The sequence below is a fragment of the Neoarius graeffei genome, chromosome 14, assembly GCF_027579695.1.
Source record: "Neoarius graeffei isolate fNeoGra1 chromosome 14, fNeoGra1.pri, whole genome shotgun sequence".
Classification (NCBI taxonomy): domain Eukaryota; kingdom Metazoa; phylum Chordata; class Actinopteri; order Siluriformes; family Ariidae; genus Neoarius; species Neoarius graeffei.
In genome coordinates this window covers 40,649,916-40,770,407 of record NC_083582.1, presented here as the reverse complement: position 1 = coordinate 40,770,407, position 120,492 = coordinate 40,649,916, and the positions used below count along the sequence as shown (strand labels likewise).

At 41.3% G+C, this 120,492-nt stretch overlaps 1 protein-coding gene across 3 annotated transcripts; it reads right to left on the bottom strand.

The window, feature by feature from the left end:
- Positions 1-3,519: 3,519 nt before the first annotated feature.
- LOC132898197 (myosin-16) lies at positions 3,520-119,266 on the bottom strand. 3 transcript variants are annotated; one of them, XM_060939645.1, is made up of 24 exons: positions 119,072-119,161; positions 90,000-90,296; positions 85,600-85,827; positions 79,570-79,674; positions 74,674-74,760; positions 74,266-74,411; positions 72,888-72,978; positions 63,049-63,105; positions 45,243-45,329; positions 44,908-45,153; positions 39,207-39,324; positions 37,793-37,920; positions 35,901-36,097; positions 31,434-31,566; positions 29,635-29,851; positions 28,578-28,714; positions 15,738-15,841; positions 15,303-15,495; positions 11,979-12,182; positions 11,676-11,801; positions 11,311-11,481; positions 10,518-10,718; positions 6,219-6,365; positions 3,520-4,490 (listed from the first exon to the last, which is right to left on the bottom strand). In XM_060939645.1, the coding sequence occupies exons 2-24, from the start codon at positions 90,159-90,161 to the stop codon at positions 4,338-4,340; spliced, it is 3,438 nt and encodes a 1,145-aa protein (XP_060795628.1). In that variant the 5' UTR covers positions 90,162-90,296; positions 119,072-119,161; the 3' UTR covers positions 3,520-4,337. The 3 variants fall into 3 exon arrangements, with proteins under 3 accessions (XP_060795628.1, XP_060795629.1, XP_060795630.1); XM_060939646.1 differs by lacking the exon at positions 90,000-90,296 and having other exon boundaries at positions 119,072-119,266; XM_060939647.1 differs by lacking the exons at positions 85,600-85,827; positions 90,000-90,296 and having other exon boundaries at positions 119,072-119,266.
- Positions 119,267-120,492: the final 1,226 nt, after the last annotated feature.

The following is a 120,492-nucleotide window of genomic DNA, read 5'->3' as shown; positions in this document are numbered from 1 at the left end:
GTTGTGTTGTTTTCTCGAGATCCTGAACTGATTCACAAGGTGAATAAAAAAAGGATTATATGAAGGGCCTCTCTTGGCTTCCGTAGCTAATATCCCTCGGATAGAGTGAGTTTTAAAGATATCATAATCTAGTCACCTTAACTTCAGATGCATGTATCTGTATAATTCTCACTCTTGAGAAAAGACCAACCGAACCTTATAGTGAAGCGACATTTCTTGACCGAACTGGATTAATGAATTGAAACGTTAAGCCTGTGCTCAGATCTGAAGAGAAAATTTACACAAAGTAATCTGCTATAGTTTTAAAGTGTCCAAATTGGGTGGAAACCGTCTCAAGCGTTCATCTGATCTTCTAGAGATCGAGTTCAGATCCCGGTGATATGACAGTCGTCTGTAGCTAGAAGTGTAAGAGAGAATATTGGACCTCATGCTCTATCAGAGTGACATTTGCCTACAGATTAGCTCAGTTAAGCTGGTTTTAGGCCATGTTTTAAGAGTCACGTTGTTTAAGATGAGTCCAGTAAAATGTTGGCTGAATTCTCTAACCGACTATGCGATAACGTGTTCTTCGTGTCAGATGATATGATGAAGATCCTCTCATATCCTTCTTCAAAGTGAGCTTGAAGTAATACGGATAAATTAGATTAGTCTATCTACATTCACTGGATATGAGCAATCGCACGCTCTGATTGGCTACTCTAAAACTAGGATATCAGCTCATATACCGTGAGTAGAGAAAAACAAAATGGCGGTGCGTGTTGCTGAACCAACCGAGGGTGAAATAAAAATTATTCGAAAACAAAACCCCAAAAAATAAGCAACAAAATATGGAATAAAAGTATTTGGTGGTAAGAACGTATATTTTTAAAAAAAATTTCAAGAATTATTATTAATATAGCAGTTTTCACAAATTGCTACTGTCATTGCGCCGGTTTGTTTACATTCTAAGCGGAAATGATTTTGTCGGACATTTTGTATAAAGTTTTTATTTATCGACTTTGCAAAAAATAAAAATTTCTCAAAATCCAGTGAATGTGGATATAATAAAACAGTTATTCCACTCAATCTCGTCGTACACGGCTTATAGCCAACTCGGTGCTACACGTCTCATCTGTTATCAGCTCATGTACGACTCGATTTTGTGGAATAACCGTTAAATGTTGTGTTTACCTTGCGTGATTATCATGTCCTGTGAGTTTTGTGTCATCCTTCACCATCCCCTTGTTCGTACGGTAGATTGTCATGGAGCATCGTACCAACTGTCAGACTCGACTAACAAATTTCTGACGCTGCCAGAGTTCAGTCAAGTATTTTTAGTCATAATGGCACTAAATCAACCACCACACCAATGAGCACATCATGTTATGTGTTCTAAGAGCACTGAGCTCAACTCATGACCAAAGAATTCTTTTTTCCTGTGACAGCAAAATTGGGCTGAAAAACACACAGTGCCATGCTGCCTTTCGTCGTGTTCTCCTCCAAGTGTGTCGAGCTGCCCAGTCGAATGTTGCTGCTACAGATTTACTGATACAGTCGAGTTTGCAAATCCTTAAGACAAACTTTATATTATAAAAACAAGACATTTATTGACCAGTGATATTAATTAATTAATGGTATCCATGCAAAGGTTTGCATCTGCCTTCATGAATGTAATGTAAATATAGTATTGTATTCCCAACATTTGGCTTCATAGCAGCCTTCAGTATCTTTCATAACCTCTTTTATATCCTCAGAACAGCTCTTCGATCCTCTAATTATAAACACAGTACTGTGCAAAAGTCTTTGGCAACCTATTTTTTTCAAACAAACTTTGTTATAGATTTCCATTTTATGATTTCTACATTAGCCAGTCGGTGCAAAAACATTTTAGAGTCCAGACGTTCGTTTTCCAGCACAAAATTAAATGTTACAGGAAGAAAAAGTTTGTACTTGAGCAGCATATTCCAATAGAGAGCAGTTTTCAGATTAAAAAAGAAAACGTAATGAAGGCTGCTGGGTTTTGGTGCCAAATGAAGATGCGAGTGTGACAGTCAAAGTGTCCAGAAGAACTGGGGCTGGTTCTGTAAGATGCTCAGTAAAACCTACAGCTCATTTCCTTATAAAACTGCACTCATTGTACCTGAGAGTACTGTTTTTTTTTTTTTAAAGCAAAGGGTCGTCTCATACCAAATATTGACTTTGTTTCATGTATTATGGCTCACTGCGGTTTATATTATTTTTTAATGTTGAAACATTTAATTTCATTATTTTTAAGCCAGGGCGGTACGGTGGTGTAGTGGTTAGCGCTGTCGCCTCACAGCAAGAAGGTCCTGGGTTCGAGCCCCGTTGCTGGTGAGGGCCTTTCTGTGTGGAGTTTGCATGTTCTCCCCGTGTCCGCGTGGGTTTCCTCCGGGTGCTCCGGTTTCCCCCACAGTCCAAAGACATGCAGGTTAGGTTAACTGGTGACTCTAAATTGACTGTAGGTGTGAATGTGAGTGTGAATGGTTGTCTGTGTCTATGTGTCAGCCCTGTGATGACCTGGCGACTTGTCCAGGGTGTCCCCCGCCTTTCGCCCGTAGTCAGCTGGGATAGGCTCCAGCTTGCCTGCGACCCTGTAGAACAGGATAAAGCGGCTACAGATAATGAGAAGATTTTTAAGCCATTTTTGTTCTCCAGCATTTCTTTACATGTGCCTAAGACTTTTGCACAGTACTGGGCTTTGATTCGATCGATTTGTCTGTTGATCTTTTCGTATGTTTTCTGTATGATTGTTGTCTTGTTGCTGGATATTTCCACATTCTCTGAATTACATTTATTTGTATTTTTATTTTCCATACAGCATGTACAGTTTCGCACTGTAATTGCATATCTCAAGCTATATGTAATACGACAAAATGGCTCGAGAGCTTGTCAATCTTCATAATACAGCTAATGTAATGACTTCGTACATCACACAGTGACTTACAAAAAATAAAACAGTGGCTCTCTTGCAGTCCAGGGATTTGACCTTATAACCTCTGAGCTCCCACTGCCACCATATTTTTGTCCTTAATGACTAACAAGGAACAGTTCCACTAAACAGCTCCATAAACTGATTAAAAACACTTGGCTTGTTCTGATCTTTAGAGAAATTTTTTTTTTTTTTTGGTAACTTCCAATGTTGAGGACCGGCTCCAAACATCCAGACATGTAAGAAATATGTAAAAATAAAAGAGGTACAGATAATATATTGAAATTATTTTGCACTATGCTAGTTTTTATACCAAATGTTGTATTGAAAATAACACAGTTTTCATGTTTATTGTCTGAAAGACATCTTGATTCTTTAGTTTCTCAATTTCTAGAAGCTTGAGGATGGTTTCTTTGATTGCCGCCGATGTACATTTCTGTTTAGGTGTTGACTACAAAATGGATGTGGGAGATTGTAAATGAAGAATAAAATATCCTTGATTGATTTTTTTCTTCTTTTAATACAGGATGTGAAATAAAGTGTATTAATGTTTAAAAAAATCCTATCTTGCCTGTTGGTCATAAAAATAATGCAGCAATATATTTTTTTATTGTTAAAAAATTGTTTTACATGTATAAGGGATTAAAATACAGTATTATGAATATAGTGATACTTAAAAAAAAAAAAGACTTAGTAATCCATTTACTTCCTGACATTAGAAATTGCTCATAAACTTGCATACTTGAAAAACTGGAATGTGAGTAAACCTACCAAAAGCACTTTGCTGGAATAAGTGATATGTCTTTAAATACTCAATTGGCTTATATAACTTTAAAAAAATAATAAAAATAATTAGAGACTAATCAAATATTTACTCTTGTTTGTTCATATCAATTGTGGTAGTTTTAAAAGAACATTACTGGCATTTCAGAATAAATTTTGGCGACAAGAAAAATAGTCAAATAACTGGACAGTCATGCAGTATTGTTGCTTTGGCTTTGTCTCTGATATTTTTTTTCTGATGTCTATTCAGATCCATGATGTCCTGTTTCTTTGGTCGACATGTTCAGAAAAACAGCAAATGATACTAAAAAAAGAAAAAAACCCAACTATGTCTGCAATTAAACAAAAAGCATGCTTAACTCTTCGGTATATGAACGAGTAGTGCAACGACACACAGCTAGTTAAAGGATTCCTCCTATATTGTACGATTCGGGCAATAGAGATGGAGTTCGGTTTATTTCAGGCTCACATTGGTGATTCATTTCAGATCCAGTGTGCAAGAGTTCGCAGCCAAAGCAACTAACTTGTCACTGCCCAATTATTTACATCCCACACTGTATTTAAGTACAAAAAAAGGATAATACTGAGAATATAAATGTGTGACCAGCAGATGTCAAAAAGGATTTTAGTCAATCATCAATTTTTTCAGGGAATTGAGATAAGTGGGGATGAGAGAACTGACAGATTCATCGTCGTCCGTGAGAATCTTCTCGCCTCTGCCTTCTGAGCCCACGGAGCTGGGCGATCTTACCACCCCTGCATACGGAGTGCTGTAACCCTACAACGAATTACACAGCAGGATGTCAGGACAGGACAAACAGATCAAATATACAGTGGGGCAAAAAAGTATTTAGTCAGCCACCAATTGTGCAAGTTCTCCCACTTAAAAAGATGAGAGAGGCCTGTAATTTTCATCATAGGTATACCTCAACTATGAGAGACAGAATGGGGGGAAAGAATCCAGGAAATCACATTGTAGGATTTTTAATGAATTAATTGGTAAATTCCTCGGTAAAATAAGTATTTGGTCACCTACAAACAAGCAAGATTTCTGGCTCTCACAGACCTGTAACAACTTCTTTAAGAGGCTCCTCTGTCCTCCACTCGTTACCTGTATTAATGGCACCTGTTTGAACTCATTATCAGTATAAAAGACACCTGTCCACAACCTCAAACAGTCACACTCCAAACTCCACTATGGCCAAGACCAAAGAGCTGTCAAAGGACACCAGAAACAAAATTGTAGACCTGCACCAGGCTGGGAAGACTGAATCTGCAATAGGTAAGCAGCTTGGTGTGAAGAAATCAACTGTGGGAGCAATTATTAGAAAATGGAAGACAAACAAGACCACTGATGATCTCCCTCGATCTGGGGCTCCACGCAAGATCTCACCCCGTGGGGTCAAAATGATCACAAGAACGGTGAGCAAAAATCCCAGAACCACACGGGGGGACCTAGTGAATGACCTGCAGAGAGCTGGGACCAAAGTAACAAAGGCTACCATCAGTAACACACTACACCACCAGGGACTCAAATCCTGCAGTGCCAGACGTGTCCCCCTGCTTAAGCCAGTACATGTCCAGGCCCGTCTGAAGTTTGCTAGAGAGCATTTGGATGATCCAGAAGAGGATTGGGAGAATGTCATATGGTCAGGTGAAACCAAAATAGAACTTTTTGGTAAAAACTCAACTTGTCGTGTTTGGAGGAGAAAGAATGCTGAGTTGCATCCAAAGAACACCATACCTACTGTGAAGCATGGGGGTGGAAACATCATGCTTTGGGGCTGTTTTTCTGCAAAGGGACCAGGACGACTGATCCGTGTAAAGGAAAGAATGAATGGGGCCATGTATTGTGAGATTCTGAGTGAAAACCTCCTTCCATCAGCAAGGGCATTGAAGAGGAAACGTGGCTGGGTCTTTCAGCATGACAATGATCCCAAACACACCACCCGGGCAACGAAGGAGTGGCTTCGTAAGAAGCATTTCAAGGTCCTGGAGTGGCCTAGCCAGTCTCCAGATCTCAACCCCATAGAAAATCTTTGGAGGGAGTTGAAAGTCTGTGTTGCCCAGCGACAGCCCCAAAACATCACTGCTCTAGAGGAGATCTGCATGGAGGAATGGGCCAAAATACCAGCAACAGTGTGTGAAAACCTTGTGAAGACTTACTGTACAGAAAATGTTTGACCTCTGTCATTGCCAACAAAGGGTATATAACAAAGTATTGAGATGAACTTTTGTTATTGACCAAATACTTATTTTCCACCATAATTTGCAAATAAATTCTTTAAAAATCAGACAATGTGATTTTCTGGATTTTTTTTTCTCATTCTGTCTCTCATAGTTGAGGTATACCTATGATGAACATTACAGGCCTCTCTCATCTTTTTAAGTGGGAGAACTTGCACAATTGGTGACTGACTAAATACTTTTTTGCCCCAGTGTACAGTACGCTTTTTGGTTGTTGTTGTTTTTTTTGCAGGCAAACTGCTGTCATGGTCAGACTTACTGATGAGTAGCCTTTGCCAAAGCTGCCTCTATTCTTGGTCCTGATCTTAGTGAGAGCAGATTCGGCTATATCAGCTCGCTCCTCTGCGTCATCCAGCTCATGTACTGTCTTTCTGTACTTGGCCAGGTTTACGTTGGCCTGCTCCTCCTGCAATGCAAGAACACATTAATCCACTGCTGAATATTTTAGCTGGTGTCATGACAGTATACGGACATGAAGATACACAGAGTCTCATTTATCAAGGCTGCAGGTGAACAAATCTGAGCATCAAGTAAGAGCATGTTAGGGACATATTATGAAAAAAAAAAAACACCTTTTCAGTGCTTGTGCACATACATTTGGGTATCTGGCACCTACCAAACCCACAAACTCTGAAATAAAACACCCAGTCAGTTTCTTTTGTGCTGCCGATTTCAGAAAACATGAGCTTCAACGAGCCTTTCAGATTTGGCGCCACTTTCCGTGTCACAAGAGGAGCTCATTAGAATCTGTCATCTGAGTATCTCCACTCACTGCTTGAGAACTGGCTTTGTGAATAAATATTCATGAGGAAAAGTGCTACCTGATTGGCTGGTGGAAGAGGGGGTGGGGTGATCAGTGGTTCATTATCATTTGAAGGAACAGGTACTCAAATCAGTTTTGAAGAGGCTTGTTTCAACAGGCTGAGAAGGGAGCTGGGGTGCTTTATCCTTGTGATATTTTGACTTACACATGTCACAGAGGTTTCATCAAAGGAGAACTGAAGTCATTTTTAAACTTCCTTTATTTCTTAATTAACGTGTTATTCAATTACATTTTCGGTTTTAGTAACCTTATATCGTGACTCGTATTGGCAGCTAATTGCAATTAAATATTATACTTATCAGCCTGCCCTGTGATGACCTGGCGACTTGTCCAGGGTGTACCCCGCCTTTCGCCCGTAGTCAGCTGGGATAGGCTCCAGCTTGCCTGCGGCCCTGTAGAAGGATAAAGCGGCTACAGATAATGAGATGAGAATGAGACTTATCAGCCTATTTGGTTTTTAGCCATGTTGAATTTAGTTCGTTTGGTCCACGGCAGGCGTCGCTTATCCACGCGATCTTCATGAGACTTGTGCGAGACTTCGAAACGTGAAGTGTCAGCCAGGTGTCAGTGCCGCCATTTTGAAAACTGTTTTCCAAACGAAATGTTGCACAAAAACGAGTTTAAATGACAATTACTGCCTACTTTTTTCAAACTTTCCTGATTGCTATCAAAACAAACAAAACTTCCGGCTTGATTCCATCAGTGTTCGAAAGAGGACGTGCGCGTCTTTTGACAACGTTGGCAGATGTTGGTCGCTTTGATTTCCGCTGTACGTTTTGCTTCCGTCCTACGATGTCTTGCACAGGTCTCAGCGAATCTCGTTTACGGCCGTTGCTTTGACATATGGACTGATATATTACATAGTGTATTTCAAACACATTCCTACAGTTAATAAAATGAGATAAATAGAGGGCAGCACGGTGGTGTAGTGGTTAGCGCTGTCGCCTCACAGCAAGAAGGTCCGGGTTTGAGCCCCGTGGCTGGCAAGGGCCTTTCTGTGTGGAGTTTGCATGTTCTCCCCGTGTCCGTGTGGGTTTCCTCCGGGTGCTCCGGTTTCCCCCACAGTCCAAAGACGTGCAGGTTAGGTTAACTGGTGACTCTAAATTGACCGTAGGTGTGAATGTGAGTGTGAATGGTTGTCTGTGTCTGTGTGTCAGCCCTGTGATGACCTGGCGACTTGTCCAGGGTGTACCCCGCCTTTCGCCCGTAGTCAGCTGGGATAGGCTCCAGCTTGCCTGCGACCCTGTAGGACAGGATAAAACGGATAGAGATAATGAGATGAGATGAGATGGTCTTAAAGCATGTCTCTATCACACCTCTTTTAATTTAACAGCAGAGCCAGCTCACTGATTAAAAGGATGACGTTGCTGGTTTGGTATTAGGTTTTAGTCAATGCCCAGAGGGCCCCCCCTCTGAGCAAAGGTGAGTCCTTGGTTGCACTCATACCGTTGCACTTATAATAACTGCATTAATTTGACACAAAATATTTTGGATGTAATCCCATTTCTAACAACTTTATCCCTCTGAGGTCTGAGGGTATTTTCTGGCACACTAATGATTTTGGCATGCTCTGAATTTGTCGTCAATTTCAACAAATCCAAGCAGTATTTTCAAAATCCTATGACTTTTTTGTATTCAGCACAAGTTCAGCTACAATAATATCTATGTAGTATGTATATTATGATTGTACTTAAAAAAAACAGATAAATGAAGATATTGTAAAAAGCAGTTTTAGGCAGATCAGACGCTCGCTGGCCGTGCTGTGAAAATTGTGCATGCAGACGCTCATTTAAGTTTCCAAATCTGTCATTGCTTAACTCTTGAATGTTTTCTATCATGAATACCATCCTTAAAAAGCTTATAATCTCTGCTTTCCAAAGACATTTATCTCATTAAGATCTGTTCAGTACTTTGGCAGGTTGAAGTTGGTACAACAGAGTAAAACTCTGCTCGTGTGACGTCGGGAAACTGCTGGTGCTTTCTGAGTCACGGGAAAGTGGTCAGGCTCTCTCTCTCTCTCTCTCTCTCTCCTGATCGGTTTCTGACTGGATTACTCATGAATATCAATCAGATAACTTTTATAGGGCTGTTCTCTGGCTCTCATTGTTTCTGATGAAGTATTCAGCAAAATTTTCCGTCAGCTAGTTTTGATGTTCTGATTCACAGGAGACTTTGAAGTGAGTTTTCGTAGCTTTACCTACTTATTTTTTCAAGTCAAACTGATTCATGTAAATAAATAACTATTTTAGAATATAACTGTAGTTGTTTTGATGAAAAATATTGAGATCTTAGTGGTCGGAATGATATTTAAAAAAAAATGGAAGCCAGAAACACAAGTGTCAATTTCAGTTCAGTTAACGTGAATTGTTTATTGGATGTGGATCACACAGTTTTTTCGAAGCTTGCCTTGAAAGCTGTGAATATTAATCGAAATAATCATTTATATTCTTTTAGATGGGGCGTCACGGTGGTGTAGTGGTTAGCGCTGTCGCCTCACAGCAAGAAGGTCCGGGTTCGAGCCCCGTGGCCGGCGAGGGCCTTTCTGTGCGGAGTTTGCATGCTCTCCCCATGTCCGCGTGGGTTTCCTCCGGGTGCTCCGGTTTCCCCCACAGTCCAAAGACATGCAGGTTAGGTTAACTGGTGACTCTAAATTGACCGTAGGTGTGAATGTGAGTGTGAATGGTTGTCTGTGTCTATGTGTTCGCCCTGTGATGACCTGGCGACTTGTCCAGGGTGTACCCCGCCTTTCGCCCGTAGTCAGCTGGGATAGGCTCCAGCTTGCCTGCGACCCTGTAGAACAGGATAAAGCGGCTACAGATAATGAGATGAGATTCTTTTAGATTAGATTAGATAGAATTTTAGATTAGATAGAACTTTATTGATCCCTTTGCACGGGTTCCCTCAGGGAAATTAAAAAACACTAGTAAGCCCTGCTTAGTTATATAAACACTAGCAAGCCCTACTTAGAAATACAAAGCCCTACAGAGCACAAGGAGGGTATTAGAAGTAATCTTTTATTACTTTTTTATTTTGATAGAGAACGGTAGGTGTGAATAACATTCAATGCTTATTTATGCACATTTTATAATTAACATTGATTTCTCCTTCTTTGTGATGTATAAATGAGAGTTAAGATCAGCTTTATATTGCACAAATTAAGCCATTTGGTGAAACTTTGAAGACGCAAGTATACTGATTTAACCGTTTTACCTAATTAGCATAATTAACACTAATTAAATACTAATTTGCATAATTTGCTTTTACTAATTTTTCAAACTTTGTATTCAGTATACAACCATCTATGTGCCTGCCAATTTCCATGTAAACATCTTGAAAAATAAAAAAAGTTAGGAAGAAAAAACATTTGATCTCATTGGTTAATGAGGCCCATTTTGGACCATGTGATCCTCAGACAGAATATTACGGCAGTTTTCTAAAAAATTAAGCCGTTTTTTCAATCTTTGATTTGTAATATCTCAAGAACGGATAAACATATTTTAATTCTGTAAAAAGTATGCTGTTCTGGGTTCAGTTCTGAATTCAGTGAGATCAGTTTAAAGCAATTTGGATTGAATTTGAATTTCCAACGACTAGAAGTGATCATCTTAAGTTATATTGCTGCTATAATATGAATTTTTCTACCGCTGCACTCTTTGTTTCAGGATGACCCATATGTTTGAATGTAACCTTTCAGTTTTGATTTGTTTAATTAGTTCAGAGTGATTTTTGTCATACCGCCTCCTCGACTTGTCTCTTATAGGTTTTCATTTTAATCTGCAGGCGTTCCAACAGCTCCTGCATTCTCTGCTGGTTCTTCTGGTCCTCCTCAGACTGGAAGAGGAGCTCCTTGAGGCGCCGTTCATTCTTCCGTAGCGTCTTCACCGTCTCCGCATACTTCTTCTGCTCTGTTTCCAAATCCAGCTCCAACTCCTTCACCTGTAGGATAAAAGACAATGCGGACAGCGAAAGAGTTTAGTCAGATATGTATAATAAATAGGGCGGCACGGTGGTGTAGTGGTTAGCGCTGTCGCCTCACAGCAAGAAGGTCCGGGTTCGAGCCCCGTGGCCAGCGAGGACCTTTCTGTGTGGAGTTTGCATGTTCTCCCCGTGTCCGCGTGGGTTTCCTCCGGGTGCTCCGGTTTCCCCCACAGTCCAAAGACATGCAGGTTAGGTTAACTGGTGACTCTAAATTGACCGTAGGTGTGAATGTGAGTGTGAATGGTTGTCTGTGTCTATGTGTCAGCCCTGTGATGACCTGGCGACTTGTCCAGGGTGTACCCCGCCTTTCGCCCGTAGTCAGCTGGGATAGGCTCCAGCTTGCCTGCGACCCTGTAGAAGGATAAAGCGGCTAGAGATAATGAGATGAGATGAGATGTATAATAAATATTATTGGATTGTCTGAAACCCAGTAGCAAAGGAACACATCCTGAGACGTGAGGTCATGGAGTGGTGAATGAAACCTGTATGTGTGTTTGCACGCCAGTGAAGTGGAGTTAATACAGAAGCAGTGTACATTTCTGGGCTTTACCCTGCTTTCCAGCTTCTGAATAATCTTTTTTCCTCCTTTCATAGCCAGCTGCTCAGCCTCATCCAGTCTGACAGTCATGTCTTTGAGCTGAGCTTCCAAGCCCTTCTTGACACGCTCCATATGCATACTGTGTTCCTGCTCCACCCGCAGCTCCTCTGCCACTCGCGCAGTCTGCACAGAAAAAAGAAACGATAGCAGAATCTGGAGAGTTTAAGATGATTCAAGTCGACAGCACACCTACACGTTTTACGTGAAGCATGAAGGAGGCGTACGGTACGCAATCTGATACAAACAACCGAGCCATTTTATTCCCAATATTAATTACAAGTGCTCTGTATCATGTATTACCAAATACTGCATCCTACCTCACATACAGCTTTCTTGATCTTATCATTAGCTGCTCTCAGTTCATTCTGCATCTCCTCGTGCTCCTGAGTGACCTGCTGAAGATCCACCTCCAGTTTCCGCTTCCCGCTGCAGGCTGACTGTAACTGTATCAACATGTCACGAAGGAAACGGTTACACTAAGTTCGTAATAACAAGGTTGAATGCATGACGAATTCATTCACTCTTCACATGAATAGCTCAAGAGTTCAAATCTTTCTTTTGTTTGGGGTTTTACTTCTCTTTGTCACCAGATTTTTAGACTGCTTGGTTCAAGGCTGCACCTGGCTGTTGATGTCGTTGTATTTCTCCGTGGCCTCTTGAAGCTCAGTCTCTAGGATTTTGCGAGCTCTCTCTGCTGTCTCGAGTCCGGTGCGGCTCTCCTCTCCCTCAGTGACCAGCAGAGTGCAGCGTCGCTCCAGCAGAGCCTGTTCCTCTCTCAGCTCCTCCTGCACCCGTGCTTCCTCTTCCAGCTGAACCTGCAGGTCCTGAAGGAAACCGTACAGAGTGTCAGGTCATGTCACTGTGCAGGGTTCATTCGTTTCATTCACTGGACATTTAATCAGGTACAACTAATATCTAGGTTCACAGGTGTGTCACTGTGGGATGCAATAGTGGAACTGCTACCAAGGGTCCTTGGTTGAGGGAGCTTTCAAGGGGTGTTGAATTTTAAAAGATTGGAATCCCATCCAGAATGATTGCACCCTTGAGAAAATCTCATCTCATCTCATTATCTCTAGCCGCTTTATCCTGTTCTACAGGGTCGCAGGCAAGCTGGAGCCTATCCCAGCTGACTACGGGCGAAAGGCGGGGTACACCCTGGACAAGTCGCCAGGTCATCACAGGGCTGACACATAGACACAGACAACCATTCACACTCACATTCACACCTACGTTCAATTTAGAGTCACCAGTTAACCTAACCTGCATGTCTTTGGACTGTGGGGGAAACTGGAGCACCCGGAGGAAACCCACGCGGACACGGGAAGAACATGCAAACTCCGCACAGAAAGGCCCTCGTCGGTCACGGGGCTCAAACCCGGACCTTCTTGCTGTGAGGCGGCAGCGCTAACCACTACACCACCGTGCCGCTTCTTGAGAAAATCTAGCACCTGAAATTGTTAAGAAGCAACCTTTATTTGTCACAGAGCACAGGGTCAGCCATGATGGCAGCCCTGGAGCAGTTAGGATTAAGGGCTTTGCTCAAGGGCCCAGCATGCCCCTTTTCTACCAAGACAGTTGAAGACAGGTGTTGTAGTTGAGTCACTAAACCTTGAGCCCAAGTCCAGTCTCGAGTCCCCAGTGTTCAAGTCTGAGTCAAGTCCAAGTCATTAAAAAAAATTTCAAGTCAAGTCCACTACTGATCCGATTCAAGTCTGAGTCGAGTCCACCACTCCAACCGCACCATTTGACGGTGTCTGTTTCAGTGCCATTAACATTAGATTGTTCCTGAACATGACATATGAACAGCTGACTGTCAGGGGGTGCAAAGTATTCTGTCAGAGATGGTTGGGAGACGGATGTAAGTGCAGAAGGTGTGTTTATTCATACAAATGAAGAGGGTAAACAATCCAGAATGCCAGGCAAAATCATAAAATGGTGAAACAGGCAATAGGTCGAGCGAGGCACAAACAGGCTATCGTAGACTCAGCAGACTCAAAGACGAGAAACAGGAAATCAGGGATCAGGAAACCAAACAAGGAAATAAGGCTTGGTAATGTGTCAGCAATACCACTCAATACTTCGCAAAGTAAGTGTGTTTTCACGGTTTTTATATAGACGTGCTGAATGCGCCTTAATCCTGTGCTTGGCGCATGCGCTGTCCTGAGCGCACCCAAGAGTCTATCTGATGCACGCGCCAAGGCATGCAGGTGTGACACTCTTGCATGAAATTAGTACAAAATTAATGTAGATATAAATATCTTATGCCAAATTATTATGGCACGTTACGAAAAATAAAGAAAAAATCCGAGTCCTCGTCTCCAATTTACAAGTCCGAATGCAGTTAATGCACGAGTCCGAGTCCAAGTCTGAGTCATCAGTGCTCAAGTCCAAGTCAAGAGTTCTTAAAATTAGGGCACGAGTTGGACTCGAGTCCGAGTCCTGGACTTGAGTACTACAAGCCTGGTTCAAGGGCCGGTTCACAGCCGGGGCCTAATATCAAACAAGTTCTTCATGTTTCAAAAGCCAAAGAACCAGATCTTGGCCAGGAAAACTGGTCCAACACATTACTAGTCTAGAGCCAAGTACTGCTTTCCTCAGGGGCCAGTGGTGGAATTATAGTGACCAACAAGACCAACTAACAATGTGTCTGGATGCCAATGTAGGCTTGCACACACTTGTAAAGAGACGATGTAATCCACCATTGTTGTTGTTGTGCTTGGCATTAGCGCTGCTGTGAAAGCGAAGGTGTATACAGTGATGTAATGACATGGCTCTGTGGTGGCTCTCTAGACGGTGGAAAAGCAAACAGGTTCTTAGAAGGTTTGCAAGTTCAATCAACTCTGAACCAGCACCAGCACCTAGTTCATGTTGGTAGAAAGGGCTAGACTGGGTTTGCACACTCAAAGTTTGATCATATGCACCAGGCAGGTAGTGTGGCTGAGGTGTTGGCTGAAGGTTCTAGTCTCTTTGCAGGTGTGGGATTGACTCCCACTGCTGCCAAGACGCATCTTGGAATTCAAAGAACAGCCTCACTCATGTACATTAAACCGACTGGACTTCTGTTAAAGTCAATGTTATCGACATTATTAAAGGTCTCTAAGTACCTGTTATTAAGATCTGTTTCGGGTGAAAGCATTAATACCGGTTAATTACGCTAACATTACATTTATTTTTTGTCCGGCTTACATAACAGTGACAGGGTAACAGCAGCAGCTTGGTGGTGCTGGAGCTTGAACCTGACATTCTGTTTGGTAGGTGAGCGTAAGAACTAATTAACTGAGCCACACACACAAAATACCCCATTCATAAACGCTCAACGTGATCCAAAACTACACTACCGTTCAAAAGTTTGGGGTCACTTTGAAATTTCCTTATTTTTGAAAGAAAAGCACTATTCTTTTCAATGAAGATCACTTTAAACTAATCAGAAATACACTCTATACATTGCTAATGTGGTAAATGACTATTCTAGCTGCAAATGTCTGGTTTTTGGTGCAATATCTCCATAGGTGTATAGAGGCCCATTTCCAGCAACTCTCACTCCAGTGTTCTAATGGTACAATGTGTTTGCTCATTGCCTCAGAAGGCTAATGGATGATTAGAAAACCCTTGTACAATCATGTTAGCACAGCTGAAAACAGTTGAGCTCTTTAGAGAAGCTATAAAACTGACCTTCCTTTGAGCAGATTGAGTTTCTGGAGCATCACATTTGTGGGGTCGATTAAATGCTCAAAATGGCCAGAAAAATGTCTTGACTATATTTTCTATTCATTTTACAACTTATGGTGGGAAATAAAAGTGTGACTTTTCATGGAAAACACAAAATTGTCTGGGTGACCCCAAACTTTTGAACGGTAGTGTATGTAATCAAAAGGTGGGCACAGTTGCAGAGAAATGCAGAACCCCCCCCCCCCCCCCCCCCCCAAACAGCGGATGTGTTGAACCTTGATCTGTTGTTGCATCTTTTTGACAGTCTTCATCAGGTCTGCATTGTTCTTGTTGAGCAGGTCCACCTGTAACTCCAGCTCACTGATATCACTCTCCATCTTCTTCTTCAGACGCGCTCCCTCTGTCCGTCCCTTCACCTCAACATCCAAACTGGCCTGGAGAGACTCTAGCGCCCTCTGGTGGACTTTCCTTAACATAGGATTCATACCATAGGTTTGTTTACCCTTTATCATTCATCACTTTTGTAAGCAGTGCAGCACAAGCAAGAGAAAGCTCAAAAGTCAAAGAAGAGAGAGCTCCTTACTCGAGACAATATTTTTGTGAAAAAGAGGGAAGATGAAATGAAGACGATCACAATCAGACACACTATGTTATGAAATATTTTGTGTGCAAGTAAACCCATCGTTATTCTATAACAATTAAATGTGCACCTGGCAGCTTCCAGCTCCTCCTCCTTCTCCTGCAGTCTGCGCTCAGTGTCTCCTTTTGCTTGAGAAAGCTCCAGCTGCAACCGGAGTACTTTAGTCTCCTCAGCCTGCAAAGTCAAATCGAGGATTAGACATGTGTTTCTAGTTTGCATTGTCACATGGCTGTTGTGCTCATTCAGTTCTGTAAAGGATTTAGTTATAACAAGTTGGACAGACATGTGTTAGACTCGGTTTGCAGACTCAAAGTTCAGTATAACGTTGCCAGCAGGTAGTGTGGCTGAGTGGTTCAAGACCCTGGATTAAGGCTCCAGTTTCTTTGGGAACGTGGGTTTGAATCCCGACACAGGTTTTGGAATTCAGGACTTTCAAAAGGATGATCACAGACATACAATAAACTGACTGAATTTCCATCCATAACCACTTATCCTGTGCAGGGTTACAGGCAAGCTGGAGCCTATCCCAGCTGAGGCGGGGTACACCCTGGACAAGTCGCCAGATCATCACAGGGCTGACACATAGAGACAAACAACCATTCACACTCACCTACGGTCAACTTAGAGTCGCCAATTAGCCTAACCTGCATGTCTTTGGACTGTGGGAGAAGCCGAAGCAAACCCACGCAAACACAGGGAGAACATTCAAACTCCACACAGAAAGGCCCCCGTTGGCCACTGGGCTCAAACCCAGAACCTTTTTGCTGTGGGGCGACAGTGCTAACCACTACACCACTGTGCCGCCTTTGACTGAATTTCCATCATAGAAAATGTTATTGACATTATTCAGAATCTCTAAGCACCTGATAATAACATCTGTTTGGGGTGAAAGCGTTAATACTGGTGTGATAATGGGGTCAAATGCATTTTAAATATCAGCTGCTCACTCAGATTCGTCAGAGATCTAAATGAATTTGCAATGTGAAAGGCCAAGTCAAGTCAAGTTTATTTTTATAGCGCTTTTAACAATAGACATTGTAGAGAAGCAGCTTTACAGAATTTTAATGACTTTAAACATGAGCTAGTTTTATCCCTAATCTATCCCCAATGAGCAAGCCTGTGGCAACAGTCAAACCCAAAAACCAAAGTCCTTCCCACGCCATGTGGCACACTGTGGCAACAGTGGCAAGGAAAAACTCCCTCAGACGACATGAGGAAGAAACCTCGAGAGGAACCAGACTCAAAAGGGAACCCATCCTCATTTGGGTGATAACAGACAACATGGTAACATTTTTAACAGTTTTAACATGAAGTCTGTTTCGTTGATGTTATAACGCTTCATTGATGGAAACTTGAGTGCAAAACTGGTCATGACAACTGCAGTCCTAAAGTTAGCAAGTCAACTGTAGTCCTCAGCCATAAAAGCATTACTGTAAGTGTCCAGAGTGTCTTCCAAGTGTGACTTTCAACTGTCCATATGGGGCCGTCCTCCATAGGAGTGATGTGATGAGACTTCAGCCAGACACAGGGCATCAGGATGGATCAGGCAGGTCCGAGGAGCAGAAGAGGTCAGCATCAGGCTTTGACTCGTGATGAGTTCTCAACACTCACAGGTGTTGTTAAGTTCATTGTTTTTTGCACAGTGTTACAAAAGTGTGTTTGAGTGGCCTACAGTGGTGCTTGAAAGTTTGTGAACGCTTTAGAATTTTCAAAATTTCTGCATAAATATGACCTAAAACATCATCAGATTTTCACACAAGTCCTAAAAGTAGATAAAGAGAACCCAGTTAAACAAATGAGACAAAAATATTATACTTGGTCATTTATTTATTGAGGAAAATGATCCAATATTACATATCTGTGAGTGGCAAAAGTATGTGAACCTCTAGGATTAGCAGTTAATTTGAAGGTGAAATTAGAGTCAGGTGTTTTCAATCAATGGGATGACAATCAGGTGTGAGTGGGCACCCTGTTTTATTTAAAGAACAGGGATCTATCAAAGTCTGATCTTCACAACACATGTTTGTGGAAGTGTATCATGGCACGAACAAAGGAGATTTCTGAGGACCTCAGAAAAAGTGTTGTTGATGCTCATCAGGCTGGAAAAGGTTACAAAACCATCTCTAAAGAGTTTGGACTCCACCAATCCACAGTCAGACAGATTGTGTACAAATGGAGGAAATTCAAAACCATTGTTACCCTCCCCAGGAGTGGTCGACCAACAAAGATCACTCCAAGAGCAAGTTGTGTAATAGTCGGCGAGGTCACAAAGGACACCAGGGTAACTTCTAAGCAACTGAAGGCCTCTCTCACATTGGCTAATGTTAATGTTAATGTTCATGAGTCCATCATCAGGAGAACACTGAACAACAATGGTATGCATGGCAGGGTTGCAAGGAGAAAGCCACTGCTCACCTAAAAGAACATTGCTGCTCGTCTGCAGTTTGCTAAAGATCACATGGACAAGCCAGAAGGCTATTGGAAAAATGTTTTGAGGACAGATGAGAACAAAATAGAACTTTTTGGTTTAAATGTGAAGCGTTATGTTTGGAGAAAGGAAAAGACTGCATTCCAGCATAAGAACCTTATCCCATCTGTGAAACATGGTGGTGGTAGTATCATGGTTTGGGCCTGTTTTGCTGCATCTGGGCCAGGACGGCTTGTCATCATTGATGGAACAATGAATTCTGAATTATACTAGTGAATTGTAAAGGAAAATGTCAGGACATCTGTCCATGAACTGAATCTCAAGAGAAGGTGGGTCATGCAGCAAGACAACGGCCCTAAGCACACAAGTCGTTCTACCAAAGAATGGTTAAAGAAGAATAAAGTTAATGTTTTGGAATGGCCAAGTCAAAGTCCTGACCTTAATCCAATCGAAATGTTGTGGAAGGACCTGAAGCGAGCAGTTCATGTGAGGAAACCTACCAACATCCCAGAGTTGAAGCTGTTCTGTACGGAGGAATGGGCTAAAATTCCCCCAAGCCGGTGTGCAGGACTGATCAACAGTTACCGGAAACGTTTAGTTGCAGTTATTGCTGCACAAGGGGGTCACACCAGATACTGAAAGCAAAGGTTCACATACTTTTGCCACTCACAGATATGTAATATTGGATCATTTTCCTCAATAAATAAATGGCCAAGCATAATATTTTTGTCTCATTTGTTTAACTGGGTTCTCTTTATCTACTTTTAGGACTTGTGTGAAAATCTGATGATGTTTTAGGTCATATTTATGTAGAAATATAGAAAATTCTAATGGTTTCACAAACTTCCAAGCACCACTGTAAACTAGTGAATGTAGGCTCCTGTCTCTTTGGAGACATGGGTTCGAATCTCAGGTTTTGAGACGGATGAGACATGAATTGAACTTAATGATCCCGAACAGATGTAATTTGTTATTTGGGAAAGACAGTGAAAAAAAGCCCATATTTACTGTAGGTGTATAATACAGCTTCCAGACAAATTGGAGAAACACAGATGGATCAGTATCATTATAACTTGCATTGATTTGTCCGCAGCATTATGGTTTAAATTTCATACAAACATGGTGAAACAATGAAAGTTGTACTCTGAATGGAATCATTATTGTGAATATACAAGAGTATTAAAATTCACTTTCAAATGCATCCTTGACGACAAACATACTTCAGCAACAGATTCAATCAGCGCCAATAATCCGATCCACTAAGTTGATTAGTCTGGGCTGTTTCACTGTGTGTATTACTGCGCTTATCCATGTATAATTCTACGTCCTACTTCAAAACGGTTTGATGTGAACATATCCGTAGTGAGGGATGGGGTAGAACATGCCTTTTCTTCTTCTTGTCTCTTTTGTGAATAAAATAACAGTGACTAGTTATTCTTAAAGTATTGATATTGTTAAAAAAGGCAAATCCTTCTTCTCAGTGTAACTATACAAGATCTCAAAGTAAGGAAATGTTGCCTCCGGGCGGACATGACACTGCAACAAAGGCACTTAAAGAGTAACAGTGTTTTTCCCCACTGTCAGTTGGCCTAGTGGTTAGTGCGTCTGCCTCTTGACCAGGAGCTTGTAGGTTCTACTCATGGTTGGGTCACACCAAAGACCATCATAAAAATGGTATCGACTGGCAAGGCACACTGCAATACAGATGTGAGTGGGGAGTCAAACTCTCACTTTTCCCAGAGGACCAGCCCTCCAATGTAACCCTATGTGAGAGGCTGAGGGCTACTGAAACGGAGATCGGTGCTGCCTGATGTGCCTTAAGGGCCTGGTTTGTACTTGGATGGTTGACTGCCTGGGAAGCCCTGGCACAGGAGGGACTTTGACTTTTTTGAATGTTTTTCCCACAGTGCTGTTGGTGAACTTGTGTTCATTGTGTTCATCATGAACTCCGAAGCTTACAGAGGCATTTTGGATGCAAATCTAAAAATTTGTAATGCAATTATGACAAATATTGAATGAAATCAAAAGTATTATAATGTCTTTAAAAGGAAAGACATTTCTTTTTCAATTATGAGCACAATATTCTTATAATGACTCAGATCTGATCTTGGAGGAACAGCTTTATTTCGCCAACGATCTCATCTCATCTCATCTCATTATCTCTAGCCGCTTTATCCTGTTCTACAGGATCGCACGCAAGCTGGAGCCTATCCCAGCTGACTACGGGCGAGAGGCGGGGTACACCCTGGACAAGTCGCCAGGTCATCACAGGGCCGACACATAGACACAGACAACCATTCACACCTACGGTCAATTTAGAGTCACCAGTTAACCTAACCTGCATGTCTTTGGACTGTGGGGGAAACCGGAGCACCCAGAGGAAACCCACGCGGACACGGGGAGAACATGCAAACTCCGCACAGAAAGGCCCTCGCCGGCCACGGGGCTCGAACCCGGACCTTCTTGCTGTGAGGCGACAGCGCTAACCACTACACCACCGTGCCGCCGCCAACGATCTTTGATTTATTATTTACTGACCTTTGTGTACTATCTACCTGACTCAGTTGGATCTAGCCTTATGCATCTACAGTGCCTTGAAAAAGTATTCATACCCCTTGAACTTTTTCACATTTTTCCACCTTACGACCACGAACTTAAAAGTTTTTTTTATTGAGATTTTATGTGATTGACCAACACAGAGTAGCACATAATTGTGAAGTGAAACAAAAATGATAAATGGTCTTCAAAATTTTAAACAAATAAAAATCTGAAAAATGTGGTGTGCATTAGTATTCAGCCCCCTGTACTCTGATACCTCTAAATACAATCCAGTGCAATCAATTGCCTTCAGAAGTCATCTAATTAGTTAATAGAGTCCTACTGTGTGTAATTTACTCTCAGCATAAATACACTTGTTCTGTGAAGGCCTCAGTGGTTTGTTAGAGAACACTGAAGAACAAACAGCATCATGAAGACCAAAGAACTCACCAGACAGGTCAGGGATAAAGTTCTGGAGAAGTTTAAAGCAGGGTTAGGTTATAAAAAAATATCCCAAGCTCTGAACATCTCAAGAAGCACTGTTCAATCCATCATTCAAAAATGGAAAAAGTATGGCACAACTGCAAACCTACCAAGACATGGCCGTCCACCTAAACTGACAGAGCGAGCAAGGAGAGCACTGGTCAGAGAAGCAGCCAAGAGGCCCATGATCACTCTGGAGGAGCTGCAGAAAATCCACAGCTCAGGTGGGAGAATCTGTGCACAGGACAACTATAAGTCATACACCCCACAAATCTGGCCTTTTTGGAAGAGTGGCAAGAAGAAAGCCATTGTTGAAAGACAGGCATAAGAAGCCATGTAGGGGACACAGCAAACATGTGGAAGAAGGTGCTTTGGTCAGATGAGACCAAAGTTGAACTTTTTGGCCTAAATGCAAAGCGCTATGTGTGGCAGAAAACTAACACTGCTCATCACCCTGCACACACCATCCCCACTGTGAAACATGGTGGTGGCAGCATCATGCTATGGGGATGCTTTTCTTCAGCAGGGACAGGGAAGCTGGTCAGAGTTGATGGGAAGATGGATGGAGCGAAATACAGGGCAATCCTGGAAGAAAACCAGTTGGTGGCTGCAAAAGACTTGAGACTGGGAAGGAGATTCACCTTCCAGCAAGGCAATGACCCTAAACATACAGCCAGAGCTACAATGGAATGGTTTAGATCAAAGAATATTCATGTGTTAGAATGGCCCAGTCAAAGTCCAGACCTAAATCCCATTGAGCATCTGTGGCAAGACTTGAAAATTGCTGTTCACAGACGCTCTCCATCCAATCTGGCTGAGCTTGAGCTATTTTGCAAAGAAGAATGGGCAAAAATTTCAGTGTCTAGATGTGCAAAGCTGGTAGAGACATACCACAAAAGACTTGCAGCTGTAATTGCAGCAAAAGGTGGCTCTACAAAGTATTGACACAGGGGGACTGAATACTAATGCACATCACATTTTTCAGATTTTTATTTGTTTAAAATTTTGAAGACCATTTATCATTTTCATTTCACTTCACAATTATGTGCTACTCTGTTTTGGTCTATCACATAAAATCTCAATAAAAAAAACTTTTAAGTTCGTGGTTGTAAGGTGGAAAAATGTGAAAAAGTTCAAGGGGTATAAATACTTTTTCAAGGCACTGTAGTCTTGTTGATTCTCTGTTGTTGTTTGGATGTATCTATGGGTCTATGTGAATTAGCTCTCTCAGTTGTCAACTCAAGAGTAGATTTATCCTGTCTCCGAAATCACTCGCTACTCGCTATATAATGGACTATATAGTGAGTTGACCATTTTATGGCCCTGTCCGAATGTATAGTGATAATTATTACACCCTATATAGTGGACTTATGGTATCCCACAATGCACCATGAAAAGTAGTATACAACTGATGGTCACTAACCAAGCAATATATACCATCATGCATTGTGTCAGGGTGCAGGCACCTACGGATGTATGTGCAGGGGAGAGCGGGGAAAGCAAGCTGGAAACAAAGCCAAAACGCAAGACTAGAATCGAGGTTGTAGGACAGGCGAGGGGCGATCGATCAGTAGACGGGGCAATGCGGACAGGACTAGAGAATAACGAGAAAGATACGAGAGCGTGGGTCGAGAACACAGTAAAGCAGGCAGTAGAATAAAGGCTCAGTATGACAGGAATGAACACTGAACGATACTTCGCATCGAGTAAGAGTGGGAGAGGTGTGTATCTACAGTAACGGGGCTGATGAACCAGGAAACGAGTGACAGGTGTATTTATAATAAACAGGTGATAGAGGACGCTGTGGTTCATGGGTGTTGTAGTTCTGAGCGGCCATGTTTGTAGTTGGGTTCGGACTGGTGCTCTCGACAGCATTACTGACACATTTCAGTTGCGCTGAAAAGAAAGAAATGTGTTGGGGTGAATGGAGGGAGGAAGAAACGCATTATAAACGGACATTCAAGTACAATTAAAAATAGTAAGAGAATAGAAAAAAGCTAAAATAGAAAAAGACAGATAAAATACAAGAATAAAAGTTACAGTGCAGAGCGAGGAATTAATCAAAAGCCTCGAATTTGATTTAATAAAAGGCAGCGGCAAAGAAGAAAGTATTCAACCTTGATTTAAAAGAACTGAAAGATGCAGCAGACACAAAGTACTTTGTACTGATTAATGTGGGAAATACGCTCAGGATACAGTGGTGCTTGAAAGTTTGTGAACCCTTTAGAATTTTCTATTTTCTGCATAAATATGACCTAAAACATCATCAGATTTTCACACAAGTCCTAAAAGTAGATAAAGAGAACCCAGTTAAACAAATGAGACAAAAATATTATACTTGGTCATTTATTTATTGAGGAAAATGATCCAATATTACATATCTGTGAGTGGCAAAAGTATGTGAACCTTTGCTTTCAGTATCTGGTGTGACCCCCTTGTGCAGCAATAACTGCAACTAAACGTTTCTGGTAACTGTTGATCAGTCCTGCACACCGGCTTGGAGGAATTTTAGCCCATTCCTCCGTACAGAACAGCTTCAACTCTGGGATGTTGGTGGGTTTCCTCACATGAACTGCTCGCTTCAGGTCCTTCCACAACAATTCGATTGGATTAAGGTCAGGACTTTGACTTGGCCATTCCAAAACATTAACTTTATTCTTCTTTAACCATTTTTGGTAGAACGACTTGTGTGCTTAGGGTCGTTGTCTTGTTGCATGACCCACCTTCACTTGAGATTCAGTTCATGGACAGATGTCCTCACATTTTCCTTTAGAATTTGCTGGTATAATTCAGAATTCATTGTTCCATCAATGATGGCAAGTCGTCCTGGCCCAGATGCAGTAAAACAGGCCCAAACCATGACACTACCACCACCATGTTTCACAGATGGGATAAGGTTCTTATGCTGGAATGCAGTCTTTTCCTTTCTCCAAACATAACGCTTCACATTTAAACCAGAAAGTTCTATTTTGGTCTCATCGATCCACAAAACATTTTTCCAATAGCCTTCTGGCTTGTCCATGTGATCTTTAGCAAACTGCAGACAAGCAGCAATGTTCTTTTTGGAGAGCAGCAGCTTTCTCCTTGCAACCCTGCCATGCACACCATTGTTGTTCAGTGTTTTCCTGATGATGGACTCATGAACATTAACATTAGCCAATGTGAGAGAGGCCTTCAGTTGCTTAGAAGTTACCCTGGTGTCCTTTGTGACCTCGTCGGCTATTACATGATTTGCTCTTGGAGTGATCTTTGTTGGTCGACCACTCCTGGGGAGGGTAACAATGGTCTTGAATTTCCTCCATTTGTACACAATCTGTCTGACTGTAGATTGGTGGAGTCCAAACTCTTTAGAGATGGTTTTGTAACCTTTTCCAGCCTGATGAGCATCAACAACGCTTTTTCTGAGGTCCTCAGAAATCTCCGTTGTTCGTGCCATGATACACTTCCACAAACATGTGTTGTGAAGATCAGACTTTGATAGATCCCTGTTCTTTAAATAAAACAGGGTGCCCACTCACACCTGATTGTCATCCCATTGATTGAAAACACCTGACTCTAATTTCACCTTCAAATTAACTGCTAATCCTAGAGGTTCACATACTTTTGCCACTCACAGATATGTAATATTGGATCATTTTCCTCAATAAATAAATGACCAAGTAGAATGTTTTTGTCTCATTTGTTTAACTGGGCTCTCTTTATCTACTTTTAGGACTTGTATGAAAATCTGATGATGTTTTAGGTCATATTTATGCAGAAATATAGAAAATTCTAAAGAGTTCACAAACTTTCAAGCACCACTGTAATATGGATTTAATCACAGAAATGCATGCATGTATTTATTCTTTTGAAAACCCACCAGCCGACTGATCTGGCACGTTTTAATTGTGCAACAGTAATGACGTAAATAACGGCGCGGCGGCGAAGTGTCCAAAAGTGGGTTGTTGTTTTTTTTTTTTTCATTTTACCAATGAGCTCACTATAGAATCCTTTATATAGAATTCCCTATATAGTGAATAGGGAGTACTAAATAAATGAAAGATTTGAATGAATGAGTGATTTCGGGGGGCGGCACGGTGGTGTAGTGGTTAGCGCTGTCGCCTCACAGCAAGAAGGTCCGGGTTTGAGCCCCGTGGCCGGTGAGGGCCTTTCTGTGTGGAGTTTGCATGTTCTCCCCGTGTCTGCATGGGTTTCCTCCGGGTGCTCCGGTTTCCCCCACAGTCCAAAGACATGCAGGTTAGGTTAACTGGTGACTCTAAATTGACCGTAGGTGTGAATGTGAGTGTGAATGGTTGTCTGTGTCTATGTGTCAGCCCTGTGATGACCTGGCGACTTGTCCAGGGTGTACCCCGCCTTTCGCCCGTAGTCAACTGGGATAGGCTCCAGCTTGCCTGCGACCCTGTAGAACAGGATAAAGCGGCTAGAGATAATGAGATGAGAATGAGATGAGATGAGATGAGTGATTTCAGACACAGCCTTAGTCTCACTGAAGGCATGAACTGTGGGCAGGACTTACTAAAATATACTGCAGTTGTGTTAGACACAAAACTATGTATGTTTGTTATCTCTTCTTCTTCTTTTCTTCTTCTTCAAATAGTGTTGCCATCCCCTCTCAACCCTAATTGAACTCGCTGACCTCACTCCTGACTAAGCTGCTGACATGTGCCTCGAACTTATCTCAGTCATCACATCTCACAGACCTACCTGTCTACATGTCAATAATTGATGTAGAACAGATGGGTTCCCTTTCAAAAGGTTAAAAATCCTTCCATAGTAATGCTCAAAGAATCTTTTTTTCCCATAAGAGTGTAGACTACAAAAGGACCTTCCTACTATATCCCTAGAACTTTTCCAGTCTTGTTTGGTTCTAAAAGATTTACATATTCATATGAAAAGTTGTATTTAACATCAACCTAGGAATGGATTTTGGAGGTTTGATGTTTATTGACTTATGTCTTTTGGGTTGAGTGGTCTAAGGCGCTGGATTAAGGCTCCAGTCTCTTCAGGGGTATGGGTTCAATACTACCAAAGGAAGGCTAATTGTGGTTGTAGTTTAGAAATGTTTATGATTACCATCCATCCATCCATCCATCCATCCATCCATCCATAACTGCTTATCCTGTACATGGTCGCAGGCAAGCTGGAGCCTATCCCAGCTGACTACGGGCGAGAGGCGGGGTACACCCTGGACAAGTCGCCAGGTCATCACAGGGCTGACACATAGACACAGACAACCATTCACACTCACATTCACACCTACGGTCAATTTAGAGCCACCAGTTAGCCTAACCTGCATGTCTTTGGACTGTGGGGGAAACCGGAGCACCCGGAGGAAACCCACGCGGACACGGGGAGAACATGCAAACTCCACACAGAAAGGCCCTCGCCGGCCACGGGGCTTGAACCCGGACCTTCTTGCTGTGAGGCGACAGCGCTAACCACTACACCACCGTGCCGCCATGTTTATGATTACCATCCATTATCCATAACTGCTTATCCTGTACATGGTCACAGGCAAGCTGGAGCCTATCCCAGCTGACTACGGGCGAAAGGCGGGGTACACCCTGGACAAGTCGCCAGATCATCACAGGGCTGACACATAGACACAAACAACCATTCACACCCACATTCACACCTACGGTCAATTTAGAGTCACCAGTTGACCTAACCTGCAGGTCTTTGGACTGTGGGGGAAACCAGAGCACCCGGAGGAAACCCACGCGGACACGGGGAGAACATGCAAACTCCGCATAGAAAGGCCCTCGCCGGCCACGGGGCTCAAACCCAGAACCTTCTTGCTGTGAGGTGACGGTGCTAATCACTACACCAACATGCCACCTGGGTGATTACCTATGACACAAATTATATATATAAATTTTTTAAAGAATATTTTCATATTAATTTCCGATGTTATGAATCCGAATTTATAGGTGACATTTAATGCAGGAACAAAATCATATGAACGTTTTATAAACGCAAATTTAAAAGCAATTTAAATTGACTTTCTGAATTGTTTGTTGTCTTCTTCTGACTTTATTAAAGAGACCCTGGCACCCTCAGTTGCATGGCCAAGTGGTCTCAGGCACTGGATTTTAGGCTGCAGTCTCTTTGGAAGTGTGGCTTCAAATCCCACTGCTACCCACTCAGATTTTGTTCTGGTCCAGATAATAAATCACCATAGAACTCAGAGGTACCAAATGGACACAGTGACAGTCAACCATTCATAAACAAGGACAAAGGCTCTTTCTCAATGTCAAGAAAGGATCCTTTAAGGGCTACATTTCAATGATGCCATGTTATCAGATCCCGCCGAAGGACTGTTCTGTTGTCTAGCATCCTCCAGTTTCTCCAAAGAACCACGTCCTTCATTCAGAAAATTTTTCAAGGATGCCAGAGTGGATCCTTCGTGTTCTTAAATCGTCCACAATCCTACGTACACGTACAAAGCACTTTGACTGTCACACTTGCTTCTTAATTTTGCACCAAAACCCAGTAGCCTTCATTATGTTTTCTTTTTTAATCTGAAAAGTGGTCTCTATTGGAATATGCTGCTCAGATGCAAGCTTTTTTTAATGTAGCATCTAATTTTGTGCTGGAAAACGAACATTTGGACTCTAAAATGTTTTTGTACTGACTCGATAAACCAAGTTTGTGTAAAAAAATAAAAATAAAAAATAAAAATACAGGGTGCCTAAGACTTTTGCACAGTACTGTATACGGCCAGAAAATTCAAACACGGCATTTCAGCAAAACTAAAACTGTTCTTTGGCTTCTGATGTTATCTTTGCCAGTTCTCTATCTTTCAGCTTGTCCACAAATGAATGTGTACAGCAGTCCACGAGTAGCTCAGGGCGGCACGGTGGTGTAGTGGTGAGCACTGTTGCCTCACAGCAAGAAGGTTCTGGGTTCGAGCCCAGTGGCCGACGGGGGCCTTTCTGTGTGGAGTTTGCATGTTCTCCCCGTGTCTGTGTGGGTTTCCTCCACAGTCCAAAGGCATGCAGTTAGGTTAACATGGGGCGGCCTTAGACTGAGGTGCCCTTGATCAAGGCATCTCGCCCCCAACTGCTCCCCGGGTGCTGTGGTGTGGCTGCCCACTGCTCTGGGTATGTGTGTGTGCTCATTGCTCACGTGTGTGTGCACACTGCTTCAGATGGGTTAAATGCAGAGAGGAGTTTCACAAGTGTGATGAATAAAGTTGTTGTTCTTCTTCTATCTCAAAGCACAATTTGAATTCACAACAGTGGTGTAAAAGTGAATTACACTGTGTAACTAGCCCTAACCGGGATTTAAAGCAGCTTATAGGCAATTCACCATCCTGTATCCGATCATTTCAATTCACACCAACAGATAATGTCGACGAACAGTCTAAGACGCTGGATTAAAGGCTTCGATCTCTTTGGTGTTCTCATGCATCCTATTATTTTTATAAAGGCCAGCTCTGATTATTTTTCCATGGCGTACCTCTAACGCTGCCTCAGACTCCTCTAGTGAAGCCTGCAGCTCCTCTTTTTCCATCTCAATCTTCTTTTTCATTTTCTGGAGCTCGTGAACACTCTTCCCCCCATCCGAAAGTTGGTCAGTGAGATCAGCGATTTCCTCTGAAAAAAAAAAAAATCATTATTGTGCCGGAGTTACACAACAGCCTTTAGATGTAGTGCCATAAATCTGCAGGGTGGATGATACTGAACTGCAACAGCGTTTGTGTGAAAATATGGTCAAGGTTTTCAACCATACACAACATCTGCCTGAAGAATCCTACTGAGTGAGCATGTTTCCCATACTGGATTCATTCTGCACAAATAATTATAGCGTTCTCTCATAACCCCAATCATAAAAAGGAAAGATTAAGTTTGGTATTGTGTAGGCTTAATCCCTAATAATAACAGTGGCGTTAGACAGTAAGTAATGAATGTGTGGGTTAAGTGAGTCTCATCTCATCTCATCTCATCTCATTATCTGTAGCCGCTTTATCCTGTTCTACAGGGTCGCAGGCAAGCTGGAGCCTATCCCAGCTGACTACGGGCGAAAGGCGGGGTACACCCTGGACAAGTCGCCAGGTCATCACAGGGCTGACACATAGACACAGACAACCATTCACGCTCATATTCACACCTACGGTCAATTTAGAGTCACCAGTTAACCTAACCTGCATGTCTTTGGACTGTGGGGGAAACCGGAGCACCCGGAGGAAACCCACGCGGACACGGGGAGAACATGCAAACCCCACACAGAAAGGCCCTCGCCGGCCACGGGGCTCAAACCCGGACCTTCTTGCTGTGAGGCGACAGTGCTAACCACTACACCACCGTGCCGCCCCGGGTTAAGTGAGTCGTGTTTATGTTTACTCGGACCGTCCCACTACAGAATGGACAATTTTCAAATGAAAACTTTCAGCTGACTGACTGCTAATTAAATTAAAATGAACGAATGCAGTGTAAACGTGAAACATGATACATTGGCAGATATCATGTGGTACGTGTGTTGGCATTAAGGTCATTTAAAAGACTGTATATGTGACCTTGGAAGGCCTTGTTCTCCCTGCGTAGAGCCTCGCCCTGCTCCACAGACTCCTCATAGGCTGTTTTGAGCTTGAAGAGCTCGGCAGCATGCTGTCTGCTTTCTTTCTGACAGCTTTCCACTTCAGCCAGCAGCTCCTCACACTTTTGCCTCCAGTCTCCCAGCTGCTTGTCCAGCATTCGCTGCTTCTTATCCAGCACTGTTGCTGCATTGTTGGCCTGTGGTAGTAATAATGCAAAACAAATCGTCAAATCTTAAAGATAGGGATGTGACAGTACACCATGATTCGATTTGATTTGATTCGTGATACTGACTTCACAATTTCTCAGAATCTGTTCAACAAAATTTGAATGAAGAAAATGTACAATTAAAACGAATCCCTTTTTTTTTTATTTCCAAATCAAAAAATAATGCAAAACGATGTACATTTTGTCTGTGTAAAATGAAATGCATTAAAAAATGCCTATGAACAGAGGTTTACTATTGTAAACAAAATGTCGTACAGGTTTGCCACATCTTAAAATTAATAAATACATTTATAAATCCTCCTGGGCGGCACGGTGGTGTAGTGGTTAGCGCTGTCGCCTCACAGCAAAAAGGTTCTGGGTTCGAGCCCAATGGCCGGCGAGGGCCTTTCTGTGTGGAGTTTGCATGTTCTCCCTGTGTCCGCGTGGGTTTCCTCCGGGTGCTCCGGTTTCCCCCACAGTCCAAAGACATGCAGGTTAGGTTAACTGGTGACTCTAAATTGAGCGTAGGTGTGAATGTGAGTCTGAATGGTTGTCTGTGTCTATGTGTCAGCCCTGTGATGACCTGGCGACTTGTCCAGGGTGTACCCTGCTTTCCTGCAACCCTGCACAGGATAAGCGGCTATAGATAATGGATGGATGGATGGATAAATCCTCCCCAAAACAACTGATTAAATAAACAAAGTCTCTGACCTGGGGGGAAATAACTGATTGAAAGATAATGCGCTCCATAGCGAACTTAAGATCATTTAACCGAAGTTTGCTCACAGTACCATCATCAAAGTCAAAGAGCTATGGAGACAGATCAGTTATGGTTTGTGCCCCAAGACTTTGGAATTCAATTCTAATTAACATCCATACTGCCGAGAGTTTAAACAAGTTTAAATCTCTGCTTAAAACATTTCTGTTTGTAAAATACTGTTGCTTTGCGTTTCTTTTATTTTCTAAGATGGTAAGAGCGCTGAGACTTAGTATGGCACTCCTAAAGCCATTTTTATTATTATTATTATCTCATCTCATTATCTCTAGCCGCTTTATCCTGTTCTACAGGGTCGCAGGCAAGCTGGAGCCTATCCCAGCTGACTACGGGCGAAAGGCGGGGTACACCCTGGACAAGTCGCCAGGTCATCACAGGGCTGACACATAGACAACCATTCACACTCACATTCACACCTACGGTCAATTTAGAGTCACCAGTTAACCTAACCTGCATGTCTTTGGACTGTGGGGGAAACCGGAGCACCCGGAGGAAACCCACGCGGACACGGGGAGAACATGCAAACTCTGCACAGAAAGGCCCTTGCCGGCCACGGGGCTCGAACCCGGACCTTCTTGCTGTGAGGCCACAGCGCTAACCACTACACCACCATGCCGCCCCTATTATTATTATTATTATTATTAAGTGCAAATGTATTCTCAGGAGGACACTATTCTACAAAATCAGCGATGCTTTTAAAATTGGTAAAAGTAATAACATAAAGCTCACCATGGAACAAGAAAGCACAAGAGTGTTCACATCACATTTGAGATTCATGTTGGCGATATGCTTCTTTACCTTTTCCAGGTCCAAACAGAGCTCCTCCACCTCAGCCTGCAGTCTCTGCTTGGTTTTTTCCAGGCTGGAGCACTTGGCTTGCGTAGCCTCGACAGCTTCCTCAGCCTCCTGCAGCCGAGCTTGCAGCTTTTTCCTGCAGGCACACAACAGTTATACACCCAGTTTCAATGTTTACAAATGAGGTCCTCATCTCATCTCATCTCATCTCATCTCATCTCATCTCATCTCATCTCATCTCATTATCTCTAGCCGCTTTATCCTGTTCTACAGGGTCGCAGGCAAGCTGGAGCCTATCCCAGCTGACTACAGGCAAAAGGCGGGGTACACCCTGGACAAGTCGCCAGGTCATCACAGGGCTGACACATAGACACAGACAACCATTCACACTCACATTCACACCTACGGTCAATTTAGAGTCACCAGTTAACCTAACCTGCATGTCTTTGGACTGTGGGGGAAACCGGAGCACCCGGAGGAAACCCACGCGGACACGGGGAGAACATGCAAACTCCACACAGAAAGGCCCTCGCCGGCCACAGGGCTCGAACCTGGACCTTCTTGCAGTGAGGCGACAGTGCTAACCACTACACCACCATGCCGCCCCAAATGAGGTCCTATTTCTGAAAAAAGTACAGTATTTATTTCTATTTATTTCTTGACAGTCTTTTTTTTTTTTTTGAAGTGTCTAAAGTTCAGGCTAAATTCTGTATCTGGTTCGACTAGTTCTAAAGGAGCATTTACTTTGTTGTTGTTATTGTTATAAAACTGGATTAAGTTTATTGTATTCACCTCCTGTCATGACACGCTACTGTTTATGACCAGGATAAAATTTGTTTTGTATATTCTGGGATCATTCATTCTAAAAACCGTAACCGAGGCATGAAAACCGTATTATGCAATAATGTTCTCAAAATCCCTTCCTGTGCTTGCAGAGCACAATCAGGTGTGTGAGCACAGGTGCAAGTGTAACTGAGAAGTGGACGAAACGTGACAGGAAATACAATTACAGGTTTGGTTTTGTATTGACAAATACCCGTTTTATTTTATGCTTTTATTTCACCTTGGTACAGACAGAACAAATTGTGCTGAACATCATTGTGGGAGACCTTCCAGTATTGTCCCAGCTTTATGCAAGGAATAAAAGACAACAAGAGGTGCTGTTATAGGAAAGTAATCAACGGCAGGGTGGTGTGATGTGGCCTGACACAAAGCAGAGTTACCGTTATCGCACAGAAGTCATTTACTTTCCTATCACAATACATCTTGCAGTGTTTTACTGCTCTTATACCACAGGAAGTTGACAACAGTAATGCATTTTTATTTATTAAAGAATTTTTTTAATAATAAAGCTAGACGGCCTTTTGATTTCATAAAATCGGTGAAATTTGGTTCCTTCTGAAATTTGGTCATTGTGATGTATGTTTATTTCTGTAATATCTAAAAAAAAAAACCAGGCCATTCTGTGGCTGGGAAGTTATTTAATTTGAGGGGATTCCCTCGCAAATAATGTGCATGAAATCGCTCACTTCGCGCAGTCAAGCAGACAGAGGAAGTCCGTGTGCGCATGCGCAGGTTTACCTTTGACCGTGCACTGACAGTTCCATCATTCTGTCTCTAAACGAACAGCTGATCGCACCGAGGTGTTCGCTGACCGCCGATATTTATTAGTTTGGTCCTGCGTTTCCTTTCCTTCGCAACATAACGTCTTTTCTTCTCGCTTTCCGTTACTGTAGTCGGTCTTTCATGTTTCATTCACACACTCACGTCCTCCATTTTTCTCTCCTGTTTCAAATTTGTATCCCACAATGCCTTACGCAAATGGGGAAAGCCCACCATGTGATGCATGATGTAGTATCTTGAATTGAGTCATGGTGAAGCAGGAAAAAAATAGCAGAGAATTTAGGGCCACATGGCTCTAAATTCATTAATTGTTCTATTAAAAAGAAAAACTAATAAAATTGGACGTCTGTGATTTGAATTTGGTAGCTTTTGGTCCACTAAACAAAAATAACTGTCTGTCAGGGAAAATTCTTTTTATGACCCACACTTGAAAAATCTGAAAGGCAGTCTAGCTTTAATGTATATTGTGCATTAATGTGCCGTGTGTTCGTTTTTACATTCTACCTTTAAATTAAACAGTAAATTCAGTTTGATTCAACTTTATTTGTATCGCGCTTTTAACAATACACATTGTTGCAAAGCAGCTTTACAGAAATACTGTATATAAATTCTGGATCTCAATTTTAGACATGAGTTTATAAATTTATCCTTCACGGGCAAACCGGAGCTGACAGAGGAAAGGAAAAGCTCCCCGAGATGACATGAGGAAGAAACCTTAAAGGAGAACTGAAGTCATTTTTAAACTTGCTTTATTTCTTAATTAACGTGTTATTTAATTACGTTTTCGGTTTTAGCAACCTTATATCGTGACTCGTATTGGCAACTAATTGCAATTAAATATTATACTTATCAGCCTATTCGGTTTTTAGCCGTGTTGAATTTAGTTCGTTTGGTCCACGGCAGGCGTCACTTATCCGTGCGATCTTCACGAGACTTGTGCGAGACTTCGAAACATGAAGTGTCAGCCAGGTGTCAGTGCCGCCATTTTGAAAACTGTTTTCCAAACTAAATATCGCACAAAAACGAGTTTAAATGACGATTACTGCCGATTTTTTTCAAACTTTCCTGATTGCTATCAAAACAAACAAAACTTCTGGCTTGATTACATCAGCATTCGAAAGAGGGCGCGCGCGTCTTTTGACAACGTTGGCAGATGTTGGTCACTTTGATTTCCGCTGTACGTTTTACTTCCGTCCTACGATGTCTCGCACAGGTCTTACGGCCATTGCTTTGACATATGGGCTGATATATTACACAGCATATTTCAAACACTCATAACTTGCTATAGCAGTGACAAAATAGCGATCAAAAATGCATTCCTATATTTAATAAAATGAGATAAATAGAATTTAGATAATAAAAAATTTGCCTTCAGTTCTCCTTTAAGAGGAATCAGACTCAAAAGGGAACCGATCCTCACCTCCATTCGGGTGATATCAGGTCACGTGATTATAAATAAATTGCTCATATAACTGCGTCCTATATGGTCAAAAAGTGCAATCATGTAACCAGGAAATTCATTATACATATTTTTACATATGTATCATTGTAAAGGTTAAATGCCCACAAGCCAAGTTAGTTCCTGTTATCATTAATTTAAGAGCAGCTATAATTAACAGTTATTCCATAAAATCGAGTCGTACGTGAGCTGAAAGCTGTTGAGGCGTGTAGAGCCGAGTCGGCTATAAGCCATATACAACAAGATTGTGTGGAATAACTATTTTATTCTATCTACATTCACTGGATTTTGAGAAACTGAGCATTTTTATTTTTTGCAAATTCGATAAATAAAAACTTCATACAAAAAGTCCGACAAAATCGTTTCCACTTAGAATGTAAACAAATGGGCAAAATGACAGTAGCAATTTGTGAATAATATGATAATACTAATTCTTGAAAAATATTTTTTAAAAATACGTTTTTACCATCAAATACTTTTATTCCATATTTTCTTGCTTTTATTGTATTTTTTCTGGGTTTTGTTGTCAAGTCGTTTTTATTTCGTCCTTGGTTGGTTCAGCAACACGCTCCGCCATTTTCTTTTCCTCAACTCACGGTATATGAGCTGATATCCTAGTAGTAGAGCAGCCAATCAGAGCGCGCGATTGCTCATATCCAGGGAATGTGGATAGAATAAAAACAGTTGTTCCTTCAGCCTTGAAGACTTTCCCAATGTTGGAATACATGGAACTTCTTTCCAAAAAATGCTACATAACTGTCTCATCTCATCTCATCTCATTATCTGTAGCCGCTTTATCCTGTTCTACAGGGTCGGCGGCAAGCTGGAGCCTATTCCAGCTGACTACGGGCGAAAGGCGGGGTACACCCTGGACAAGTCGCCAGGTCATCACAGGGCTGACACATAGACACAGACAACCATTCACACTCACATTCACACCTACGCTCAATTTAGAGTCACCAGTTAACCTAACCTGCATGTCTTTGGACTGTGGGGGAAACCGGAGCACCCGGAGGAAACCCACGCGGACACGGGGAGAACATGCAAACTCCACACAGAAAGGCCCTCGCCGGCCACGGGGCTCGAACCCGGACCTTCTTGCTGTGAGGCGACAGCGCTAACCACTACACCACCGTGCCGCCCACTATTACACACTTTATTTAAATCAGTTTATGTAGCACATCCAGTGTACATCCACAGCGTCTCTGTGTAAGCCGTTACTATAGAAACGATCATTAGAATAAGCAAATTAATCACACCTTCTGACCAATCAGAATTGAGAATTCAACGGCGCTATGATATAATAATTTTAACACGGGTAATTTTATCATATGTGTAGGATCGTACAGGATGTGTGTTTGGAGTGTGTGTATTTGTGGGACATGTACTTGGCCTCCTCTAGTTCATCGCTGTGCTGGATAGAGTCGGCCTCGTGGCGGCTCCTCCAGTGTGTGACATCGCTGTTGAGTTTGGAGACGAGGCGCTGCAGTTCAAGTTTACTCTCTTGTTCCTCCTCCAGCTGCTCCTTCAGTGACTCACACTCCTGTCGCACTGCTGCCAAACTGTTGCTCAATGTCGCTTTACTCTGTCCACACACACACAAATTACAAATGCATTTCTGCATACAATACCTGTGCGTGTGTACATGCAAGCATGTGTGCATGTGTGCAAATTTATGTTTTTGCTGTAGTACATTGTCCAATAACCTATTTGTGTATTACAGTAATAGGTTTATGATATTACTGTATACAAATCAATATCATATGTTCAACAGAAAACAGTTTTTATTTCATTAATCAAAACTAACCCTGTATTCGAAATTGCTCACTTGTTCACTACTCCCTATATAGGGAATTACTATATAGAGGACTATAGAGTGAGCTCATTGGTAAAATGAAAAAAAAAAAAACCCACTTTCAGACATCAGTCCGTCGCGCTGGTATTTACGTCATTACTGTTGCACAATTAAAACGTGCCAGATCAGCCGACTGGTGGGTTTTCAAAATAATAAACACATGCATGTATTTTTGTGATGAATCCATATTATACTGAGCGCATCTCCCACATTAATAAATACAAAGTACCTGCAGCTTTCAGCTGTTTTTAAATCAACGCTGAATACTTTCTTCTTCGCCGCTGCCTTTTATTAAATCAAATTTGAGACTTTTAATTTGATTTCTTTCAGCGTGACTGCAATGTATGATGGGATATATTGCTTTGGTTAGTGACCATCGTTGTACACTACTTTTCGTGATGTATTGTGGGATACTTTGAGTGCACTATATAGGGTGTAAATAATCCTCATTAAGGTTTCGGACAGCACTACAAAATGGCGTCCCCGCTATATAGTGCCCTATACAGTGAATAGGGAGCGAGTTTGGACACAGGGAAAGTGTATGACAATTACATTACAAGAGCAGATATATAATATATGACAATTATATTATATTACATTACATTACAGGCATTTAGCAGACGCTCTTATCCAAAGCGACATACAACATACCCAGAGCAGTCTGCGGAGCAGTTGGGGGTTAGATGCCTTGCTCAAGGACACTTCAGCCATTCCTGCTGGTCCAGGGAATCAAACCAGCAACCTTTTGGTCCCAAAGCTGCTTCTCTAACCATTAGGCCATGGCTCCCCTTAATTAATCTTCCAAAATGTCATAATCCTGACAGGCCTACTTAAGATTATTTTCTACATATGTATGTGCAACATGCTACAGTCAGAAATCATGAAGAAGAAAAACCCCCCAGCAAAAATGTGATTAGATTTTGATGGAAGATTACTGAATGTGTGTGTTTTTTTAATACCTGGCACGAATGAACTGTGCACAGTATAACAAACAGAAACATTGTTCACAAACAGACATGTCTTTAAACATGTGCATGTCTGAGCTCATTCTATCTATCGTCAACGCCTTGTTGGCCGATTGGCCTGTCAGCCTCTTACAAGGCTGTCTGCGTATATCATGAGCACATTTCATCTACTGCTGGCTTGCCAGGACTGTCACAGCTTCACCAGACAAACAACCATTCACACCTACAGTATGGGCAATGTACAGTAGCGAGTTAACCTAACTGCATGTCTTTGGAGGAAACCCACACAGACACGGGAAGAACATGCAAACTCCACACAGAAAGGCCTCTGTCAGCTACTGGTCTCGAACCCACAACCTTCTTACCATGAGGCAATACTACACCACCCTGCTGCCCGCTGAGCTCATTACATGTTCAAAATGATTTCTTTTTAATATAAAAATTGGACTCATATTCACACCTTGACCTCTTCCTCACACTGTTTCTTGAGCTCTTCGTGCTGTGCCATCAGCAGGCTTTTAGAGCGGCTCATCTGGCTGAGTTTTGTCTCCGTCTCCTCCATCTGCCTGTTCAGCTCATTATTGTCAGCTACAGGATAGGAGTGAACAAAAAGATCCTGTTACAGACTCGTATCATAATGAAGAGTTATAACATCAACGAAACTGACTTCATGTTAAAACTGTTAATGCTATAGTCATGTTGTCTGGTGTTGTCCAGGTGAGGATGGGTTCCCTTTTGGGTCTGGTTCCTCTCGAGGTTTCTTCCTCGTGTCGTCCAAGAGAGTTTTTCCTTGCCACCGTCGCCACGGGCTCGCTCATTGGGGATAGATTAGGGATAAAATTGGCTCATGTCTTGGGTCATTCAGATTCTGTAAAGCTGCTTTGGGACAATGTCTATTGTTAAAAGTGCTATACAAACAAACTTGACTTGATATCTGAAGAAAATCTTTTTTAAAAATGAAACACATTTGTTGCAGCATAAGATCACTTGTATGTACCTTGAACTGGATAACATTTTACTGGCGGAGAAAAAAAAACCCTTTGTAACACATACATTCTTGCTAACACATACATTCTTTTATCATAGTCAAGTTTGTTAACCAAATTTATTTTTTTCGCGGTCCAAATCCTGCGCTCTGATTGGCTGGCGAGCGAGTCTGTATCCTACGGTACGGACCCCAGTTACGGACCCCGGTTACATACCTCTGGTGACTCGCTCGTTCACAACAACAACAAACATAGTAGCAATTTTTGTCAACATTTATTTTCGCATTTCTCAGGAGAATAGCATTAATTTTACATCGTGGATAGCGATAACGACAGTGTTCACAGCGAAAGTGAGTTTTACTACCCTGAGGAAGACAAAATTAAAGAAAACATTTCGGGAGAAAGCTAAAAACCTGTAACTTGCTAACGCCGAGCAAAAACATGGCTGAATCCTGAATGACTCCTATTTGTATAAATAGGGGACTACATAGGCGGCAAAATGTAGTTTTTTTCCTGCCATGGAAGTGCACTTGTATACCGAGGAGGAAGCAATTTGCATTCCAGCCATAAATGAGGATTCAAAATGGCGGCTCGGCTCGGTTTTCCCTTTCGGGCGCTCTCGTTTTCTGTTAGAATTTGGTAAAGAAAAAAATAAATATATTATTTACCAGCTTAAGGTCGGTCCGTATGGTGAAATACCGTGACCTCGGCCTTGAATACTGACCTCGGCCCAGAGGGCCTCGCTCAGTACTTTCAAGACCTCGGTCACGGTATTTCACCATACGGACCGACCTTAAGCTGGTAAATAACACTATATATATATATATATATGTGTGTGTGTGTGTGTGTGTGTGTGTGTGTGTGGTTTTCTCACACTATCTCTCCTACCTGTCAATCTGTTTTTGGCCACAGTGACCTCGGTGAGAGCTTTCTGCAGGTCTTCATTCCTCGAGTTGGCTTCAGATAGCAAGTCCTCCAGTTTCTTCAGCTGCGTATCAGTGGATGCCTGGTATTACACGAAGCTCAATGTTAGCTTTGATCAAAATGCACGGAATTCCCTCATGCTGCCTCATCAGGGCTTCCTGAACTGATCATGGCATACTGAGTTAATGAGAGGCTAAAGCTGAGATCACACACAGAGAGCCCTGCTGACTGCCATCACCACGCTGACCTTGACAGCATGTCTGTCATAGACAGTGTTGGGCACGTTACTTTCAAAAAGTAATTAGTTATAGTTACTAGTTACTTTTCCCAAAAAGTAACAGAGTTAGTAACGGAGTTACTTTGTCATAAAAGTAACTAATTACCAGGGAAAGTAATTATTCCGTTACATTTTGTGTCCCCCCCCCAAAAAAAAAAAAAATTCAATTAGTGTAATCATAATAAAAGTGAATGTTAAATGTGTTTAATGACCAAAATGGACAATTAACAGAACCAGTTAGTAATGTTATCTACACTATATTAATATTTTTGTGGGACAATGTGAGATAAGACATCTATCAAATGTAATATATTTTTGTAGTTATTAAAATTGTTACTAATTACTGGCCACTGACGAGGACAAACGCTTTGTTCCTCGACATAATGTGCATTGCACGTAGACATTTTTGCCTTTTATTTCAAGTAATGAAAAGTAATGGCTGTATTTCCAATGTGAAAGCGCAGTGCTGGGCTGACCGCTCGCCATCGCTGTGTCTTCTGATTGAAAGAGCGCGCAGTAGTGTAGTAGGCGTGGCCTACCTACGTATGTTGTCCAAATCTACTCTGATTGGCTGACTATGCCGTTGTCTCGCATCTCCCCGCCCCACACGAAAGCAGAGTAAAGAAAGGCTGAGCGAGCAGCGTGCCAGATGAGAACAGCTTTAATAAAGTAACGCGTAGTATTTTATTGTAAGTAACGGGAACGGCGTTATAACGATGTAAAAAGTAATTAGTTAGATTACTCGTTACTAAAAAAAGTAACGCCGTTAGTAACGCCGTTTATTTCTAACGCCGTTATTCCCATCACTGGTCATAGAGAACAGCTCAAATTGCACTGGTATCAGGTTACAAAGCACAAGGAGATATGAGTGACTTTGAAACTTCAGAATTGTTATGGAAATGAGATTTTAGGTGGTAAAAAAAAAAACCTAAAAACTATCTCAGTAGGAGCTTGTTTTGTTTGAATTTTTTTTTTTTTTGGTGATTAAATACAACAAATCAATTTGGAACGGAATGTCTCATCTCATCTCATTATCTCTAGCTGTTTTATCCTTCTACAGGGTCGCAGGCAAGCTGGAGCCTATCCCAGCTGACTACGGGCGAAAGGCGGGGTACACCCTGGACAAGTCGCCAGGTCATCACAGGGCTGACACATAGACACAGACAACCATTCACACTCACATTCACACCTACGCTCAATTTAGAGTCACCAGTTAACCTAACCTGCATGTCTTTGGACTGTGGGGGAAACCGGAGCACCCGGAGGAAACCCACGCGGACACGGGGAGAACATGCAAACTCCGCACAGAAAGGCTCTCGCCGGCCACGGGGCTCGAACCCAGACCTTCTTGCTGTGAGGCGACAGCGCTAACCACTACACCACCGTGCCACCGAACGGAATGTTGAAATTGAAATTAAAACAATGATTTGTAAATAATATTTGACCTGTATGGCAAGCAGAACAATACAACAGCACATTATTTGATGTTTCACCTCATGAATTTTATCGGGTTTTTTTCACAATAAAATAATTTCTATTCTGATTCTTGCAACATATTAAAAAAGAAAAAGTTAGGATGGTGAAGCATTTACCACTTTATAATATTGCCATTCCTTCTCACAACACTTAAAAGATGTTTAAGGACTGAAGACACCAAGTATGAAGTGTTTCAGGTGTTATTTTGTCCCATTCTTTTTGCAAACAGGTCTTAAGGTGTGCAACAGTACGGGGTCATTGTCATATTTTTCATTTCAAAATTCTCCACACATCCTCTTTTGGGGACAGACAGCCTCTTCTTCCACAGCCATGCCTTTGTAATGTGTGCAGAATGTAGTTTTGCTTTCTCTTGGTGAAATGTCCCTTGAAAAGATGTCATCTTGAAGGCAGTGCATGTTGCTCCAAAATCTCAGTGCACTTTTCTGCAGAAAAGTGCCAAGGGCACTGACACAACCCCATACCATGACAGACCCTGGCTTTTGGACTTGTTGCTGGTAACAGTCTGGATGGTCCTTTTTCTCTTTGGTCCGGAGCACAGGGCGTCCCATTTCTTCTGGAAAAACACTGGAATACTGATTCATCTGACCCCAATACATGTTTCCACTGTGTGATGGTCCATCCCAGATGCCTCCGAACCCAAAGAAGTCAATGGTGTTTCTGGACACAGTAAACATAAGGCTTCCTTTTGGCACGGTAAAGTTTTAACTGGCATCTGTGGATGTTAATCTGTATTGTCTTGCTGGAGAAAGGTTTGCCAAAGTAATCCTGAGCCCATGTGGTTATGATCAGCTACAGATGAATGATGGTTCTTGATGCAGTGCCGTCTGAGGGATCAGAGATCACTGGTGTTCAGCTTAGGCTACTATATTATGCACTGTAGAGGGTGAAGTAATCAAATCCCTTTGTATCTTTTTTTGAGGAACATTGATTTTATCTCATCTCATCTCATTATCTCTAGCCGCTTTATCCTGTTCTACAGGGTCGCAGGCAAGCTGGAGCCTATCCCAGCTGACTACGGGCGAAAGGCGGGGTACACCCTGGACAAGTCGCCAGGTCATCACAGGGCTGACACATAGACACAGACAACCATTCACACTCACATTCACACCTACGGTCAATTTAGAGTCACCAGTTAACCTAACCTGCATGTCTTTGGACTGTGGGGGAAACCAGAGCACCCGGAGGAAACCCACGCGGACACGGGGAGAACATGCAAACTCCACACAGAAAGGCCCTTGCCGGCCACGGGGCTCGAACCCGGACCTTCTTGCTGTGAGGCGACAGCGCTAACCACTACACCACCGTGCCGCCTAACATTAAACATTTCAATAATTTTCTCATGCATTTGTTGACAAGCTGGAGATCCTTGGCCCATCTTTGCTCCTCAAACACTCGGCCTTTCCTGGATACTGATTTTGTACCAAATCATGATTACAATCACCTGTTGACATCACTTGTTTCAAATCACATCATTATTTCACTGTTTTACCCCATTACCGGCCCTAAATTGCTCCTGTCCCAATTTTTTTGGAATGTGTTACAGGCCTGAAATGCAGGAATTGATGTATATTAACAAATGAAATGAAGTTGACGAGATGAAACATGGAATATCTTGGGGTCATGCTGTCTGAAATGAAATACAAGTCAAAGTAAATTTAGAAATCACTGCTTTCTTTTTTGATTTGCATTTTCCATACCGACTAAAGTTTGTCTGATTTGGGGTTGTATATATAAACAGGGTGGATTATTTAGGGCATTTGTTAATGAGATAGTTAATTAAGTTCTTGTGGGACAATGCAATCTCTGACCAGGCACATATTGGCTAGTTTAACTTTATTAATTATAGAAATCATAACTTTACTAATCATTAATTATTTCTATAACCTTGTTATTGACCTTTGTTGTGACATTTATAATTTTGGATTGATCCAGCTGTGTAAAGTAAATTTTTAGCAACAGTCAAATCAGTAAAAAGTAAACGTTTTTCAGATCAGGTTAAAAGAACTGTCATCATTTCATACACATAAACCCGGGTTCTTTAGGAGTTCCAGTTAAAGCAGATGCTAGTGTTAATAATACACAGTGTCCTTGGAACATTGTTTGTTGTTGACTGTTTATGTCTGTTCTTGCTAATACAGACATGATGTTCATAAGAATGAATTTTACACTGAATGTTAAAGGAGAACTGAAGGCAAATTTTTTATGATCAAAATTATATTTCTCATTTTATTAAATATAGGAATGCATTTTTGATCGCTATTTCGTCACTGCTATGGTATAGCAAGTTATGAGTGTTTGAAATATGCGGTGTAATATATCAGTCCATACGTCAAAGTGACGGTCGTAAACGAGATTCGTTGAGACCTGTGCGAGACATCGTAGGACGGAAGTAAAACGTACAGCGGAAATCAAAGCGACCAACATCTGCCAACGTTGTCAAAAGACGCGCACGCCCTCTTTCGAATGCTGATGTAATCAAGCCGGAAGTTTTGTTTTGATAGCAATCAGGAAAGTTTGGAAAAAAGTAGGCAGTAATTGTCATTTAAACTCGTTTTTGTGGAATATTTCATTTGGAAAACAGTTTTCAAAATGGCGGCACTGACACCTGGCTGACACTTCACGTTTTGAAGTCTCGCACAAGTCTGGTGAAGATCGCGCGGATAAGCGACGCCTGCCGTGGACCAAACGAACTAAATTCAACATGGCTAAAAACCGAATAGGCTGATAAGTATAATATTTAATTGCAATTAGTTGCCAATACGAATCACGATATAAGGTTACTAAAACTGAAAACGTAATTAAATAACACATTAATTAAGAAATAAAGCAAGTTTAAAAATGACTTCAGTTCTCCTTTAAGGTAAATCACATTTTTTTCCATCGAGAGGTCACAATTTTCTCACTAATTGACTGTAAACATCGCTCATGCAGTCATCAAACAGGTGAATAATAATAATGTATAATTAATTAAAATATCCTAAACATCAGCACATCATTTTTCAAAATGACATTGGTTCAACTTTGCAGATGTGACCCATAAAGGGCTTTTTTTTTTTAAGTTTCATGGCGTTTTTGTTGGAGGGTGCAAATCATTTTTAGAATGTCCTATCAGTAATTGCTGTTGGTCTTATTCTGGCGTGGATTTAAGGGCCCCCCCCAAATAGTTTTAGCATTGCAGATACTGAGATATGCCTTCTGTTGTTTTTTATTTAATTGACAAGGTTTAAAAAAGAAACAAATTAAATAGTTATGTGGGATTTGAGCTGGAGAGTTTATGGTATAGATTTATATTTAATAGTAGGTCCTAGCTTAGGTTTTTTCGCTTATGACAGAAATGCAGTGAAAAGCAAGCTGGGCAAGTCCTGCTGGATTTTAACAAGGGCGCGGGAACTTCATGCATCGACATGATAACACACTAAATTCTCGGACTGCACTGTAGCCTACATGTAAAGGATGTGCGCCTTCCTTTTATGTTTATGGTATTGTTAACATGCATGTTCACAAGCCAAAATGATAAGATTCTGCAGCAGGCTTACTGTGTACACACATGGGTCGGCTGTCCGACTACTGCTCGTATTCATTAATAGGTTATCCCTGTACTCACTATACCTGGTGTATGTACATGGGACACGTGCCATTTGGGGGTGAGCCTCAGTTTGAGTTTTACGACAGCGGCTGGATAGGTCTGTGAGAGATGTTGATTTTTGCAACGGCTCGAAAGAAAATCTGCTTGAAATCCCCTGAGTCTTGGGAACTAAACTTATTATAGGACTCGTTCACATGAAACTCACACAATCATTGTATTGTTATCTATTTATAGCCCAGAAAAAATAAAAATAAACCCTGATACAGAATGAGATCCTTGTTTTATAGCTGTTCTGGGTTTCTGACCTTGGCCTTTTGCATGGTGTCTAACGAAGCTGCTAGGTTGTCCACCTCCAGCAGCAGGTTCTGTTTCTCCTTCTCTAGTTTGGCGCGAGTCCTCTGCAGGCCCTCACACTGCTCACTCAGCTCAGCCAGTGCATCTCCGTGCCTCTTCCTCAGAGCTGCCGCCATCGTTTCAGCCTGAGCCGAGGACTCCTCCAGCTCACGCCTCAGTCTCTGCAGCTCCACCTCACGCTTCTTATTCATCTCCATCTACAGCAGACGAAGTCAGTGATAAAGTCAGCATGCTGAGGTTAGGAAATACTGAGTCAAAGAACAACTTCTTTCCTCGATCAGTGCACCTGAGAGGCTGTGACACCTCCTGCCTCCTCCAGCCGGTCTGTCAGATCTTCCAGTTCGCGAGTCAGGTCAGCACGCTGCTTTTCTACCTAAGAGTTCAGACACAGAGTGATCAAATACAAACCTCATGAGAAAACATGAGACACATGCATGCACACACACTTAAAAAAAAAAAAACACATTGATTTTGCTTTGTATATTTCATTGCTCTACCGAGCTGTTTGTGCAGAATAGTGTGCATCCCAGACAGTATCACGGGTAAATTCAGGAGCGAGATCAATGTAATTCTCCTATTTTAAATTAAACTTTAGTCAAATATCTGTCACATTTTGCATTTTGTGCAATTTTTTTACCTTGTGCAATACCAGAAAAATTCAGTTGAAATCAAGCCATTTGAGGCGAATTGGTCTGCCTCTGAAAAAACTTGGCGTTTGGATTTCCTGGCAAACATTGATTTTCATGACGTCACGTGCGGGACGCCTCCCTCTGAATCCTACGTCAGCGCTGGTTTGTTTATGAGAAAACGACCTGGTGGTTTTCTGCAAATTTCTGCAATGTTATCATGTAATTATTAAAATGGTTAACAGATGTATCGTAGGAGGGTGTAGCAACACCAATCTTGATGGGATTAGTACTCATCGTTTCCCAAAAGACCGGACAATGAGAGAGAAATGGGAGCGCTTGGTCTACACAGGCTGTGCACTGAAACCGTGCAAAGCTCGCACAGCCTGCTGGCGCGTCCGCAGGTGACGTCACGAATCTGGCTCCAGACTCCCTTGGGATTTTTGCAGACGCGTTTTGTTATTTTATTTTTTTCTGTTGTAGACAGATGGCCTTGTGCAACATTACCCTTCTGGATGAGTGTGTAAAGGGACGTACTTTCATATTTAAAAAACACGAAATTGGTCCAGAATATGCACTTTAAACACCTTAGAGATCCTGACAGGTGTGTGTGTGTGTGTGTGTGTGTGAGAGAGAGAGAGAGAGAGAGAGAGAGAGAGAGAGAGAGAGAGAGAAAAGGAATTATGCTTATGGAGATGAGCCGCGGCAGAAAGTAAGTGCTAAGATCTAAGGCATTATTTGTACACCATTTACTTAACTCTTTACCCCTTAATGACGACATATGACGCCAGCGTGTATGCACCATAATGACGTCATTTGACAACTTTTTTTTTCTTGTAAATATGTTCTAAGTTTGAACAGTATATGCAGGGGTTAAATTGGGCCGGGGCTGTCCGGGGCTGAGCCCCGGCACATAAGCTCGGAGCGGATGGCATATGATCACGCACACATCAAAAGCAACAAACCCTTTTCACGATTTTCAGTTCTGAATAATTAAATATCGTTTTATTAATCAATAAACCCATGACTTTTATGAGAGAGATCATAGTTTTCCTGATAACAAGACGACCTGTCAAAGCTATTTAGAACAGAACTTGCGATCAGAGATTCTGGTTTCTGGAACACTGCGTGGGTTGCCAATTCCGCTTTTTATAAGCGACTTTGGGGTTTCTTTTTTTGTGAGCTCGCTTTAAAAAAAAATCAGAAGTTGTGGTTTGCGGGTTTTTGGGCTTGTGTTTCAGCGTTGTGACTTGTTTATAATTTTCTCCGTACACCGTCTCCCCTTTTACCTGCATACGATCCTAATCCATCAGAGGTGCTTGAACGAACTGTCTGTGCATTTGGCGAGTTCAATTTCCATAGTCCCCAGTTATCGACAGAAATTAGCCAGGGGGAAGGGGGAGATGTCAGTTAAAGTTAGCTACTGAGATTGACCAAAAGTTGAGCCTAACGTTGCCTCAAGTTAGCTACCTTTGGCAAACATAAACAAAACACTCGTCTTGTGCTCTAGCCTTAATTAACTGTCGATACAGTCAATTTCACTTTTATACAAGAAGGTTAATAAATTGTTTTGTTGTCTTGGATTTTTAGAGGTCAGCAGCTAAAGGTTAAAAATGAGGAAAGCAAAGAGGAGGAAGCTTACAGCTGTTTAGCAAAACACATACTGTCTAAAAATAAAAACACAACATATTTAGATCAGTATTATTTTTTCCGCTCTTCAGTATTATTTGATATTTTGTTTTTAATAATAAAAAATATGATAATGATTATGTTCACTGTATTGTTAATATTATTAGTGTTTTATTATTTATTGTTAATATTTAATTTAATGTTAATTTATTATTATTTATTGTTAATATTATTAGTGTATTATTAGTGTAATTATTATTGTTATTATTATGTATTCAATTATTTATTTGGCATGTGGTGCTTTTTGTATTGTCTAGAACATACATAAGATGAGCATATTATAGCAGCAAAATAGAAGCACAATCATTTGAATGCAGCAAAAGTTTTGCTGCATTCAAATGATTGTGCTTCTATTTTGCTGCTATAATATGCTCATCTTATGTATGTTCTAGACAATACAAAAAGCACCACATGCCAAATAAATAATTGAATATATAATAATAACAATAATAATAAATGCTTCCAATGTTATAGTGTTGTTTGTATTTGGTTGCATTCACTGCATGAATATATTTGATTGACAATTTGACTGACAGTGTTTTGGCATATTTAACATTTATCCTCCAAAATAAATCAACTGTTTTGGTTTAAGATTGTGCAAGCCTTCAAATTTTCTCACTGAACATTTCTCCTTCACATTTTTCACCTGTAGGCATGTGACAAGATTTAACATGATATTGCTCAACCTACCTCTGTAAAGTCAGCTAACAACTTATTAAAATGCACCAGAATTCAGCAAATAACATGTATGATAATAAAAAACTTCTGGGGGAGGACCCCCAGACCCCCCACTAATCATTTCCTTCAAACCAATGTACAACAACCTGTACAATCTGTTACATTGGCCAACCAATCTACATTCAAACTGCCATAATGTGTAGGGGGGCACTACAAGACACACATAGGCCTACAACACACAGATAAGGTGTATATCTCTGTGCAATATTATATGGTTATCAAATTAGAGGGTTATTTTCCAAAAAGTATATTGGGGCAGGGCGGCGGGGGCAGGGGCGGGTACGAGGCAGAGCCCCCCCACATAACCAATCCCAATTTAACCCCTGAGTATATGCATATACAAGGGTGGCTGTAGCAACTGCATTAAGGGGTAAAGAGTTAAAGCTGTAGAATTACCACTTGCATGCTTATTCACAGATTAAGCACTCATCTTAACATGCGTTTTCCCGTTACTCTGCTATAGAATGTGAATAGTGAGGGAGAAAATCATGTTGAGACACTACACACAAAGTAGTCATCTATAAGCATACCAATACTGAGCCTTCAGAACACACTGATAAGCAGTGCATAAATGTTTTATAAAGCAATACTGGAGGACTTGTCAAAATTCACAAGACAACACCACTCTGTTTTATCGGAAGTTACAATTTTATCTTTCTAATAGCACATTCATTAAGTACTGCAAACAGGCTTGTAGTAGTCTGAGTCGTGCCCTAATTTTAAGGACTCATGACTTGACTTGGACTCGGACTCGTGCATTAACTGCATTCAGACTCATAAATTGAAGATGAGGACTATTTTTTGTAACATGCCATAATAATTTGGCATAAGATATTTATATCTACATTAATTTTTATACTAATTCCATGCAAGACAACGCACATTCACCTGTTCATACGTTATGGAGAGGAACAAACTAATGTTAATGGCGCTAAAATGCCTGGAGAGAAGCCCCTAGGATTGTCCGCTTTGCTTATGGACCCTTTTCACGTGACGTCACGACAAACGCGGCCGCCATTTTGGACATGTACTACCAGTAGTCTACCACAGCCAACAACGAGGAACGACAGCGAAGCATCGAAAGGAATATAGCCATCAAAGAAAGTTTTTACTTTCAACAAGACTTCCATCATGCCATTATATTGTTGTGCACCTGGATGTAGTAACCATCAACACACAAGGCAAGATTTATCATTTTATCGGATCCCGACAGATGCTGACCGACGGAAAAGATGGATGGTCTCTAAAATATTGGCAAAATGATGTTTATTGACATAGCAATCGTGTGTAACGGGAAGTATTTGCATATCCGAAGTGTTGTGTTTACATCAAAGATAAAATAAACCGATATGACAACGACTGCTGCTGCCAGGTTGGGGACACAAACTAGTAGAAAGGAAGTGTGCCAACAGACTTCCTTTGTGGTCGATTCTGCTTTAAGGTAAGATGCATTTAATTATTCGTCTGCTGTGGGTTTGGAATCGGTAGCCTGACCGATTCGTTCATGTTTGTGGTGCCATTTGTTTGTTGACGCGTGTTGAAATGGAAGATTGGTTGTTGACATGATTTCCAGTGATGCTTTGGTGCTGCTGTGGATCAGATGTGTTGAGTAGCCTGACTGTTTTTTTTTTCTTGCGTGTGGTATCATTGTTGACGCGAGGTTGTTTTTTGAACATGCCAATGCGGACACGATTTCCCCTGATGAGTTATGACTTCAGACGCGATGCGTGTGTGGAGGTGTGGAGTCCGCGTGATATGTGCGTAAGATAGGCTTCTCATGTGTTTGGAGATCGGCGCTCTGAGACAAGCGCAAGCACCCCCCCCCCAGGGAAAAAAAGGGACCCCCCGAAAATATCGGCATAGTTCGAACACTGGGTTGGAGAAAGTAATGGCAAATAGTGAGTGCACAAACCATAGAAGGTAAACTGTACACAGCGCCAGGGCAGTGTGATGGTATGTCTACTTTTAGATTGTGTTAGCTTATCAATGAACACACTCGTCACTCAAGGAGTTTCACGTCTTTACGACGGATACTTAAATGTGTGTTAGGTATTATTGTTGCAGTCTAAGCAGTCATTGTAGCAGCTAGATGAGCGAGAACCGAAAGGGTCTGTGCCATAAACCGTTATTTCTTCATGTCCAAAATGGCGGTCGCGCTTACGAAGGTCACGTGAGTGAAAAGGGTCTATACAGACTTCTCGTGCAGTGGGAAAAAATGCACTGCTGTGTGTTCCATATGTAGAAGAACTACTGAGGAGACGACGGGGACGACCTCGAACTTCAATCGTCATTTGGTAAGACTCCACCCAGAGAAGGAAGCGATGTGCTATGTTCATTGCTCTGTTGATAGCGGGGCTTGCTGAGTGATGAACTAGCTAGTGTTAACCCTCTCTCATGTTAGTTGCCCTGTTGATAGTGGGCGGGGCTTGCTGAGCGATGAACAAGCTTTTTATCTGTAGCCTATTAACTAAAATGGGGCAGTTGAGCAGCAACGTCAGTCCAACACAGCAGCAGAGACGGTTTCATATAAAGGCAGCAACAGCCACCGTCAAATGGTGCGGGTGGAGCCTTGTTCTTGGACTCGACTCGGATCAATAGTGGACTTGACTTGAAATTTTCTTTAATGACTTGGACTTGAACACTGGGGACTCGAGACTGGACTTGGACTTGAGGTTGAGTGACTCAACTACAACACTGACTGAGAAATCTTCAATGAAATGTTTACTGGTCATGTTACCTTTTTTTGTGGTGCAGTGCCTGTATTTACTTTTCAATAGGGGCGTGCAATTGAGTATATCCAGTATATACGGTCTCAAAGTATTATGAATGTGATGTTAAAAAAATCAATGGTACTCGAGAGAGTTCACACCTCTGCCGAGCCACATATTAGAATATCCAGACGTTCGCTATGCTTAGATACATAACTGGATTTCCATCAACATTTAATCAATTGTTCCTTGGCCCATCTTTCCTCAGAATTTCACCAAAATCTGGTCACTACTCTTTGAGTTATGTTGCAAACAAACAAACAAAAGCAGATGGAAGTGAAAACATGACCTCCTCCAACATTGCCAGAGGTAACAACATGCAGGATAAGGATATTTAATTACAGTAACGTCAAATCAGTCAACGCATGCAGATAATCTAGGGTTGTTTTCTCTTCTCTCTTTCATGTAAAAGCAAAGTCATAAAAATGTTTAATGACATCTTGCAAGTTTTGACATCCACCTTTCAGACATTCTCCTGCTGTTGCTTTCTAAAAGTTTCATCCAGTGCTTTTGAATGTGTTACAAAGGCTCTCGGTAGGTGTCCTTCAATTAAAGAGTTACCAAGTAGACCAACAGTATATCCATCATCCATTATCTGTAGCCGCTTATCCTGTCCCACAGGGTCGCAGGCAAGCTGGAGCCTATCCCAGCTGACTATGGGCGAAAGGCGGGGTACACCCTGGACAAGTCGCCAGGTTATCACAGGGCTGACACATAGACACAGACAACCATTCACACTCACATTCACACCTACGGTCAATTTAGAGCCACCAGTTAAGCTAACCTGCATGTCTTTGGACTGTGGGGGAAACCGGAGCACCCGGAGGAAACCCACGCGGACACGGGGAGAACATGCAAACTCCGCACAGAAAGGCCCTCGCCGGCCATGGGGCTCGAACCCAGGATCTTCTTGCTGTGAGGCGACAGTGCTAACCACTACACCACCGTGCCGCCCCCAACAGTATATAACACTGTAAATTCCAATAAGTTAACTTTATTTAAAAAAAAACAAAACATGCAAACCAGTTGCCTTAAAAATAAATAAGAATAAGAATGGTATGTTGTTCTAATAAATAAATAAGCATTTCTTAGTACAACTTGTAATTCCTGTTTGACTTTACTTAATTTTTAAGGCAATCAGTTTGCATGGATTTTTTTTTAATTTAAGGTTAACTAAATAGTATTTACAGTATACCAGTATTTACTTGAATTTAAGCAATGGACATACAGTCTTCCTCTTTGGGCTGCTCCCGTTAGGGGTCACCACAGCAGCTCTGTTCCGCATATTTGATTTGGCATAGGCTTTTACACCAGATGGCCTTCCTGATGCAACCCACCCCAATCTATCCAGGCTTGGGACCGGCACTAAGTATGCACTGGCTTGTACAACCCCAGTGGCTGGGTATTTTGACTAACCTGCATTTCTTTGAACTGTAGGAGGAAACCCACCCAGACACTGGGAGAACATGTAAACTCCACACAGAAAGGTCCCCGTCAGCCATGAGATTCGAACCTAGTACCTTCTTGCTGTGAGGCAACAGTGTTAACCACTACACCACCGTGCCACCCCAAGCAATGGGCATGCAGTAATTTTGCATCAATATCTGGAGCTGTATATTTTACACCATTAGTCTGTAAAAATATGGATAACCAGGAGTTATGAAACATTAGCAGCAATTTACAGGTATTAGAGAGGTATTTATGCTGGATGTTTAAACAATCATAATAAAAAAAACACGAAATGCAATCGACAAACAGCTTGACATTTTAGGCGATAAGTAGTAAATATGCCACACTAAATAGCGAAGCCTTGATTGTGTTGTTTACACATCACCAAATCTTGTTAGTGAAAAACCGTCAACAGATGTACAATTGCCTGCGACCCTGTAGAAGGATAAAGCGGCTACAGATAATGAGATGAGATGAGAGATGTCGAAAACCGAATTCAAATCACGTCCACTGACTATGCAATCACAAATCTCTTCCATACTCTGAGGTGTGATTAATATCTGTTATGTCCTGTCCCCTTGGTTACCATATGCAATATTGTTCTATATCATTACTTCAAGATCTGGCACAAAATCTTCAAATTCCTTAAAATGATTTTCAGAAAAAAAACAACAACCATAAAAGTAAAGCATAAACCAGTTTTATCCCCTTGATACAGGCGATCACTAATTAAACAAAACCAACCAACCAAACAAAAAAAAATCTGTTATGCGGTGCATAAAAGTTTTTTTTTTCTAATGCTGTGTTCACACTTATACCAGTACGATAGTGGTATAACTGTATCGATACAAAGTATACCAGTACAGTTTAATGCATCCGTCCACACTAGCAAGAAATGTTTGCGGTTTTCTTTCACGGTAGTTGAAATGCGCGTGCGCGAAATGTTTCCGTGGTTACCGAGTAACTTCCTTCCGAGAATATGGCGGATGAAACAACGTGTGTGTGCTTTTTGTTGTCAATGTACAGTCTGTATTTCTGGTGGTCATTTATTCAGTCGAATTGTATAAAACGCGCAAGGCAGTTGAGAAAGAAACAAAGAAAACGAATCTCCGTTCTTCACTATTTTATTCAGCGAAGACATCGATTGAGGTGTGTGACTTTGCGCATGCGCATTATATTTGTATCGATACAGAACCGCTTCATCTGTCCACACTACAGCGAAGCGCTACAGTACCGATACTGTACCGGTACGAAACCCATACATTTGTGGGTTTCGTACCGATACAGTTATACCGCTACAGTACCGGTATAGTTGCTAGTGTGGACAGGTGTTGCGGTACGAAAGTAGTTTCGTATCGGTACAAAATCCCTAGTGTGGACAGGGTAAAAAACAGCACCCTCTTGTTCATCTACCACTGTTTAAGAGCCATTATACAGAAAATGTGAGATGAACTGTGTTAAATAACAGAGAATAAATAATGGCTATTCATTGATTGTAATTTATTACTAATGTGGAGATTTAGGGGCAGTAAGCTAGAAGAATGGTGTAAACAGTAAACTAGAAGAATGGTGGCTGGTCTGTGACCTGCACGACCCTTTGGTTCTTAAACTGAGGGTGATAAAGTGAAAACGGCCGGGGTGAGTTTCATTTGACACCCAGGAGGGGATTCACTTTGCAAGCCTGGGCAAGATGAACGACATGGCCTTTGACCTCTAGAAGGGTCATGCAGTGCCCCCGTCCCTGGCACTGGCAGGAGGCTTTTGCAGCACTGACTTCAGTTTACTCACCTGTCGATCAAATCTCTCATTTGTCAGCGAGTACAGATCAAGAAGACCATGATATATTTTAATCCAAGTTAAAGAAATCAGCAAGTGTAAAGTAAAAATGTTTAGCTCCATAAAGCTGTGTGTTGCTTGGAAAAGACATTTCTCTGCAGATTATCTGTGAACTTTAAGGGCATCAGATTCTGCTGATTCTATCAGTAAAGAGAAAAAGAAGAACAATGCCAGGACTGTGTGCGTCTGATATGTGCAAGAGAATAAGAAGGGGTCTGCGGAAGCGCAGATAGGCACACAGAGATAATGGTGTACATGTCTGTGCGTGACTTTTCACACTCCAGCCTGGCTTAGGCTCAGTGAACAGAAGAGCTGTGATCTATTTTGAATGCCACCCAGTGTGGAGACGAAGCCCGGAGGCATGTCTTCAAGCACCTGTGTCAGACAGCATGTCCCGCTTGCATCACTGAAAATATTTCTTTATCAGCTTTCTCTTTACAGCACTGTGCAAAAGTGTAGGCACATGTAGGAAATGCTCTTAGGCGCAAGTAAAAAGCAGACGTTTTACCACAAAGTACAGTAAAAACTGAAACGTATAAAATTTTAGATGCAAAAGTGTCAATTTTGTTTATTTCTAGAAAAAAGTAGAAAGATGAAAGCAATGTTTAAGCTTGAAATTAATAAAGATGTCAATAGCCTTTGATTTGCTATATAATAATCTTATAACAAGCAATTTTGGAAAAACTGAATTAAAATTTTTTTTCAATATATATTTTCAGGGCAGGCGGCATGGTGGTGTAGTGGTTAGCGCTGTCGCCTCACAGCAAGAAGGTCTGGGTTTGAGCCCCGTGGCCGGCGAGGGCCTTTCTGTGTGGAGTTTGCATGTTCTCCCCGTGTCCGCGTGGGTTTCCTCCGGGTGCTCCGGTTTCCCCCACAGTCCAAAGACATGCAGGTTAGGTTAACTGGTGGCTCTAAATTGACCGTAGGTGTGAATGTGAGTGTGAATGGTTGTCTGTGTCTATGTGTCATCCCTGTGATAACCTGGCGACTTGTCCAGGGTGTACCCCGCCTCTCGCCCGTAGCCAGCTGGGATAGGCTCCAGCTTGCCTGCGACCCTGTAGAACAGGATAAAGCGGCTACAGATAATGAGATGAGATGAGATTTTCAGGGCACTTTTCTGCTTTCTGTGACATTTCTGGAAAACAATTGTTTAAACTTAGAACACTGGCTGTTTTCTACTGATACACTATTGAAAAAGAAATAAAATAAAAAACATCAAAGAAAGAATGTAAAAGCTTTTTGCACAGCACTGTACTGTAGCTTGAAACAATACGACATCAAATTTAAATGTAAATAATGACGTTGTTTCTTGCACTAGCAGGAAAATGATCAAGACAGTTTTGAATTTGGGTTCTAAATGATAGGAGTGGAATGACCAAGCAGCTATAAATAAGATAAAAATCTGTTCCAGGTTTTTAAAATGATCTGAAGTTAAATCACAATGATGTGAGAAAGGATATAAATATATAAATCTGTCCTAGTATCCTTTCTGACATCAGTTAAGGTAATACTCATGAAATTTACCACCAAATTCATCCTCAGGGTAGTATCTCACTGGGCTGCAACAGCCTGCAACTAGTTGGAGATGCAACAATTGCGATAAAATATGCGAATTGGTGACAATTTTTCATTTGGAATCACACTGAATTGATATTCGCATATTCTATCGAAATTGTGTCGTCTCCAACTAGTCGCAGGCTGTTGCAGCCCAGTGAGATACACTCGCACTTCCTGTCTCACGGAAACTGACTTGAGAAGGGTTTGTGACAGCTTTGCGATACCAGCGACGCATTTGCAGCTATTTTGAGAGAAATTTTGTCGCACGAATTTTTTGAACATGTTCAAAATTTCAGCGACGAAGGAGCGACACTTTGCGACTCATGCAAGGAAATTGAGAAGCCCCGCGAATGTTTCAGGACACTTTTGAAACTCTCTCGCAAATGACTTTCACAATTTGTAGCAAGCTGTCGCAGCCCAGTGAGATGCTGGCTTCAGGTAAAAACTGTAGTATTCGTGTTGTAGTCCTTGAGACTGTTCCCAAGACCACTTTTTGAAGGTCTCGGTCTCATTTCAGAATCGACTGCATTTTTACTTGGTTTTGTCGCAGTCTCAGACATTTCAAGACCGGTCAAGACCACAACTGCAGGGATTTCACTAAATTGCCTGTGCACTGTCGGATTTATTTGTGAACATCATTACTGTGATTGGATATAACATTTCCTGCTTCAAATGCGACTAATAACATGACTCGTTGCTAAATTGGAATTTTTCTTCCTGTTAATGGCTGTCACTCCTTCCCACCCCCTTCAAGGTGAATGTACACACTGCACCCTAGCGCTGTACTGATTTGTTGATGTGCTGCCCTTATCTGTTCATCTCCAGTGATGCAGCCATGGACTTAAAGCTACATTCACATTGCAAACCTTATTTATGTTTATTCATTCATTTCAAATCTCATGAATGAACACCATCAGCAATGATCCACAGTGCATTTATATAAGAACACAAGTCATCACACACATGATTAGTTGTGCTGTTCAGAAGCAGCTTATCACCTGTTAATCATCATCATCATCACTCTCTCTCTCTCACACACACACACACACACACACACACACACACACGGACAAAGAGACTGGTAGAGAGAGAGTGACAGACAGAGAGATGAAAGAGAGAGCGACAAACAAAAAGAGAGGGAGAGAGCTGTTATTTTGCTTAAATTCAGTTTCATCATCAGTGTGCTATGAGAACACTGAAGTAAAAAAGTCTGATTTACTGATGCCTGTGTGTTACAGTGGGCAGTGACATCAATGTCATGCTGGGTGAATGACAATTCAGTTATTACACCTGTTATTACATCTGTTATTAGACACATATTATACTTGTTACTACACTCTTATTACACCAGTTATCATTATTACGCTCATTACCATTGTTATTACACACTTATTACACATGTTACTATTTTATTATTTCACCATCAGTTCATGCATCATCTGTTATTACACCTGTTATTACACTTATTACATTTGTTATTACACCCATTATATATTGTTACATTGTTATTACATTGCTAAAGTGCATGGTTTGTTATTACGCCTGTTATTTCATTCTTATTACACCGCAATTACATTATGTTGTTACTACACCTATTATTGCATGATATTACATTGTTATTACACCTGTTATTACATAGCTTATTACATGTGTTATGTGAAGGAAATTTAATGAACGAACATCATTATTCTCTGTGTTTCTGTATGTTAAGCTCAAGGGACTTAGTGTACTGAGAAAAGTTATTTTTCCAATGCTGTAATCGCTTTTCTGTGGCCTTGGTGGTAATGAGCAGGGTGCTTGAGTTCGTCCTAACTATGCATCTTCTCATGACGTAACCACCTTTCCTGACCTCGGTGGTGATAAGCAGGGAGCTTGAGCTCTCCCTAACTTGCATCTGTCTGCACGTACCAAAGCATGCCAGGTGCACTCATTAGCAAAACTTCAAAGAAAATCTTGGGCCAATCACGTGAAGACACAAGCAGTGAGCAAATGCCTTTAGAAGTATAATAGATACAGCCAAAAAAACAACTCAGAGCGCGCGCGTACTCTCACATCACTAGAGGTGATGTTCTGCTTTAATTTTCTTTCTTTCCTATCTTATATTCCTTTATATGATTTACTATAATAAATAACTGAAAAGACGACTGCTAAGCGTTCTGAAGTGTTTACTGAAAATTTCCATTAGTTATTAAACCATTATTGCATTGTTACCATATTACACCTATTAGTGCATGTGTTATTGTTTAATTGTTACACATTAATTTTATTACAGCCTAGATATACATATTATTACACTTGTCATTATACCTGTTATTACACTGCATATTAATTGGTGAACAAATAATTTGATTTATTTTTTTCACCGTGCGGTTTCCATCAAATCCTGCGCTCTGATTGGCTGGCGAGCGGGTCCGTATCCTACGGTATGGACCCCAGTTATGAACCCTTGTTACCTCTGGTGACTTGCTCGTTCACAACAACAACAAACATAGTAGCATTTTTGGTCAACATTTATCTTTTTTTTATAAGATTTACTTAAGATTATCAAAAATCTTATAAATTTTTGCCAGCATTTCTCAGGAAAATAGCATTAATTTTACATCATGGATAGCGATAACGACAGTGTTCACAGTGAAAGCGAGTTTCACTACCCTGAGGAAGAAGAAATAAAATAAAACATTTCAGGAGAAACCTAAAAACTTCTAACTGTTGCTAACGCCGAGCAAAAACATGGCTGAATCCTGAATGACTCAGTTTTGTATAAATAGGGGACTACATAGGCAGCAAAATGTAGTTTTTTTCCTGCCATGGAAGTGCACTTGTATACTAAGGAGGAAGCAATTTGCATTACAGCCGTGAACGAGGATTCAAAATAGCATTAATTTTACATCATGGATAGCGACAACGACAGTGTCCACAGTGAAAGCGAGTTTTACTACCCTGAGGAAGAAGAAATAAAATAAAACATTTCAGGAGAAAGCTAAAAACCTCTAACTTGCTAATGCCGAGCAAAAACATGGCTGAATCCTGAATGACTCCTATTTGTATAAATAGGGGACTACATAGGCGGCAAAATGTAGTTTTTTTTTCCTGACATGGAAGTGCACTTGTATACTAAGGAGGAAGCAATTTGCATTACAGCCGTGAATGAGGATTCAAAATTGTACCTCGGCTCAGCCCTTTCGGGCGCTCTCATTTTCTGTTAGAATTTGGTAAAGAAAAATATAAATATATTATTTACCAGCTTAAGGTCGGTCCGTATGGTGAAATACCGTGACCTCGGCCTTGAATACTGACCTCGGCCCAGAGGACCTCACTCAGTACTTTCAAGACCTTGGTCACGGTATTTCACCATACGGACCTCCCAGCTGGTAAATAACATATATATATAATTTATACCATCAAATTAACTCATACTTAATGAATTATTTACAGTGTAGAATTAACTCTGCTGAACTCTTGCATTGCATATAGTGTCAAATTAAATCAAAACAACATTTCATTAATATTGAATACCTTTTTATTTGCCACTTAATCACTGTACACTTTAGTGCATTATTTTTTCAAGTGTACCTTAAACTTACATCTGCCAACTAATTACTCACACCATTATTTTACCGAGTGTATGCTAATTCTATTTCATTCCCCCTTGTATTTGATATCGTATTTTACTCCGTTTTAATAGCCTTACTGTAGATTCTATATTTGATCATTTCTTTAAGCCCAGGTGTTGTGAGTGTGTATGTGTGTGTTTTGGATATCTGCTACACGTTGTATATACACAGTAATGTGCAAAAGGTTTTCCCCCTCCCCGATCCTATTGTACAGTAGATGTTTCTTTGAGGACTTGTGCATTACTGAGTCAGTACAAAAAAGTGTTCCAGAAAAATATTTGTATGTCAGTAAAAAAAAAAAAAAAAAGCCAGCATATTATCTAAGGGATCACTTTTCATACAACTAATGGGTTTTGCTGCAAAAACTAAGGAAATGTGACAAAGTCTCCAGAAGAACTGTGGCTGGTTCTGGAAGGTGCTCAGTAAGAAGCTCAGTAAAACTTACAGCTCATTTCTTTCTAACACTGTACAATGTTTTTGTACCTCAGACTATTACTTGCTAAAAAAAGCAATGTTGTCACGCTTTAAGTTTATTACTGTTTACTGCTCCTTATTGTATTTCTGTTTAACAAAATGTGAAAACAAATGTTTGGTAAAATGTTTAATTTCATTATTTTTGAACGCATCCTTCCTCTAGCATTACACTGTAAAAAATGTCCGTAGAATTAACAGTGAATTTATGTAAAATCATGACATAAAAAAACTAAATACAAAAACAATGAAGCAGTGTGTAATTTACATCAATATACTGTAAAACTCCTAACCAAATACCACTGTTAATTTAACACTAAGAATATGTTGAATTGATCATATTTTTTTGTAGAATTTACAAATTGTTGTAGTTTAAACACAGACAAACTGTAATACTAAAACAGAATGTGATAGTTAAAATTACATCATTGCCCTGTTAAAAAAAATATAAAAATGTCAGTAGAGGCTCTCCGGCACATTTCGTAAAACTCTAAATCAAATAAAATATTTGTTTAGTAGATCATTGCTTGTAACCATCATTTTGGAGCCACAAAAACCAATAATCGAGAACACTCGCAATTCATTCCTAGATGATTTTTTATTGTACAATGAATATCCATAAAATTAACAGTTATGTATTGATTATTGTACATTGAATACCTGTAAAATTTACATTTAGTTATCATTAATTGTATATGGAATCCCAGTGAAATGTACAAGTTATTCTGTAATGTTGCTTACATTTCACTGTATTTTTAACACGATTATTCTGGCAACCACAGCTGCCAGTGTTTTTCCGTAAAAACAATGGATTTTTTTTTTTACAGTGTATATTACTTGAGAGTGGTCTTGGTCAGATGTTTCCAGAGCATTGCACCAGCAGAGTCACCGTCAAACTCAAATGCATGTCATTCTTTCTAAATGGTTACGTCTGACATATACATCCTGACTGATATATGACTTATGGTTTATGTTTAAGGCCTATTTGTAAATTTGAAAATTGAATGATGGAGAACAGCTCAGAGTAGCACTGTAGTACTTGAGACCGGTCTTGGTCTCAAGACCGGTCTCAAGACAACTTTTTGAAGGCCTTGAGCTTGTCTTGGAATCGACGGCAGTTTTACTCAGTCTTGTCTCTGTTTCAGACACAGAAGACTCTGGCTTGGCAAGCCTGCGGTAGATGAAGTGTGCTCTTGATAGACGCAGACAGCCTCGTAAGAGGCTGGCAACTGGCAGGCCTATTGGCCTACAGAGTGTCAGGATAAAATAAATTTTAATCAAAATATTATGAAACAGATAAATCCTTTTGCTAAACTCCAGCATGGCTTGGGCTTGAGTATCACTCAAAGCTCTTGGGGATGATGATTTTGATGGATGAGGTTGCACTGTCTTGACTTAAACCATATTGGCTCTATTATTCCAGGTGCAAATCATTTGGGCTAAACCACAGGAGCACTCACTACCCTCTACCTCCTCACCGGGATGCCAAAATACACTCACTACCCCTAAATGCAAGCACAGGCCAAACTCAAAGTAGATTACCACACCTGTCCTCAGTAAGCAGCCTCAGATCTGCTAAGGATTAGGAGCTTCAGACAGCTGAGGCCGTCTTTTATCAGTTAGTTTAGAGTTAAATACTTAATACTTACTCTTGTTTTACTTTTTTATTTTAACAAAAGCATATAACTTTGTTGATACAGTTCATGACATGATGATGTACTTGCATATATTTTCTTTACTGTCAGTCACTGGCAGACAATCTGAACTCGACTATCATCCATCCATCCATCCATCCATCCATCCATCCATCCATCCATCCATTATCTGTAGCTGCTTATCCTGTCCTACAGGGTCGCAGGCAAGCTGGAGCCTATCCCAGCTAACTATGGGCGAGAAGCAGGGTACACCCTGGACAAGTCGCCAGGTCATCGCAGGACTTTTATTATTGAATGAAAAACATTAAATTTTTACAGTTAGGCAGATCAGATGCTCGCTAGCCGTGCTGTGAAAATTCCGCATGCAGGCGCTCATCTAAGTTTCCAAATCTGTCATTGCTTAATTCTTGAATATTTTCTATCGTAAATACCATCATTAAAAAGCTTATAATCTCTGCTTTCCAAAGACATTTATCTCATTAAGATTTGTTCAGTACTTTGGGAGTAACGGCAGGTTGAAGGTGGTACAACACAGTAAAAACTCTGCTCACGTGACATCGGGAAACTGCCGGTGCTTTTTGAGTCATGGGAAAGCAGTAAGGCTCTCTCTCTCTCTCTCTCTCTCTCTCTCTCTCCCCTGATCGGTTTCCGACTGGATTACTCATGAATATCAATCAGATAACTTTTATAGGGCTGTTCTCTGGCTCTCACTGTTTCTGATGAAGTTTTCAGCAAATTTTTCCGTCAGCTAGTTTTGATGTTATGATTCACGGCAGACTTTGAGGTGAGTTTTCGTAGCTTTACCTACTTTTTTTTTTTTTCAAATCAAACTGATTCATGTAAATACATAACTATTTTAGAATATAGCTGTAGTTGTTTTGATGAATATCATTGAGATCTTAGTGGCCGGAATGATCTTTTAAAAAACCGGAAGTCAGAAATGTGAGTGTCAATTTCAGTTCAATTAACTGGAACTGTTTATTGGATGTGGATCACACAGTGTTTTTTTTTGAGGTTCGCCTAGAAAGTTGTGAATCTTAATTGAAATAATCATTTATATTCTTTCATATAAACACTCGTAGACCCTACTTTTGAGAAATACAAAGGCCTACAGAGCACAAAGAGGGTATTAGAAATAATCTTTTATTACTCTTTTACTGAGTTTACCGATTTAATCTTTTACCTAATTAGCATAATTAATACTAATTAAATACTAACTTGCATAACTGTTTTTTTTTTTACTAATTTTTCAAACTTTGTATTCAGAATACAACCATCTATGTGCCTGTTAATTTCCATGTACATATATTGAAAAACAGAAAAGTTATTAAGAAAAAAACATTTGATCTCATTGGTTAATGAGGCCCATTTTGGACCATGTGATCACCATACAGAATATTACGGCAGCTTTCTAAAAATTAAGCCGTTTTTTCAATCTTTGATTTGTAATATCTCAAGAACGGATAAACATACTTCAATTCTGTAAAAAGTTTGTTGTTCTGCATTCAGTTCTGAATTCAGTGAGAGCAGTTTCAAACACCTGATATGCTTACTACAGTATTAAAAAGGAGCTTGCTTTAAAAAAAAATCGCTACTATGGACAGAATATAAACAACTAAAGGAGGAAGTCATATGTGGGATATAAATTCCCAAGTACGGATTTTTTTATTGCAGAATTAAAGCCGTTACCTTCATTCTCATGGCTCTCTCTGCCTCCAGTTCCTCCTCCAGTTCCTCAATACGGAGCTGCAGATTGAAGAACAGAAGTAGATGAGGTCAATCTCGTCAGACTCCGATGTTCGATTTCACACCATCAAAAAAGGACACTCGATCAGTGCAATGAGACAACGTAATCTGACGCACACCATACTAATTTGTGCTCGTACTCCATCTGCTTCAGCTTATTCACGTTTAGAATAAAATTCTGGTCAGAAACTGTTCTCTGTTCCCAGGATAAATGTTTAGTCTATCAGCTTTGCCAATGCAATTGCAGTGTATTGTCCTATAAAGTGTGCTGAAGGGGTTGCCATATAAAGAGCAGCACTGCGGTAAAGAACTCTTTTAGTCCTGCATACCGGTGGCTTTTAACACAGGGTGCAATTTAGTGCAGGAATTTGTTTGCCCACTGTTTGTATCTGTAGAATGCCTCGAAGTCAGTATTTGCTCCTCACAGGTCATCATATTATGTTATATTAGAACTGCATTTCTATTAATTCTGCTCTGTGATGACAAAAAAAAAAATCCTGATTTTAAAAATGTCACATTCAAAACTAATTCTAAGGACGAAAAAAAGCTTTCAGTTCATATCCATCCGAATTGTCTCCAGGTGTAAGATAAGGTCACTAATCACTGCAATCATGCAGTGTGCAACCACAAAGAAACCCAAACCACATGAGACCTGCTGCAGTTTTTGTAACAATATCACACAAGGTCAAGTTCTTAAAGCACCCAGGATCATACTTTCTTTGGAACAGCACCGGATTTTCACCCCATGCACCGAATCTGGTATATCTTTGTCAAAAGTTTAGCTTCTTATCCTGTTCCTGAACTGAATGCTGAAACAGTTCAATGTCAGAGGTGTTCTCAGGTGTAAAACCTGCACCATGATTCAAATTTATGTAAGAGTATATAAATGAATAGCTTTTTTTTTATTAATAGCCTGTGGCACACAATTGCCTTTTATTATCTCTAGAGGAAGCATCTCTGACACGTTATATCGCTGGAGGATGTCTCATAACGTACATCCTGATGAAAAGTCAACAACCTGCATGTATGTGCATGCCCACACACACACTTGTGTGTGTGCCGATCGAACTCAAAACCAACATTCAAGCATGATTCACTTATAACCGTATACCTCAGCAAAAAATAACTAACAGTTAAAAAGCACATGGATAGAACAAGCAGAAACTCACATGCCAGCGCAGAACCTCGGCAGAGAGCACAGCCATGGCCAAGCAGCAGTCAGACCAAATCAAACTAGCGCATACGAATGCAGAGACGCTCACACACACATACACACAGGGGCTTGATTCACTGCACTGAAAGAAAACTCCACACCCCCTTTAGACTCCTTAGAAAAACTGCTGCTTCCTGCTGTGCACAAACTGCTGGTTTAAAGAACTTCTGCACAGATTTCATCCACGTCACTAGGAAATTCTGCTCAGATGGCATAAACCCTGCTATTAATCAATTGTCTCACTTGACATAATTACACTTCCGTATGGATTCCTATGGTTAACCATCATCATAGGATATAAACTGATAGCACATGGGTCTACGGGACATTCAGTAGTGTAGGGAAATGTATGCTCCATGCTGAGCCGGGAAAGAAATCCTGAAGCTTACAAACAGTTTTGGCAGAGAGGCCAAACTCTGACCTGAACCTGCTGACGCAGGCCGAGCCACCTTCCCTTGCTTATCCTGGGTGCCTTCTTTATAGTCAGGAGAATACACATTTTTCATGTGCAACACACTTGCTCGTCTAACTGGCTGATAACAGGATTTTTCTTCAAATCCACGGAAGAGAAAATTGGACAAAAATGTATATTTTTTGAACACCGAAGTCGACAACTCAAGTTGCGTAGATGGCGAAATTCAACCGTAAACATTGCACGCTGAAAAATAAGCCGAGATAAGAAATGTTAACCTACAGTCCATAAAAAGACTCCACCTGAACGGGTTTGATCGGTTGATTAACTAAAATAACACAGTGGTGGGGCTCCTGTCAAACCAGCTTAGCTTTTGTGCTTTCCAGGTCCACCTAAGCTGTGATTAATGGAGAGTTGTCCATAAAGCCTGCATTGTGTAATATAGATAATGCCCTGGCGTTACGTGAAAACACGTCTACCTGCACTGACACTCGGATCCTGTTTCAGCTGTACGTGCACAAAGAGCCTCTATGTTCTGAGTTTGGAAGAAAAAAAACCCTCCTTGATCAGAGAGGTATTGTAGTGCACACTTTGTCACTTTCTGGATCTCTGCCTCGTCTATCTTGTCCTTCGGTGCAACTCAGATATAAGGGCAGGTGGTAAAACCCAATGAGAAATCATTTGAGAAATACCCAGATATAATGAAAAACATATAAATATATTATGAATATTTGGACAATCATCAAATGAACAAAATGTCTGAAATCCAACAGTCCACTTAGTGAAACACAGGGTGAGAGATTACAGTTAAGTGATAGTACAGATAATAGGTCAAAATCGTACACAGTTAAAAGTGGAAGTATGCAGTAAATATGTACTCAAGTGAAAGAAAAAAAGAAGCTACTTTTAAACGTATTCAATCAAAAAAGTCAATGTTTTTCAATCATGAAGTTAATGTTATGTTTTCACGTGAATAGTAACTTTTATTACTTACCCAAAAATGATTTTTTTTTGTTTGTTTTAAAGCAACTACACCAATTTACCTGAACACATCCTTCGATCTCTGTAAGTTTGCTGTTCATATGGATAACTCCCGCTACATAGTTTACAAATGAATTGCTCAGAAGTAAAAATATCCTGTAAATAACCAATATTGGCCATTATCTAGAATTTTACTCGCCCGTCAGGCCATTTGAAGTTAGTTACTTGAATCAATGCTAGCCACACCTAACATTAGCAAAGAAAACAGGCTAACAAATACACCCAGTGAATGTTAGCTTAAAGCTTGACTAAACAGAGTCTTTTGGATTTGATGAGATGCCTTTATATATTATATATATGAATACTAGCTCCAACCCGGTGCCTTATCTATATTCAAATGGGTTTACGGTTATTCAGCACAAAAAAAGTCTTTTAGCATAAATCTAAAGTCTTTTAGCACAAGTTCTGAAGTCTCTTAGCACAACTCTAAGTTCTTTAGCACACGATCCAAGAACACTTTCATCATTATTATGAATACTTTCTGATCATGTTTAAAGATGTTTGATGGATTTTTGTAATGAAAGTTGCCGAGATTCCGATTGAAAACAAGCAATTGTATTTCCCCACTCCGCCATCTTGAAACTGCCATGTTTGATCTACTTCGTATGTTAGTCACCAATCCTCCCTTCAAATTATTTAACACAGCACGTACCCTGACACAGTACACCGCGACAGCCAACTTCCAGGTTTGTTTTGTCTTTATTAAAGTCTCATCTCATCTCATCTCATTATCTCTAGCTGCTTTATCCTGTTCTACAGGGTCGCAGGCAAGCTGGAGCCTATCCCAGCTGACTACGGGCGAAAGGCGGGGTACACCCTGGACAAGTCGCCAGGTCATCACAGGGCTGACACATAGACACAGACAACCATTCACACTCACATTCACACCTACAGTCAATTTAGAGTCACCAGTTAACCTAACCTGCATGTCTTTGGACTGTGGGGGAAACCGGAGCACCCGGAGGAAACCCACGCGGACACGGGGAGAACATGCAAACTCCGCACAGAAAGGCCCTCGTCGGCCACTGGGCTCGAACCCGGACCTTCTTGCTGTGAGGCGACAGAGCTAACCACTACACCACCGTGCCGCCCCTTAAATTATATCATATTTATTATTGACAATTTGCTAATTTGATAAAGAAGGAAAAAAGTGAAGTGAAATTTACAAGATGATAAGAGTTTAAGGAAAGCTTTTGTTTGTTCTTTATTTACGTGAAATGGACTTTTAATAATTTGAGTAAGTTTTTGTAGCTACTGCCTCATATAGAGGCTGTAGCCACTATGTCATTCAGTGTAACAATCGCGCACTGCGCACGCGCATACAGGTGTTCCTATTAAAATGGCCGGTGAGTGTATATAATTTGGTTCACCATTTGAAATAAATGGACTAGACTAAAGAAATCACTTTCAGACATGTTTATGCTTATTACAGAAGGAAAGTGCGTTCCACTGAGCTCTAGCGCTGGGCCTTTTCCAGGAAATAAGAGTTTGAGTTATGTGTATGTCAGCCTCAGTTTGGAGGTTTCAGTTTTGAAAACCGTAAGAGGTAAGAGTAGAATAATATAAAGTACAACAGACACTTGGTATATTTTACTTCTGTCATTTTTAAATTGTTCATTTTTGGGTTACGCTTCATTTTTGTGGTTACTGCCTCATAGAGTAAATATATATGCTAGATTTACTGTATGGACATGGTATCAGAAAACAGTTTTATTTATAAGCAGTAGCCACATGTATCTATTAGGGTACTTATTTTTAGGAATAGATTCTGCTCTTAGTTGGCAAAACATATTGTCAGGCAGGGCAAGAGACATAATCCTCCTGTTAATTAATTCGGCAAATGCACAATTGAGTCGGTTGAATTTGTGATATGATCAGAAATGATTGATGTTATCTATGAAGGTGCCCACAATTCAAGGTTTGTTATGGCTTAACTACAAATATCCAAAGACACAAAAGAATTGGATTTTCAGTCCACGTTTCAGGGATCAACAACTGATCCTTAAAGTGCATATCCTGGACCAATTTCGTGGTTTTTTTTATATGAAAGTATGTCCCTTTACACACTCATCCAGAAGGGTAATTTTGCACAAGGCCGTCTGTCTACAGCAGAAAAAAATAAAATAACAAAATGCGTCTGGAAAAATCCCAAGGGAGTCTGGAGCCAGATTTGTGACGTCACGTGTGGATCCACCAGCAGGCTGTGCGAGCTTGCACGGTTTCAGTGCACAGCCTGTGTAGACCAAGTTTAGCAGCGAGTGATTTTGCATTGAAATATGGAATTGTCGCCTGAGCTTCTAAACCCATGGATTCGTGTATCAATGCTCATCTATCTATTGTTACATAAATCATATTTTTTTCTAATTACTATTATGTATTTATATATTTCTTCATTTAGAAGAGTACTGGCTACTTTAGAAGAAAGAGTTCATAAGCTACACACATGGAATCGGCTAAACAGGGTTGTATATACATTTAATGTGTTTGACAGGTCCCAAGATCTCAAGCCCTGACATGCATATCCCTTGATACATGTGAAGTAAGTGTATGATCGCCCAGCACTTTCGTGTTGTTTACTTTTGTGTGTCAATAAATAACATTATCCGTGTACCACACAAACACAGGAACACCTAATTTAGGGTATAGTCTCTCTTATTTCTTACCCTGGCAACAGTGAACTTGTGAATTGGCAATTTTCTTGGTCTTTTTCTCGGCTCTGCTTTGGTCCTTGGCTTTTTCCGGGTGCCTCGCATGAAGCGCTCCCATTTCTCTCTCATTGTCCGGTCTTTTGGGAAACGATGAGTACTAATCCCATCAAGATTGGTGTTGCTACACCCTCCTACGATACATCTGTTAACCATTTTAATAATTACGCGATAACGTTGAAGAAATTTGCAGAAAACCACCAAATCGTTTTCTCATAAACAAACCAGCGCTGACGTAGAATTCAGAGGGAGGCGTCCCGCACGCGACGTCATGAAAATCAGTGTTTGCTGGGAAATCCAAATGGCAAGTTTTTTCAGAGGCGGACCAATTCGCCTCAAATGGCTTGATTTCAACTTAATTTTTCTGGTATTGTGCAAGGTAAAAACATTGCACAAAATGGAGAATTACATTGATCTTGCTCCTGAATTTACCCGTGATATGCACTTTAACATGGACAGCAGCAGAAATTCCAACTTCCAGTCCCTAAGCAATCATAATAAACCCCTTCCTATATCAAGATGAGTATTTTTTAAAATTATTATTGTGACCATAATCCAGAGTTGTGCTAAAGAACATAAAGTTGTGCTAAAAGACTTTTTTGCTAAATAACCAGATACCATTCAGATGCACACAGATAGTTGGAGCATTAACTACATGCTACTATATAGAATGAGATGGTCAAATTGGCATGATTCTTGATATTTTTTCAACATTAAATGACATTAATTTTATGCTAAACTAAAACGATTGGATGCTAAACTTAGCCCATTGAATTGATATACAGCGTACACTACCGTTCAAAAGTTTGGGGTCACCCAGACAATTTTGTGTTTTCCATGAAAAGTCACTTTTATTTCCCACCATAAGTTGTAAAATGAATAGAAAATATAGTCAAGACATTTTTCTGGCCATTTTGAGCATTTAATCGACCCCACAAATGTGATGCTCCAGAAACTCAATCTGCTCAAAGGAAGGTCAGTTTTATAGCTTCTCTAAAGAGCTCAACTGTTTTCAGCTGTGCTAACATGATTGTACAAGGGTTTTCTAATCATCCATTAGCCTTCTGAGGCAATGAGCAAACACATTGTACCATTAGAACACTGGAGTGAGAGTTGCTGGAAATGGGCCTATACACCTATGGAGATATTGCACCAAAAACCAGACATTTGCAGCTAGAATAGTCATTTACCACATTAGCAATGTATAGAGTGGATTTCTGATTAGTTTAAAGTGATCTTCATTGAAAAGAACAGTGCTTTTCTTTCAAAAATAAGGACATTTCAAAGTGACCCCAAACTTTTGAACGGTAGTGTAGTCATTGGCTGGATGACAAGAAGAGACCTTCGTGATGAGTACTCTAAAGGCCTAAATAACAATGTAAAGAGTAAAAAGTTGTATGCATTAGATCAGTAAAGTATAAATACACCAAAATAGTACTTAAGTATAGTAATGAAATACAGCGACTCAAGTAGTTTCCACCTCTGCTTCGAACAACTTTGCCACCTCGTTGGGTTTTCGCTATGTCATGTTCATTAATATCTTTACACCGACGGTGACATCATACCTCGGCAAATAGCACCTAAATATGAGACCAGTGTTCATTTATCAGCAATATCCTACCACAATATCAAAATAAAAAAGAAAGCATGGACCTGCTCCATTACGTAACACTGCAAGGACAGAGAAGGTGCGACATTCATGAAAAGCATGTCACAATTTCATGGCACACAGAGTGATTAACAGAGGTTATACTAACACAGCAGCTAACACAACTTTCAGCACTTTAATTTAAAGAAGTAAAGATTTGCAGCTGAAACATAGAAAACAATACCTGTAGGGAAAAAAATGCCAAACACTTGGTATTTGTCCATTTTTGATACAACACTGTCTGAAATACTGTATATCACAATTAACAGTTGTACCACAAAATCAAGTCGTACATGAGCTGATAGCTGACGACGCACATACTGTAGCTCCGAGTCGGCTATAAGCCATGTACGATGAGATTGAGTGGAATAACTATTTTATTCAATCCACACTCACTGGATTTTGAGAAACAGAGCATTTTTATTTTTTGCAAATCCGATAAATAAAAACTTTATACAAAATGTCCGACAAAATCATTTCCACTTAGAATGTAAACAAACCAGCAAAATGACAGTAGCAATTTGTGTAAAATGCTATAATAATAATAATAATAATTATTATTATTATTATTATTGGGGTGGCACGGTGGTGTAGTGGTTAGCGCTGTCGCCTCACAGCAAGAAGGTCCTGGGTTCGAGCCCCGGGGCCGGCGAGGGCCTTTCTGTGCGGAGTTTGCATGTTCTCGCCGTGTCCGCGTGGGTTTCCTCCGGGTGCTCCGGTTTCCCCCACAGTCCAAAGACATGCAGGTTAGGTTAACTGGTGACTCTAAATTGACCGTAGGTGTGAATGTGAGTGTGAATGGTTGTCTGTGTCTATGTGTCAGCCCTGTGATGACCTGGCGACTTGTCCAGGGTGTACCCCGCCTTTCGCCCAGCTGGGATAGGCTCCAGCTTGCCTGCAACCCTGTAGAAGGATAAAGCGGCTACAGATAATGAGATGAGATGAGATTATTATTCTTGAAAAAAGAGAAAAAAAAGATACGTTCTCACCATCAAATACTTTTATTACATATTTTGTTGCTTTTTTTTGTATTTTTGGGGCTCTTCTTCTTCTTTAAGTTTTTTTTTTTTTTTTTGATGGTTGGCAAACCAACCTAAAAAGGTGGATTACCGCCACCGACTGGACTGGAGCATGGAACAGGAGATATTTGGGGGGGGACTATATTCTTTTAGCTATTTCTGTTTCTTTTAAATACTTGATAATTCTTAGGGTTTTGTTTTTGAGTAGAGTTTTTCTTTCGTTCTCGGTCGGTTCAGCAACACGCGCCGCCATTTTGTTTTTCTCTACTCACGGTCTATGAGCTGATAGCGCAGTACTAGAGTAGCCAGTCAGAGCACGTGATTGCTCATATCTAGTGAATGTGGATAGAATAATACAAATTATTTTAATCTTAATGAGAACCGGGAATAGAAATGGACTGCCTCATAGATCCTGCGATCCTGGTTCCATCCTCAGCTCAGGTTCTGTTCTTCCTGTATAAGCAGGGATTTCCTCCAACCACCCAAAAACATATCATTAGGTGGACTGACTATAATAAACAGCCCCTGGGTATGAACGAGTGTGTGAATGTGTGTGTATGGTGCCCCGCAGTGGACTGCCGTACCATCCAGGGTGTGTTCCAACCTCACTCATAGATCCACTGTGACTCTTGACCAGGATAAAGTGCTTACTGAAGATGTCATGAAAATAAATGACTGGATTTAAAGACTTTTGCTTGGTGACACGTTCTGCAGTTTATTCTGCAGAGCTGACTATTTTGCCTTATTTATTATTATCGCACTGCAGACGTATAGCTGGATGTCTTGAAGTTGCATTTCAGGGCTGGCTTATAGTGAAGGATTAGCATTTGTTGTTAATTCCTGTGAAAGTAATTCACTGAGATTTTTCTCATTATGCTGTAGTTTTCAACAAAGTTGTAGTCACAGACATATATTTAAAAAAAAACAATCAATATAATTTATACAATTGTACAAAAAGCAAATAATTGTAATTTATTTAATAAGATTTCATGTGGGGCGGCACGGTGGTGTAGTGGTTAGCGCTGTCGCCTCACAGCAAGAAGGTCCGAGTTCGAGCCCCGTGGCCGGCGAGGGCCTTTCTGTGTGGAGTTTGCATGTTCTCCCCGTGTCCGCGTGGGTTTCCTCCGGGTGCTCCGGTTTCCCCCACAGTCCAAAGACATGCAGGTTAGGTTAACTGGTGACTCTAAATTGACCGTAGGTGTGAATGTGAGTGTGAATGGTTGTCTGTGTCTATGTGTCAGCCCTGTGATGACCTGGCGACTTGTCCAGGGTGTACCCCGCCTTTCGCCCGTAGTCAGCTGGGATAGGCTCCAGCTTGCCTGCGACCCTGTAGAACAGGATAAAGCGGCTAGAGATAATGAGATGAGATGAATGAGATTTCATGTGTTTTTTTAGCCCAATATGTTTAGAAAATTCAATTTTGAGCCAAAAAAAAAAAAAAGTCCCCTTCAGTGCTTCTCTACCTTTTACATTCTTGAAACGTGATCTATTTCTTACCTTCTGAAAATCTTTGACCGGTCAATTTTCCAAAGACCGTACCATAGTGTGTCTATTTTCAAATTTACTTAAGAGGGATTTACATTAGAGAGATCATTATCAGGTCAAACTGTACGTTCTTAGGGATGTTTTAGCTATCTCGGAGCACAAGAAGGGAATGTCGAGAGGCACAGGCTCACAAATCAGAGCTCGGGACCTTAGGAGCGCTGAAAGACAGGAATGCTTGCTGTCTCCTCAGACGCCTCACCTGCGACTCCTTATTCTTCTTCTGGAGCCCTGCACTCAGTGCCTCCTCAGCCTCCAGCCGGCTGCTGGTGTCACTAATCTCCACATCTCTCCTGACAGGACACAGAGGAGGGGAAGGAGAATGTGTGAGAGAGAGATGTGTGATGTTAGCTAACGGATGCAATACGCTTTGAGAAGCGTCATCACGTGTCTCAGCTGAAAGATTATAATAATGTCAGTGAAATACTGTATCATCCATTAAGACAAGGAGAAAAAAAAATCTCAACACTGTAAAAAAAATATTTGTTGTTTTAACTTAAAGTTAGTGCAAGGGCTGCCTTAAAATTTTGAGTTCACTGGAATTCACATCTCATCTCATCTCATTATCTCTAGCCGCTTTATCCTTCTACAGGGTCGCAGGCAAGCTGGAGCCTATCCCAGCTGACTACGGGCGAAAGGCGGGGTACACCCTGGACAAGTCGCCAGGTCATCACAGGGCTGACACATAGACACAGACAACCATTCACACTCACATTCACACCTACGGTCAATTTTAGAGTCACCAGTTAACCTAACCTGCATGTCTTTGGACTGTGGGGGAAACCGGAGCACCCGGAGGAAACCCACGCGGACACGGGGAGAACATGCAAACTCCACACAGAAAGGCCCTCGCCGGCCCCGGGGCTCGAACCCGGACCTTCTTGCTGTGAGGCGACAGCGCTAACCACTACACCACCGTGCCGCCCTGGAATTCACATAGTAAGTTAAATTGTTGTGAACTTACTATATTAATTTCAGTGAACTCAAAATTTTAAGGCAGCCCTTAAGGCAACCCTTGCACTAACTTTTTTAAGTTAAAACAACAAATCATTTTTTACAGTGAAGTCTACTTTTATCCTGGAAAGAATAGACCATTTTTGATTGTTCATCAACCGAATGTACTCGAGGCTAGTATCATATATGGTATAAAACAGAATTCAGTTTATTTCTTATCGTACTTAGACGTTTGCTTGAGGTCTTTTTTTTTTTCCCCCTGGGGATTATCTTTGGATCTGCTATGGTAAGTGCATACTAACAAGCCTGAACAGCTCTGAGGGCCTGAAGGCCGTTCACGCATCAAAGCTGAGATAACGGCCCTCCAAGCAGATATCATGTTATAGCAACCACAAGGCATCCAAACATCTGTTTTTCAGCAGAACTAAGACATCGACATCTTCCATCTGTTTATGCACAAAGACCTCCTTTCAACTTTACTTGAGGAAACTCCGGTGGATTTTGAAAGGCGTTCGGCTTCCTGAATTAAAGCTCCTTTGTAAGTTAAAACCATTAGACAAATGTTTACTGAAGCGATTTGTCTCTAATGTGTACACTGTGCTGGAAAGTTGAAAAAAGGAGCTCACTTTTTGATGAGCTCCTCCAGGTTGGCTCTCATCTTGCCCAGTTCGCTGAGGTTCTCCATGGTGTTCTTAGTGTCTCCCTCTAACTTCTTCCTGCTCCTTTCCAGCTCACTGCGCTGCTTCCTCTCCTGTTCCAGCTGGTACTCCAACTGACACACACCACAAGGTCATACAGCACACAGAGAGCAGCTTTAACCAGGTTTAACTCTGTAGACTCCCAGAACTCACTGATTAGTTCAGACTGTTAGTTTCACTGTAGTTACAAATTAATTTGCAATCAGTGAGAGATGACGCTCTGGGTATCACTCCTGACATCATCCTAACAACACACCAGACAAATCAAACAGAAGTAACACACGTTTTCTGATGAAGGATACGTGGATAGGGCGTCATAAATGTTGCCGTCCTCACCTCCTCGAGGTATACCTGGAGCTTCGCTTTCTCTTTAGTCAAGAAGTTCACCTTCTCTTCTTCAAACTGGAGGTCTTCAATGGCTTTCTGGGAAAATAAAACACATTTTGGGGTCTGTGCAGCATATGACGCACTAAAGCATCAACTGTGACTCTCAACTGACTTGCTGCCATCTTTGATCCACAGCTGGGATGTGTTCGTTTACCTCAACCATGAAGTCTGTCGGAGGAGGTTTGCAGCTTGATAGCTTAATCAAATCCAACCCTTCAATGCAAATTCCAAGTAGATTCAAAACATCTGACCAAGACATAAACACTAAATTGCATCCTGGATATCATTTTCATTTGACTCAATTATCCATCTGTCTGGCTGAACAGTAAAGGATCTTTACACGCACGCTCAATGGGGTGAGAAAAAAAGCCCAATGCCACAGATCCTAAATTACAGACAGTGATAACCTGGAAAACGGAGTTGCTACTGTTCACAATCTGGCACGCTTTAGTGTACAATATACTCACCGTTCTTCAAAGAAGATAATCGTTGTAGGGGATTTTCTGAGCTGTAAGCGATTACAAGACTGAAAACAGACTGTTCAAGAATATATTCTGTTCATGACCATTTCTCTATTCTATAACGTTTTCTTCTGCTTTTCAACAAATAGCTATCATGGCATACTTATAATAAAGATAAACACCAGCTCAGAATAATTCCCTGGACCTCCTTGTTGCCGAATTGTTCTAATCAGAGGGGAACCGTCAGGGCCTTCTAGGGCTTCAGAGAAGGCCCAAACATATCAGCATTTCAAATATTATGTTTAATTTTTTTCATTCCTTCATTAGTTCACTATAATTATTCTCTTCTTCAGCCCTGCAATGACCTGGCGACTTGTCCAGGGTGTACCCCGCCTCTCGCCCATGGTTAGTTGGGATAGGCTCCAGCTCGCCTGCGACCCTGTAGGACAGGATAAGCAGCTACAGATAATGGATGGATGGATAGATATTCTCTTCTGATTCTAATTTGGCCTCGTTTTCTATCAAATTTCCTGCAGAAATGAAAGGGTTGCTGTCCTGAAAACATTAAAATAGTTATCCAATGAGATTTTTTTTTTTTTTGCTGTTTGTTGTCTTGAGGCTGAGAAGATTTTAGAACCGGCTAACTCATTGGTTAGGACTTCACTGCCGGGACAGAAGGCCATGGCAGTGCATGTTTATGTAGGAAGTGACGGATGAATTAACCAATCCGATTTTGATTTATAGATTAGATTAGATTAGATTAGATAGAACTTTATTGATCCCTTTGGGAGGGTTCCCTCAGGGAAATTAAGATTCCAGCAGCATCATTACAGGATAAACAGAGAATAGAAAATAGAGCAAAAACTTCTAGATAAATTAAATTAAATTAAATTAATTATTTACATATACAAATACAAAAAGAATAAGATATGGGGAAGAGAGGAGGGGGGGAAGGGGCCAGCAGGAGAGGTATTGCACATAATATTGCACATTGTCCAGTATTGCTTTTTGTCAGGCTAGGCTGCTGCTCCTTCCCATCCTCTGTCCTCCTGTTACCCCTCCTCCCTCCACCCCAGAGAGGAGTTGTACAGTCTGATGGCGTGAGGGACAAAGGAGTTTTTAAGTCTGTTCATCCTGTACTTGGAAGGAGCATTCCGTCACTGAACAGACTCCTCTGGTTGCTGATGACGGTGTGCAGAGGGTGACTGGCATCGTCCATGATGTTCAATAGTTTGTCCATAGTCCTCTTCTCTGCCACCGTCACCAGAGTCCAGCTTCGTGCCGACCACAGAGCCGGCCCGCCTGATCTGATAGTGGGAGGGACCAAAAATGTATTGCCTTTGGCTTTCTCAGAGGTCAACGGCAGCTTAACTACGAGTCGGTGCAGCAGTGAAGTCACCTTCCAGTGCTAGCGAATGCAAATAAAGCAGTCAAGCCAGTGATCGAGTAGCACAGGCTAACTACCGAGAAACTAAGATTTCTGTCTCCAGACTCTTCTTCCACATACGTTTGCTACAGTATTTTTCACTCAGATTTAAGTATTCATTTCCCTCTGTAATTTATTTAGTTACTTTTAAAATCAGCATCGACAACTACACACAGTGGAGCTACCTGGCAGTCTGCCGCTAATCTCTTACAAAACCCTTTGCCCTGTTGTTTTTTGGTGTGTCTAGCTAAGTTTTGGCTGAGCTGAAGTCCCAGCTCTAATAGTAACGGTTCACCACTGGTTCTAATTCATGACAAAATGTTTTATTATTTAAACATTTTACTGCCTGTGCAAGAAAGGCACCAAGAGCTCTGGATCCTCTAAAATTCCTATCAAGCAAAGTGAAAGAAGCTGGTCTTCTGCCAATTTGATGTGATCTCAAATCTTAACAGCCTTCAACATGTGTTCTAGATGAGTGACATTCAAGCAGTACAGCAGCCAGGAAACAACTCGCATAGCCGCCTTCTCCCTGGAGTAACCTTGACTCTGAAACGTCAAGCCTGCACTTTCTTACACGTGTCTCTGTGTCCTCTCAGGGAGCAGGGTCCCAGCTACTGTGCTCAATATGAAAAATAGGGCTGTGATCTGGGATAAAGCCCTTAGCTGGAAAATAAATAAATAAATAAATAAATAAATACTCCAAGCATGCTAAAATTTTATCGATGTTTACTGCTATAATTATAATAGCGTTCAATAAATATTTCCTTGGAGCAAGTGTTAATCCAGTTCATTCAGAAATACATCATTGAGAAGCATTTTAAACTGGAAATGTGCAAGAGATTTTAAACCACTTTTATTTATATGAAATTGCGCAGCACTTTGGGCAAAGTCACTTACCTTTAACTGTTTCTTGGCCGTCAACCTGTGAGATTTATCTGCATCGGCATTGGTGTCCATCCATCCATTATTTATACCACTTATCCATCACAGTATCAGAAATAGGGGTACAGTAGGAGTCGATTTCTGTCCCCCAATGTACAATCTACACTAACGTACCCCCTAGGGCTCATTATTGGACCTCAAGGTAACTATGTGTACCTTTTTTTAAGGTCAAAAGGTACATACATGTTCCCAATCAGTATATAAATGGCACAAATAAGTACCTTAGAGGGTACTGCCCCAGTGACAAGCCATTGTACCCCTAAAGGTACAATGATGTACTTTGTTTTCTGAGAGTGCAGGGTTGTGAGTGAGCTGGAGCCAATCCTAGCTGACTTCAGGCGAGAGGTGGGGTACACCCTGGGCAGGTCACCAGCCTAACACAAGGCAATTTAGAGATTGAACCCAGAACCTTCTTGCTGTGATGTGACAGTGCTAACCACTGCACAGAGGTGGACAGTAATGAAGTACATTTACTCGAGTACTATACTTAAGTACACTTTTTGAGTATCTGTCCTTTACTTGAGTATTTTTTTTTTTTGGAAACTTATGACTTTAACTTCACTACATTTCAAAGGCAAATATCGTACTTTTCACTCCACTACATTTCTATCAAGGTCTTCATTACTCGTTACTATGAAGCAGCTTTGAAAGTGGATGTTTTTTTCTTTTCTAAAACGTGATTGGTTTTTCGCAGATGACACTGAGACAGCCTGTGAGTAATCACTAGGGTCACGTCATGTCCATAGACTGTATAAAATCAAGTTCAATGATTTCTCAGCAGCATTATTTAACACGATCAGTTGATGGTAAAATGGAAGGAGGCGGTTCTTCTGGGGAATGCACACACCCATGGCCCATAAACCCATGTTTCAGTTTTCTGAAAGGATTAGAGATTCATTTCATTTTAAATCTTTGCTTTGTTTACCGAAAACGAACCATATCACGGCCTACAAAAACTCACCGTCTGACCTGCGGAAGCATGTTGAGGTCTGTAAACGTTTTATTCCAAGAGATAGCTTGCAAGGAAGTTGTCTGTGCTTTTCGAGCTAGCGATAACGTTGCAATAGCTATGCAGTCTGGTAAGTTACATGACTTTCTATGGATTTGCCCGCCAAGTTGCCGTAGCCCTGTCCATGACTAACGTGAACACATAGCTAGTTAACTTGGACACTGTTAGTTAGCATGTAAAAACGGAGTTACGCGAACATGAATAACGTTAACTTATCTGAAGTCCTTTCAGAAATATGTTTTAGCATAATCTTGCCAAATAAACAAAATGTAGAAATCTTTCTTTTCTAGTAGTGTTAGCTACCCAATATGATTCCGAGTTTGAAAAGAGTTTGCTAGCATGTCAGGTGGAGTTTCTCTGATTAGCTAGCTTAACGTTAAACTACCATGATGGCACAGCATGCGTTCATTTTGTGAATTCACATTTCTGTCTTTGGTAATGGCATTAGGTTTTGTAAGCGTTGTGGCAATAATACAACAATGCGTTGACAGAAAATGTACTTTTAATACTTAAGTATTTTTCAAAGCAAGTACTTCAGTACTTTAACTTAAGTAAAAATTTGACTGGACAACTTTCACTTGTATTGGAGTAACATTTGACCAGTGGGATCTGTATTTTGACTTAAGTAATGAAGTTGGGTACTTTATCCACCTCTGCCACTGTACCACCATGACGCCCTGGCATTGGTATGCAATTTTCTCTCTTTTCTTCTTTGAGGATAACCAAACATCAAAACGCTCCAGGTTTAATTCTGTTTGAGGCACATCCAAAAGAGAAACCTATTTCATTTCAAGAAAGTCTGTGGTTTTTAAATTTCAGTAGAAATTGCCACAAACGTTGCAGTAGACATAAATTATGTATGAATGCAAATAAAGTATCCAGTATAATAACATTAAATGATACCGAATACTACATATGTGACTACAGACTTCATCTAGCTTCTGAAAGCAATTATGTTTTCTCCTGTACTCATAGAGTGCATGTTCTCCAGGGAGAAGCTTCCTCACCTCACTGAGCTCCGCTAAATGGTCCTTCTCTTTCTGGAACTTCTGTACCAGTACCTCACTCTGGGAGAGCTCCTCTGATAGCTTTCTCACTGTGCACTCTGAAGCCTAGAGAGAGAGAGAAAATTATCTATAACATGGTTTACGAACACATGCATTGATTAAAGGTCGTCATTACTGCTGATATTCATTCCACTTTTTCTCTGAAAAGCATAAGTGCATGTTTATATGTGTGCATGCCCATGTATATGCATGTGTGCATGTGGTCTTGTCGAGTCTTTGAAAAGCAGATGTAAACCAGAAGTGCTCATGGAGGGGTGGAGGCGAGGCTTCACGAGCACTTTCATCTCGAAATCCGTACCGTCGCTTCACTCTGCTCTGACCTCAAGGCTTTTTCAAACTTTTATAGGCAGAATTCATCAAACTGCACTATGTAACCAGACAAAAATTTCAGTAACCATCTGTTATTGATGGCAATTGATTAGAGATCAAAATAAAAAAAAGTAAGGGATAATTGATAGGTAGTACACCAGCGTTAAAATAAAAGTTAATGAAGCGGGGTTAATTTATAGTGGGGAGCAAGTCTGTGAAGATTCTCAGTCATCCAGGTCATAGTAACTGTGGGTGGTAAAAGAGAGCAACTGGACTTGCTTGAAGATAAGGTGTTGTCTTGAAGGAGTCGTTGTCTAACAGATTCAACTGCTTCTGTGGTGGGAATGCAGATGAAAAGAGAAGTGACATCGTAAGAAACCATGGTTTCATCCAAGTCTAGTTTGAGGTCTGCAACTTTAGTAGCAAAATCTTGGGAGTTTTTGACGTGATGTAGCGTATTCCCAACAAGAGGAGCCAGGATAGTGGCTAGGTGTTTGGCAATGTTATAGGTGACAGAGTTTATACTGCTGATGATAGGTCTGAGTGGAGCTCCTTCCTTGTGAATCTTAGGGAGTCCGTATATGAGAGGAACGGCTTCCCCAGGGTACAATCTGTTAGCCTGGGCCCACCCATCCTAAGCGTGACGCAACACGAGGGCCTGTTGCGAGCTTAGTCTGGCCAGGCAGGCTATCTACAGCATTTCCAAGCTCCCGAAAAATCGGGAACCAGTCAACTTTGAGCATCTCCAACGGCCCTGGGTAGAGGCGTGTTCAAGGCAGTGACGTAGTAGAACTGCGACCGGAAGCCATAGATTGTTTACAGAATCTATGCCGGAAGCGCTTCATTCACATCACGAACATGGAGCAGCGGCAAGCCTTTAACACAGCGGTAGATGCTGTATTGAAAGCATTCAACGGGAAGTTCTCATTGAAAACGGAGCAAAGAGCAGCCCTGGAGGTATTTATTGAAAGGAAGGACGTTTTCGCCTTGCTCCCGACCGCTTCGGTAAGAGTTTAATCTACCAGTTAGCCCCATCGCGTCGCATACGTCAGAGGAAAGAGTGATGTGATTGGTTTAAGCTTCGTCACAGCCTTTTCTGGCTTCGACCAGTAGCAAACTGAGGCATTTCAGGGAGGCGGGTCAACCACGGGCTCTGGGAAACGGTTTGGCTTAATAGCTTGGCCAGACCAAATGCTCGGAGAGCTTTGAAGTCGCGTTAGCCAGGCTAACAATCTGTAGTACAGAGATCAGTTGATGGCTTGGTCCTTTTCTAGTTGTTGCAGGCAGCTAACAACTTCAAGCAAGTCCAGTTGCTCTCTTTTACCACCCACAGTTAGTGGGGAGCAAAAAACAAAACAAAACAAAAAAACCTTAAAGTAAGCCTGATTTCATGGTGAAGCTCAGGAGTAAGTTTTCAAAGGGGGCGGGGGAAAAAAGCACTAGTGCTAATCACGTAATGAAATAGTAGAAAGAAAACTTGCTCTAGTAACCTGCAATCTTTATCTGCACTTTATTATATATGAAACTGAAGTCTATACACATAAGGTATATGTACAACCCCAATTCCAAAAAAGTTGGGAAGTTGGGACACTGTGTACCGAACCCCTGACTGCTCCCCGGGTGCTCTGGGCTGCCCACTGCTCTGTGTGTGTGTGTGTGTGTGTTCACTGCTTCAGATGGGTTAAATGCAGAGGATGAATTTCACTGTGCTTGAAGTGTGCATGTGACGAATAAAGGTTTCTTCTTCTTCTTCTTCACGTCCTTACTATGGCAACAGGAGGAGTGTAAACAGACTTTGTTCAAAGTGTCAAAGAGCCAACTGACACTACAGGTCTGTCCTTGTGTACAGTTCAATGTCAGGTACGGCAAGGTTTAGCAAAGAACGTGCCTCTCAAAGAAACTGGATGTTTGTGTGATTGCTATTACTTTTCCGTAGCCAGCAAATGACTTATCAGCTACTCGTTATACTAAAAGTAACCGGTTTTTAAACAATTGACAATGTGGCTTTGCAAAATGTATCACATGGTTCATTCAAGGTAATGAGCTGGAGTAATCCATCATTCATCACAATACAGTGAACTAAACCACCAGATGACAGCACTAAGAATGCAGATGAGAGGAAGAAATACTACTATGCAAGCGAAGACTGAACCGAAAATATAATGAATAAATTAAAAAAAGCTGAACGACTAACTTGGGTGGGGTTTACATTAGACCGTATCAGCGGATCATCAGATTAACGTTTTTAAAAACGATTAGCGTGCACACAGCAACGCCAATACACGATTCGCGTGCACACAGCAACGCCAATACACGATTCGCGTGCACACAGCAACGCCAATACACGGATACGCTAATCTCATGAGTAATTCGGCACGTAAGTTGAAATGTGTCAGTGCTGCTCAGCGCTTCCTCCTCAGCGGCTGCACTCCAAATCACTCCGCCCTGAACAGCGAGTGCCCTCTGGAGGGTGCGCACTCCGGCCCTGCGCAGCTCACAGAGCGCGCAAGTGTAGTGCACGAGCAGTGATTCGGGACTGAGCCGCTGTGCGCAAGTCACTTACCACTTGCAAGTGGAAGGATGGCAAGCCTAAAGACCATCATAACTACACAATGGGCAGTATTTGCATCAGTATTTGCAGTATTTTCATACTTTTATACTCTTTAATGAAAGGTGATAAAAGGCGGAAGTCCGCGCCGTTTTTCAGCAGTCGCGTCACATGACCAACGCCAGCGAATCAGGAAGGTGGATGTCACAGTGACGTTGTCCAATGACGACGCCAGCTAGAGCTCAGCACAGCGTATCCGCGTATTCTCAATGTTTACACAGCACCGGACCAGACACAATCTGGATTGAATACGTGGACCCTGGCGGATTCCCGTTTCCCGGCATTTCCAGGCGTTTTAATGTAAACGGACAGTGCATCCGCGAAGAAAACGAGACAGATACGGTCTAATGTAAACTTGGCCTTAGAAGACTGTAATTAGCATGTAAAAGGACTGAACATGAACAAGGACTGTGTATTCAAACGTTTTCCTTTACATCTGAGCATGTTGCTTTCTGCTCCTAAATGACAGATGAAACACCAAGTATATACACATAAGGTATATGTACAACCCCAATTCCAAAAAAGTTGGGACACTGTGTAAAACATTCATAAAAACAGAATGTAAAGATTTGCAAATCAGGGAAAACCTATGTTTCATTGAAAATAGTACAAAGACATAAATGTTGAAACTGAGAAATTTTATTGCTTTTTGAAAAATATATGCTCATTTTAAATTTAATGTCAGTAACACATTTCAGAAAAGTTGTGACGGGCAACAAAAGACTGAAAATGTTGTGTAATGCTTAAAAAAAGGGAATTTAGTTAACTAGCAACAGGTCAGTAACATAACTGGGTATAAAAAGAGCATCCCAGAGAGGCGGAGTCTCTCAGAAGTAAAGATGGGGAGGGGTTCACTGCTCTGTGAAAGACTGTGTGGGCAAACAGTGCAACAATTTAAGAATTATGTTCCTCAATGTAAAATTGCAAAGAATTTGGGGATCCCATCATCCACGGTACATAATATCATGAAAAGATTCAGAGAATCTGGAGAAATCTCTGTATGCAAGAGACAAGGCTAAAAACTGACATTGGATGCCTGTGATCTTCAGGCCCTCAGGAGACACTGCATTAAAAGCAGGCACGTGTCTGTAGTGGAAATCACTGTATGGGCTCAGGAACACTTCAGGAAACCAGTGTCTGGATAAAAACAGTTCATTACTGCATCCACAAATGCAAGTTAAAACCAGATATAAACAATATCCAGAAACATCGCCACCTTCTCTGGGCCCGAGCTCTTTCACGATGGACTGAGGCGAAGTGGAAAATTGTCTCGAGGTCTGACGAATCAAAAGTAGAAATTCTTTTTAGAAATCATGGACACCACGTCCTCCAGGCTAAAGAACAGAGGGACCATCCGGCTTGTTATCAGTGCACAGTTCAAAAGCAGCATCTGTGATGGTATGAGGGTGCATTAGTGCACATGACATGGGTAGCTTGTACATCTGGGAAGGCATCATTAATGCTGAATGATATATACACATTTTAGAGCAATATGCTGCCATCCAGATAAAATCTTTTTCAGGGAAGGCCTTCCTACTTTCAGCAAGATAATGCCAAACTGCTTTCTGCACATATTGAAACTGCATGTCTCCTTAGTAAAAGAGTTTGGGTGCTAAACTGGCCTGCCTGCAGTCCAGACCTATCTCCCATTGAAAACATTTGGTGCATTATGAAGAGTTAAATATGACAAAGGAGACCCCGAACTGTTGAGCAACTGAAATTGTATATCAGGCAAGAATAGGACAACATTTCTCTTTCCAACTACAGGAGTTGGTCTCCTCAGTTCCCAAGTGTTTAGAGAGTGTTGTTAAAAGTAAAGGTGATGCAACACAGTGGGAAACATGCCCCTGTCCCAACTTTTCTGAAATGTGTTGCTGACATCAAATTCAACATGAGCATACTGTATATTTTTCAAAAAACAATACAGTTTCTCAGTTTTAACATTTGATATATGTTGTCTTTGTACTATTTGCAATGAAATATAAGGTTTCCATGATTTGCAAATTATCGCGGTCTGTTTTTATTCATAGTTTACGCAGCGTCCTAACTTTTTTGGAATTGGGATTGTAGTTAGCAGTTAGGGCTGCTCGATTATGGAAAAAATAATAATCATGATTATTTCAGTCAATATTGAAATCACGATTATTCAAACGATTTTTTTGAAACAATGCATTTATTCAGCATTTCTCTTTAAAACAAAAAAACTCGTTATTGATCATTTACGTTCACCTTTCTTTCAAACTGAAAATAAATATAGTCTAGAAAAACTTAAGCTTGTGATGTATAAAACAAAATAAAAATATTCTTTTGACATAAGACAGAGAAAAACAAATGTACATGGCTGCATGTCTTTGGCTAAATAATATCCGATGGATGCTGTGAGTGCGTTGTGCCTCTCCGAACTCGTGGCATACGGAGTGGCATTGTAGAGAGTGGCTGAAATGGATGGCTGCATTGTCTTGCTGGTTGTGGCGGCATCGGCTTTATCTTTTTGTTTGTTTTTTATTGTTTCGTCGTGAATAACTTTATGGCTCAGTTTCAGGTGGTTGAAGAGGTTTGTAGTGTTGCCAAGAGGCGCAGATACTACCTTATTGCAAATCTTACACACCATGCGCTTCTGTTCCACGTCGGATTCTTCGAATCCAAAGTGATCCCATATTACAGACGTTCTTCGTCCCTTTTTGTCGACCAACCGATTCTGCCCTCCTTCTGTCATCTTGCGAGCCTACCTCGCGCCAAACAATTCACAATCTCTCCTCCTTTCAGCTGCGTGAGTGGAGAGCCATAGAGACACGCACTGCTTCCGCCGCGTGAGTGTTGTCGGCAAGTCTGCGCATGGGCCCGCGGGAAGGAAATGTATTGCGTGTGCGCGTCCCCGACAAATGGCAAAATAATCGTTTCAACTCGATTATATGAATTTTCAGATCGTTTGACACAAAAATTGAAATCGTGATCAAAATTCGATTAATTGCACAGCCCTATTAGCAGTAAAATAATAACTGAGGAAATGATAAAAACAAACAGCACATGATACTGATTTTGCACATGATCACCTGTTTGTCCTTCTCCACTGCGCTGAGCACACTCTCCAGCTCCTCGAGGTCTTGGCGCAAGCTGCAGCACTCAGAGTGGAGTGTGTGACGCTGCGAGGCGAGCTGAGTGTTAGCGTGCTCTTCCTGCTCCACACGCAATTCAAGCTGAGCCACCTGATCCTCCAGTTCACGCCTGGCCTGAACCAGTTGTGCACAACGCTGCTCGGCCTGCTGTAGTGCCTCCTGCTCCTGCACGGGGACGAGGAGCAGGAGGAGAGAAAAGATGAAGAGAAGGAAAAGAGGTGAAAAAGGAGGAGGAGAGCCATGAGGTGAAGTGAAGGTGAGGGGAAAGATGAAAGAGAGGAAGAGACTAGTCATTTCCTGACTTGTTCTCTTCAGGTCAAAATTCTACATTTTTCACTACAATTGGAACAATATATATATATTTTTAAAATGTTTCCAGATGTCTACTGAATATGAAACATACAAATGTTTCTATTACATAGATTATATTCAAGTTGCTTTGATGAGCGAGTCCCTGGTGAACACCCGTTTTTAAAAAGTGAACACAATAATCCCCAAACACAAAGAAAAAAATTCCAAGGCAGTATTCACAGGCCTTCATTTAGAGACCATAAAACAAAAACGTGTCATGACAGAAGGAGAAAACAAACAACTTAATCCAGGCTTACATTAGTTGAAAAGAAAAAAAAGGATGTTCCATCAAAACTAGTCAGACCAGATGCCTTCTTCAGGCTTCAAACCTCAAACTGCTTCTTAACAATCTTGTTCGCATTTATCTAAACTACCGTTATCATCACAAAAACATGGGGTGTGTGTGTCACTTGGGAATTTATTATCCAGTCATCCTATAGTTATTGTAGCTTGGTTTCCGGTCCCTGTTCCAAAAAGTTAAGAGAAACCTAAAACTGACATACAAAATCATTTTTATATCTTCATGAATTTTTATGCCAAATAAAAATATGAATGGACAAGAAAATAAATACACACTCACCGGCCACTTTAATAGGAAGTGTTTCACGCTAAGATGCTTTTCTGCTCACCACAGTTGCAAAGAGTTGCTATTTAATCTGGGGTGGGTTTCCCAAAAGTCTCTTAACGCTAAGAGCATCTTAACTAAGAGAGTGAGTTCATTGTGATGCTCGCACTACCATTTAACGATGATCTTAAAGTGCTGATGACATGTTTTTGACATCTTTGGCGATGTTTTATAACATAAAAAGTAATTCCTGATGATCCATATATTAATTCACGAAGGCGCCTATTTTACAAGTTATGATAAAAAACGCGGCTATTTGGGCAAATTTGACGGGGCTGCAGCACCCAGGAGACGAAAGAGGAGGAGGGGCTATATGACGTCAGTGAAAGAACCTTCCTCCTAACTTACCAGTTTGTTGTTGATGCGGCAGGTGTTCAGTTTATCATTATTAGTATTTTTATTATACATTATTATACATTATATATATATATATATATATATATATATATATATATATATATATATATAGTTATTATGCCTTCGCGTTGTGTTGTCGGCTTTTGCTCCAAAACCCACAAGGATGGGGTAAGTTTATCCAAGTTTCCCAGAGATCCTGAGCTGCATGCGAAGTGGGTGAAGCAAGTCAGGCGCACTCGTGACAAGTGGGAGCCCTCACCAACATCCGTCCTGTGCTCTGAACACTTCGATTTGGATTGTTTTGACACCCTTCCCAGCTTAAAAGAATCTCTTGGGTGTTCAGTTCAGCACAAACGTGTGTTACTACAATCAGCAGTGCCTACACAGTGTTGCCAGATTGGGAGGTTTCCCGCCCAGTTGGGCGGTTTCAAGTGCATTTTGGTGGGTTTTGAACATATTTTGGGCTGGAAAACGTCAGCAGTATCTGGCAACAGATACTGCTGAAGTTTTCCAGCCCAAAATATGTTCAAAACCCACCAAAATGCACTTGAAACCGCCCAACTGGGCGGGAAACCTCCCAATCTGGCAACACTGCCAGTATTCCGGAGGGGGTCTACTAGTAGCTATGCCGGATCCAAAGACAGTCCTCCTGTCAGAACATGTGTTGTGAAATGACATAAGATAAAGGTATGTAGAGCTATAGATTCTACATGATAATCATAAATGTAATCATAAAGTCGGCGTGATATCAGTCATGTATTTGCTTGTGAAAGCTTGCAGCTTTCATGTAACTGCTGCCTAGCAACGAGAGGCAAAGGGTAAAGAGGGTAGGCTATCATAGATTCTATTCGGAAGAGATCAACACAATTCTAGACTCCCAGAAGAGGAAGAGCTAGCACTAGAGAGTTCACCGGCGTTTTCATGCGCCATTTCCATTGAGTAGAACCAGAGTAGAACAGCCAGTGAACCGCAGCGTGTTCTTCCGCTGACGTCACAACATGGCCGCGAGCCACGGACCCAGTTTTCTTGTGCTGTGCAATTAAAAGTTGGATATTCGCGTAACAACAGCTTCTTTTCACGTAATTATAACAGAAATCTAACATGTTTGCCATGTTGTATAGTTTATTTAAGAAATTGCATAGAGTCATGTTCATGTCATCAGCCCTTTAAGCCTAGGTCACAGCCAGACGTACGATTTTTTAGCCGTGCGATTTTTGGCGTTTCCCAAATCGCTGCGTTTTTTTTGTTCATGGAGAAAGATGCGCGTTGGCCGTAAGTTTGTCTTGCAACCTGAAAAAAACGTAAGCGCCCGTAGAGTTTTTTGACATGACAAAGAACCTCTGCGGCCGGTCTGCAGCCAGTCAATGGCTCGAAAATCAGCACGTCACACGCGCGCCCTCCGTACGTTTCACGTGCGCCCTCCATGCGTTTCTTGCGTTTTTTGCACGTAGACCGGCCGTAGGAGCATGTATGGCCGGTTGTGACCGAGGCTTTAGTACTATGATGCTTTTGGGAAACCCACCCCTGGCCATCTTCTGACCTCTCTTATCAACAAGGCGTTTGTTTCCACCCACAGAACTGTCACTCACTCGATGTTTTTTGCACCATTCTGTTTAAATGCTAGAGACTGTTGTGTGTGAAAACCCCAGGAGATCAGCAGTTTCTGAAATACTCAAACCAGTCCATCTGGCTCAAACCAACATTAGGGTGCATCAGTTGCCCTCACTTTCATAAAATCTGATGCATTTTTGTTTGGGTGTTCCTTTTCACCAATAAAGACATCCTGTAAAATTTTTTGACCATATTCAAAAGTCTAATGGTGGCACCATGAGGTTCATGTTTTGCCAAAAAACGCTTATTTTATGTTTTCGCGTAAGGTTTGAATCACAATGTTGGACTCCATTTATTGATTTCTTGTGACCCAGAGATCATGTTAAGAACCTTTGCAAGGGATTGAGAAGCATTAATGTGATTCATAATACATTTGTATTGTTTAAAAGTAGTTGAACAATGATTCAATGAACAGCTAAAACTCAAACTGTGCTTGATAATATATTTAGAATATGTACTAAAAATGTGTATCTAAGATTTGGTATACTCTATCTCATCTCATTATCTCTAGCCGCTTTATCCTGTTCTACAGGGTCACAGGCAAGCTGGAGCCTATCCCAGCTGACTACGGGCGAAAGGCGGGGTACACCCTGGACAAGTCGCCAGGTCATCACAGGGCCGACACATAGACACAGACAACCATTCACACTCACATTCACACCTACGGTCAATTTAGAGTCACCAGTTAACCTAACCTGCATGTCTTTGGACTGTGGGGGAAACCGGAGCACCCGGAGGAAACCCACGCGGACATGGGGAGAACATGCAAACTCCGCACAGAAAGGCCCTCGCCGGCCATGGGGCACGAACCCGGACCTTCTTGCTGTGAGGCAACAGCACTATCCACTATGCCACCGTGCCGCCGGTATACTCCATAAGGTGCCATAATGTTTCATGAAAAGTGATCGAAATTTTGTCATGAAAGTCATAAAATAGCAGCTTTTTCCATAACTTTGAGCTCCTGGTGCCACCATTAAATTTTGAATTTTGTCAAAATATTTCACCCAGTGTGTTTTCTTACCAAAAGGAACATAAAAACAAAAATGCATCATGATCGGAGGAACTTTTCATTTTTAGGGGGCAACTGACGCACCCTAACCAACACCCATGCCTAAGTGAAAGTCACACTTTGAGATCACAATTTTTCCCATTCTGATGTTTGAAGTGAAAATTAACGGAAGCTCTTGATTTGTATCAGCATGATTATGCATCAAGGGACTGTCCGATTAAAGAACTGCATAAAACAGCAGGTGGATGGGCATTCCTAATAAAGTGGCCAGTGGGTGTGTAAATAAATGCTAAAGCCTGATATGCTAGTTAAACACAAATGGTCCACACTCTTAACACACACACACACACACACACACACACACACACACACACACACACAAACCTGGCGATGTTGGATGGATGTACTAAAATTATCCCAATCCAGTTCCTCTTGTTCTGGCTCTACCTGTGTCTCACAGGCTTCCTCCAAGTCCTTAGATGGAGAACGGCATCTCGGACGATTTAAACAAAAAACTTCAGTCTGGTTCTGACAAACAGCCTCCATGTCCCAGATATAGTAGTTCCAACACTTTGCTGCCAAATCCTCCTCAAACTGGAATCATACACACCTTGATGTGCAGATTCTCTTGGCTTCTTCTCTCAGGGCTCACTGCTCCTTGTTTATTTTTTGGATTACATTCTAAGAAAAGTGAGGGAAACGTTGTTGAAATTAGTTCACTGGTGCTAGCAACGTACTCCACCTCAGACAAGGTAATGTCTCCTTCTTAGTGAGAAACAGGTGGTGTCTTCTCCTGCTTTATCTGGAGGATTCTTCACGAGCCGAGGTATAGGATGACAGATTTGTGTGAATGTTTAGCTTTTCATAACCCTAACAGTAGCTACAGAACAAAAAGAGGAGCGCATCAGTGAAAATAAATTAACTGACACTCTCTCTCTCTCTCTCTCTCTCTCTCTCACTCAGAGAAGGACAAGTTAGAAACGATAAGAAAAGACAGTGTGTGTGTCAGATATGAAAAATGCCCCCGCTATTCATCACTCAAAAGGGAACAAAAAGGATATTGAACACGTTTTTCAATGTGACTTCTTGTCTGAATGAATTACAAAACAAAACGTGTTAAGCTTTCTTATTTGTTTTGGCCAGTTACGATCACTTGCTTAAAGGGGAACAGAGGGCAATATATAGAGTAAATATAACAATAAAACACACATTAACGAACCTTATTCAAGACTTACAAAAGTTTTTTGTTCTAAGGTTGGAAAGTTATAGTGTTTTGAAAGTAGCTCGAGCAAACTATTTCCGCAGTTTGAACAGCCCGCCATGATATTAATTTTATCCAATCAGAATGCACGTTCATTTTCTCTGCGTAACACTCATGACGTATGTATGTGCCCAGTTGTGTTGGCTCATTGAGGTTGGGACTAGCACGTGTGAATCAGAAAGTAGGATGAATTGTAAGTGATCGGCTACACAATGCCAGTGTGTTGCTTTCGGGTGTAATAACAGGACCGATGGAAAGCATAACGATCCTCCAGACGTGTCTTTTCACTCGTTTCCGCTGAAAAACACCAAGCGAGTTCGAGCTTTCTTCTCTTCTTTCGTCATCACCGGAGTCGAGAGTACCTCTCCTAGGTTCAAACTGGTACCCTTCTAAGCCATAGCCTGCTTGCAGTGTGTCTTGCGGGATCTCTTCGTACGATTCGACAGAGCTGTCGCTTTCACTTGATGCACCCGACGCCATGATTACACGCTTCTCTCCTAGTGCAGTGGGTAGGGCTGACGTCACGGTCTTTTAAAAATGGCGACTCTTGTGCCGTTTAGCGTACCGACTATTATATTTACAATTACCAAGATATTTCGTTGTTTTCTAGTATATAAATTTGATAGAATACTTAAGAATACGTTACTTTGTCACATCAGCAACTGTATATATTATATTTGGTACCCCTTTAAAAGAATCAAAAGGTAAAATGTGATAAACATCTAAGCAGGTTATGAACCATCGAGTTATGGGCCTCATCAAATGTAAACTTAATTTCTTTTTGTGAAACAAAACAGAAAACTGAGCTGTATCATATGGGGAAAATAATCTGCCTTTAATCCCACGCTAAGTAGTTACACAAGTCCATTTACTGAGTGTTTCAGGCCCAACAATGATATCTATTTTATTCTCCTCTTCAGTATTATCGCCAGCTGTTCGTGAAACAGAATATGACACCCACATCCACAACACAGACAACAAAGACCTGCTCAAACAGTCAGTGCTCGCTGGTGACCACAATAATGCCCTTTCACCTCTGGGATTTTCATAATGGCTGCTGGCAATGAATAATAACACAGCTGCCCACAGATTATCTTCATTTGTTAAGCTTTCATAGGTTGTCCTCCCCCCCCCCCCCCCCCCCCCAAACTTAAACCAGATGTGAATATCATTTGATAGCTATTATCCACCCATGGAAGTGCAAAGCATGTTGACAGAGTAGAGACAGGAAGACAACAGAATCAACCCTTTGACTGGTGCATTTTGAAATAAAAGTGTGGCGGATGTTGTAAAGTAACCTGATGTTAACATTATTTCCTGAGGCTTCTAAAAAACACGTTTAAGCCTATTGACAATGCGGTCAGGTGCACAAATGTAATTGCTGTTGTTCCTGTCGTGCTTGCGGGTTTTTTAAGGACAACAGTGCATTCTTAGAAGAATTGTCAGCCTTGTGAAACAGATTGTATGCTGTAGCTTTCTATCCATGTAGCATTCCTATAGAGGGTTGTACTGTACAGGATAAATATTACCTATAGATCCTATTCGGAAAAAAACAGTTTAATATAGTCTGGTACTGTCATTTTAAACCCTTTCACCATTCATATAAAACATAGTAAAGTGTTTGGGTAAATGTTTGTGCTATTTTAATACAGACAAACATAGTGCGGGGCGGCACGGTGGTGTAGTGGTTAGCGCTGTCGCCTCACAGCAAGAAGGTCCGGGTTCGAGCCCCGTGGCCGGCGAGGGCCTTTCTGTGCGGAGTTTGCATGTTCTCCCCGTGTCCGCGTGGGTTTCCTCCGGGTGCTCCGGTTTCCCCCACAGTCCAAAGACATGCAGGTTAGGTTAACTGGTGGCTCTAAATTGACCGTAGGTGTGAATGTGAGTGTGAATGGTTGTCTGTGTCTATGTGTCAGCCCTGTGATGACCTGGCAACTTGTCCAGGGTGTACCCCGCCTTTCGCCCATAGTCAGCTGGGATAGGCTCCAGCTTGCCTGCAACCCTGTAGGACAGGATAAAGCAGCTAGAGATAATGAGATGAGATGAGATGAGACAAACATAGTGCCACATATGCTACAGGTGGCCAAACTTTAGCAATAGTCAATATTAGAAACAGAGTCAAGTGGGGCGGCACGGTGGTGTAGTGGTTAGCACTGTCACCTCACAGCAAGAAGGTCTGGGTTCGAGCCCCGTGGCCGACGAGGTCCTTTCTGTGTGGAGTTTGCATGTTCTCCCCGTGTCCACGTGGGTTTCCTCCGGGTGCTCCGGTTTCCCCCACAGTCCAAAGACATGCAGGTTAGGTTAACTGGTGACTCTAAATTGACCGTAGGTGTGAATGTGAGTGTGAATGGTTGTCTGTGTCTATGTGTCAGCCCTGTGATGACCTGGCGACTTGTCCAGGGTGTACCCCGCCTTTCGCCCGTAGTCAGCTGGGATAGGCTCCTGCGACCCTGTAGAACAGGATAAAGCGGCTAGAGATAATGAGATGAGATGAGTCAAGTGGCAAGGGCAAAACAGTGTTGTAGTCGAGTCACTAAACCTTGAGTCCGAGTCCAGTCTCGAGTCCCTAGTGTTCAAGTCCGAGTCAAGTCCAAGTCATTAAAGAAAATTTCAAGTCGAGTCCACTATTGATCCGAGTCGAGTCCGAGAACAAGACTCCAACCGTACCATTTAACAGTGGCTGTTGCTGCCTTTATGTGAAACCGTTTACGGCGCGTGCGTGAGAGTCTGCTTGGCACACGCGCTGTCCGGAGCGCGCCCGAGAGTCTATCTGATGCACGCACCAAGGTGCGCAGGTGTGACGCTCTTGCATGAAATTCATACAAAAATTAATGTAGATGTAAATATCTTATGCCAAATTATTATGGCACGCTACAAAAAATAATTAAAAAAATCAGAGTCCTCGTCTCCAATTTACGAGTCCGAATGCAGTTAATGTATGAGTCCAAGTCCGAGTCATCGGTGCTCAAGTCCAAGTCAAGTCACGAGTCCTTAAAATTAGGGCACGAGTCGGACTCGAGTCCGAGTCCTAGACTTGAGTACTACAAGCCTGGGGCAAAGAGATGAAATGTGAGAGTACAATACTTCATACAATCTCCTGTCACATTTTTTAAATTAAAGCAATTATCAAAGCCTTCAGATGGTTCTGATAGTCAAGACAAGACGTTTGTAGTGGTATTTGATCATAATCTGTGGCTTACTTTTTAACTTTTGATCACAAGTACAACATAATTTCCTCCATGTCTTCTGAGGTGCATTAATACTCTTCCTTGCGAGTGTACAAGTGGAATGTATGTATTACATTAATGGCATTTGGCAGACACAGTGGTCGAGTTGTAAAATCAAACCAGGGGGGATGGTGAAATTTTTAGTTGCGTGTCGACCCATCGGTCGGTCCGTCGGTGGGAAACTGGTTTGCTTTTAGGAGGATTTGCACACAACGTAGGTCTGTGGACCTTGTTCATTTACCAGACATACAGTATTTTGTGCTGATAAAGTGTGTAGTACACACTGTGTACCCTTTTTATTGTTGTAAAAAACATAATACACTGGTATTTTACTGTAAAACATGCACAGTGTGGATGTCATGTGTCATATTTAGTCAGTCTCCTGGCTGACATGCCTACCACATTCTCCATATTAGGGTGAAATGCAGATGACAAATTTGAAGTGTAACTTCATAGTCATGGTAGGCTCCTTTTAAATCGTTTGGTAAATAATTTATTAAAACCTCAGCAGGCAATGTAAAGGAACAACTGAATCTTTTCATATCAAGTCAATAGAATTTTTATTCAAAGCTGAACATTGGGAACATTGAGTTAAATACAGAGGTAGGTAGGGAACCAATAAGCTAAAACAAGCAACAGTAAATTGTAAATCAGCCTTACATGTTGTGACCGGCTCTCTAATGAGGCAATGAAGCCTTCAAAACTGCTAGTGTCGTTTATTTTAGCCTTCCTATCTTGAATAACACTTTTTGTTGCCTGAAGAATAACAAACAAATGTCCAGGCTGATTAAATTAATGGCCTTATACAAGAAATCAAAGCTAACATGAACTAAGCTATCGATAGCTGGCTAGACTCCAAACTAACATTCATTATGATAGCTGTGTTGTTATCCGCCGCCCACAAATTAGGCTCCATATCGGGAACTTTACAGCATGATAGTGGGCTCACAGAAAGTGGGACTGATATTCGTAACTCTTGACTTACCTCCTGAAATGCTTTTTCTTGCGATCTTAAATCCGAACTTGCTTAGGTCTTGCTGTCCACTCCGCTTGGCCATGATGCTGCAATCCACTGCTGTCACTGACGTCGAATGAAATCAAAAATAACGGAACCCCAACTGAATGTCACCTCCTCAAACGCTTCGCTTGTGCGTGCCCTCTCTCGCGGTAGCTTATTGTATGCTCAGTTTCAGCAAAGCTACGTGGAATGGCATTTCTAATTCCAATGTTAAATAGAAGTAATGTCCACATTTATTGATAAAATTGCTCAAGGGAAGGGAGGAGGGATGCCCGTTTTAGAGGGGGGATGATTTTGACCATTTTTTATTCCAGGGGGGATGGCATCCCCCCCCATCCCCCCTCAACTCGAGTACAGGGCAGACACTGTTATCCAGAGCAACATACAACGTACCCAGAGCAGCCTGGGGAATAGTTGGGGGTTAGATGCCTTGCTCAAGGGCATTTCAGCCATTCCTGCTGGGCCAGGGAATCGAATCAGTAACCTTTTGGTCCCAAAGCTGCTTCTCTAACCATTAGGCCATGGCTTCTCCCATGCTGAAATCAAGTCACTGCTGAAATTGTTCATTTCCCATGCTGAACTTTCACACCTCCCATCAGTATTTATATGCAAAATAAATACCTTCATTGTCTGATGAAAAATGTTTTCAGGCCAAGGCCTCTTGACTTCCTGCTAATTTCCAGTGATCATGATTGACTACAGCTGGAAACTTCTCTGCGTCAACATAAAGGCTTGTTTGACAGCACTCATTGGCTTGACCAACACACAGTACAATGGGAAAGTCCAAGGAGCTCAGTGCAAATTAGAGAAAGAGGATCAGAGATTTACACAAATAAGGACTGTCTCTTGGAGTGATTTCTAAACAACAGCAGATTCCAAGATAATCAGTTCAAACAATTATATGTAAGTATTATTGGGAGGTGTAGCCACTTTGCCAAGCCACTTTGCTGGAAGAAGTCCCAAAGTATCACCCTCAGCTGAGAGGAAATTGGTTCAGATGGTAAAGAACAACCCAGGAACCGCTATAAGTTGGAAGCTGCTGGGACACTGTCTACAGAATTTTACATCACCATGGACTGAGAGACTGCCATCCAAGAAAGAAGCCCCTGCTCCAAAATTAATATCTTCAAGCTTGAATAAAGACTTGCAGCTGATCACACAGGCAAATAAAAAGCCTTCTGGAAGAAAGTTTTATGACCAGATGAGACAAAGATTGAGTTGTTTGACCACAATGATCAGAGGTACAGAGGAACACTGTACCAACCATTAAGCATGGTGGTGGTAGCGTCATGCTTTGGGGCTGTTTTACTGCCAGTGAAACTGGTGCATCGGACAAAGTGGGTGTAATAATGAAGAAGGAGGACTACATCAGAATTCTTCAGCATAACCTCAAACCATCAGAAACTTGGACACAACTGTTGTTCCAATAGGACAGTGACCCCAAATACACATCAAAGCTGGTTGTGGAATGGATAAAGCAGGCTAACATTCAGCTTAAAATAAGTCCTGACTTCAACCCTATTGAAAATACATGGACTTTGCTTAAAAGTCGGGTGTGTGCCAGGAAACCAACAAATTTAATTGAACTCTACCAATTCTGCCAAGAAGAGCGGTCAAATATCCAACCACAATTCTGCCAGAAGCTTGGTGATGGCTACCAAAAGCTTGCTAAGGGACGTTAACCAAATATTAGGTGTGTATAATCTTGACTGAGTCGATTTCAGAAAACCCAAAATAAATTAAAACTTGCACACCAAATTCTTCTTTCATTCTATTAAAGATGTACAGTATGTTGTATAATCATTCTGCCAGAGGCTTATATGACAGACACTCCACATAAACTAAGCCTAATAATAAATACATCCAAGAAAAAGTGATGTTATTTAACAAAAACATACTGTATAATCATTGATATGGTGCAGTTTTCTGTAAGGAGACATTTATTTAACATTTATGGAAGGAGTCTCCAGTGTCAGTGCTTTGTAGCATTCAGTACATTTTTTAACGATAGTAGCATTTTCAGAGGATTTCTGGTTTCTTGGTAAAATGACAAGCTGGTTTATTTTTGTCTTAATACCTGCAAGAAAGAGAAAAAGAGAGGCTGGCAGGGGAACGACTGTTATGAAGTAAGCGATAACAGAAACTAACTATTCTTGTGGATGTTCTACAACATTAAATGTAACTATAATCAGATAAAAGTATGATGCTGTTTTAATAAATTTAAAAAATCGTAAGAATTGACAATTTGCTGTAGTATAAGAAGAATAAAACACACTGAGGTCTGCAGTAATTGGAACTGAATCAGCATCAGGGTAATAAATCACCACTCCAGCTTACCATGGATTATTTTGCTTAAAAAAAAAAAAAAAAAAAATATATATATATATATATATATATATATATATATATATATATATATATATATATATATATATATATAATATATATATATATTAACGGCATTTAGCAAACGCTCTTATCCAGAGCAACAGACAACAAACCCAGAGCAGCCTGGGGTTATGTGCCTTGCTCAAGGGCACTTCAGCCATTCCTGCTGGTCCAGGGAATCAAACCAGCGACCTTTTCAAGGGCGGCATGGTGGTGTGAATGGTTAGCACGGTCGCCTCACAGCAAGAAGGTTCTGGGTTCGAGCCCAGCGGCCGCCGCCGGCCTTTCTGTGTGGAGTTTGCATGTTCTTCCCGTGTCTGCGTGGGTTTCCTCCAGGTGCTCTGGTTTCCCCCACAGTCCAAAGACATGTGGTTAGGTTAATATGGGACGGCCTTGGGCTGAGGTGCCCTTGAGCGAGGCACCTAAATCCCAAGTGCTCCCCGGGCGCTGTTAGCATGGCTGCCCACTGCTCTGGGTATGTGTGTGTGCTCATTGCTCACGTGTGCGTTCACTGCTTCAGATGGGTTAAATGCAGAGAGGAAGTTCACAAGTGTGTGATGAATAATGTTGTGTGCGCGCTCAGGGCCCAAAGCTGCTTCTCTAACCATTAAGCCATGGTAATCTGTGGTTGGTTGAAGACAGCAACTGGACTTGCTTGACGATTCTTGAAAACGTTTCGCCTCTCCTCCGAAAGGCATCCTCAGTTCTGTCTGACTACTAGGGAGTATCCAATATTTATCCTCTCATGGATCATCATAGAATCCGAATCAGAATGCTGATGGCTGCATTGTGGACGGCTGATAAGATGTCATAGACACCCACCTCTGTTCAATGATGGTCGTTCCAGGTTGACAAAAATGAACGATCCACCTTGGCTAAGATGTCTGCCAGTTTTCTGGAAGTCCCCTCATACTCCCGCACCAGTCGAAGGGATCTCATCCCAAAGTGCGTAGAAACATATCTGTGAAGAAACTCAGTCGTCCAGGTACATAGTAATCTGTGGTTGGTTGGTCTGATTCGGATTCTATGATGATCCATGAGAGAATAAATATTGGATACTCCCTAGTAGTCAGACAGAACTGAGGATGCCTTTCGGAGGAGAGGCGAAACGTTTTCAAGAATCGTCAAGCAAGTCCAGTTGCTCTCTTCAACCAACCACAGATTACTATGTACCTGGACGACTGAGTTTCTTCACAGATACATTAAGCCATGGCTTCCCCTAGCAGCACACCCTATTGTGTTTTATTCCATACATAATCAATGGGCTTTATCTACTAATGAAAACAAATGCGAAAGCAGCCAAGTGATTTAAAAAATTTAAAATGTACTTACTTCATAGTAAAAAAAAAATGAAGTCATTGATCTTTATATATATATTGTGCATTGTATATGGTGTTGAATATTGGAGCTGTTGTTCATATCCCGTGTCAATGGTTAAACAAATGTTGTACATGTTAAGAATGTGAACAGATGGGTATGAAAGTTAATTGTAAGTGGTAGTGTTTTCTATTAATACTACTCAGATTTATTTTCAATTAACCCATTTCAGGAGACAGCATGATCATTAGAACAGTGGAAAATGGCACGCAGTGGTTTTACAATTTTAGCCAGATTCGATTTGGCTTAATCAGATATAAGTAATTGCTCAATAACAGTTTACAGTCTAATAAAAACATCACTGTAGAAGAACACAGAAGACGTGCTGTTTATATCTCGCATCTCTCCCTCTGACTAAACCAGGAGGTGGGTTTTATTCAGACATCTTGCCCTAGGCCGCAGAACCTCTAAAGCTAGCCCAGACCTTAAAGTTTTTCCACATGCTTAAATAGGGCATCTGGATGTTCTTGGAAAACTGTTTTACATTTTATTTCACAATTATTGGTGGATAAAAAGAGCTTTTGCTGCACTTTCTTAAAAGTCCATTAAGAAAGCTGGTCTTGTCTCAGTGCTTTACACTATTCAGCTGACACTGGTAATAGTTTAATTCATTGGATTTGAAATACAGAGGTAAAAATAAATTGGTAAAAATGTGAATGTCAAGTTCAATGGTGGACTTTTAATTGTAAGATGCTCCTGAGTAGATTCAGTAAAATGTGTTGAAGCAAAACTATTTCTATAGGTCTATTTGCACCTCTCATCTCTCTCATTATCTCTAGCTGCTTTATCCTGTTCTACAGGGTTGCAGGCAAGCTGGAGCCTATCCCAGCTGACTACGGGCGAAAGGCAGGGTACACCCTGGACAAGTCGCCAGGTCATCACAGGGCTGACACATAGACACAGACAACCATTCACACTCATTCACACCTACGGTCAATTTAGAGTCACCAGTTAACCTAACCTGCATGTCTTTGGACTGTGGGGGAAACCGGAGCACCCGGAGGAAACCCACCCGGACACGAGGAGAACATGCAAACTCCGCACAGAAAGGCCCTCGCCGGCCACGGGGCTCGAACCCGGACCTTCTTGCTGTGAGGCGACAGCGCTAACCACTACACCACCGTGCCGCCCCTATTTGCACCTCTCTCATCTCATCTCATTATCTCTAGCCGCTTTATCCTGTTCTACAGGGTCGCAGGCAAGCTGGAGCCTATCCCAGCTGACTACGGGTGAAAGGCGGGGTTTGCACCTATCAAAAAAAAAAAAAAGCACCGACCACACAGTGTAAGTAATGATCCTCTTCAACAACAATAACAAAATGTGCATATGCTTAAAATAATTAGCACCTCCTGGTATACTGGTATACCTAGTGCTAGGGTTAATCAGCCAAGTAGGTAGTTGATCTAACATTTAATTTCCAACAGCTAGCCATGCCTGCTAAGGAGCATCAATTTACAGTTCAATCAAGCTTGCTAATATGTAAATTAAAAACTAGCACACTATCTATCCATTATCTGTAACCGCTTATCCTGTACAGGGTCGCAGGCAAGCTGGAGCCTATCCCAGCTGACTATGGGCAAGAGGCGGGGGACACCCTGGACAAGTCGCCAGGTCATCACAGGGCTGACACATAGACACAGACAACCATTCACACTCACATTCACACCTACGCTCAATTTAGAGTCACCAGTTAACCTAACCTGCATGTCTTTGGACTGTGGGGGAAACCGGAGCACCCGGAGGAAACCCACGCGGACACGGGGAGAACATGCAAACTCCGCACAGAAAGGCTCCCCGTCAGCCGCTGGGCTCGAACCCAGAACTTTCTTGCTGTGAGGCGACAGCGCTAATCACTACACCACCATGCCGGCTGCACACTATCTAATATTAGGTTAACTATTATAACTGTGTCATAGTAAGAGACCTAGTTACAGGGTGCAAATACTATAGAATACATTGCTGTTTGCACTTAATGGTTTCATTTATGCAAGGAATAAAACACAACAAAGCATGCTGTTATAGGAAAACAAATCAACTGCAGGGTGCTGTAATGTGGCATGACACAAAACAGAAAGTTGATTATTTTCCAACGCCAGCACGTCCTGAAGTGTTTTATTCCTCTTCTACCACAGCAATTTGTCTTTTGTCTTTTCAACGATTTTTAATTTCTCTAACAATGACACATCCTACTATTTATCTGTGTGTAATTATGTTTAATGTTGTGGAACGTTCACAAAAGGAGCTAGTTCCTGTTATTGCTTACAACAGCTACTAATAACCGTTTCCTTTTTTCTCTTTCTTGAAGTTAGAGACATAACAATAAAGCTTTGCAGCTTGTTATGTAACCGGAAAGCTCTCCGTCCCACGTCTAACTGATTTACCACCGACTAAGGTGGTGTTTACATTAGACCGTATCAGCGGATCATCAGATTAACGTTTTTAAAACGATTCGCGTGCACACAGCAATGCCAATACATGATTCGCGTGCACACAGCAACGCCAATACACGGATACGCTCGGCTCCGCAGGCATCCTGCGCTCCAAATCACTCCGCCCTGAACAGCAAGTGCCCTCTGGAGGGTGCGCACTCCGGCCCTGCGCAGCTCACAGAGTGCGCGAGTGATTTGGGACTGAGCCGCTGTGTGTGTGATCTCAGTGCATGTCGGGCATGCGCGTCACTTACCATTTGCAAGTGGAAGGATGGCAAGCCTAAAGACAATCATAACTACACAATGGGCAGTATTTGCATCAGTATTTGCAGTATTTTCATACTTTTATACTCTTTAATGAAAGGTGATACAAGGCGGAAGTCCGCGCCGTTTTTCAGCAGTCGTGTCACATGACCAACGCCAGCGAATCAGGAAGGTGGATGTCACAGTGACGTTGTCCAATGACGACGCCAGCTAGAGCTCAGCACAGCGTATCCGCGTATTCTCAATGTTTACACAGCACCGGACCAGACACGATCTGGATTGAATACGTGGACCCTGGCGGATTCCCGTTTCCCGGCGTTTCCAGGCGTTTTAATGTAAACGGACAGTGCATCCGTGAAGAAAACGAGACAGATACGGTCTAATGTAAACTTGGCCTAAAGTGCTGACACTAGAAACTCCTTCCAAAAATGTTAGACATCTTCTCACAGAAAACTTCATCAAATCAACAATTATGTTTGTTTTTAGCAAGTTTATGCAGTGTCCACTATACAAATCCCTGCATAATTTGTTGCTATAGAAACAATATCCTATGAGTATAAGAGCATTAATATAAACTTGTGATTTGCTTTGCAGATGGATCTACTGTCAGAGCTGCTATTATGGAAAATGAATCATCTTCTGACCAATCAGATTCAAGAATTCAGCAGTGTTATGGTATAAATTTCATCTATGCGGGGGAGCTTGAGCCGATCCCAGCTGGCGAGAGTCAGGGTACACCCCGGAGAGGTCACCAATCCATCATGGGGCTAACACAGAGAGACAGACAGCTGTTCATGCTCACATTCACACCTCTGGACAATACAGAGTAGCCAGTTAACCTAATCTGCATGTCTTTGGAATGTGAGAGGAAACCAGAGGACCCAGAGGAAACCCATGCAGGCACAAGGAGAACATGCAAACTCCACACAGAAAGGCCCCGCTTGCCCAGCAGACTCGAACCCAGAACCTGCTTTCTTCCTGCTTCATTCAACCACTGCACCATTGTGCCACTCTGTATAAATATCATACTATTCATAAAATGATCACGTCATGGCCAATATACTATGGAACCTGATGTAAATTTTAATGTACAGGCTACAATCTAAACATCTTTCTTCTCCAGCACACTGCACAGGTCCGGTAAGGAGTTAATGAAGCACGGCTGCCTACACACTAGGCGCTGATCCCATTATTTATGGAATGATGATCTTTCTCCTGGAAACATCTGAGAAATCCCACAGAAACAGCTGAAAGCACAATAGAGAACAAAGGCAAAAGAAAACTGGGAAGCACAGGTCTTTTTCCAAGCACGTTGGAAAATATTAAAAATCAGCCAATTTTATTAGGCACTGGGTCAGATGCTTTGCAGGAATAAAAAAAGAAATAAAAATACAGTATTTGGATGCGATTTGTTAACCACTGACTGACCACAACGTTCCAGCATGTACATTCTGATGGGCAAACATGAAGCACCTGCTGACCATCATCCAGTAAAAATGGGCAAAGTGCTTTAAAATATTGCACACATTTACATTAAATGTAAATCCTTCATTCCACTTCATCAAGTAACTAAATTTGTATCCAGCCCTAAAAATCATTTAAAGGAAGACGGCCTTTCAATTGAATAAAATCAGTAAAATTTAGTTCTCTCTGAAACTTGGTCATAATGATGTATGTTTATTTCTCTAATATCTCACAAAATATCAGGCAATTCTGTGACTGGGAACATATCCCATTTGAAGGGATTCCATAGCAAATAATGTGCGTGTGATCACCCGGTTCGTGCAGTCAAGCAAACAGAGGAAGTGCATACAGTATGTGCTAGGGTGCATCAGTTGCCCCCTAAAAATGAAAAGTTCCTCCAATCATGATGCATTTTTGTTTTTATGTTCCTTTTGGTAAGAAAACACACTGGGTGAAATATCTTGACAAAATTCAAAAGTTTAATGGTGGCACCAGGAGCTCAAAGTTATGGAAAAAGCTGCTATTTTATGACTTTTATGACAATTTCGATCACTTTTCATGAAACATCATGGCACCTTATAGAGTATACCAAATATCTTAGATACACATTTTTAGTACATATTCTAAATATATTATTATCAAGCACAATTTGAGTTTTAGCTGTTCATTGAATCATTGTTCAACTACTTTTAAAGAATACAAATGTATTATGAATCACATTAATGCTTCTCAATCCCTTGCAAAGGTTCTTAACATGATCTCTGGCTCACAAGAAATCAATAAATGGAGTCCAACATTGTGATTCAAACCTTACGCGAAAACATAAAATAGGCGTTTTTTGGCAAAAAATGAACCTCATGGTGCCACCATTAGACTTTTGAATATGATCAAAAAATTTTACAGGATGTCTTTATTGGTGAAAAGGAACACCAATTGGGTCATGGTGAAGCAGGAAAAAATAGTGGAGAATTTAGGGCCACGTGGCCCTAAATTCATTAATTGTTTTATTAGAAAAAAAAGTAATAAAATTGGAAGTCTCTGATTTGAATTCAGTAGCTTTCAGACCACTAAACAAAAATAACTGAGTGTCGGGGAAAATTCTTTTTATGGCCTATGCTTGAAAAATGTGAAAGGCAGTATAGCTTTAAGTCTGTATAAAATTATACAAATGAAAATTCAACCTGCTGTGTAGATCTCACTTGGGAACTTGAATGATCAATCCCATAATTACACTGCAGAAGGAGAAGTCAGTCAACATCTGGAGTTTCACATCAAATCAAACAACTTCCAATAAAAATATATACATGGGGAGGGGGCAGTTATTTTAAAACAACTCTTCTCTACATGGCATGATATGTATAGGACACGATTTGATGATATCGACTGCAGATGTTTATACAGTACCAGTCAAAAGTTTGGACACGCCTCCAAATCCAATTCAATGGATTTTCTTAATTTTTATTCATTAAACATCACTTCATGTCTTTCAGTAATGATGGATGTCGTTTCTCTTTACTTACAGTAGTTAATCAGTTCTTGACATAATAGGGATTACTACAGTTGTGTGACAGGGCTGTGTTTTTATTACTTACTGTTTGATCTCAAACGCATTAAGAAGGCAAGAAATTGCACTAATTAACTTTTGACGAGGCACCTGTTAATTGAAAAGCATTCCAGGTGACGACCTCATGAAGCTGGTGAAGATAATGCCAATAGTGTACAAAGCGTCATCGAAGTAAACGTTCACCACATAAAATTCTGTACACGTTCCAAATGTTATTTCATAGTTTTGATGTCCTTATCCATCCATCCATTATCCATAACTGCTTATCCTGCACAGGGTCGGCGGCAAGCTGGAGCCTATCCCAGCTGACTACGGGCGAGAGGCGGGGTACACCCTGGACAAGTCGCCAGGTCATCGCAGGGCTGATACATAGACACAGACAACCATTCACACTCACATTCACACCTACGGTCAATTTAGAGCCACCAGTTAACCTAACCTGCATGTCTTTGGACTGTGGGGGAAACCGGAGCACCCGGAGGAAACCCACGCGGACACGGGGAGAACATGCAAACTCCGCACAGAAAGGCCCTCGCTGGCTGCTGGGCTCGAACCCAGGACCTTACTGCTATGAGGCGACAGTGCTAACCAGTACACAACCATGCCGCCCCTGATGCCCTTAGTATCCAATGCCACTTGCTATCAATTTTATCTTTGAAAAGCTCACGCTAAACAAAAGGAACATGAGAGTGCAAAGAAATAAACAGAGAACATCCAGCTGGAGTAATACAAGCCCTGCGAAAATGAGCATAAAGTGGTGGATGGAAAGGAGACTAAGAGTGAATCTGGAGGATCTGCTAATGCAATCAGCAGCACAAATAATCCTACATACCGGTATTAGTCGAACTCAGTGCTGAGCCATTCCATTCCAAAGAATACCTGCAAGTTCACTGCTCAGTGTGCCTCCTTTCCATATGCAGATGTCTCTGGCCATCCATGCCTGCCATATTTTAGCCCAATGAGGCAAGGCAAGAGCAATAATTCAACAGTGAGCTCTGCTACCCACTTATCATCACTCCACAGCACACCAGGAGGGACTGTGGCTTTCGGCAAGAGCTACTCCAGTCAGGCTACACAGTTTCCTGTGCTTGAAGACACAAAGCTATTTTCTGTCATTACTAACACACTTTTTCCAAACCAAGCTATTTTTCTCGATTAGCAAAGCTGTTTGTCACGTCAAACACAAACATCTTCAAAAAAAAAAAGACCTTAACATGTGTGTAAGTGACCGAATCCTAAACACCAACAATCCTACAGGTTGACTTACAGCACGCATCTTAACGAAAGTCTCATTCTTTTCCTTGCTGAGTCCGGCGTTCTCTTCCTCCAGTTGGCGGACGCGAGACAGCAGCCTGTCGCTCTGCTCGATGGCTTTCTTCAGCTCCTCTCGCTCCCTCATCTCTGCCTGTGGACACTGCTGCTCTGGATTAACCTGATCCACTTCTGCTCACTACTCACACTCTCTCACTTTCTACACTCACTCTAAACTAGCCCTCCACTCCCACCTCTTCCCCACCCTCCTGCTTCTGGGGCCTCTTGGCCCAATTCAAAACAATTCCAAATTTCTTTCACTCATACTCTTACGCTACAATAACTCCCCTGGATCAAATACCACCACGACCTTCTCCACTGTTCATTCTTCTCTGAGCTTTAGTGGGAAAAACCGAGCAGAAAGATATAATAAACATCCATTCGTTGTGCACAGGTATAAGGACAGCTGTTAAAGTAATCCGGTATTACTCATAATGACACATAATATGTAGAATATGGAAAGAGAAACATCTCTCTGGCATTCCTGAAGGATTCTGGATAACTACAGAAAAATAGACCTTCATCCACGCACTTAAAGTATTACACATAGTGTAATTCAGAGCAATTTTTCTCAATCAGCTGATATTTCACACTAGATTGGATGTGATACATTCTGACATACAGTAGTTCACGTGACAAATTATGAACTAGTCTATCTAACCACAAGAGAATTAAACTGTCTTTTTTGTTTCTATTGTCACTGACTGGTTTATAACCAAGGCTAAAGGGTTTTTTTTTGTTTTTTTAACTGGAAGTGCGTCTAGCCACTTCAGACTTTTCCTATTAGTTTCACTGCACTTGAGCAATTATTCACAGTAGTCACTGAATAATATACTTTAACATGAATAACTCAAGGGATAATATAAAAATGGTGTTCATGAAACCAGGGGCGCAGATAGGATTTTTGAACTGGGGGGGGACTGAGCTGTCAGCAAATGATTCCATTTTGTGTAAATGCATATATATATATATACAGGGTGCGATTTGTCAAAAAAACAGAAGGGGGGATGTTTTTTTTTAATCATGAAACGTCACAAAATGAAGGTAACAATAGGCTAACAGCTCAATAACATCCGATGATATCAAATGAATAACACTAAATGAAAACGAACACTAAACCAGAGATAGTAAATTCATCTTCCTATCTCTCTGACTAAATACACGAACACTAACACAACAAAGTTCGCATTGCTTGTCGCGTTGCTGTGATGTTTCTCTCCCTCCAGATTAAATAGACAGTGACTCGAAAATCACTAAAATACATGAATACTAAATGAACAGTTTGCTCTGATGGCACAGTTCACATTGTGCGCAGCTTTCCGATTTAAACTGTTTTTTTCCTCATCCTTATACTTCCTGTTTCATGGACTGTAACGGATTTGCTTATTTAGTAATTTTAATACAGAATTTACTTTGAAATTATAATCAGACACTCCAACATCCCCCCTAAAAAAAAAAAAAAAAAAATCGGCCGTGAAAAAGGCGGCATCCGCCAAAAGGCGCGCTGTTTGCATCCCTGCATAGAACGCAAAGATATTGTTATTATCTACAATGTATCTATTTGCTGGGGACGTTCATGAACATCAAAGCTGCCACTTCGGGTCATTTTGAAAGTGAGTGCAATGTAGACCATAGAAAACTGTGTCACAACATGCCTGTCATGTCAACTTTTTTTTTGGTTTGTTTGTTTTATTGACGGGGTTGTCCCTGAGGATTTTTTTTCAGCAGAGATAAAAACCAGAGGGGGGGGATGATCCCCACCATCCCCCCCAGCAAATCGCACCCAGTATATATATATATATATATATATATATATATATATATATATATATATATATATATATATATATAAATAAAACACTGAAGCTTCAATATACATTATAATTGTGAGTTTCCTAACTGAATGAACATTGGTAGACAAAGGCCTATCTGGTCAACACTAGCCATACATGATCAAATTGTTATTTGTCTGGTATGTTAATCACGCTCCAAAACTTCATGTCTTCTGCATGTTTTATTTAAACATTTGATGATCTCAGCAGGACGAAGAATCTCATCACAGAAACTTTAACTGTAACTTCTAACAAAAAGGGAATGTCCAAAAATCAATAACAAAATAAAATTGAAATGATTCACACTCGTGCCTTCATGTAAATGATTAGAAACATAAAATGTGTATGAAAACAGAAGTATAAACACTTGAACAACAGATTCACACAAATAAAAATAAAAAGTATTTTTTCCAATAAACAAAACTGATCGAAAAAAAAAATTTCCCTCTTCAGCCAAACAAATCTACCGTCTCGAAGCAGACTCAATAGGTCCCAAAAACATCTCTCCGCTGCTTCCCAGTTTAAAAACTGGGACATCATGGAACATGGAATTCGAAAAAAATGGACAGTTAATGAAATGAAACGAAAACCCCAACGTTTATGCTGGTAGATGCTAGATTTCAATGCTTTTCCGACTTCAAACTTCCAACTTGCGAGTACAACTGAATGCACCATTAGTCGTAGCAGAAACACCGTTGCTATCAAATGGATGAGCTGTGCAGTGTTATTAACCGAGAATTACGTGGAAAATTGAATACCTTGCTTTCCCAACTCTGTAAGGGAGCTCCAGCCTTTCCCCTTCTTGAATCGGTGTAATGTGGATTGATCACAGAAGAGGCTACTGCTGCTGCCATTTCAACTTTGTGCTGCAATGTAAGTTAGTCTAACTAACGGAACATTAATCCTCACTTTTTCTACCTATGTTTGGCGCCTTACGTAGGGATGGTGGGTTGGGTGGGGTGGGGTGGGGGGACAGATGGGGTCACTATAAATCTGGGGGGGACATGCCCCCCCTCCTCGTCCCCAGCACCATCTGCGCCCTTGCATGAAACCTCCGTACATAAACCCTTCATGGCAGCTACAAAGGTTTATTCAAGCAGCAGTTCATGACCATAGATTTTGGTGTGGTGGAACGACATTAACAATGACCAAGCTTCAAACAATGCTAAGTTGATATACTATAGAGCACAATTTTAGAGTAACCCCTTAATAGATTGTTGTGATTCGACAATATAGTCTCATTCCGTATTCAGTCTAGCAGCTTATATTGAGCCAGTCTTTTTCTCAGGCTTTTTGTGGGACAGAAGGTTGCGATGGTGCACGTGCATTTCCGATGTACCGATATTATTCACTCTATAATCCCTTTACCCCCTCTCCCCATCTTTGCAGTACTGTATATCTTACAATAGGGATGATTCTGTAGACTATAGACACACTGTCTACACTTGCACTATGTTTGCAGAAATTTACTAGATATACAAGCAATCCTGATTGCTTGCTTTCAAACAAGATCTTGGTGCATTTATAAACTCACCCTATTTGTTGTAATAAATCATTACTCTGGCAACCCTGGCATTAACTGTCCCTGTGCGCTGCATTTCCTGCATTTGAAATGTTCACAGAGCATGGGGCAGCATGATTCCTGCCCCAATGGGCCTCTGTTAACGCTTGATGCAGTTCCCATTTATTACCACTACGTACAATAATAACTCTACAGTAGGGTGCATCAGTTGCCCCCTAAAAATGAAAAGTTCCTCCGATCATGATGAATTTTTGTTTTTATGTTCCTTTTGGTAAGAAAACACACTGGGTGAAATATTTTGACAAAATTCAAAAGTTTAATGGTGGCACCAGGAGCTCAAAGTTATGGAAAAAGCTGCTATTTTATGACTTTTATGACAAAATTTCGATCACTTTTCATGAAACATTATGGCACCTTATAGAGTATACCAAATATCTTTTGGTCCTTTTCCACTACCCTTTTTCAGCTCACTTCAGCTCGCTTCAGCTCACTTCAGCCCGACACGGCTCGCGTTTCGACTATCTAAGAACAGCACGACTCAGCTCGCTTCAGCCCTGCTCAGCCCCCAAAACTCGCACGGTTTTGGAGTAGGGCTGAAGCGAGCCAAACCGAGCTGAGTGAGGCTGGGGGCGTGAGCAGACACTCCCCTGTGCACTGATTGGTGAGGAGGAGTGTCCTCACATGCCCACACACGCCCCGTGAGCATGCTGGGATCTGTAAACACCGTAAACCCAGAAGAAGAAGAATTATGAATTACGAGAATTATGAAGCCTTATGCGCCTCGCCTCATCTATACGCTCTTGCCAGTATCTGTTGGCGTTGTCGGTGACAACAAGCCACAGCACCAAGACCAGCAACACTAACGACTCCATGTCCTCCATGTTTATTGTTTACTCTCCGGGTCATGAGACTACCGCTTAAAAGATCACTGATGTCACTGTTTGCACCGCCTAACGACATCACGTGACGTCCACCCACTTTCGCTAACTCCACCCAATGTGTCCACCCACTTCCAGCCAGCACGGTTCAGCGCGATTGTAGTCGAAATGCAACGCCAACAGCCCCACTCAGCTCGACTCAGCCTGACTCAGCACGGCACGGCTCAGCCCAACTCAGCCGCGTTGGTAGTGGAAAAGCGGCATATGATACACATTTTTAGTACATATTCTAAATATATTATCAAGCACAGTTTGAGTTTTAGCTGTTCATTGAATCATTGTTCAACTACTTTTAAACAATACAAATGTATTATGAATCACATTAATGCTTCTCAATCCCTTGCAAAGGTTCTTAACATGATCTCTGGCTCACAAGAAATCAATAAATGGAGTCCAACATTGTGATTCAAACCTTACGCGAAAACATAAAATAAGCGTTTTTTTGGCAAAAAATGAACCTCATGGTGCCACCATTAGACTTTTGAATATGGTCAAAAAATTTTACAGGATGTCTTTATTGGTGAAACGGAACACCCAAACAAAAATGCATCAGATTTTATGAAAGTGAGGGCAACTGATGCACCCTACTCTACAGAGCTAAATGGGGATGAGAGCACACTGCCCTACAACTGTGCAACATCTAGAAAGGTGGTCAGATCAATGGAACATCAGCTTATATCCATCAAATAGCATCATCTTTACATTTTTAAGCTCCTACGACAACCATCAGCTGTCATGCTTGGGTCAAATTGATGTGAACCTGACATGAAATCTGAAACAAGTGACAGATCTTTGTTGACCTACATAACTTCTGTCTTATAACACTTTCTGGGATGTCTTATACATTACATTAATGGCATTTAGCAAACGCTCTTATCCAGCGCGTTATACATACAACATACCCAGAGCAGCCTGGGGAGCAGTGTGGGTTAGGTGCCTTACTCAAGGACACTTCAGCCATTCCTGCTGGTCCAGGGAATCAAACCAGTGTCCTTTTGGACCCAAAGTTGCTTCTCTAACCATTAGGCCATGGCTCTTTCTTTATAGAGAACGTTATGACAACTATGAATTTCTCGTATGTCAGAGTCCTATAATGATGATAATGTGACATGTCAAACATCGAAACCAACCTCTCCCCAAGGTCAGAGACAATGCACAAGTATCATTAAAATGTTATGGAATTATTTTAAAATCAAGAATTAAATTAAGAGCTAAAGATACTACTCTGTTCTTGCAGTGCAAATGCCATTGCCATGCACTCTCAGGAAATATGCCAAACAGTACTTTTCCTTGTCAGTAGAATTGTACCATCAAAGGTATAGGTTTTGTACCTTTAGTATGTATCTTTTACCTGGGATTATTTTTAAAGGTATACTACATTACTGATAACTGCTAGCTGGCCTAGTGGTTAGCGTGTCCACCTCTCGACCAGGCCGTACCAAAGACCATCGTAAAAAATGGTACATACTGCCATCTGGCAAGACATGCCGTAATACAGATGTGAGTAGGGAGTCAAACTCTTGGACTAGCCCCCCCAATGTAATCCTAGCTATGTAATAGGCGAGAGACCAAGGGTGATACAAACAGAGATTGGTACCTTAAAGTGCATATTCTGGACCAATTTCGTTTTTTTTTTATATGAAAGTATGCCCCTTTACACATTCATCCAGAAGGGTAATGTTGCACAAGGCCACCTGTCTACAGCAGAAAAAAATAAAATAAAATGCGTCAGGAAAAATCCCAAGGGAGTCTGGAACCAGATTCGTGACGTCACCTGCGGAAGCGCCAGCAGGCTGCGCGAGCTTTGCACGGTTTCGGTGCACAGCCTGTGTAGACCAAGCGCTCCCATTTCTCTCTCATTGTCCGGTCTTTTGGGAAACGATGAGTACTAATCCCATCAAGATTGGTGTTGCTACACCCTCCTACGACACATCTGTTAACCATTCTAATAATTACGCGATAACGTTGAAGAAATTTGCAGAAAACCACCAGGTCGTTTTCTCATAAACAAACCAGCGCTGACGTAGGATTCAGAGGGAGGCATCCCGCACGCGACGTCATGAAAATCAACGTTTGCCGGGAAATCCAAATGCCAAGTTTTTTCAGAGGCGGACCAATTTGCCTCAAATGGCTTGATTTCAACTGAATTTTTCTGGTATTGTGCAAGGTAAAAACATTGCATAAAATGCTAAATGTGACACATATTTGACCAAAGTTTAATATAAAATAGGAGAATTACATTGATCTCGCTCCTGAATTTACCCGTGATACGCACTTTAAGAGTCTGGTTAGTCCTGGGATGGGATGCTATCTGGGAGGACCAGGTCCTGGCATGGGAAGGACTTTGACATTACAGTTGAAAGATATGCACAAAGGTAAATAATATTCATAATTTTAAGATATTTATAAATAACCCCATAATGATAGTTTTGTATAGTCTCTGACCTGAGAAAGAGTTTGATTTGGATATTTGACATGTACCATCATCACCATTACATGCCTGTGACATACCAAATATTATATCGCTCTTGGATATAGCTCCAAGTCCAGTTGTAAAATATGTTCAAGCATAAATCATCCCACAAAGTGTCATAACACAATCTTATGTTAACAAAGTTCGGTCACTTCACTCAAGTGTTATGTCAAGTTGACAGCCCAAAACAATCTTCATGTCAGCCACTGCCTGTTAGAGAGTACGTACTTTTTTTTTTTCAGGTTGATGTCAGTTGTCAGAATGGGCTTATAGGCTGTCATGTAACTTTATAAACACGGTAACCCTTTAATTAAAGGGTTAAGGGCTCCTTTCTATGTATCTGTACTGTAGACATGGGAATATTCGAAATATGTCAATAAAGCTGACTCTACCTAATTTTCTCTGGCCTTCACATAATTTTCTCACAAAGAAAAATTGCAAATGAATGTTATACTAGACTTTAAAAGTCTGCAGTATCAACTCTTTCCTTATTACCAAGTCCTTCAGTCCAAAAATAACAAATAGAAAAATTGTAGTGTAAATCAGTCCAACAGTTCTTGCTAAGATTTCAAGTGGAGAGTCGATTGACTAATTTTCCACAAGCTCCTTCCAAAGAATAACCATACGGCGACAATAGTGAAGCCGCAATAACATTAGCACATCATGCATCAACTTTGTGGAACGCTTTTGTTGACCGTTCACCCCGGAGACTTTCACTGGCCTTGATATCATGCATGCATGCTCAAGTGACCTTTTTTTTTTCCCCTTTCAGTGTCAGTCTTTTGTACTTTGTTCCTGTATTTATACAAGATTCAACAAGTAATTTTGGCTCACCAGCAAAGAAATATAAAGTGTAGATTAGCTGCACTGAAAAAGCGTGTACTAATTTTCCAAAGCTCATTCAAAAGTCATTTATTACAGATTACAAATGATAGAAGGGAAAACCTGTTGCAGCTTGAGCCAAGTTATCATTCGTGACGAGAAAATGTCTGATTATTCACCACACTCTTGATATTAACACTTCAAATTTCACCACATAAAGAAGAGTTGTATAATTTATACATGATGAAGTACAAAAAGAAGGAGGATCGTTTTGCCCAGAGGTGCTAGACTTTTGACCAACTTCTTTCTTTTATTCATCCATCTTCAGCAAGCTTCATCCTGATCAGGGCTGCTGTGGATTCGGAGCCAATCCTGGAAATGCTGGGCACGAGCTTTTGCGTTAACAAACTGTATACTTAAGCATGTCTTCCATCAAGACGGCATGTCTGTACTTTTTAAGCAAAAAATTACACACCATGTTGCAATTAAAATGTCACATCTAGATGGACTGCTGTGTATTGGCTGACACTAATGCTTGCACGTTAAATTCTACAAACCCAACATTTTTACAGTGTGTTATTCAATCTCTGCTGAAACTCCAAACCTCTCTTCACAGTCAGCACTTTTTTTTTTTTTTGGTAAAGAATGCTCATTCCAAACCTCAACACTGGTTACAACGTCTCTGCCTTGGGCCTTTGTGAATGAGACATTCTGTATTGCAAGTGTTCATGTCTTGACTTGATTTGGGAGGATGTGTCAGATCAGGTTCTCTCACAAAACATACTAATTACGCTATTTGTGAGTTCTGTGAGCTCTGGCTCTTTTGAGGAAACAACAGAATTTTTCGGTATGATTTGAAGACCAACCTTTGGCAAACAGACGTCACACATTCCTGCTTTCGTACTCAATTGTGCCGGACCCAGATCATGAGCAGCCGTTTTCCAAATAAATTTATTCCCCTGCGTTGCATTCCCAGTCAGTGGAGGTGACATGGAGACATGGAGGCCAGGCTGCAGTCTCAAGCTAATGAACAGCTGAGCAAGCCCTTCTCCACAAATATTTATGAGTAGCAATTTATAAAAAACATTCCTCTTGGCCTGCTAATAAACTGAATTTGGGCAGTTTATGATATTTCAATGCGAGAAATGATATCTATACCACATCTTAGTACTTTAATTATTGGATATTATAGCATGCCATTTGAATATTTATAATACTGTGAATTTTTTTTAATGATATCGTTACACTCATCCTATACGAGTTGCAATGTAGGAGGGAAAAGGTTACATGTCACTGTGACTGAATTCAGCCAAAAAAAAAAAAAGCTGAAAAATCTGCCCAGAATTGCATTTATTTGCCTATAATATAGTTTGACACCTCAACTTTTAGAAACCATAAATATCTTCTTCTTCTTCCAGCTTGTTCCACTTATGTGTGTGTGTGTGTGGGGGGGGTCGCTGCCATGTCATATTAATTGGAGCATAGTTTTTACGCCAGATGCCCTTCCTGCCGCAACCCTCCCATTTCTGGGCTTGGGACCAACCATTCACACCCACGCTCAATTTAGAGCCACCAATTAACCTAATTGCATGTCTTTGGACTGTGAAGGAAACCAGAGCACCCAGAGGAAACCCCACACAGACACAAGGAGAACATGCAAACTCCACACAGAAAGCCCTCCACACATTGGCCACTGGGCTTGAACCTAGAACCTTCTTGCTGTGAGGCGACAGTGCTAACCACTACACCACTGTAAACATATTAAATATATTTCACCGAAATAGCATGAAAAATTGCACGTCTTATTCCTGCATGGATCATGTTGTGTAAGGAGCTACGTAGCTTAACGGGGGGTCAATGCAGTATCTGAAACCTTGCCGGCTAAATGTGATTTCCACACAGAGTGAATGTCAGGGGTTGATCAAGTTGCTGGATAGCTACATACCATAGTAAAATGGACCTAAGCCTAAACAATTAAATCTGTAACCGCATACCAGCTGTGAAAATATTAGGAATGTGCCTGTGTCACATTTGGAATTTTTTCCCCTTCACACTTTTCAGAAGTACATGAAGAACAGTTTAGTCAAAACATTTCATCAGACGAATGGTTTTCTGGTAACTATTCTTTTTCATCTCCAAAACGTTGGTCCTATATTGCACTGTGAGAGGTACGAAGATGACCGTTTTCATGGTCTTGTGATCAAAGATAGCCTGGGAGGACTTTCTGACAGTGTCAGAGATTGAGTACACCTTTAATTGTGCCAGTGTCAGAAATTTAGGATGACCATCTCAAAATGGGACCTCCGTCTCCTAACTAACCAATAGGAATGTAGAAATGACGCACTGATCAATGTGACACTGGCACCAAACCAGAGTCTTCATTGTTTATCACTGTAATGGCACATATGGATGACACTGATGTCATTGATAACATGCTATCCTTGTATTTTGACTTACGTCGTAGCCTAGGATTCAGTACCTGTTCTCATACAGTCTGAGGACATCAAACTTTATGCTGTACCCAAGTTTATTAGATCCATATGACACAGTTTAGTTTGCAATAAACGTATCTGACTGCTAAGATCTCAGCCTGTAGGTGCCATTAGGTAGAGTTGTGGAAAGAGCACAAAAGACACTGACTTGAGTAAAAGCACAGCGATGGTAGTAATAAGTCATCTGAATAAAAATCTCATTATCTGTAGCCGCTTTATCCTGTTCTACAGGGTCGCAGGCAAGCTGGAGCCTATCCCAGCTGACTACGGGCGAAAGGCGGGGGACACCCTGGACAAGTCGGCAGGTCATCACAGGGCTGACACATAGACACAGACAACCATTCACACCTACGGTCAATTTAGAGTCACCAGTTAACCTAACCTGCATGTCTTTGGACTGTGGGGGAAACCGGAGCACCCGGAGGAAACCCACGCGGACACGGGGAGAACATGCAAACTCCACACAGAAAGGCCCACGCCAGCCACGGGGCTCGAGCCCAGACCTTCTTGCTGTGAGGCGACAGCGCTAACCACTACACCGCCGTGCCGCCCTGAATAAAAATGAAAGTAGTTAATTATCAAGAATAATTATCAAGACAATTATTCAAGTAAGAGTAAATAAATTATCTGGTGAAAAACTACTTGAGTAATTACTTTATAATTTGCTTGTAGTTTGTTCGCTGTCTAGCCCGCTCATGTTAATTCCTACATGGTTCTAGCTACACTTACTGTAACAGTTATTCCACAAAAAGCGAGTCATACATGAGTTGATAGCTGATGAGCTTGAGTGGAATAACTCAATCCACCTTCACTGGATTTTGAGAAACGGAGCATTTTTATTTTTTTGCAAATTCAAATACTATAATAATAATTCTTAAAAAAAAGATACATTCTTACCATCAAATACCATTCCATATTTTGTTGCTTTTTTGTAATTTTTGAGGTTGTGGCTTTCGGGTAGAGTTTTTATTTCGTCCTCGGTTGGTTCAGCAACACGCTCCACCGTTTTGTTTTTCTCTACTCACGGTATATGAGCTGATAGCCTAGTAGTAGAGTAGCCAATCAGAGTGCATGATTGCGCATATCCAGTGAATGTAGATAGAATAAACTGTAGTTAGCTGTCTGGCAAGGATGCCCTCTACACGTTATCCTGAGTGTTACCTACAGGCGGTAGCAGCACTTCATCAAAGTGACGTAAAATATCAAACGATCTGGCTAGCTAGTCTAGCTCACTCAGCTAGCTAATGGTTTACCTGGACATGTTTCCGCTGGTCGCATATTGAACTGTAAAACCCCTTTTTCTTCACACAATTCACAGATCATAATCATGCTGTCTCTTTAGAAGCCTTTAAAACTGAAGATACCTGATAAATGCTCATCTATCTCTACCATCTCAGACATCGCTGCTAAGCATTTAGGGCCTGAAATGCAGACCTTCATCAGGAATCTGCTTTCTTCCATCATTTTTTTTTACTCTGTAAAGTGGCCAAAAATAAAGGTGGCAAAATGCAGAAATAATTTACTTTAAAAAAAAAAATCTTGTGTAAATTTATTGCAACTTACAGTCACAAAAGTACCTTTACCGCAAACCATGTATTCAAGTACTATATGTTATTTACCAGCTGGGAGGTCCGTATCGTGAAATACCGTGACCAAGGTCTTGAAAATACTGAGCGAGGCCCTCTGGGCCGAGGTCAGTATTCAAGGCCGAGGTCATGGTATTTCACCATACGGACCGACTTTAAGCTGGTAAATAATATATTTATTTTTTTCTTTACCAAATTCTAACAGAAAACGAGAGCGCCCGAAAGGGGAAACCGAGCCGAGCCGCCATTTTGAATCCTCATTCACGGCTGTAATGCAAATGGCTTCCTCCTCGGTATACAAGTGCACTTCCATGGCAGGAAAAAAACTACATTTTGCCGCCTATGTCGTCCCCTATTTATACAAATAGGAGTCATTCAGGATTCAGCCATGTTTTTGCGCGGCGTTAGCAAGTTACAGGTTTTTAGCTTTCTCCTGAAATGTTTTATTTCTTCTTCCTCAGGGTAGTAAAACTCGCTTTCACTGTGAACACTGTCATTATCGCTATCCATGATGTAAAATTAATGCTATTCTCCTGAGAAATGCTAGCAAAAATTTATAAGATTTTTGATAAAAAAATCTTATAAATAAATCTTATAAAAAAGATAAAATGTTGGCAAAAATTGCTACTATGTTGTTGTGAACGAGTGAGTCGCCAGAGGTCCATAACCAGGGTCCGTACCGTAGGATACGGACCCGCTCGTCAGCCAATCAGAGCGCAGGATTTGATGGAAACCGGGCCGCGAAAAAAATAAATGTAGTTAAGTAACTTTACCTCCCCTGCTTATGTAACATATAAAGCAATCTCAAACTACACTCTCCAAAAGGCTAACAGAGGCAAAGCAAGATCTACAGGTCCATCAGAACAAAATCGTATCAGTGACAGTTCACAACGTGTCTTCTCGGAGCTGACAAAGTCTCAAATGCAAGTTTTAAAAATATCAGTAATTAGCCATTTTGCAAGCCTGGGTTGACTCAAAAGCAGACCCCACCCACCCACACAAACCTTTTTTGTGATCACTGACCTGCACTGAAATGTTTGCATTCCTGAGAAGTGTGTGTGTGTGTGTGTGTGTGTGTGTGTGTGTGTGTGTGTGTGTGTGTGTGTGTGCACGCTACTAAGCCTGCGTTAGTTCAGACAGCACTTTTCCAAGTAAGCACTCAGGGAACTTTTGTTTTATGCACAAATTTAAATTTGCTGAACTGAAATCCTGAACGGAAGGAAAATGCTGAATGGGAAAGTGTGTGTGTGTATATGTGTATGTGGATGGGGTGTGTGGGGAGAAGACATTCACAGGTGCACTATCACACAAATGATCCCACAAACAGGCCTGGATTGTTAAATAGACTGAACCTTGTGTTGTGAAAAGGCTATTCAGCAGACAAATCATGTGTAACCCAATCTTAGCTTGATATGCATCCAGTCCAGTAACTCATCCCACTCAACACTGAAACATGTTAGCATGTTCAGAGAAGCAGCTGCAGAGTCTTACCTGAGCCAGATGTTTACTGTAGATTCCAGTGAGCGGTCTGTACTGGTGAAAGTCAGTCTGGATTACACACACTCTCTTCTCCATCCTCAGCAAAGGCACACACTGCCCATCCTGCTGTCTCCTCCAGGCTCCCAGAGGAAGTGAGCTTTCTGTTACCTGACCCTGAGTCACACTGCACACACACTCTCTCTCAGGGGGAGGGAACTCCAACGGCAAAAGAAAACATCTAAACTGACTCTGACACTCTACTCCACCTCCCCACCCTGCCATCACCATCCACTGGCAGATGCGCAAGAGCAAAAGGGCCAGCCTGAACCCTAAGAGTTAACCCTCTCCATGCTGAATCACGCTCACATCTGGATTTGACTCATTTGGAGCTATCTGGTGTAATAGTGCAATTAGGCTCTGAAATATAATATATACAGTTGTGGTCAGAAGTTTATGTACAGGGACATGAATGTCATCTTGGATATGAATATCATGTTAATATTTGGGCTTTCAGTAATTTCTTTGAACTGTTATTTTTCTGTGGCAGAATGTACAGCATACATCTTGAATTAAAAACACTAAAATTTGGTGCACAAGTTTTAAATTTCTTTGGGTTTTCTGAAATCAATACAGGGTCAAAATTATACTTACACGGTCAAAAATATACATACAGCACACCTGATACAGTATTTGGGTAAAATGTCTCTTTGCAAGATTCAACTTGACCAAACATTTTTGTTCACCATGAATAAGCTTCTGGCAGAATTCTGGTTGGATATTTCATGCCTCTTCATGGTAGATTTGGTAGAGTTCAATTAAATTTTTTGGGTTTTTTTCTTGGCATGGACTCAACTTATAAGCACGGTCCATATATTTTCAACAGGGTTGAAGTCAGAACTTGTTTTAAGCTTAATGTTAGTCTGCTTTATCCTCCACAACCAGCTCTGATGTGTGATTGGGTTCATTGTCCTGTTGTAAGTCCCAAGTCGTGTTCAAGTTTCTGATGGTTTACGCTGAAGAATTCTGAGGTCGTCCTCCTTCTTCATTATTCCATCCACTTTGTGCAATGAACCAGTTCCACTGGCAGCAAAACAGCCCCAGAGCATGATGATCCTACCACCACCAGCTGGTACAGTGTTCCTCTGTACATGTTGGCCATTGTGGCCAAACAGCTCAATCTTTGTCTCATCTGACAACACAGCTTTCCTCCAGAAGACTTTTTTCTTTGTCTGTGTGGTCAGCTTCAAACTTTAGTTAAGCTTGAAAGTGTCAATTTTGGAGCAGGGGGTTATTTCTTGGATAGCAGCCTCTTAGTCCATGGTGATCTGAACTGTAGACAGTGATCCATCAGCTTCCAGTTCATGGCAGGGCTGTGCCATGGTGGTTCCCAGATTGCTCCTAACCATCCAAACCAATTTCCTTTCAGCTGAGGG

Bases quoted from the DNA above. Each gene is read 5' to 3' on its own strand.
- LOC132898197 (XM_060939645.1), bottom strand. From the start codon at position 90,161: ATGGAGGCTGTTTGTCAGAACCAGACTGAAGTTTTTTGTTTAAATCGT. The intron at 74,412-74,673 runs GTGAGGACGGCA...GGTGTGTGTCAG, and splicing joins TCCAGGTATACCTCGAGGAG to TTGGAGTACCAGCTGGAACA. The intron at 39,325-44,907 runs GTCAGAAACCCA...GTGTAATACCAG, and splicing joins ACACCATGCAAAAGGCCAAG to GCATCCACTGATACGCAGCT.